This window comes from Erpetoichthys calabaricus, chromosome 7, assembly GCF_900747795.2.
Source record: "Erpetoichthys calabaricus chromosome 7, fErpCal1.3, whole genome shotgun sequence".
NCBI lineage: Eukaryota > Metazoa > Chordata > Cladistia > Polypteriformes > Polypteridae > Erpetoichthys > Erpetoichthys calabaricus.
Window position 1 is genome coordinate 622,499 of NC_041400.2, and position 130,002 is coordinate 752,500.

Consider the following 130,002-nt stretch of genomic DNA (forward strand, 5'->3'; position numbering starts at 1 on the left):
ACAGCGGGGGGAGAATTCTGTTGAATCCCACCGATGGAACTCGCTGCCTTGAAGCAAAACGGTGCCCTTTGGTTACTGGGTTCAAAACCAAGGAGCTGGTGGTGGATTTTAGGAGGACCAGACCCCTCATAGACCCCGTGATCATCAGAGGTGACTGTGTGCAGATGGTCCAGACCTATAAATACCTGGGAGTGCAGCTGGATGATAAACTGGACTGGACTGCCAATACTGATGCTCTGTGTAAGAGAGGACAGAGCCGACTATACTTCATTAGAAGACTGGCATCCTTCAACATCTGCAATAAGATGCTGCAGATGTTCTATCAGATGGTTGTGGAGAGCGCCCTCTTCTACAAAGTGGTGTGCTGGGGAGGGAGCATAAAGAAGAAAGACGCCTCACGCCTGGACAAACTGGTGAGGAAGGCAGGCTCTATTGTAGGCACGGAGCTGGACAGTTTGACATCTGTGGCAGAGCGACGGGCGCTGAGCAGACTCCTGTCAATCATGGAGAATCCACTGCATCCACTGAACAGGATCATCTCCAGACAGAGGAGCAGCTTCAGCGACAGACTGACTGGGATTAATAAAGTATCTTATCTGTCTATAAAGTGACGCCTGCTGAGTCCTGGCCTCTACCACACACACCCTACACGGGTCCAACTGGTGTGACCTGGCCTAAACTGGAGAAGTCCCAGCTCCTGACAGACAGATGACAGTCTGGGAATTGGACACCAGTGGGCCGTGGCAGCCAGCAGCATTTCAGTGGCGCAAGTCGTCGTCACTCGTAGAGTTACGGTGTCCCGAATCGATGTCACCTGTCACTTTTGTCACTAAGTGTTACAGAGTCCCGAGTCGATGTCTTTGCACCTTCTCTGGGAGGAGCGTAGCTTTAGTTGCTTCAGCATCTTAAACTGACCCTGTGACGATAACATTGGGGGCCGCCACCCTGCGCCTGATGTGACCAGAGAGACCCCGAGTGACACTGACAAGTCCAACAATGGAGTGCATGTAGAGCTGCAGCCGTGTGGTCGCCCGTCGTGTCTGGGGTCCTCTCTGAAAGCTGACTACTTCGGTGAGGGACCCCCTTTGTGTTTGTCAGCGACTCGCTCGGCTGTCTGGGTGTTCACCGGTGAGGTCTCCACTCTTACCAAGATGGTGAGCCTGATGGGCTGAGGAGGTCATTAGGCTCGTATTGTGATCTGGTGCTGAGGGTTAGGTGATGCATCCCGTGTGTGTTTGGCCTGCCCGAGACCACCAGGCTGAAGACGTGCCGATTGTCAGGTGGTCTCTTGGAAATGATGAGGGGGAGGGCGGACGGCGGTTTACCTGCTTCTAGAAGTTCAGTTAGAAAGACGAAGGCCGCACACGGTGAGGCGCCAGCTGTGACCTTGGGACGCACGTGCGGTGTGTCACAAGGGGACTGGCAGTGGCCTCGATCGTTCACTTGTCATTGTCCTTTGGACATACGTGATGACCTGGACTGTTGTTCACTTTTCTCTCCATTTTTGAAATGTCATTTGTTTCGTTTCCAGGTGGCCGGTGGGGCGCCAGTGGGGCGCCGGCAGGACAGGACTTGCAGTTAAGGTGCCATGTGATGTGTGCGTTTATGTCCCCGATCCTCCTTCATGGACTCCAGTCCTGTTGTCATCTAGAGTTTGATACGAGTGTCGTTATCCTGCACTAAATAATGGAGACCTCCTCCTCAGAGTGATGGCTTCTGGGATACTTCAGTTCCTTGGTGGGTTTTTGGGGGGGGGGGGGTTTGGGGGTCCAGGACAGTGGCAGACTGATGTCACACACAGAAAGACGCCATTGCAGCCCATGTAGCGGTCCGATATGTAGAGGGCTCTATAGAGTTTACAGCCCACCGAGATGAGACCGTGTCCTGTGTGTCTGACCGGCGGGCAGCACTTTGTCACAATGCCACTCAAGTGGGCCTGGGTCTTCTGGAAGATCCCAGCGAGAGTCGGACATTTCAATACGAGGCACAGGGTACCAGCGTGCTTTGTGGTTCATTTTGAGGACAGCGGGTGGTGAAGAACCAAAGAGCTGGCGCCAAACGAAGCTCCGTGCCCACCACACGATTGTGCAGCACTCTTTCATTTGACGAGGGTGTGGTGCCAGACGTATGCCCTGCAGTCACTCATGGCCTGCACATGTCGTTCATCTCATTACTGGGCCAACTCACTCAGGCAGTGCCCGTCGTGCCCACTGCTCGGTCTCTGTTGTGCCCCACCGCACTAATATTCTGGTCTTTGGGTACCTGAATTCTTGGCCTTCCTCAGTTTCTTGCCATGAATGCCATCCTCTGTTTGTTCCACTTTCTAATTATGTGCTGCGTTTGCGTTAAGAAGCAAATCAAAAGGTTATATATATATATATAGGGGGCAAATTTAGACCCTCAATTAATAAAATGCCAGCGGCACCTCAGTCACTGGATGGGCGGAGACGCAGCTGCCACTGGTTGGTGTGCCTAGAAAGCCCCTTACAGTGCCACCTGCAGGTGCTGTGCCAGGAGCCTTGGTGCCCCCATGTGTGGTGAAGGTGCCAACACTCTTTTTCAGCCATACAATCTACAAGAAGGCTTGGCAGCTGTGTGGCATTACTTTGATGATCTCAGTTGGCATCTCACTCTATGCAGCGGGCTGCCCACCCCATCGCGCTTTCCCCTTTTTGGTTTCTTTCGAATTTGTTTGCTGCTTCTCCTTAAGCAGCTGCCCACCAAAACGTGAATGTGGCCGAGAATCGAGTGGTGCCAAGTGTTCTTGAAGGAGTCGTCCACCCCAAGACGCATGAGAGAGGAGCGGGGAGCGCGGTAGGCAGTCTGCAGGGTTAAGGTGTATGGGGGCCTCGGGCAGCGTGGAATAGGAATGGAGAAATGCCATGTGGGCAGCATGTGGGCGAGACGAAGCACAAGAGAAATTATACAAGAGATTGAAGTCCTCCATCTTGAATGTTCTTCACTTGGTGGCCATCATCAGTTCTTCTCTCCTCACTTGAATTTCAGGTGTGCTCTTGTGTACCCCAATGGGAAGCCCACACCTGAGGTGGCCAAAGGCCTCGTGATGGCGGCCGCTGTGCCCGAGTACTTTGGGGGCTCGCTTCTAATCGGCGGGCACCTGGAGTTCCTCGGCTGGCCAGTGTGGCACATTCACGTCAGCCCCAGCTTGCTTGTGGTGGGCCGCCGTTGGCATGTTGATGCTGACGAGATTCGACTTTCATGCTCGTTTGACCCACAACACCTCCAGGAGTTCTCGGAGTGACGTTAATGAAAGGCGAGCAGAGACCTTTCTACATACACGGAGGTTTTAATGATGGCCCCGTTAAATCCACACACCTCCCCCTTTAAACTCTGACCCTCGGTGGTCCTCCACTTGAGAGCAGCGGCGTTGAGGGCTCACGAGAGACATCAGTGCCAGTGTCGCTGTGCTCACGTCTTCATTATTTCTGTGTTTAAACGAGATGTCACTGCCACCACATGAGTGGTCTCGTGTCACGCGGCGGTGACTCCATTTTACGTTTTAGTAGACGGCTCTGCCCGCGCCGACACCACACTCAACTTCTGATTTTTCCTGACATTATGCATGCAGGCGTCTAACCGGGAGCTCGGGCGTCTCATGGCCAGCGCACCCGATGAGGGGGCCGTCGTGACTCGTCATTTTATGGATTATTTGTCGAAATGTGAGACGTGACTCGAGTGTGTAAAATCACAAAGAGAAATCGTCCAGAGGACTGAGACGGTGACTTTAAAGTGACTTTGTCCAAACACGGGGACACCGCTGGCAACTTGAAATGAGGGAGAGGACCACAGGAAGAAGAGGCCAAGTGGTGTGGTGGGCCACAGGACTCTACGTGTTCACAAGTCACCGGTGTGGCACATTAAGAAGGGTGGGCTCAGGAATGTAACGCCATCTGGACGGGCGAATGAAGACTCGACATCGTGTAGGAAGCTCTCCGCATCACAGACTTTCAGGGGGCTCCTCCACATTTACGCCAACGCCGCATCACCTCTCGTCATTTTCTTTGTAGTGCCTGTGGGGGCCGCGGCAGCTCTTTTGTTAAATTTCCCCCAAGTTCTGCTGATCAGCTGAGCCCCTCGGCCAATCGGACAAACCAGCGGGACGGCCTGAGTGGCCTCCTCGGGGCGGTCAGACTTCTTGTGTTCTCTGCAATGGACCACCCAACCGACTCGGCCACGGCTTCACGTGCTGACCTGTGCGTCTGGACCGTTGAGGACCCTCGGTTTCAGCAGCCCACCATCAACGCTCTCTTCTTTGGGAGTTGGGCGGCCTCATGAAACATCTGGCCGGTGGGGTTCTTGTTCTTCACGACTGGCACAACACATGAGAGTGACGTGAGCTCAAAGGCCGCCATTCATTGGTCGATAAGCCGCGGTGCCCGCGATTTGGCCGCCTGTGTGCTGCACACATGCGTCACGCCCTCGAGGTTTCGCTCGCCTTCCTGTAACGTTTAACTATTCACACGGCTGACATGTGGCACTGGGTAGCCAACGGCAGGCGGGACTCCTGCCCAACTGGATTATCAGGTACGAGTCGTCACCGCTTCTTATGGCCATTTTGATGTCGTGTGCCGTTGACCCACAGGGGTCCTCATTCCAGCCCACTGGCTCAGCGGTTTTCTGATCTCCCTTTGCCACCAAAGCCCGACATTTAACGGTTTGTGGTTTCCTCGACTCAGTAGCGGGTGCCCAGGGTTAGTAACTGCATTCGGTGAACAGAAATCAAAGACCACTCGGAGGGTCCGACACCAACCCCACACTTCAGACCCCAAGTGCTGCTCTCCGTCCCTGGCCTGTGCCCCCAGAGTGCTACTGGTTTGACCCCCGTCTGCCGGTGGTTTTTGCGAAGCTGTGAGAACAGAGAGTGGCCAGGGTGGGCCCGGCGGTCACAAGCAGACCCTTCAAATGAAAACAGTTTAATTGTGTCCACAACTTTCCGCCATACATATTTTGCTATTTCACCAATAAAACACACCACTGATGGATTTACTTTGCTGTTTGTGGGCCCTCAGGACGTGACGTTACACTGCGGGTCACGGACCCCCCGGTGGGGCACAACTACATTTACTCTTCCTCTCCTCCTCCTCCTCATCTCCTACACCACAACACTCTGAACAGGAACCTGAAATACCTGAGAATGTCAAGCGGCCCTCTTCCCTGCTGTAACACTGAACTCCAATCCAACTGTGTGGCCAAATCGGTGACCATTTTCAACACAACCCCCCAAAACAAAAAAAGAAGCCCCCTGGCGTTTTAGTCAGCAGTTTAAGCAAACAGTTCAAGTCTGAAAGCGGAAGCACGGCGGGCCTACATCTGCGACATGTAGTGGGGCCTGCCGTTGTCTTCCAGGCGTCGGGTGAGGATTTCGCAGCCCCCCTCGGTCACCAGCAGCGTGTGTTCAAACTGGGCAGAGCGCTTCCCATCTCGGGTCACCGCAGTCCAGCCGTCGGGCCACGTCTCGTCCTGCCAGCCACCTGCGGGCACACAACACAAAGCCGAGTGACTGCCGAGCTCCTCCGATTGGCTGGGGAGGGGCAGCTTTGGGGGTGTGAGGGTCTTACCTTCACATATCATTGGCTCAATAGTGAACACGTGGCCTGGCTTCATCACGCCAACAGCCTTGTTTTCTGAAATTCAAGTCAAAGACACGGAATTAATACAAATAAGGAAACACAATCACAGAGCCCACAGGACACACGTGACCCCAAACCGACGAGCTTCAGGGCTGTTAAAGTCTCAGGCACCTGGATGTATAAATTTGGACAAATCTAAAATACACCAGCGGAGGTCAGCTAGCAGCGCACTACCTAATGGGACACCCATTCCCATCATTCAAAGGAACTGGTACAACGCTGGAGTGAATCGGCCCGCTGCACGATAGGTAACGAGTGACACGTCTGTAGGCTCTCGTCTTTGGATTATTAAACTTCTCCTTGCAGGAACCGCAGAGCCTTCAGGACGGTGTGGCCTGCTGTTTGTCAGGGTGTTCGTAAGGGTCGGTTGGCGGATGGTCTTTCCTGGAGTCAGACGAGGGCACCACCAGGCCAAACGTTACACGAGTAAGAGAACAGTGAGAGGAAAGCCATGCATTCGTCCTGCTGAAGACAGGAGCCGACTGGTCCCAGACCTCCAGCAGGCGTAAATTGTATGCTAAACGAAAGGCCACTGTGTGAGAAACATCAGAGAAGGCAACCAGAAGGTGCGACTAAAACGACGAAGTCAAGCTCTGAAGATGTGTCTGTGTGTGCAGGAGAAAGACAACCCAGAAGAGCTGAAGCAAAGCAGGCGTCAACAGGAACCAAGGCCTAGGAACACCACCTGGGACTCTGAGAACCACAACTCGGTCGTTAGGACAAAGCCAGCGCGGGTATCCCGGTCGAGGGCATCACTGTACCTGAAATGGTGTGACAGAATCAGCTAAAAGCTCCTCCATGTTGACATCTTCTTAAATTCCGAGCGCCATGTCAATCACACACACAGAGGAGCAGTAGACCAGTGCAGACCAGCTGTGAGCACATCGGTGTCACCTTCACAGGCCTGAAGAACGTTTCCGTCTTCACCACGCGACTCGACAGATCAGAACTCCTAAGTTATGTGCCTTCTACAAAATGAAAACTAAATTCCAGTAGAGGAGCACAAAGTTCTGCTATGTGTCGTCTGTCTGTGTCCTTCACGTCCAGATGTGCGTCCATCGCCATCTACAAGAGACGCACACCTGCCCGCGTGTATTCATCAGCCACCCTCATCTTTGGTGTTTGGGTTATCTGTTGAAAAATCAGACTTGGACCGCAAACGGGGAACGTGAAAGTTCCCTCACATAGACGTTCACCGGGTTACGAAGTTTGTTCACAGGCTGCACAGGTAGCTCTGGTGTCCTGGCTGACCCCTCACACGTCCTACGAGACCTAAATGGCTGCGGCTGTGGACAGCGCGCCCCTCTAGCTGGTATGCGCCGTTTCTGTCCCACATGAAGACCTTTCTGAGGGGTGAAGATGTCCGCAGTCCCCAGTAACCTTCTCACCACTGTGTCTGGAGTTGCAGCAGACGTTCATCTGCAAGAATTCTAATGCTGCCTCCAAAACTCGATGGGGGGGCAATGCTTGATATCACTGAAAACGAGAAAAACCAAAACGTCAGAGCGAGTCAGCTGGGCTCCTGCCCTAACATCTCGCTTTATGCCGCTGGCCGGGTGATCATCGGCCCCTCTGCCTTTTTAACGGCATTACGATTATCCCGACCTCACCTTCGTGTGACTCACTGGCTTCACTGTACTTTTATTAATATCTTGTGTGTTTGACGGCTGAATTGTAAATCTTATTGTAATGCGTATGTTTGTGAGCGGCGTGTGCACAGCCTGCCTCGTCACGTCTAGGCTGCTAAGACGACGACCAATGTACCAACTCCGCAGGTCACGACATGCCGGCCAGATGAGCACTACGACCCTCCTCTTCCATGTGTGGTTTGTGGTCCTGCTGTGATGCCAGCTAAGCGGTGCCCTCTGCAGGCCTGGCAGTGCGCCTTCACTTCTGTTCACACTCCAAATCACATTCATTCTGAAACGCACTTACTGGCATAATGGGGCACGTTAGGAGCCGTGTGAAACAGCTTGTGGATGCCATGTCCGCAGTAGCTCCTCACCACAGAGAACCCATTGGCTTGTGCGTGCTTTTGGATTATGTTGCCCAGCTCTCGGTAACGAACACCCGGCTTTACTAGAAAGGAGGAAACAAAAAATAAAATAAAACGAGAGCCGCCAGAACCAAAATGGCTCCGCACACGCGTCACGTCAACATCCAGCTGGCAAATGACAGAGTGACACACAGCAGAGACACACACGTGTGCTTTAAACAGCCAGCCACGTCGGTTACATTAGTTACACGAATGAGTGGCTTTGTGAAATCATACACTGAGCCCTGGTGACAGCAAAATGACAATCACAGGACAGGGCCGAGCCAAGTGGCATCTCCTGCAGCAGCAGCATCACTGCGCCACAGTCACGTCTTACCAGAATCGATGGCCTGCATCAGGCATTCATAGGTCGTCTGCACGAGCCGCTTGGCCCCCTCGTCGACTTCTCCAACAAAGAACGTCTCGTTGAGATCTCCGTGGTATCCGTTCCGATAGACGGTGATGTCCACTGCACAGAAAGAGACAAGGCTAGCAAATCAACGACTGGTGACCACACTTTCAGAGGTCCTGACGGTCACCTCTGCTTGGCTTCATTTACATTACGAGTTTAAGCCAAAGGGTCTCGTCGCGTTGCCTTCTCGCCCTTTAATTGACACACGAGGGCCGCGGTCACGTCACAGTCGCATCGCTTCACTGCCAGGCCGAGCAGACATTGGCTAAAACAAGCAAACCCCAAAACGAGAAGGGGATCCCCCCCCCAAAAAACCCTGCTCTTACCTACTGAATTTGATTCACCAACTTAACATTTCAAAAGTAACAAACGACCAAAGTCTAAAGTGAACGACGACGTCCACATACATATATACATATGGGCAGAGGAAAAAAGGCAACACGGAGAAACCAAAATACAAAAGAGTGAGAAAACATCAAATAAAGAAAATGAAAACGTGACTGAAGAAAAGAAAAGGCTGCCAGACGTCCAAATAAAAGAAAACACAATGACAGGGGCAACGACGGCTCAGGTGGCATCACACTTGAAATGTCACAACACAAAGGTCAGAGGAGCGACAGAAACATCTCAGCAAACACCAAAGAATTTTGGGAGAAGGGAAAACTACAAAAAAAAATCAAATCTTAGCCGAGCTGGCAGCATTTTGACCAAATTCCCTTTAAACTGCCAAGCTTACAGGGTCAACGGTGGCGTTGGCAGGGTGGAATCACACCGAGGCTGTGGACGGTGACACCACACATGGCACGTGACCCCGAGTCAGGCTACTTGTGGATGTCGTCATCGTCACCGCTGCTCATAAACAACACGTGACGGGCAGTGAATTAACTTGGATGAACCTAAACTGGTCAAACGACAGGCACGATGCCTTTTTTTTTTTGTTCTTTATTTCGCCTTTATACAATTTCTTATATTAGGAATTTGTTAGTTTTCACATACCCCTTGGCGTCAGAGCGCAGGGTCAGCCATTGTACAGGGTAAGGGTCTCGCTCAAGGGCCCAGCAGAGTAGGATCTCTTTTGGCAGCGATGGGGATTCAAACTGGCAACCTTCTGGATGCCAGCGCAGATCCTTAGCCTCAGAGCCACCACTCCGCCCGTGACTTCCAGGCAAACTCCTTCTAGCTGGCAGCCCACGTGTGCACAGGGGTACAAAATGCTCTTCAGTTTCTGAAGGCCACAAAGGCTCCAGCTGGGCGTCCTTACCGTTTAAGATGTCTCCTTCCTGCAGCGGTCGCCTGTCGGGGATTCCGTGGCAGATGACTTCATTGACTGATGTGCAGCTCGACTTGGGGAAGTTGTAGTAGTTTAACGGTGAAGGGTAGCAGTTTCTGGCTGTACAGGCCTGCGAAACACAACAGTCACAAAGGGTGGCAGGGAAACTGGCACAGAGCGACCCACACAAACTAAAAGTCAGCCCACCGAGAATCTGGAATGACACGGAGACCCCAATCACGGATAACACAAAGCTAGGACTTGACGTCTCATGCACTCTTTTAAAGTTGTGCAAAACAAAGAACTAAGAGGAGTGAAGACTGAAATGATTTGTACAAAATGGCGCACTGTGACAGCGGGAGACTCGCTTTGCAATTCACAATTCCTGCCGTCTCGTCTGCCAATCTTCATTCTGGGGTAAGGTATGGAAAGGGGGGCACCGCTAACGGTGAACAGAGCTGCCTTCATTATGTGTTAGTGTGCCACACCAAGAAAGTTAGACAGCAGGGATTACACCACCTGGTGGTGAAGGTCTGCCCGCTCTTTGTGATTGTGACACATTTGGCAGACGTCCTTATCCTAAACATCATACGAGGTCAGCACAGGTGGCAGCTGTCTTGACACAGTCGGGCGTAGGCAGGTTAGCCATGGCGAGGGTCAGAAGCGCCAGCACATTTCCAGCCACCACACCATGCCAGCTTCCTTGACCACTGGCCCTGATCTTCTGCTGTCTGCTAGATGGGACTGGGGGGGAGGAGTAAAGGGTGCGAGGGACATGCTAGAACACAAAGAGGACAATAACACTGCACTGTGGGCCCCCCTCCTCAGCTTGTCAGTCGCCCCTCGTTCTCCACAATTTACCAAATGCACAGCGTGGTCAATCTCCTCAGTGGTCACTCCTGGTTTCACCATCAAAGACGCTATATCCAGCACCTCCCTGGCAAGCTGCAACACAGTAAGTACACAGAAAGTCGCTGTCAGACCAACAAGAATAAAACGCGAGAAGCTCTGAATCCCCCCATTTTAGTTTACACTGATTCAGGTACAGGAGCGTCACCAGAGAAGTCACGACGGTTTTAGGAGCCTCCTTGTATTCCTGTGAGAAACACCACGACGTTTATTCGGACCTCCTGTAGAACTTCACAGTTTAATAAGTGACTCCTGGATCAGTAGACCCCTTTAATGAGATGTGCTGCTTTACCTACAAACCGACTCATTTCAGTTTTTCAAAACAAAAAAAGTTACGTTGACACGAAGACTAAAAATAAAAAAACCAAAGTGACATCCACTGTGAGGGACCTCAGCAGTTTAGAATACGCAGGCCTCAAAACTAGCGAGCCCACAGCACGAGAGCAGAAACTAAAAGGAACTGAAACTGACACGGCGGGCGTGAAATATAAGGGGTCAGTACAGCGCCAAAAAAGGGGAGTGGCTCCTGCAAAGTGGGCAGAGTCCACCGAATGTCTCCAGTCACTGAATCTGCCCGAGGCTTCAGACGGTCTCTCCTGCAGCTGGACTCTTAAACACTCAGTCACCTCAGTCACGGGATATCCAGCGGGTGGACACGGCTAGAAGCGCGTCTGTCTGTCTGTCTCTCTCCGCAGACACGTGAAGTAAATGAGCTCGGACTGTGGAGGACAGCTAGGGAGGCTGAGGTGGGTGTTGGCCTCTTCTCACCGCAGTGGTCCGTCTGTTCTGGTGATACGCGAGGAGACGTCAGCATTAACCGGTGACAAGTCCGGCGGTGACGGCCGATGCTGACGTAGCGTAATGCACTTCAGCTTTGAGGGTCTCGTCGGCTCCAGACTGCTCTTGGGTCAATGCAGAGCTTTTTCTGCCGTCTTTGTGAAACGTTTCAAAGTTTCTTACATGCTGGTGACCGCGTCTTACAGGTGGCTGTGCTCAACTGAATCAAACCCAAGCCACGGATCTTCTGTTCCTGTCAAAAGCGCACAAAGGGTGTGGCACAGATGCCATTTTAAATGGCGTTGATTAAATGGACTCCTACTGGGGTGCCATCGACGTGTTTTCATTTTTTTTCTCTGAACATAAAGCAGCTTATTTTTTTTTCCTTTACTAAACACAATTCCTGCAACTGTCAGCACGTTCTGTGAAACTCCGCACACCCGTACTCCAAACCATCTGCACTCTCACAGGTGGTGCAACCCACGCCAGCCCCACTCATTTTACCAAACTGCTTTAGCCTGAGCAGCTTAGTGGCAGGAATGGCCAACCCCAATGCACACTCGCTCACAGATGGCCAGCGGACCACGGCCCACAAACCTGAGTAATCCACCTCTGGATACTGGGGGGGTCTCTGTGCTGCTGTGAGATGACCCACTTAAAGACGGGGGAACTCAAACTCCACAGAGCCATCCGTCACCTTAGCCTGCCACGTGCAGCTGGAGCAGGACCCTACCGTGACAGTGGCCATCAGGAGTTCCCCAACGCTAAGCCCAGTGACGCAGTAGCAGCTTCTCAAGTTGGGGGGGCACAGAGGCTCCCACCGCCATTTCTAGACCGGACCTTTCTTTGGTTTTTCTGACGCCCAGTGACTTGTGTGGGGACTGAGCGCGTATTTTATGTTACACGTCTTCATTCACGTTGTATGACTACCTGAACTGACGTTCTTGTTTTGTGGTTGCTACTTTCTAAAGGATCTCCTGGAAAGGGTGGGAAGACGCGAAGACAAAGGGCAATGGGGGTCTTGGCCTTCTTCAGTCCCTCTGCCCCAACCTTGACTGGTGGAGAAGTGTCACAGGTCACCCTTCGCAGGTGGCACATAACGTACAGGTAATGAAGAACATCTACATGTTAAGTAAATCGCTCCGTCATTTGCATCAGCAGTCATCAACTAACAACACAGCAGTGAGATTTAGAGATCTGCTCTGATTTGATACAATAGGAGCATTTCAGTAAAGAAATCGGCTTAACGTCAAGTCGCCATCTGCTGTTGGCCGAGTACCTTAGAGACAGTTTTCATTCCTTCGATATCCTCTGGAGAAAGGATCTTGATCTGAGAGGTGCCTTTCAACGCCTGCTCCGACTCCGACATTCCTAAGTGGACAAATTATAAGGAAATCGACATCGTTATTATTAACAGTAAAAGATGCCAAGAAAAGCCCCTCCATTCACATCTCCAACATCCCCCAATATGTTGAGGCCTCAAATAACAGACAGGGCGCATCTCACTGAGCTCCACCACCGAGCTCACTTCCCGAAAGCTCAAACTAATTTACTGGACCAGAGCCGCCGTCTTACTGTTCAGAACATGCCTGCTGTGCCACGTGTCACCTCCACCGTAGGCATGGCAGGCACTAGCGTGAGTGCCCTCTTTGAGTCCTGTCTGCCCAGCCGGGTGTGAGGCCCAAATCAGCTCAAAATGGCAGGCTGTGACACAAGTGGACGAAGGACAAAGCAAATATCTGCCTGGCCTTTTCCAGAGCGAGTAGGGTCCCCACTTGACAGCAGAGATGCGAGGGGCAATGGGAGCTCAGCTAACCGCGGTGCCCGCTGAGGTCAGATCCTGGTTCTGTCTGCATGTGTAAATGAATATGCGTTATGTTTTTAATGTGCGCTTTCAAAGTCTACAGAGAAGTCCCGCGCCGTTAGTCAAACACTCGCGCTCACTCACACCTGTGACGCGCTCACTTAATGGCTTCGGTCTCGCCACTTTCACTCCAAGGCGCATGTCGCATGTACTGATAAAATGCATTGTGTTTCATTCCTACAGATGGCGCGTGCAACCAACACTACAATCTATTAAAGGACATTTTAAATAGAAGAATAAGGGGAAATAAAGTAAAGTCGAATAGAGGAAGTAGTAATCAGTCCATTGTGACCCATGATGGTCATGCTGATGCTCTGTCTGCTGGGGTCTCAAACTCTGGTCCTGGGAGGCCAACAGGTGGCACACCATAAATATTAATGCTAAATAAATCCAACAGAGTAGAACTGCTGGACACCCTGAAATCCAAGTTATCGAAGTTATGCAGACTCGGCAGTTTTCCTTAAGTGTACCAATTTATGTCAATTACCGTTTACTCCTAAATCACCGAGTGTTGACCGTAGCTGTCAGACATAACAAAGCAAAAGCAGGCTTGTCATCTACTGATTAGAAGCTGAGAGTGAATGCCAGGCTACGTGCCATCATGGCGCTACGCGTCTACATGGCTTTCTATCAGGCACTAGGACTAGGAAGGCCGTCTCGGACTCAACCTTTCTGCTAGATGTGCCGTCTTCAGAGCCCATCAGGACAGTCCTGCAACATTTAAGACACATTTCACTTTAATTTATACAAAAGATGCTAATAGACTTTAAACTCTTGTTGTTAACTTCCAGTACTCCCAGTTAGTATGGGCGACTGAGGGCCTGCACACAAACCAGCGGTGTGTTTACGGCACTGCAGTCCTCGGTAGCTCTGTTTGCTCTCAATGTCGTATGTCTCGTGTGTAGGGATGTTAAGAAAAACATTCAAAATTTACCTAATGGATGGTCGGCGTAATCTGGCCGCTGTATATAACTTGGCACTGGTCTCATGGGAGTCTAAAATGAGATGAAAAGGAAGAAGAGCAGAACGTCACAGGCAGGAACAAATACATAAGAAAATGTCACAGGCCGCACTCTCACACACGAGCGAGCAGAATGCCTTCAGACCGGGGGGGCACACATGAACACGAGGGGAACAAGTGAAGACCCCAAAATGTGAATCTGCCAAGTACGTGGCCATGGAGTCATTGTAGGAAATGCTCCGGTAGGCCAGTCAAGGGTGAGCTCTGCTGTCACTGTGAGCAGAAAGAGACAGACATTAAAACCAGAAAAGTGTCTACACAAATGAAAATGAAGCAGCAGCCCAGAACATGGCCACCCACCCACCACATCCCAATGCACTGCAGGGTGACGCTCCCCGGAGGAAGTCAATCAGTGTGACCAAGTGCAGCAGGCAAGTCCATCAAAAAGCGTGAGAGAGCCACGGAGGGAGGCAGGGAAGACATTGTACGCCACCCTAAGTCAGCCTGCTCGTTTGCCTTTTCTGTTTGAATTGCCAAACGACTTCACTGTGAGAGGGAAGTGAAGTGACCTGGGAAGGAAAAGGTCTACCAAAAAAGGGGTCCACCTCGTTGGATTTGAATCATTTTGGTTTTGCTCGATTCAACACCCGACAAAGGAGGGCAGACCTGTGCTGTGCTGCGCCAGCCGCTCCATGTCTAGAGAAGTAATAAAAAGGGTCACCCTGTTCCACTTCTCACTGCATCCATCAGGGGCTAACGGGGCACATCTGTGTCCTGCTACTGAAACTCGACAGAAGACGTCAGTAGCAATGGAGTCGTGTCTGAGTAATATAAGCCGAGATGGCTCAGAGCAGCTGTTAATGCCCCCAGGAAATGGACAAAGACAAAGGCATACGTACCAGAGGATAGTGTGGTCTTAATTTGCCCGAGTATCGATAACCAGGCCATGGATCTGTGTTGGCTTCACTGCTGTTTACGCTCCTCCAGGGATCTTGCTTTGTCTTTTCTTCTTCTGCATTACAAGGAGACCAAACAGAACATGTTGATGAGGACCTTGACACACACGGTGACTCAATACGCTTAACGGTATCGGGACACCCAACCACGCTAGTCACATCAGGTCCCACACGCAGTTCTTTAAGACCAACCGTGGACGGCACTTAGTCATCAGTCACAGTGCTTAGAAACACAAACAAATCAAAAGTAACGTCTCTCCATTAGAACAGACGACTTCAGTGACGGATTCAAACGTGTCTTCAGAGGGACCCTCGCTCATTTAACAGCCACTCGTGATGGCAAAATGGATCCCCAATACCGGACAGGCCTTCACACACAAGCTGCTCACTTCTCCTGACGCTTGACATCGGTTAACCAAAAAAAAAAAAAAGTCATTTATTTCTAAATAAATAGGAGTTCCGTAAGTGTGGCTGTTTAGGCGACCTCCATATCGATGTTACACTGACAGCAGCCCCGTGGCCGCACTACCTGCACATTCAGCAAAGCGCCGCGGCCCGGGCGTCGACTCTCCATCCATCTGGTGCGGTTCAACAAGTCGGAGCTGCTCTTCGTCACCGGCCCCCCATAACCAACAACAGCTAACAGCGGCCCATCAGTCCAGGTCACTTTCATGTCACCTGTCTGGGAAAGCTGCTGGGCTCCATTTTGAAGGGCACGTCATTGTTAAATCTTCTGCTAACACGTGTAATTACGTATATTCTTCTGCCACTGCCATCTTTAGATAAGAAGGGAAGCCCCTAAACACACCTCACGGTCTTCTAACTTGCTTTGTTGTAACTGTGACTGAAGTGAATATGGGAGTACGCAGTTGGTAAATGAAGAGAAGCCCACCAGGCCCCCATAAGCACAGCAAAAGGAAAAGGAATGGAGTCTCGTCACATGGCTCGACCAGAAATAAAAAAGACAAAAAGGTAAGCAGAGTCCGACGTCTGAAACATCCCACCAGAACGTTAGCCTTGTGCTCTGAAACTGTAAACTCCGAAGGGCCACCGACCTGCGCCGAAAATAAAGCAATGAAGACCTCGAGTTTGGGCGGCAGAAGTGGACGACTGGAGACCATCAGGATGACGGTTCTGACCTCATGACAAATGGCAACAATGAGCCAGCATTTGATGGCCGTCATGTGAAAACTCGCAGGCCAGAACTCCACAGGGGGAGGAAAGGCCAGTGGGCACCAAAGTGCAAACACAAGGATGATGATGATGATGATGATTCTGCACAGCGTCCTTGACCTGCAACAACACACCCAAACTCTGCAATACAAAGTAGCAAAGCTTCAAACGTGTCTGCTGCTGCATTTTTGCTTCAAAAAGCCGCACAAAGCCCTCAACGGACTGCCTGCAAGTGTGAATGGCGCTCCTAAGTGGCATTTTCCACAAATCGGAGCCTTCGTCACTTACATATGACAAGAGCATCACCAGGTCACAAACTGGCACCATAAAGCGCAGGAGTGAACAGGAGCCTCAGAGGGCACAGCTTTCCTGCTGAAGTGCCTGTTGTTAGGCCAGCCGTGAGGATCCAAGGGGACTCAGTTGGACCACCAGCCGGCTGGCAATGCAGACTGTGATCGATCAAGAGGGCGCGTTAAAACAGGCTGGGAGATGAGCAAGCCTTTCAAAAACCGGAGGGCTAAACGGTAAGCAAAGTCGAACCAAGAAATGGCCGGAGAAAGGAGAAGCGGAGCCAGGATGATAAAGTGCTGTGAATCGTTTGACTAGGCTTTCAATGTGTACAAAGAGCCCGAGTGCCACTCTGGGCGTTTATAGCATGGCACACAGTGCAGGGGCAGCCCGTAGCAACAGCGCGGCACGTGCTAGTAACATACTGACAAAACGCCTAAAACGGTGGTGTGACGCGCTTGAAATTAGACAGTAAAACGTTCACGTTGTTCTCCAGCTCGATTGCGTCACCACGTATGACCACATTTCTTAGAACTTAAATGTTCAAAACATCCATAACTGGGGAACGGAAAGTTCTTATAAACCGCACTGAAATGGTCAGCTTTGCTGATGCCCGTCCGATGGAGGGTCAGCGAGTGGAGTAAGTCTTGGTGGGCTCTTTAACAGGATGTCAGTAATATTTTGCTGAGGTGGTCTCCTAAGATTTCTACCACAGGCTGCTGTTCAGCGTCACACGCAGCGTTTTGTGTCACAGATGACACGACCAGCAGAATCTCCCAAGTGTCTGCCAAAACCGTTTGGGTGGGCCTCAGTGTTAGTGATAAAAGCAGAGGCTGCCCTTATCGCGACTGGCAGGCCACGTATGCTCCCTACATACCATTTGCTGCCAGGTTGCGCTTCAGTGTCCCCACACAGCATCATGAAGAACATCACTTTGACAAAACAACACTTTAAGACGCCCACTTTGACTCACTTGCTTTTTTGTGCAGTAGCTTGTGAGTGGCCCAGCTTCCCTTGAAACATTCCTGCAAAAAGAAGAAAAAGGCACTTTAATGGGTACAGCTCACCACCTGACAGTCGGACCCTGGCAGACCTGTAGCCGTCACTGTCTGTCACTTTCGGTAATGTCACACTCTCTTTGTTTCCATGTATTTCACATTGGAGTTTTTGTTCTGCTGTTGCCCCGCTGGTACGAGGATGGCGCTCAGACAGGTCTGCTGCTTTTCATTGAAATCACGTCAGTATAACGGCAAGAGACAAAACATTCAGGATCCTTTACTTGTTCATTTACTCAACAGAAATACGCCACGTACCTGACCCACTGCCACCAAACAACTCGCCCAGCCACGGTGACAGCATGTGCCAGCACAGGATCAGGTTCACGGCTGTGCCAGGTCTCTTTGGTTTAAACCTCACACGCCGTACGTGTTGAACTTCCAGGTGAGCACTCACGCACTGTCAGCTCTCAGACACACAGGAGAGGACTTGAGATGAAATCGAACGAGTCACAGAGTGGGGATGTGGCAGTCACACAGGTTATAGAAATGGCGCAGTGACAGTGACGACCCACCAGACTGACGGCAGACGCGGCTCATTGGGTGATACTGCAAACACAGACATCTTACCAATGTCCCGGGGATTAAATGCCACTGCTACCCAAAGCTCGTTTCTACGGCCACAGCCTTCACGTCCTCTGCCAGACCTCCTGTACGAAGGCCAAGTCTCAAACGACAGCGATGTGGCCAGTCGAGGCTTCTCACTGAGGGACAGAAGTGTCAGCAAAACAAGGACGATAACTAACAAATGGGACATAAAATTAGTAATGAATTAGACTGGGAGAAGGGCAGACATAGAAATCAAATGCATGTCAAAGTACAAGATGAGGATCACATCAACAATCCTGGGTTTGGTCAGGACCAGGCAGAAGAAAAAAAATCACTGGTCAGAAACTCAAACCAAAAACTCGCATGCAACGCATCCATAAATCCGGACAAAGGAATACGTGCGACGCCAGGTTTGAATACCTTGACATACACGGAGGGCGCCACTTTCTAGGGACATGGCCTGGTAACCTGACGTCACCTCTTAGCTCAAAACTGAGAGTGCCAGTAAATGAAATGGCATTGTGACACAATAATCAACTGGAGGAGGAAAATAACAGAGCAAATATAAGAAAACAAGCTGAGCGTAAATGGAGAAAAACGAAACGGAGTATCCACTACGAGATACTGAAGGTAAAATAACCGAACAGAATACGACAGCAGAGGCCGTGCTGCTCCTCTAGAATTATAAATATCAATGCTGGTAATCCCAGAGTCGTATTCTCCACAACTGATCGTCTGCTAAACCCACGTCACTCGATGGAATGCCTCCAAAAAACGTCCAGTGAAACCTGTGAGGCTCTTGCTGTATTTTTTAATCACAAAATGAATGATATTAGAAATAATAAAGTACTTAAACCCCGATAGTCCATTTTAAACAACTTCTTTCACCAGGATAGATTTACCTGATTTATATAAAATAATTTCTCAGCTCAGACCCTCCACCTGCGTCCTTGACCCAATACCAACAAGCTTTTGCTAACTGATAGTATTCTTGACATAGTCATTAGATTTGGGGGTCCTCCCAGACTGTCTTAAGACTGCTGCAGTTAAACCCCTGTGTTCTCAAGAGAAATAATCTCGACTCGTCTTCTTTTGACAATTTTAGCCCCATTTCTAACCTGCCTTTCTTAAGTAAAACCCTAGAGAAGGCCGTCATTATGCAGCTAAATGACCACCGCAACAAGCCTGCTATTCTTGAGAAGTTTCAGAACAAATCCCAGAGCAGAACCTGCACTCGTTAAAGTAGTCAATGCAGACCGAGGCCGTCTATCTGTTCTCATCCTCTTAGATCGCATTCGATACCATTGATCACAATACTCTTAGAAATCGCCTTAGTCAGTGGGTGGGCCTCTCTGGCAGGGTCTTAAATTGGTTTGAATCCTACCTTTGTTAGTTGTGGTAATTCTACTTCAAAGACCCCTGATATTCTATATGGTGGTCCACAAGAGTCTCTCCTGGCCCGCTGCTCTTTTTGATCTCCGTTAGGTCAGATTATCTTGGGGTGTAATGTAACTACGACAGCACTGCTGATGACACACAACTGTACTTATCAATAGCGCCTGATGACCCTGACTCTCTTGGTTCACTGACCCCCAGTGTCTTACTTGTCATTTTCTCAAACTAAATAAAGAGAAAACAGAATTTTTAGTGATTGGCAAAATGGATATAATGAGGGTATTAGAAATAAACTTGATGCATTAGGATTAAAAGTCAAGAAGGAGGTAAAGAAGTTAGGGGTAACTATTGACTCACACCTGAATTTTAAATCACATATTAATCAGATTACTTGGACAGCATTTTTTTAACTTAAGAAACATAACAAAAGTTAGACCTCTTATAACATTGCAAGATGCTGAGAAGTGAGTTGACGCTTTTGTTTTTAGTCAGCTAGATTAGTGTAACGCACTCCACTCAGGACCACCCAAAAAAGACATCAATCGATTACGACGAGTGCAGAATGGAGCTGCTAGAATCTTAACTAGGAAAACAAAATCTGAGCACATCACGCCAGTCCTAGCATCACTGCACTGGTTACCTGTGTCATTTAGAGCTGACTTTAAAATCCTGCTGATGGTTTACAAAGCCTTCAATCATCTGCTCCATCTTATATTTCGGAACGTCTGTCACCTTACACTCCAAATCGTAACCTCAGTCTGCTTAGAATTCCAAGAGCTAAACTGAAAAGAAGTGGTGAGGCGGTGGCCTTCTGCTGTTATGCACCTCAAATCTGGAATAGAAATTCGCCCGGCTAATACGGTGGAGCACTTTAACAAACTGATAACAAACTCATTATTTATTGTAACATGGCGTCCTCATCGCTTCATTTTAGCTGAACCCTGCTACTCTGTATGTGCACTGAATTATCATTACCATTCATGGTGGCTCCACAATCCTACTCGCCCCTACTTTCTCTGCTGTGCTCTGACTGATTGAGGTCATTGATGTCAGGTAGAATGCCTACAGGGGCTCGGTGGTCTTGTGGCCTCAGACCCCCTGCAGATTTTGTTTTTTCTCCAGCCGTCTGGAGTTTTTTTCTGTCCTCCCTGGCCATCAGATCTTACTTTTCTTGTATGTTAATTTTATTTTTTATATTTTGTCTTTTTTCTTTTTCTTCATCCTGTAAAGCACTTTGAGTTCTATCATTTATATGAAAATGTGCTCTAGAAATAAATATTATTGTTGTTGTTGTGGTGGTGGTTCAAAGGAAACAGCAACTGACTCCTCGATGTTCCAAATGCATTTTAAAAGGTGGAAAAAATTAAATAAGAAGCTCACTAAAAGAATATAACAATACAAAAAGAAACGCCGAGCAACATTAAACAGAAATGACTTCCCAAAAATGAACCAAATGAATGAGCAGAGAGCGACAGACAGGCTGGCGAGGAGAGGCAGTGCGGAATGTGCCGCGTGGCCAGTTGGGCACGTGAAGCAAGCGCACAGCGAATCTGAGCAGGCGCCCGACAGGTGCAGCTTCTCACCACGAAAATCGATCTCACCGTCCAGATGGCCAGAAGCCGTCACTGTGTGACTCCCCTGGCAATCTCAGGACTTCTCCTTCAATGAGCCTTCATCTGTGAGGAGCAAATCCTGGTGGGTATCAAACAGAGCGCCCGCTGCCCCTGCCTCAAAGTGTTGCAGCTCAGCCGCTATTCTTATTGAAATGTCTTCGTTTTAAATAAGTCAAGGAAAACTCCTGCAATTTGCTGCTCAGTGCGGAGGCTGTGACTGCCCTGACCTCGCCAGCTGTAAATCACTGAGACCTGAATCAGCGCTAACTGGGCAAGGAGCTGCCAGTCAGCAAGGAAAGGGAAGCCGGACTTCGCGACACACCCTAGAGAGATGCAGCGCAGCTCAGGCCCTCAGTCTGCCCCATGCCAAGGAGAAGGAAGTCAAAGGAAGGCGCTGGGCAATGAGCACATACTTCAGTGGACGTCACAGGGGTCTCCCAGACATGGCCAGGTGCTTTTTTGTGGACCTGAAGAAGTCACTTGCTGGTGTCTTGAAGGAGTAAATTGAAGAGATGCACACAGGACTTGCTGTTTCATGGAAAGAGATGGCTAATAAATCAGGCTGTGCCTTCTCCTCTAGTGCTCGGCTACTACGCCAAACTCTCATTTAATTATGAAAAAGTGAAGGCAGATGGCATCAAATCTTTAAATGTCAAAGAACGTGCAGCACGTCAGTTTAGGTCAATAATCAGGTGAAAGACCTCAAACACCCCCTCTAACGGGCAGACAAATGGGCACAGCATGCGTTTAGAGGAGTCTGTGTTGACGCCATGTGTGCAAAACGACACACTTAATGAACTCGAGCCAAACGCACCGTCAACAGCAAATGATTGAAACTTACAAGTGAGCCCTGCGCTTCTTCTTTACCCCATAAATAAATTCAATGGCTCCAAATTTGGTCACCTTTTCTGCTGTTTACATTTAGAAACGTAGGAAGTAGCAAACAATTCATTTATGATAGCCAAAGCAGGCGTTGAGACAAAATGGCAGAAGACTTTCACTCCCATTTTGGAAATGCCACATTCAAGGCATTCATAATAGGATGGCAAATTAAACCAATTTTGAAATTAATTTAATACCATGCACTTTCTGTGAGAAAAAAAAATAAATTGAAGCTGCAATTACCATATTAAAAACAGTTCACGCTACCCACACAACGTGGCAAAGCGCAGCAGTAGGCTGGCACTGCCAACTCACAGACTTCTGGGTTCAAATTCCTGCCAGCTATGAATCTTCTTACTTGAGCACTAGTGGGCGCTTTGTGGCTCTTCATTTTGATTTGGTTTACTGTGAGCGTTACAACGCCACTTGACGAGGGATTTCAAATGGTCCCAAATACAAACGCAGCTACCAGACAGACATTACGGCACTGCGTGATCCGTCACACAAAAACAAAAAAATAAACCCCACAGTCCAAGTGTCTTCATTTCGAAGGATTTTAGTCAAATTCAGAGCAAACAGTTCACACAAAAAAACAGATAAAAAAGTTAAGTTGATAGTACATGCAAAAAATAAAAGGAAAAAAGAGGAACGTATGACATTCTGCTGAAATACCCAGGGTGCATTTCTTCAGGGTTCTGTGCATTGCTCTATGCTGCAGACGATGTGTCACAAGACTATCTGTCTGACCGTTCATGTGTCCTCCTGCACTTCATTTATGGACTTGTTTGCTTTGATTTCTTTGTATGTGTGGATTACTTGGGTTGTCACCGACATCTGCTGAAAGTTTCACGTCAACAGCCCCTTTTGAAATATACTTACTGAGAACAACGTTGACACCTGTCTAACTTCAACCTCAGGGCTGTTCTACTGTCACACCGAGTTACAATCGGGGACATCCCATCTACATATTTATAAAAGTCAATGTGTGTGTGTGTGTGTGTGTGTGTGTGTGTGTGTGTGTTCCAGCATCACTTACAAACGGCTGGAGCGATTTTCAAACTTGGTATAAATGTTTCTCATTGGTCGACTAAAAATATCACAGGGTGAAATCAACTCTAACCCCACCCCCTTCTGGGTACGGTGGGGGGTGAGCTTGCACTCTTGTATGCCTCTCATCATCCAGTTGACTCTCAGAACGACCACCAGAGGGCAAACTGGAGGTGAGTGCCAGCACCACACCCATCTGTTGCTTTTCAAATTATATAAGAGTTGGCCAGGTTGGCATCCCACCTATTTTTGAGACTCATTCAGGATTAGTGACTCAAACAGTCATATATATACAGTATATATATATACAGTATATATATATATATATATATATATATATATATATATATATATATATATATACACTGTATACACAGTTGTGCTTGAAACTTTGTGAACCCTTTAGAATTTTCCGTATTTCTGCATAAATATGACCTAAAACATCATCAGATTTTCACTCAAGTCCTAAAAGTAGATAAAGAGAAACCAGTTAAACAAACGAGACAAAAATATTATACTTGGTCATTTATTTATTAAGGAAAATGATTGAATATTCCATATTTGTGAGTGGCAAAAGTATTTGAACCTCTAGAATTAGCAGTTAGTTTGAAGGTGAAATTCGAGTCCAGTGTTTACAATCAATGGGATGACAATCAGGTGTGAGTGGGCACCCTGAGTTTTGATCTATCAAAGTCTGCTCTTCACAACACACGTTTGTGGAAGTGTATCATGGCACGAACAAAGGAGATTTCTGAGGACCTCAGATAAAGAGTTGTTGATGCTCATCAGGCTGGAAAAGGTTACAAAACCATCTCTAAAGAGTTTGGACTCCACCAATCCACAGTCAGACAGATTCGCTCTTGTATGTCTGTTATCATCCACTTGACGCTCTGAACGTTTGGACAATCACTGAAAACTGCTGGAGTCAATCTGGCCACGTGTCTCCCCGTGTCTCTTTATGTGGCGTGTTCACGGGTGGAGGACCTAAGGACCTTTATATGTTCTTGGCTAAAGATTGAAAAACTCCAAACACTGTGTACAAGGCACTTCACAAAACAATACCAGCACATTGTCAAGTGAGTCTTCATTGTTTGCTAATTTATTTTTAAAGTTGTGGGGTTTTTTTATTATATTTTTCTCAGACAATTACAAAAAAAACACTTTATTTTCCTCCAGAGCAATGGCGGGTATTTCGGCGAGTTTTCTATAACTTTACATTACATTCAAGTACAAGCTAAGCAGACTACAGAAATGTAGCATTAACTTAAAGGATTGGCTCCTGCACTGACATTTTGGACGTCTGTTTTGCTGTAACCACATCACATGGTGACTATTTAAGATGGCGGCGTGACAGTCGGTGTATCCTGGCTTCTGCATATTTTCTAAAAGAAACTCTACATGTGTTTGTGTCTATTTCAGGTCGGTGCTCCCGGACTGCCCTGTTCCAGGACTGTACACTCGTTTCATCCCTGGGTTTTATTCGCTAGACCTTTTGTTCTTTTGGTGCCGAATCTCGGCCCGTTTTCCTTACTACGAGTTTGCCTTCTCTTGTGAAAGACTCTCCTCTGGTTTCTCTGATCTAAACCTCCTCAAGATGATCATAAGCAGGCTGCTTGTCAGGCTCTTCATAAGAACTCCTGGTTTCACTCTAGGAAACTCTATTTATAACTTAAAAGACGTGTGCGGAGTGCTAACGGGTGACATTGAACTGAGTCCTGTCAGGGGGTCCTGCGATGGACTGTCGTCTGCTCCAGGACTGCAGACTGTACTGCCAGTTTTCTTTATTTTTAACTAAAGGAGTACATTCAGAAAAATGAATTTGCAGTAGGAGAGGCCTGAGTAAATCCAGGGGTGCGGAAATCCAACGCCCAACTCGGGTAAATTGACCATCGGACAAGCGTGTTTTTCTGGTTTCAGTTGACCGCGGACAAGTGCAATTTTCTGGAGAAAAAAATATTATATGTGCTGTGCAGGGCACATTTTACCACTACTTTCACATTATAAACATTTGGGTACGTACTTTGTGCGGAAACAGTCTACTTAGGCGTGTTCTTCATGTCTCAAATTGGTCTTCAATATTGTTTACAAAATGACGGCTGATTTTTCAAAGGAGTAGCACTCTGACGGTCTTACATAAGTATTTTACCCTAATATTTACACACTTGGAGATGCGGTCATTTTTTTCATGCCGATATTACGATGTAATCTGATGATTTTTCATTATAAATCGATAACTTTTATATATTACCAGTAACGGCGTACTGCACGATAACATGCAGTGAATACACTTGACTTGAGCATTCCTAGTTTTCCTCCTCTTTCTCTGTACGTTTAGCATTCGTTTGCTCAGAGGTTGATGTGCTTGTTGCTTCTTGAGCAGATCTTCTTTTCTCCACCCTAGCGGTCCGCTGCTTCTCTTCTTTCGTGGGCATCTTTTCGTGTTAAAACTGATTTAGTTTTTGTGTTGCAATTACTTAGTACGTTTTCTTTCATTTTTCACTTAAGCTGGCACTTAAGTCTTCAATCTGCCTCAAGAATGATTAGTGAAGGTGGTGGGGAATGAGAACGGCTCCCATACGCATGTGCCGCCCTGCTGCGCAGTGCCGAGAGTTGATTCAACAATAAAATAAAAATAAAGAGTAATACAAATCATCACCCCAAAAGCGGATAGTAGACGCCATGTAGTATACTGTATGTGTACCAAATTTCAAGTCAAAAGGTGAAATGGTTTGCGAGCTACAGGTGATTTAAAATCCTGGACAGACAAACAAACAGCCACGGTAGCGTATTATAGAAGAAGATTGATAAAATTCACTGTTTCTACATAAAAATGCAGTCATTTTACTTACAATACAATTGTTTTCACCACATAACAAAGCTTGTTAGGCAGTTAATCTTTCCTGAAATTTGCGATTTCGTGTAGGTTGTGATATATTGAAGAGTTAAGAATTTTATTGCGTGACAACATCAATTTTGATGAGCTGTCAATAGATCGTTTTTGATTAGCGAAAATTTCATATAAAACAAGTTGGTTTTGCGCTGTCAGTTTATTAAAAATAAAGAAGAAAACATTCTAACGGTTTCCAAAGGTTATGAAATATCTATAAAAATCTTCACTGTAACTGTAGTATGTGAAACAGAACTAGTGTAGCTGTAATGAAGGCATTGTTTATTAGTGAGTTAAAATGATAAGGGAATCTTTTATAAAATGTTCTAGAGCAAGGTGGCAAAATCCTACTCCCTCAAAGAACTTTTTTCAGTTTTAAAATGGAAGGCAGTTTTGGTATCAATAAAAGAGATCAGAAAAAACAAACTATTTTTCACTTTTGTTATTTGTTTATGGGCAAGTGAATTTAACTGGCAGACAAGTGGATTTTCTAAGTTTACTTATCTGTGGACAAGTAGAAAAAAATGTGATTTCCACTCCCCTGAAATCCCTCAAAACCAGCAGAATAAGCCCAAAGGAGAACAACCCCATGAAGAGACGTCTCGTTTACTTGGACGCTTTTGCTTCAGACACTACAACAGGAAGCCAGGAAACACTTTTTAGGCTACGAGTCTAAAAACAAACTACCAAGCCACACAAGCAAGAATGTCATTGTTCTGTACACACGAGAATAAATTTAAACCTGAACCACATTAACTGAAATGGAGGCTGTCATCTGTACTGCGACAATGACCTGGCACGTGTACGAGAAGGGCATCTTATTCATATTTACTTGACAAAGACCACACGAATGCTGAAAAGTTCCTTCACGGTGATTTTCTTTTAAAGTTGACACATGAGAATTTTTCAATTTCCCCATGGGGTGTAGTGACAAGTCAAGCAAAATGACTCCTTTTATTGGCAAACTAAACAGATTACAATATACAAGCTTTCAAGGAAAGTCAGGCCCCTTCTTCAGGCAAGATGGGGTGTGCAAAATTTATCTAAGCTAATCCAAGAACTCATCGTACTGAACAGGCACCTGCAGGGTGGTGACACCCACAGCCCAGAACAGGACACCATCCTCTGTCCATCATCACCTTCCTTCTCTCGTTCCTGACAGAAAACAAGAGATTCCAATGTCTTACCCACCACCACCTACTACACCGGGTAGGTAAGCTAAAACAAATACGATTTTGTGTGGAGCAGTCCTTTAAGAAGAGCAAACCGCAGCTGGTCACGGACCCTCCACCAGTAACACACATCAGTCGATGCCCTTTTGACAACCCCTGAACCGTTAACCTGCTGGCATGAAAGCTCCTGAGCCACCCCAGGCCTGTGTCTACATGACATTGTTACAAGTGTGGCTTTAATGGAGACCACCAAACCACACACCACGTGGGATCTGCATTCTGTTGTCGCCATTATTTAATTTATTCAACTGTAACAAAAAATACTCAAGAAATAAAAATGTGGTAACTAAATCATGGAAGGAGGACGTGACTTTGCGTGGAATGCACCCAAACGGTACGCCACGCATGTGCTTTCTAACTTGTTGCTTATCTGATTGCCCTTAAAGATTATTTCAGTATTAAAAAGGTTAAGAGAAAGAACCTGACGAACGGACCACACGGCTTTAATTTGGGGGTCTCATTTAATTTCCATACAGCCCAGGGGATGCCACGTGGAGGAAAAGGACAAATTAGGGGCAAGAAATGCGAGAAGCACTGAGGTGCCCCCTGGTGTCACCAAGCACTGTGGTGGGTTTTTAGGGGCTTTCAGATCTCTTGTCGAGATGATTCTGGAGAATCGAGGCCGGGAGCTCAGGGCCTACACAACCCGGCGTTTTCTGGCGAGTCTACGCCCACCTGTGCACACCACCTCGGGGGCACCGGGCTGCTTGCTTTACCTCCAGCCTCACTGCTCTGGGCTGCCAGCTCCGTGGCGCCACAAAGACCCCACTAACTGTTGCAATGCGACTCGAGGCCTCACTGCAGGTTACTTAACGTGTACACAAACAGAGGCGGACATCCCCATTTGGGGATTACGACCCGCTCCGCGTTAAAAACGCCAAGCCCACGCTTAGCGGGCACAATGTCACTTCCCACCCAAGTTTGCCGTCTGCCTCCATCCCTAAGCGCCGCTCAACGGGCACCGGCAGCCAACTTTGTGACTGAGGCCGGGCTGACGTCACCCCGAAACCACACCCCTTCCCCAGACGGCGAGAACACCACGCCCACGGGCCAGGAACCAATGACAAGTTGCACCACAGACGCGCGCTGCCGCCGAGCCGAGCAGCTTTAAAGGATTCGTTCAAAAATAAAGCGCCGGGTTAGCCTCGCAAGCCTCCCCCGCGACGAGCGACTACCAAGCCGCCGGCCTCAGTGCGCAGTGCTCACCGGCCTGTCACCGAGCACGCCGGCCCCCCCCCTACCTGCGGAAGCAGCAGGTCTCTGGCTGCCGCGCACGCGTACTTTCGGCTTTTCGCCCCTGTGCGGGGCGGAGGAGCCCGTGTGGCGTGCCCGAGTCTCCGTCGCCCGCTCGCTTGCCTTTCTCGGTACGCGTCGGGCGGCCCGGGCTTACCTGTGAGCAGAAGTACGAGCCCTGGATCTCGAGCTTGATGCAAGTGGGGCACTGCAGCTTGGCCTCGCGCTTGCAGCCTTCCGTTTCGCATTCTCGGGGCTCAGTGGCCGCCATGCTGACAGTCAGGCGAAGGGAGGGGAGGAGAGTGGGGGGAGGGCGCGAGCAGAGGAGGAGCCCCCGGACGGCACCTGACTCCCCATTCCGCCCTGAGCTGTCAATCATCTACGGGCGGGCCGGGGGCGTGGTCTCCTCCCTGGCCTCGGATGCATACTGCGCAGAATCGGCTGGCAGTGCGCAGGTTCGAAAGCCGAGTTCCTGCCTGCCTGCCTGCCTTCATTCATTCATTTCCCGCGTATGCGCACTGGTGCACAATAACATTTTTATTCGCATATCTAACAAAATATCTGACATGAGGAGGAGAGTAAATTAATAGAAAACTGGGAAGTTAAAAATAAAAAAGAACCGAAACACACGGAGCTCGAGCCGAACGCTCCTAGCGCAGACCCACCGACGTCGAAAATCAGAGCACCTAGAGAGTAGACTGGCATTCTGTCATTTTATACTACGGTATCGGGGCGTCCCACCATTAAGAACTGTTAAGAGTTATTCTTGTTGCTGAATAAGGACCCTTTCTATTTGATGATGACACCTCAAAGTGTAGTTTAATGATCATCAGGTTGCATCAATTGCACGCATAGCAGTGGTGTTGCACATGTGCAGAACTTGGGTGCAGGCTGCTGGGTGGGTGAGATGTTTGAACGCCCCATCTGGATTTCTTCACCTCTCCTTATTTTCATGTTTTTTCCGTGTATTTACGGTCCAGTGTGTGATGGACATCATCGATGGATTGACGTCCCGACTGGGGTGGACGGGGAGCTCCTTTACCCCAACCGGGAGGCTCTTATAACAGCATGGGTGGATGTTCACCCTTGCCAAGATGGCGCCCATCCCCTTTCCCAGTGGGAAGTTGACATAATGGATGGACTCTGTCCACTGGTGTTCTGTTTCAGCCTGGGTGGGGTTTGAATGCCATTTTAATGTCCGTTCAGTTCCTTGTTTATGTTGACATTGTTGTTTATTGTGTTTGCTTGTGTTTTGTGTGTGGTCCCCCAAGAGGCAGGGCCACCTGCCTGTCACTGTAAGGTGCTGCCTTCGGCCCTGTAAACGCAGGGACAGCCCACAGGCCATTGGCACGTGCTTGGCAGTTGGTGAGAGTTACTTTGTGTGTTTTGCTACACTTTTGTGACCTCTTGGATTTCTGACCTTTTTGATGTGTTCTTGACCGCTCTTTGAGTTTCGTATTGGGACTTTGTTCACCTTGAATTGGCTTCATTGGCACCTCCTGCACAGAGCTTGCTTTTTGTTCAGAACATTCTTGTGAAAAATCTTTTTACTTCCAAGATCCTTTTGTTTGCGCTGGACTTTGACAGTAATATCCCCCTCTAGTGGGCATTTTTGGAAACTTTGGGACATACAAGTATGTGCCTTGGAACTCTTGAGTTTCATGACAACAGGCTGGCACAGCTCCTACCTGGACAGCCGCAGGGCCACATGGGAGCTGTCATTGTGTCAGATGGGGACCCTCAGGGGGTGCTTTTGGAAGGAGACTCCTATGTCGCTGACCCAGCACCTCCACCTCAGCCAGGTGGGTCAGAGTCAGGAGTGGAAATGGAAGAAGCCGAGGAGGAGGAGGAGAAGAAGAACCCAGGAGTGGGCCTTTGAGGTTGTTTTAGGGTTTGGGGCTTTAAGATGCCCCTACAGGTCCCACTAGTTACTGGAATTTTGTCCTTGGTCTGCCAATAGATGGAATTGTATTTGTTCCCAAGTAAAGTTTTTGGCTTTTCACAGAAGCTCAATAAATAAATCTAAACACACACACACACGCACACACCAGAATGACTGAAAGGGAAGGAAATTAAAAAGAGAGAAGAACCTCTGACTCTGCGGTCCCAGTCCACATGAGGCGATCTACAGGCATCTTGCTGTTGGTATGAATGACCCCCCCCACGGTATTTCTTGACACACCTCTGCTGAAGAACTGTGTTATGACACCACGGACCACCAGACTCAGAGGCTCTTTGGTGCGTGAAAGTCAATGAGCAGCTCCTTGGTTTTGCTGGTGCTGAGTTGCAGACAATTCTCAAAGTTCTCCCCCTGACTCCTCTCCTTTGTCTCATCCCACCCCATAAGTGCAGAGTCATCTGAGAATGTCTGACCTGGTGCTCTGTTTCTAGTCCAAGGTGTGCAGAGTGACGAGAAGAGCAGACAGGCCCATTCCTTGTGCTGCTCCAGCATTTCTCACGCAGTCCTTGAGTCTCTCAAACTGATAGTCAGTCCATCATCAGGGTACCACCCCTGCATATCCCCGAGGTGAGCCCTCAACAGGGATGGCACTGGAGAAATCGAAACACATCATCTTCACAGTGCGATCAGCTCTGTCCAGTCTTGAGGAGCAGACAGATGAGCGCGTCCTCCACTCCGGTTTTTGTCCAACAGGCAGACTGCAGTGGGTGCAGGTGGTCTACCACAAGAGGACTCCTATAGTCCAGGACCAGCCTCTCAAGGGTCTCCATGATGTGAGATGTAAGTGCCACTGGTCAGCAGTCATTAGGAGAAGAGGTCCACCTTACAACGCAGTTTCTTTTCTTCAGCAGTGACACTTTCTGGAGCCATAGGGACAGACTGAACAGGTGACAGAGGACATAACACAGTTGGTCAGCACAGGTCTTAAGACCCCGAGCGCTGACTTCATCTTGTCCTGCAGCCTTTCCTGTCTGTGCCTTCCTTGGTTGTCACTTTACTGAGGATCTTATCTGTGTTGACATCCACGTCATGCTTGATGAAACACTTTAGTGCTGCTGCCTCACGACAAGGGGGCCGGCGTTCAGGTGGTCCCTGTGAGAGGTTTCCATCTTCTTCCTGTGTCTCACTGGGGTTCCTCCCACAGTCCAAAGACTGGCCCCCTTAAGTGTGTGTGTTCACTCTGTAATGGAGTGGCATCCAGGGGTTGGTCCTGCCTTGTGCCCAATGCTTGCTGAGATTGGCTTCAGCTTCCCCGTCACCCTCATCTTCATAAGCAGGCTTCGAAACTGGATGAATGGATTTGTCCACTTTTGGGTGACAGAAAGGAGTCGCCTGTCCCATCAGGCTTGGGGATAATGCAGGACCCCAGCCTGTCCAGGCACCCACAAGGACAGCCTGAGCAGAGTGTCTTACACCCGCTGCAAATGCCACACACATAATGATGACCTGACCTGGTGCTGTGAGGCAGCAAAGTCAAGTCAAGTTGGGGAGCATGCACTGGTACCCACTACACGACCAAACAACTCGGGGTCCCAGTTGGCAACCCCCAGGCAGACACGCGGTCCAGTGCCATCCTCCGGAAATGACCCTCTATCTGCCACAGCCAGGTGTTACGTGGGCAACCCCTTGGCCTGGTCCACCCACTCGGGTCTTGTGAGCAGGATCACCCTCAGGGAATGGCGCCACATGGCCGTAGTGCCGTAACTGACGCTCCCTCACAATGCAGGTCATGTGCCTCATTCGGGACTCCATGAGCCACACAAAGTCAAATCAGCGGGACCCAAGGATTTTCCAGAAAGACACAGAAGTCCAGTCTTCGTCTCGGGTCACTGGATAGCGTCCATGTCTCGCAACCATACAGCAAGACAGGAAGCACCAGGACTCTAACAGACGTGGACCTTCGTCCTTTTACAGATATCGGGAGCGCCACACACCCCTCTACAGTGACCTACTCATGACCCCCCCATGCTCTCCCAATCCGTCTACTGACTTCAGCGGAAGAGTCACCAGAGTCACATGAAAGTCACCATGGAGGTCAGTAAACCTCTCGATGATGAGGTCTCCGCAGACACACACACTGCTGATGGCCGTGCCCAGGAGGTCATTAAAGGCCTGGCTGTTGGTTTTTATCCCGTGTGTCTCCTCTAAAATGAAATTCTTCAACGTTCAAAAAAAACTGTAAATGTAGATTTGACACATAAGGCGGACAAACGGAATAAGTGACCAGTGGTGTGGTGGACGTCGGGGAGCCTGGTGAATGTCCACACCGTTCTAACGAGATCCACTGAAAATGTTCAAAGAGCCGCAGTCGAGGGCCTGGGAGACCAGCGTCCATCCCAGCTTCAGCATTTTCATTGACTCGTTTTGTTGTTTTACGTCCAATCTGTTTGTTATGCCTGAGAGGGCGGGACCACCCATAGAGGGAGGGGCCTGGCAGAGTGCTGAGCCGTTCGCTTTCTCTGTTGCTGTCGTTTGGCTCACCTCTGGATTGTCTTTTATACCTGAGTGCTCCCTTTGATCTTCTCATTTATTTATTTCTTTCTTAATTCTCCTTTGTCTTCCGGTTATTAACTCTTGGATTACAGACGGAGTTTTGCTGACAGTTTGAGTTGCCTCTTGTTGCCAAACTTCTTTGACTGCTTTGGTTTGGATTCTTTTTTGAAAATAAACCCTAAATATTATTAACCCTTAAACCACCGCAACCGGCTATAGTCGCTTCCCAGTGCAATTTGCCAGCAGGTCAGAGCTGATCAGTCCGTGCCGTACATTCATTGAGTAGCCCCTCATGACCACTGGCGCCCCCTGCAGCCTCACTGTCCCGCTGCACTAGACTGGCCTGCAGGACTCAGCGTTGGCCTCTGCGTGTAGACAGTTGAGGCGCAGGTGGCACAGTCGCTGATTTACTGAATCTCATCAATGGCGTCACTTGTCCCTTGTACGTATCACAATAGATTGTCCCAGTAGTTTTTTTTTCCTTTTTACAGCTCATTGGCAGGGTGTAAAGTGATCGTTTGTTGCAATAATTGTGATGCTCTCTGCATGGAAAAAAAATACACGTGTGCCATTAAAATTTCACTTTTTCTTGGTGAATTGTGATGTTTCCTTAAAAAGTGCAGCAAAAAATATCTGGCATCCAGAGGTGCATTAACCCCCCAAGTAGGTGGCAGTTTAAGGGTTAAGAAGCTTTGGTTTTGTTATTTGTGCCAGGGGTTTTGTGGTTTCCCTCTCCCCCTGTGAGATTTCTCAGCTTGGCTTCCATTTTTGCTGCTTCTCAAGTTTTTGGGGGCCAGGCTGACCCACCATTGTTGAGGCCCACCTTGAGTCTATCATGTCTGTGCCCTGAACAGGCCTGACCGCTGAACTAGGCCCAGCTCCGGAGGTGAAGCCTCTCTTGAGTGTTGGCAGTCACAGTAACAGCAAGCTCTGCCAAGACAGACACGTAACGGGCCACAAAGGCCAAGTAAGATGGGTCAGAAGAAGAAACTTGGTGAGAAATACACCAGAAAATCAAAACCAGAATGTCTAGCAAAGATGAAGTCAGATAAACAAACCCTAAGTCGTTGGCCACAAGCTCAGATCCTAAACACACCAAGCACTTTTGGAAAATCCACAAACTTGGACAACCGCCGATCTGTGAAGATGCCTTCCCCCCCCATCACTTCCATGAATTGTTGCCTAGCAACCAGTGAAGGACCCCCTCACCGTGGGTACCCAAAATGGTGGCCTCTGTAACCAAAGCAAAGGAGCACTGAGGTAGTCTCAAAACAAATGGTCCTTAACTTGTTTAACAACCTAACAATAATTCATAGTATAATTCGTGAATTTCCCCTTGGGATTAATAAAGTATCTATCTATCTATCTATCTATCTATCTATCTATCTATCTATCTATCTATCTATCTATCATATAGTGCCTTTCATATCTATCTATCTATCTATCTATCTATCTATCTATCTATCTATCTATCTATCTATCATATAGTGCCTTTCTATCTATCTATCTATCTATCTATCTATCTATCTATCTATCTATTATATAGTGCCTTTCACTCTATCTATCTATCTATCTATCTATTTATCTATCTATCTATCTATCTATTATATAGTGCCTTTCACTCTATCTATCTATCTATCTATCTATCTATCTATCTATCTATCTATCTATCTATCTATCTAGTAAAGATAATAAGCAAGTATTTAGAATCAGAAATATGGAAAACACGAAAAGAAAATGACACCAAATGCAATCACATCGACAACGTGATCATTTAACGATGAAATTCTTTTAATACACGTCTCAGTACATTCATGACAGGAGCCACGTGTTTGTCTGTCTTTATGAAGTGTGAGCAACATCTCACTCTGACTGCATGGTGGCACAGCTGCCACAGAGCGCTGGAACCCACCTGGCATGTCCTCACCTCTCATTTATTGGGTTTCATCCCACAGTCTGAAGGTAAAACTGATGAGCGGCCATTTTGAAAAGCACACGCGTAGTTAAGTGTGCACTTTAATGGAGTGGCGCCACCTTCAGGTCAGTCTCAGGCAATCGTGTAAAATGTCTGGCATCACAGGACGAAGTCAGGGTGAACGGTGTGCTGGTCCTCATCAGTGCCTTCAGTTTTCTGCAGCAGCCCTCATTCTGTTCCTCTGGAGAAACCGCGAGAGCTTTCTGAAAATGAACAGGAAGAAAATTTAGAAACGAAAGCCAAAAAGAGTTGAAAACCCGGAGGTCAGGGGCAACGTTACCAACTGACGAGACAAAAACAAAGTTAGAAATGCTAGTGCCAGCCGAGTCCAGAGAAGACGTTCAGGAAAAGCGTTTGGTTTGAGCAGAAGAGCCATTAAGAAAAAAAGGTTTTGGAATCTGCTGTAAGGAAATGAGCCACTCAGTGACCTCATAAACAAAGGTTACGACCTCCAAGGACACACCCCCAACAACGTGGGAAGAGTCCTAACGATGGACGCCAATGTGGTGATCATAAAACAACAAAAATGGCAGCAAAAACAAAGCCAAGCTGCTAATCCCCAAACTAACTAACTAACTAACGGTAAAGCCAGATTCACGGGCATATAAAAAAACAAAAGAGTCCAAAAACCAAAAAAAGGGTAAGAACGTCACTCTAGAAACATGTCGATGATAAGCGGGGCAATCGATAGCCAGTCGGGGCATTCAAGTAAAGAAGAAAACTCAGGGAAGAGCAGGCCATCCGTCTCCTTAGCGGGCACACGTCTGGGGCAGAAGGCAGGCAAACAGCAGCAGGCATCGCAGAAATTCGTGCCCGCTATTAACAATAGCAGAAGACGGGCAAGCTCAGAAAGAGGGACAGGAGCCGCCCAGTTAGGGACGCGAGTTAGGAAGAGGGGGCAGCCTGCCATTTACTGACTCACAGCATAGAATCTAAATGGTGATGACCCGCAGACCAGGAACGTGCCAAGGTCAAAGGTCAAGCCAATCTGTTGTCACAATTCAAGTCACAAATCTGAACTTTTAGGACCCACAACTAGAACTAAAATCTAAAGCGGGAAGACAAAGTTCAAACACTTTGTGTTTTTTATTTATTTCTTGTTTGTTTGGTGGTCTTGAGTTCTTAGAACGGTGCCTCCTATAAATAAAATGTATCATCCATCCATCCATTACCCAACCTGCTGTATCCTAACTATAGGGTCACGGGGGTCCGCCGGAGCCAATCCCAGCCAACACATGGCGCAAGGCAGGAAACAAACCCCGGGCAGGACGCCAACCCACCGCAGGGCACACACACACACACACACGCACACAAGGGACAATTTAGGATCGCCAATGCATCTAACCTGCGTGTCTTTGGACTGTGGGAGGAAACCCACGCAGACACGGGGAGAACATGCAAACTCCACTCAGGGAGGACCTGTCAAGTGAACCCAGCTCGGTCTCCTAACTGCGAGGCAGCAGCACTACCCACTGCGCCACCGTGCCGCCCAAATGTATTACTATTATTATTTGTTTGCAGGCTAACACAGAGATGTTTCCTCATTCCTGGATGCTCTGGAGTTGCACATGCTGACCTTTGCGCAGTTGTGTCGGGACATTTGAGGAAATCCTGAGTAGTGCTGCAATGGAAACTCCCAACACGTTTGCTCTGAAATGGCAGCACACATGACAAAACACTAAAAATGTTCAAAGTGACTTCCTGTTATAACAACATGTGTTGGTGTTGTTCTTGATTTCTAGCTTGTGCTTGGAGGTTTCCAACCATTTCAAAATATCTAAATACTTTTTTTGATTTCCTCCTGGCATTTGTTTCTGAGATGCAGTTGGTGTGCCAGCTGAGCGCAGTTGTTGAGTTGTGGCATCACCTGACTGTGGCCACATTTCCAGTGGAGATTATCTTTCGGGTGGATAAAACCCCACTCTAGTCCAAGTAGGCCGAGTGCCAGGCTCGTTTCGCTGTTGTTGGGTCACCGTAGGCCCCTCGGCTCGGCTGGCCTTATTTTTCCCTTTCAGACTCTTTGTTACGTACAGCAGACCTGAACAGGAAGCCCTAAATCTCATTTCTAGCCCTCGTACATTTGCTCTTACCAGCCTGCTCATTGCCAGGGTCGACTTCTACTGCCGTTCAGGACGTCCACCTTTCTTTATGACCCCAGACATCATAATAAAATACCAGAGCAGGCAGGAGAGAAAGTCAGGCCTTTCATTTATAGATCAGCTGAAGGTTTCCAGGTGTCCATGCAGAGTAAGACCAGACCATAGCAATCGAACCTGGACAATAAGCAGTTTATCTGACATCGACTTACTTGGCTGACACCTTTCTGTAAGGCAGCCTGTAACATTTCAGATCAAATTGCTTTCATTTCTTTTGGTTTTCCAAACAGGCAGGTGAAGTGACCTGCTCAGGGTCACACAGTGGTCTCAGTAGCAGGACTTGAACCCACAACCTCAGGGTCTGAAGTCCAAAGCCTTAACCACCACACCACAGTGCCTGCGTGCTTCCACTACCAGGTTACTCTCCATCTCAGTCTGACGCTTGGTCTCTGATCTGGTATGGCCTGGCATGGAGGGGCAGAGACACATCTTGGCCTTCTGAGTGTACAGAGCAGCAGAGTCACTGCATGTGTCTGCAGGCCTCAATGTGTCCAGCCCTTATGGTCCGTGGCTCACCTCTTGGATCAGTGGGGTGTAACGCATCTCCCAGTGACTCACTTCAGGCAGATGCAGCCCCCTTGCTGCCCAAGTCCAGCTGCCAGCCACCACAAACCTGTTTGTGTTTTTTCATCTCAGCCACCAGCCTCCATTCATTCCCTGGCCTCTCATTTTGGACACCCGTCTTTCTCCAGGTTGTCCTACTAGAAGGGGAGGAGGTACCCTGCTTCTGTAGCTTGTCCTTCTTCCACAGGCTCATAAATTCTACCTGTACAACTAAAGCCATACTTCTAATGTCACAGATGGAGTATGAAGACCACAGTCAGAATGTGACAAGTCCAACACGTGGACCAGGGCTTGTGCTGCACACTCCATCAGATAGAGTCTGATCTCCCAGATGTTGCACAGAATGAATCTGCAGGACCAAGAGACTGTAGCAACATGGACCTTGAAGAACAGTGTGTCATTGATCACCAACTCAAGGTGACATGCAGACATGGCGGATATTAGTAAAATTGAGCCAAACTGACCAGCTGGCATAACAGGAAGGTCCATCTTTTCCATGTGAATTTGTATATGGTGGTCAAACATGCAGGTCTGCAATATCAGGGAGACTTCCAGAAATTGTAGTTGATACTGTGTGGTGGTCATCTGGAGGGAACAACTGCATATCATCTGTGTAGCACTGATATGAGAGGGCCTAGTGAGGAGGAGTAGGAGGAGGAGGAGGAGTACAGAGAGAAGAGCAGAGGCCCAGCACCAGTCCTTGGGGGCACCCCAGTGCTTGCCTGCCCTTGACATCTCTCCTCGCCAGGACACACGGTCAGATCTGCCCAAGAGGACGGCCTCAAACCACCTGAGGGCAGTGTCAGTGATGCCAAGGCTAGAGAGGATGGCAAGGAGCATCTGAAGGGGTTGACTGTGTGAAAGGCGAAGGAGTGATCTACTGGGCCTCTGCTCTTCTCTCTGGACTCCTCCTCCTCCTCACTAGGCCCTCTCATCCTGCCCCAGGCTCCCTCATATCAGTGCTACACAGATGACATGCTAGTGGCTCTAGTCAGCCATGTTGTATGGCCAACAGGGAGCAGTCGTCTCAGTGGAATGGCCCCCGTTATTGGGATCAAGAACTCCGTTTTGTAGTAGGAAGAGTCCTGGTTAAAGATGGCACTGCCAAGGGTTTTGGATAGAAAGGAGAGGAGAGGAGAGGGGCTGGTGTGTGACTACCTACTTGAGGGGGGTCGAGGGCGGGCTTCTTGAGAAGAGGATTTACGAGGACCAATTAGAACACAGCAGGGAAGGCACCCATGCCAAATGAGGTGTTGACGATGTGTGTAACTGCAGACATGGTGTGAGGGGACATGAGGGGGTTGAGTGGACAGGTAGTGAAGTCTTGAGAGAGTTTTCTGGAAGTATCTTTGGTTTAGACCACTTAGGACTGGAGAGGACACCAGAGGATGAAAAACTGTGACTTTAAAAATATCAAATGCAACCATCGAGGAAACATCCAGACTGAAACTGATAGCCATGGGGTTTGCATTAAGAAGCAAATTTCAGTGAAATTAAAAACTGAAAACCGGGCAGATGAGTGCCCTGACAGCACAAAATCTCTTGAAAAAGATGCCCGATAAACAGCCACCTCAGTTCCACCCGCTCGGTTTCTGGACTGGCCTTGGTCCCAGTCTGTCTGCCAGTCTGTCTAACGCAGAGCACATTCACACAATGTCGCACGTCAAGGCCACACGCACACAAGCAGATCATGCAAATTCCACATGGAAGGCACCCAAACTGGGAATTCAATGCAAAGCACAAAGCCTGGGATATGGCCGTGTGGTCCGTTGTTCCACTGTGACACGTTCCATTTCCTGACCCCTTTTTTCCCAGTTGAGGGTTGTGGGAAGGCCAAGCCAACACCACTAGTAGCAGGGACAACACCAGAAATGACCCGAGCAGTGACACCGGTCCACCATGGATCACATTCTCTTGTACCGGGCCAATGTGGCCAGATCTTTGTACTGTGGAGTAAAACTGAATAAATGAAGGTGAATGAGTGGAGAGCACCAGAAAGGATTAAACTGGCAGACAAGTGCAGCCACGACATGAAAATAAAACTAACATCACTAACTGCATAAGAACACAACTAAAAGTCGATAATTATTATTTCACGTATAAAATTAGAGACCGCAATCAACAGGTTTCTTTCCGTGAACTTCTCTGTGGAAAAAACTACTTTTCCCAGAAGGACATTCGCGGCCGAGCATGCGCACAGCCTGTGGCGTCATTCGGGACTGTTTAAGCCAATGAGCAGCGATGTTCCCTGCGGGAATGCGTGTGTGTAAATCAGATTGATATAAGATGGCGACCGCTGAACCGGTGAGTGTTTGCATTTGCTCTCTTACATCAGAAAGCACGAGTGGATTCCCCTGCCGTCTCACAGAGCTACCGGCGAGCCTGGCGAATTGTGCGCGGCGCAGGGTGGCGGTGGTTGGATGGGAGGAGACGGGCGGCCGCCGCGTGAGGAGCCGTTCGCGCGTGTGCGTTTGTGTGGAGAACGTGGCTGAAGTGCGCGCGCGCGCGCGTTCGCGCGTGTGTGTGTGTGTGTGTGTGTGTGTGTGTGTGTGAGTGAGAGAGAAGACGCGTCACTGCGGTCGCTGTCGCTCGGGAACGCGTGGCCGAGTCCACCAGCCGATGGGCCTCCGCCGCCCCCCTCCCGGTCTTGTCGCTTTAGGGCTTTGACAACTCGCGGCGGTGTGATCAGCCCGGCGGGCGGGAGTTTATTAGCAGGGTGGCAGAGGTGAAAGGGCAACCGTCTGCTGAAATTGCAGCGTCAGACGAGCTCTGAAGTGAAACCCGAGCGATGGAACAGGAGGAGGAGGCGGTGCCCGGTCGATTGGCCGGCGCTGTGTGTGTCCGCGGATGGCATTCTCATTATTCCCTGTTGTGGGCCGAAGAACAGCCCAGTCGGGGACTGTCCCCGAGCCGGTCACGTTTACTCGGCGCTGGCCTCGGCTCAGGAGTGAAGTGTCTGGAAGGGTCGCGTAGTGGGCGGGGCGCGGGCTGCGTGGCCTGCGAGTTGGTGGCGTCGAGATGGGCAGGGGCGGCTGTGGTGACGGATGATGGGTGCGGCTTTGTGTCAAGGTGACAGCGGCGTGCGCGAGTGACAGGTGTTTCAGTTACTACGGCAAAGTGCACCTGAAGTGTGGCTCAGCCTTTGGGTTGGATTGGCACGGCCTTGGCAGGATTTTATTCGGTTCGGCACGTTTCCAGATATTGAAATGAGTTCAACAAGACTTCATTCACGTACACGAATACACACGAATAGAAGATGATTTTAGTTTGAATAACATAGCTACAGGTGGGGAGTATCCCCAATTAGAAATTCCAAAACTGAAACTGCTGTTGAAAGGCTGACATATTGGCAGCTATGTTTGTGAACACATGAATTGTGAAATATTAATGTGAAGTATACAGTGAGTCACTCTCTCTCAGAAGGAGTTGATGTTGAAGAGTCACAGGAGGTGCAGATTTCTGTGCCTAACGACACCATGGACAAGCCTGCACAGCACCCATCGTCTGACAGATAATTGAAGTGAGTGAACTCCACGGTGTGTTTGGAAATGCAAACATGCCAAGCCGGAGCACGGCCACAGCATTTGAGCACACGGTGTATGCATAGACCACAATGCTGTCTGAGCTCTGTTTGCTGTTGTTATGCCATATAGTGATGCAATTGGCAAGATGACACAAATCTATCATAGCAGACAGAAGCACTTCTCAAAGGTGGGGGGCCAAGTAGTGCCATTGGTCTATGTGGGAGTCTGCTGCTCATTACAATGTACCAATTAATCATTAAGCTTCAGTTACCGTGTGCTGCTGAGATCTCAAATGGGTATTAGCTGTTTCAGAGTTTTGTTTTCTTACAGTTTTAAGTCTTTTGCTGGGTTTATTTTGCTGTCTTCCAGAAACCCCAGCAGTTTAAAGTGCACGGACTGGAGGAAATGAGGGTGGCTGTTTCAGAAACATGACAATATTCCAGAATCCAAAAATTTCCAAAGTACTTCTGGACACGGGCATTTCAGATTTGAGTTGCCCAACCTGTGTAACTAACATTAAGGAGCTACATTAATTTTTAAGATCTGACCAGTTAAACAAGGAGGAGAGGAAAACCTGTGTTCTATCCTGTTCAGGTCCAGTCTGCCCTCTTCTCTGAAGACAGTAAATCTTTAGGTACTTAGCAGTCTTTTGCATGGAGTAACGTTCGTTTCACAAATCAACAACAGACGGACATGTTTCTTGAAAAAAAGTTTCATTTTGGCCATTTTTGAACCCAGAGTTGAGCTTTAGGAATGTCAGCATATTATACGCCAAGGATAAATGGTTGACTTGCCTTATTGTTGAGAATAAGAGAATTCAGCTGTGCTAACACAATTAAAAAGTTTAGCTTTTAGACCTGATCAGTTATGTCCATGTCACATTACATGGCTTCTAGTGGTAGAGGATGACAGACTTACTTAATGCGGTAGGTGATCTCGTCACTCGACATGTCTGTTTATACAACGCTGGCCATTTCAGAATTCGTAACTGCATGCTGATTATTCCTGCGTCGCGCTGTGCACCACTTTTGTGACAGCCGATAATGTGTTGCTTGACAAACTGTTGCTGTTAGAAGGGTTAATGGGGCCAGCAAGTTCAGCTGCAAACCCCCCACCCACCCATTTGGCCTTGGGACATAAAAAAGGAGACATCAGGCAGACGAGCTTCTCTTTTGTTGTGAGGTCCAGAACCTTCTGCATTGTACTTCAAGATGAGAAGTCAAATCTGAAAATGTATTTTATTATTATTATTATTATTTAAGCATATTTGGGTTAAGATCTGAATTTTTTTTTTTTTTCTTCTCTTTTCTTCCATGTGATGTCCTGACAGCGGACACGTTACTGTGTTATGAACTGTTTCAGTCAATAAAGATCTGCTGATAAAGTTAAGACTTGTGTGCTGCCAGCACAGTCGGTGAGCCTTGCATGAGATTTGTTGGGTCAGGGTCTAAAGAGCTGGCAATAGGTTTATTTTAGAAATTGGTTAGGATTTCCTGTTCGTGTCTTTAAAACATTTTATTAAAAGCAAGTAACAATCCACACAAGCAAGTCAAACTTGACAAAACTAAGTTCAAATCAACCTGGATGTCCTGTTCTGTTACCAAGTTAAAAGTGCAAAGGTGATCAAGTTTGGCACCTCAACACTAAGTTTGAACGTTCTCCCCATGTCTGCATGGGTGACCTCCCACAGTCCGACGACATGCATGTTAGGTTAGTTAGCGATACTATACTGGCCCTAGTCTGTGGTGTGTGTGTGTGTGTGTGTGTGTGTGTGTGTGTGTGTGTGTGTGTGTGTGTGTGTGTGTGTGTTCACCCTGTGATGGACTGGTGCCGTGTCCAGGGGATTGTTCCTGCCTTGTGCCCTATCCTTGCTGAGGTAGGCTCCAGCTCCCCCTGTGACTCTGTTCAGGATTAAATGGTTCAAAATGACTGACTGACCACAACACTAGGTTTGTACAGTAATTGTGAAATGAGGGCTTTTGTATTATCAGTTCTGTTATTAAATATAATTCTTAATATGGGTGCTGCTTAATGTTTGCAGAGATTTTGCATGGCAGTATAGATTTTCCATTTGTCAAATCAGCAGATGTTCTAAGCAGTATATGTGGGTTATTGTAGTCTAGAAGGGTTTCCTCAGCGGGTCAAAAGAGGAGTTTTTTTTATTTTTTATTTTATCCCTAATCACGCTGGCTATTCATGAACTTCAAAAGCCTCCTAATTTTGTTGCTGCACATCATCTCTATTGTTTTCTGTATTGCACATTAAGACCATGAAGTGCTATTATTAAACCTGGATGAGTTCCTTTAAAATGTGGTCACTTTTGTCCAGAGACCCTTTGTAATCCTATTTCAAATGATTAATGCTGTTCTGAATGATTACATTTGAGTTCTTTGCAATATTCCCAATGTAGAATTGTAGTCTAGAGATTCTATTTTAAGTTGTGATTGTATCTGTGAGGACAGGAACAAGTCAAATGAAATGAAATAATGATCAGAGATGATCTTATTTTGAATCTCAGCACTGTAAGATCTAATGGGTTCCAGTGCAAGATTGTGATAATGATCTGGATCTTTACGAATTTGCCAGACCCTACTGAGTTGAGCAGGTGATTAAAATATTTGATAAAGTTGTCTTTTTGCACATCTTTGTAAATATTAAAATTGCCAATCAGCACTACATGAACTTGCTTTATAGCGAGGTCAGATATAAAGTATGAATACAGCGTCGATGGCCTATAAATTAGTACTATAATTGTGGTAGATGATGTCTTAAAGTCTAGTATGAGCACCTCAGATTCACCTTCATTTTTAGAAGTGACGTGTACTTTGACTGATATTTCTGGATTTACGAAGAAGCATGAAACTATTTGGTGTAGCATCCATTAACGGAGTTATCTCTGGTTTACTAATGAAGATGAAGAACTGAAGAGGCAGATTTCAGATTGTGTACTTTGTAATATGTCATAACCAGAATGGCTTTATTTCCCAGTGACTGAATATTTGGCACTGTAAATTTCAAAAATATTTTTGGAGTAGTTGTATGTTTTTAGCACTATATGAATCAGTTTACTAATACAGTTGTTTGAGTGGAAGATCTCATTTGAATTTGATGTTTATTTATGTTGTCTATGTTTTTGGACTCTGTTGGTTTACATTTTGCATCGTGTGCCAGTTTCTGAAGTGTCCCAGTACTGATATTTTAAATAGCAGCCACTGAAGAAAACTGTTGGGCAAGAAAATAGTCTGATGTGATTTAAGAGTGTAAGGCTGCTGATTGGATGGCACTCTTAAGTCAGCCAAGCAATTTTCCAGCCCTGTTTTGTAATACAATAGAAGATCCCCCCTAGTTAGGATGAACACAGGCTCTGCCTAACTCTCCCCCTGCCTGTCCAGGCCCTTCCCAAATTTCCATCCCAGTTATTTACAAAGACTCTGCTTTTGCTTGCACATCAGAAGCCTCATGCATAAGCAGTGCGTATACACAGAAATGTTTCAGCTTTAGCGTTGTTACTCTCACTGCACCACTCGAGTATTTATCCCACTGTACCTGAGTGTGGAATCACAGCTGTACAGCAGCTGATTGGATTATCAGGACACAGCATCAAAGCACACATTTCCTCAGCCATGTGCACAGTCTATTTGAACACTTCTCAAACGACAAACGCTTCAGAGCCTTTCCTGTAGGGACCTCGCAGTTCAGAAACAGTTTCATCCCAAGTGCTCTAAATGCACTCAATCAGTCCAAGTGCTCCTGGTAGAACCGTTTGTACTTATTAGTACAATCACCTCACTGTAAACTTGCGATACAATTATAATATTGCACAACCTGAGTCACTTTATAAAGAGCGTATTTACATGTGATGACGATTGGCTTCTAAGTCGATTTAGATTTCCAAGCGCTATCTTCTTGGAGCTCTTGGTATAATTTTTAAGATGAAATGCAGCAAAGTATGTTTATTATATTATACAGATAAAATTTTTGCATAATTTTAAATAATCTATATTGTAAATAATTAAACATGTGAGAACACGTACTATACTATGTACTATAAAGATATTTCAATGTTCAGTAAAAGTTTTGAAGAATTGGTGTTCTCTGCTTACAGATGGTTTAACATTTAATAAGAGCGGATTGTGTGGCGATTGGTTACTTGGAGAAAGAAAAGGAAGGACAGGAATTGGAGGTTAGTACGTTTGAAAGAGACAGTTCTGCTGCAATAAATTATTTCATCGAAGGTCGCGGATGGTGCAGCAAGCTTCTTGTGGAAGGCAGGAACAATCTGTGGACGAGGCGCCAGCTCATCACTATCACTGCCCAACCGTGTTCCCATGTTTAATAACATGCTTTAACTCCTATCATCATGAAAATGATATCAAGTATACATCTCAGTATTTTAATTATTCAGAGAGCTGTAATATCGTGAATGTAATGGAGTGTGTGTTCTGTCGGAGGAAGAGAAAGCCCATTTTCAGAAGCACGTTGTGATTCACACACACAGAGTACATAGAAGATCAAATAGAAAACAATCCATTTAACATGCTACTTTAGTTACAATGGGATTTGAGAAACTGGTAAATTAAATGATTTTAAGATTAAGTTTATGACGTTCTACTTTAATGACAAAATAAGCTACATGATTAAAGTGGAAATTTCGAGATTAAAGTTGACATTTCAAGCTTTTTTTTACCTACTGTGTCCCTATTTTTTTTTTCTTTTCTCTGTACCCTAATATGCTTCCATATGATACTCAGATGGTGGGCTACAACTCGCCTTTTCATGGCGACTTTGATATCTGACAACTTTTTTTATTTCATACATTGTGAAACTTTGTGAACTTGAACTTTTGAGTTTCTCCACCACTGTCACTCGATCAACTTCCTTTTGTTGATTATATCACGTGTTTAAACCAACAAATAGTACATTTTTCTTTGCCTCCACTTGGTATTCGCTGAAATTCTTCTGTTTCTTCCTGTGCTTTTGCCATTGTCTTTTCCTAGAACGCTGAACTTAAGGGCTATTTATATTGATTTGGATATTCAAAGAGGCATAATTCTGGAGGAGACTGGGTGGGACGACAGGCACGAGTGTAACATTTCATGTTGACCGGGATTTATGTAGTGGAAGAGTGTGGAAGTTGGTGTTCGCACAGATTTATGCATCTGGATTTTTTTTGTGCATGCACACATTTCCGAATTTGTCCGTACACCATGTTTTAGTGTGAATTCTATGCACGGAGTTATGCATGAGGCCCCAGGTCTCTAACTGACAGTGAAGGGAATGCAGTCTGTTACACACTACTTTCCCAATATAATTGTGCTAAAGGTCCAAAGGCTATTAAGGTTTCTTTTAGTTTTGGTGCACATAAGTATGAAGTTCCTCTTGAACACCTCAAATTACTGTAAATAGATATTGTTAGCTCTGACATGCAGTAAACCTTGAAATACTTCATCATTTGCCAGGAAGGCTAGTTTAGCCTCAGTGATGGAAATCTTGACACCTGGTAGGCATTTTACTTTGCTTGCTTGATGTATGAGTTTGGAGTTCTAACATTTTGTATATTTGCAATTATGAGCATTTCCATGTTGTCATCCTCAGCAGATGTGTTGTCGAGTACCACTTCTGGGTCTGAATTGCTGCCCATAGTTCTGAGGGACTAAACTGAGTTTTTAGACCCCTGGCTCACTGGCTGTTACTCTTTTCATCATGTGGTTGATTCGGGGCTGCTGCTATTGGCTGTGCGTGGACTATGGTGGAAACTGAAGAGCGGTTGAACCCAAATGGGAATATTCTAAATTATCTGAGAAAACCCGAGTCTATCCAATTTTCACTCTGCCAAATGGACATCATGTTCCTAATGTGGTCTTCTAGGGCACATATCATTCTTTCCTACATTATTATTGATGCGTTTTTGACAAGTAAAGCTGACTTGCACTTGAAGTGTGCAGGAAAAGCTGTACGTACTGCAGGATGCATGACAGATAAACCTTCACTCTGTCAGCAAAGAGCAAATGGAATCCTACTGTGTGTTCAGCTTGAAGTGCGTCTCCAGCTGGTTCATCGTCCTCAGTTGGCTTGTTCTGCTGTCAGTTAAGCACAAAGATGCTCTTGAGGCACAGGGGGTGGCACACAGGCAGAGAGCCCAAAAAGTGTTCTTACTTGACATTTGGTAACTCCATAACACCTTTAGTGATCAACACCTTCCTTTATCCCTGTTCAGAGAACCAAACGTAAATAATAATTAATCACAACAAATAAAACAAAAGGTACTTCAGAATGTAGACAAAGATGTGCAGACCTGCGATCTGATAAGTCCTCCAGTTTAGTGCCCTAGTTGGAATTGAGTAATTGGCCGTCTCTTAAGTGTAGATTGGCCTTTAATACTTGCATTGCTTCTTTGCAAAGGAGATCTCTGCCTTCATGGATCGAAGAGGAGCTCACTTGCTTTATAGGCCTTAACACTCCACGTATTAGACGAGCAAACTAATCCAGTGGTTTATTTCTAAAGACCAAATTTCTGGTAACTCTGCGTGTGTTTGATGCTCTTAATAAAGAAGACTTGGTCTTTCTTATGTCTAATATCTGGAGGAGGGAGGGATGTGTGTTTGCTTTTTTACAAAATTAAATCAAATAGTGACTCTGGCTAACCTCACAGCACTCCGCATTCACCGTGCCCACCTCACACCCCACTGCTTCCCATGCAGCAGGGCCTAACATGACCCACAGCAAGCCATGCCAAAAGTGGAGCAAAGTTCATCCATTTTTTGCCAGCATTGTGATGCCAAGGCCAGAGAGACGTGGAGCTGACAGTTGGCACTCAAATAAAATAAAAAAAATAATTAATGGTGTGCGGCTTTAGCCCAGCTTTAAAACTCCCAAGTTGTTTTTTTAAAATGGGACAGAACTGTAAGAAAGTAATAGAAAATCACAGAGTCGCTAATGGAGAGGTGTGAGATAGGATTGGACAGGATCAGCATGGCTTTTTACCTTTTTTTTTTTTTGGATGCACAATGTCAATTGGTTTCTTCTTGATCCGGGAAAATTACAGCCCCAAATTTCAAAATGGTACGATAGCAGCATTTGGGGATTTTCGGTACCGGAAGTAAATGGCAGCTTTCCTCTCAATGAACTACCTCCCTGACCCTTGTTATTGCAGTGGTAGAAATATGTTCTTGTCTTTGAGTTCAAGAAACAAAACTGGATGCTTTGACGTGATCAAAAGTTCACAGATACTGTTGAAAACTCTCCTTCATTTCTTTGACTTGATGGGGACTTGACGGATATCAAGAAGGAAGCGACGAACAGTGCAGCATGATGGCGTGGTGCACCAGGGCAACTGGAGTAAGATGAGGGGATTTAGAGTTATTTATTATTTGCTTCTGAGGCATTCTGGTACCAGTACTAAGGTTAGAAAACTAGGAGTCAAGGTATTCGTACCGATCCAAAACTATTGGTCCAAGTGAATTGTTTAGTGGGAGGGGCCACAGGATCGTGTAACATGTGAGAAAATTGAAAATCCTAGTTTACGCCTGCCCTGAGACAGTTATGAACTGGACTGAATGAAGGTCACCCAGTGTTGGGTGATTGTGCTGCCCCCATGTGTTTGTGGGTGCTGTGAAACCTTGGAGTGCTAAAACGTGGTCTGCCATGACAGTCCAGTAGAACAGTAGTTTGGTCACATAGGTACAAAAAGCCTGTCATCGGTGTGCTGTGTAATAAAGGTGGAGTTGTCCATTAAGAATGGATTGGCTAAGCCCGTTTGTCTTAATGTATAGCAATGGAGAGCATTCAGAGTGCATTGAATGGAAGTTCCTTGTCTGAACAATGACATTTATTTCTCTTCCCATTTCACATTTGATTTCAGGATTGTTCTGGTTATTTTTGAGCTTCTGTTTATAGAAGTGGAATCCAGTGAATGTTTACAGCAATTATCTTGTAAAAAATATTTTTTGCTGTCTCCGTAGGAAACTTCTTCGAATCCACCAAGTTCTGAGGAGGACAAGATTGAAACTGCTGGCCAGGAAGTTGTCAGCCCAGAACTGTATGTTAAACATCCACTGCAAAACAGGTAAAGTCGCATTCGTCTGATCTGCTAAGACTCTGCTGTTCTGGCACGGTTACTGATCAGGACATCCTCTCTTCATTAATGGAAACCCCCCAAAAAATCCCATCGTCAAGTTGCCAGCACATTTCCTGCTTAAGTTTGGCTTTTGTCAAGTTTTTGTTTGTAAATGGTTACCATCTGTCAAGATTTTCATTACAACATGAGATAAAATGAAACAAGAACTGGCCCTTCAGCCTGACAAAGCTCGCCAGTCCTGTTCACCTCATTTCTCCAAAGTAACATCAGGTCGAGGTTTGAAGGTCTCTGATGGCCTCCTGTCTACCACACTACTTGGTCGTTTATCCCAAGTGTCTGTGGTTCTCAGTGTGAAGAAAAGCTTCCTAATGTTTGTGTGAAATTTCCCCTTCACAAGTTTCCAGCGTTGTCCCCGTGTTCTTGTTGAACTCATGTTAAAGTCACCGTCTCAATCCACTGCACTAATTCCCCTCATAATTTCAAACACTTCAATTTTTCCTCATAATGCACACCTGAAGTCCTGAAAGCCACCCAAAGTGTATTTTCTAAATAGGATACTTGTGTTCGTTTTTCTCATAAGTAAATGAGCAGATCTGCAGAAATACCGGATATTCAGGTGGATTGATCAATTTTGGAACTAATAAAAATGTGCTGATAACTGTTCTGTTCGGATGTCTGTTTTATGATTTTTTGTTTGTGTAGACTAGCAGTATTTAAAAAAATTACCATATAGTAACACCGTGGTTAATGAGTCCTCTGAGAATGAAACTCCTCTAGACTGAAGTCGGTATGTTGTGTGCCACGGCTGCTGTGCCAGTTGTTTACTTGCGCAAAATCCTCATCACCTGTTGATACGGTGTGTACTGTAGAAGGCCAAGTTATCATGTGCACATGCTCAGTTACTTCACGCATGCTGTAGTGATGCTGATATTTTTTATGAAGTAGTATAATTTGCCAGTATGTCATGAAAATGTAAAGTAATATATTTATACAATAGTTTATTTTTGTGTAGCCTTTTGACAGTCCCCCCAGCCTTGACTCTCTAAGAAGACGAGGAAAAACTCCCCCCCCCAAAAAAGGGGGGAAAACACTGAAGAATCCTTGGGAAAGGCTTGGTGTGCAGTGGGTGTCAAAAAAAAAAAGGGGTCAATACGATACACAGAACAGAACACGTAATCGTCAATACAATATAATAGTGCAATAGAAATATTGCAAGTATAGAGCAGAATTCAACAGTAGATGATATCCCATGATATGATTTGGATTTGTTTAGAGTCCTGGAGACCTCGGCCATCAAGCTACCTCCCCCTATTGGCCATTCCACAGCTGAGAAAGCCCTGGGCCAGCCAATCCGATGAAAGGACCCCTCTACCTGACGATTCCTGCGATCCTCCATTAGTGATGACTTTACCTTAGTTAGGCAAAGCAACTTGGCAGGTGGGCACTGGCACTAAGTGCCACATTTGAGTACAAAGAAGAGAAACAGAATAGGTGAGGGTTAGTAACAAATTAGAACTGTCATATTACTTATGCTTTAGTGCTGATGACTGACAACAAAGATGGAGTCTGTACAGTTAATCAGCAGCTCTAGTCAGGATATGCTATGTCATGATAAGTTCAGATAAGTAAGCCGGACCTCCGCCATTTAAGGCTTTATATGTTAAATGGAGGATTCTAAATTCAGCTCTAAACTTAACTGGGAGCCAGTGTAAGGATTTAAGAACTGGAGTTCTGTGTTTGTGTTTTCTTGTTCTTGTTAATAATTCCTACAACAGCATTTTGGAATAACTGGAGGCTATATAAAGAGCAGTTTGAACATCCATTGAACACCGCATTGCAGTAGTCAGTCCTACTAGAAATAAGTGCATGAATTAATTTCTCGGAATCCTGTTTATTTAGAAAACGCCTTAATTTCCCAACATTTTTAAGATGGAAGAAACCTGATTTGGACAACTTTGTAATGTGCGCTTTAAATGCTAGAGTCAAAGATAACGCTGAGATTGCGGGCTGATTCAGTAAAATTAATGCTGAGTTAAATGATGACAAAATATTGTCGCGATCAGCATCATCTCCTCCAGTAATTATCATCTTTGTTTTATCGGTGTTTAAAGATAGGTAGTGCTCATCCATCCACTCCTTTAATTCAATAACACAACTAATTAAAGAGAACATTAGGAAAACTTCATTTGGTCTAAAAGAAAAGTATAACTGGGTGTCATCTGCGTACGAGTGGAAATGAACATGATGTGTCCTGATGAGAGATCCCAGTGGAAGCCTGTAAAGTGAACACAGTAAAGGTCGGGACACCATATTGAACTTCTGTGTATAATGATGGAGTCCTGTCAGCACATTTCTTTACATGCTGGAATCGATTTAATAAATAAGAACTAAATCAGGCAAGGTCAGTGCCTGTGAGCCCAACGTCATTTTCTAGCCTGTGCAGTAAAATAGAATGGTCAGTGGTGCCAAAACGCTATGCTGAAGTCTAACAACATCATTACAGTGGAGTTTCCTTCATCAGAGGATCTCAGAATGTTGTTTACAACACGAGTTGGTACCATTTCTGTACTATGACCAGTGCGGAAATATCTTTAGAAAATAAAGAGCAGATTATGAAGAGGGTAAAAGGCAGAGAAGAATCCCCACCTAGTGGAGTCATTGAGATCACGGACGAGGAGGTGGAGACCTACACGCGCTTCAGTTCTGCTTGTCTGCTGCTGAAGTCCATTTGTCTGAGTGTGGGGTCACTGGTGGGTCTTCCTAAGGATGCTTGCAAGGGTTGTCACATAGAGTTGGGGAAAGTCACAAGGTGATTCTGTTGAACCCGAGAGAGATGTAAGGTGAGGCCAGCAGCCTGAATTTCTTGGCAATGAATGAGATGTATTAGCGTGTGGAGCTCCATGGAAAGAGCCGTGCAAAACGGGAACATCGGCAGTGACTTACAGTGTGGTCCAGGAAGGAGCTGGCAACACTCGCCCAAAACACTGGTGTACCTTCCTAGGTCTTTATGATGCAAGCCCATATTTCTCCTCTGATAGTGATGTTTATTGTAACAACTGAAATCCTGGAACATCTGCCGCTTTGCTCACCTCCACCTCTACAGGTAATGTGTTTTTATTTGTTTTCCATATTCACCATTGCTGCCCTTTGTGTGTAAACATAAGCTGCAAATAAATGCGTAGCGTGCAGGACACTTCTTCCTGTTCCCACTGGGGTGTGCATACCCAGAGTAGGCCAGCGGTGATATCCTGTGCGTTTCTGCTTGTTTTAGTGTCCGCAGAGGTACTTCCATAAATGGTGTGTCTGGATGGAGATCACTTTCTTCTAGAGACGCTGTTTTTAAATGAAAACCTAGTAGTGTGGATGCAGTTTCCACTCCGTACAACACTGTCTTCTGTCTTGCAGAAGAAAGTCATGTGACTTTGTACTTCTGAGCCACATCGCTTTGAACAGCACTGTTCTCCCACACACGCGTGTTTATGTGTGGCTGCCAATTCAACTCCTTGTACCGAAGTAAAAGCTCTTGTTTGAGATGTCATTGTTTGGGATATTTTTGTTACTCTTTAAATGTAAATTTTTGAGCAGAGAACTTTGTTTTCGGGGCAGACCCCCCACGCACCACAGTCCAATATTGTGTTTCAGATTAAAAACACGGATGGCAGCAGAGCAGCGTGTCGAGGGTAAGGCAGGCTAAGCTAAAATGGGGCCAAGTTGGGCTGAAAATGGACAACTATGCCTCTTTCTTTAAATGATCCTGGCAACCTTTAGTCGTCTTTTGGGGAGTCGGTTGTTAGGGGTCTTGACAGATTGATTAAAATGTGACGTGTCTCCTATCGGAAAGAATGAAGCAAAACAAGGGAGGCACTGACTCCGTGTGGATGGACGTGTTATCTCTTTTAACATTTGCAGCAGTGAGTTGAATTATTTTGGGTTGGAGTTTTTATGTTGACTGTCCAGTACGTCCGCTGTTTCCATTGCTGTACAAGTCCTTATCGTCACATCCTCTACTTTGCCAGGAAGTGGCGGGTTGGGCCCGCTGCTTGCTCCGTGGCCTTTTCAGGGTCTTCAAATTGTAAGTCTGTCAGATGTGTGGTGCTAAAGTTGAGGCCTGCTTTTGGCATCATCATTAGAGGGTGTGAGGAATTCAGAAGTAGACATTTTGACTAAAAACGTTGCCCTTGAGGCGTAGCTCTAATGAAAGACGTTCAAGGCCCATCACTGTGAGCAGAAAGTCGAAGATGCTCCTCATGTGTAAGACGAGCTTATCTGCACTTTCTGTTGAGTTTGTGTCACTGGGCACTGTAGTAGTTGCACTGAGGGGTCACTGTACTCTCTAAGCAGCGCTTGTTCACATCCCCCCACGTGTGGAGTCCTTTTGTTTTAAATGAAAGCATGTGTGCGGTCAGAGGATTATACCGATGCCACTGTGTGCCCCTTTAGAAAGAAAGCAGATTTGCCCGTCTGTGCGTCTTTTGTGAGCTCTTCAAGGTGACTTCTTTTGTTCTACGTAAGTGATGACTGCATAACTGAATTTCATTTTGCAAAATTGACCCTAAAATTCTTTTAACATGCAAGTTCACAATTTAAAAAGCAAACCTCACTGAGAAAGTGGCTAACAGCAACACATGTCGTGGGGAGTGCTGATGGCATGGGGGCAAGCTTGAGGTGCCCCAATGTCCACACAAAAATACATGGGCCACAACTGAGCTTTGCTAATGCGGTTGTCCATTGTCACAAGAACGACAAAGAGTCATTGGAAAGGTTTGGGGACGCCACCCATATAATGTTTCTTGCCTGCAAAATTGATTAATCAGAACAGACATGTTCACACAACTGCGTCCAAAACAGAACTGAGTTGCTGCCTTACAATGGTGGCCTTTAAATTCAAGGATAGGAAGTGATGTCATCACGGCCAGAACCGGAAGTGATGTCATTGGGATTTTACAAGAATGTCCTGTAAGAAATTGAGAGAGAGAGAATTATAGCACCCTGCCACCCCCTGGTCTGGCAACGAATTTCCATTACTCAGGCTCATTAGCTGTGTCCTAATTAATATTAATAATAATAATTCTTTGCTTTTGTGTAGCGCTTTTCTCACTACTCAAAGCGCTCAGCAATTGCAGGTTATGTTCCTTGCTCAAGGGCCCAACAGAGCAGAGTCCCTATTGGCATTTACGGGATTCAAACCGGCAACCTTCCGATTGCCAGTGCAGATCTCTAGCCTCAGAGACATAGTGACACCATCTATCAGGAAGCTTTTACAGATGGAGAAAAACGTGCGGACAAGGTGCAAGTATTGGAGGGGGGGGGGTCTTTATATATAAACCTGAATGCTTTTCTTACTGTGTCAGTGGCGTCACTTGTCCTGGTTGTGAAACTTCATCATAATGTCACAGGCTATACTGTGCCATGAAATTCTTTGTTTTTCGCTCCAAATTAATTTTTGTGCAAATCACTAGCTCGTCACTACTCTCTGCACTTCTTTAATTCCTGCATGTCAACATCGTGAAGGTGGTGTCTCGGTGGTCCCTCCTGCTTTCATTTGAATTGCAGCCTTTGTTAGTCACCAAGCTCCATCTTGTCTCTTTGGTCTTTTACACCCGTGTGTTCCTGCACGTCCACTCCAGCACCCTAAGCAGTCGGGGTCTTCTTACCATTCATAAGACTGGAAAGGGGGCTCTGGGTGACTGAGCCTTTAGTGTCTCGGCCCCAGCCTTGTGGGGTGTCTTTCCTCAGACCCTTCGAGAAGTCGTGTTGCGTCAGTTTTTAAAAATAAACATCATTTTGCAGAATGCTCTGTAGGACGCACTTTGTTTTCTTTTACTGCTGACTTTAATAAACTGAGGATAATTTTGTCTTTGTTAGTTGCAGTTTTACCCCATCAAGGCACGAATTTAGAAATAAAATAGTTTGAATTTGTGTAAGTCCCCCTAATGCGGGGTGTTCATAAAAATGTCAAGATTTACTTCTTGGAGTAGAAGTACAAAATAAACAAGAATAGTCGTGTCAGATATCTGAAATATTAAAACGTGTGCTTCAGTTTAAATGTTTAAAGAAGAAATATTCTGAATACAAAGTTGTCACCCTCGAATGGGGGTCCAGAGGGGGCTAGATCCCTAGTGAAGGATCAAAAATGAAAAACAACATCATCTTTGTAATCCCTGACCTTGAAAATGTCTAAAATGACACCCGACATGCTTAGGTTAGAAATGTGTAACTTTCTGAGAGTGGTGTTTAGGGGGTTGGAATACCTTAAAATAGCATAAAACAACACTCCACACCCCCCGACTACCTTGTATCCCAATTTGGGGGATGGGGGGACCCCAGGGGTCGGCTGATGTGGCATTCCTGCACAAAATATAGTCCAGAAATGGCCTAACAATGACGGGTTTATAGGTCTAGGTGGCCACAAATATGGGGGACCCCCCCAAAATAACTGGACATCAAGTCAAGTCTGATAGTACATCACATGTGGTGGTTTCCTTGTTCCAGTGAATCAGGAGGCGTCGGACAAAAAACTCTTGACGTGATATCCAAGCTTTGGGAAGGATCCTTGTGACCTCGACAGGTCATTCTGTTCCGCTCTGACTGGTTGATAATTCGGCCCTTCAGTTGCGAGTTTTTATATTTGAAAACCAAATCCTCGATAAAGGAATGGTGTCTGATGAGTTTGATGGGTGTGATTGTCTGCTCATCCTTCTGTTTTTTAACCAGTTAAACCAGTTCAGGTTTATGGGGAGCACTGGTCTATGACAGCAGCACTAGGTGCCATGCAGTAGTCAACATTAGAAGGGGCACCACGCCCAATTATTGCAGATACGGATGGCAATTGAGGTAACTGGCTGTGTTGACTGCAGCAGAACCAAATTGCAAACGCCTGGCTAACTGGACTGAGACGTTTGTGACTACAGTGGAGTGGTGCGTCATGGGCTTGCCCTCATTGTACTCCTACTTCTCGATCTCCCTACCCACCCATACGCAGTAAACACAGAGTTGGGTGGAAGGGTAAAAAAAAAAAAAAAAGATGAGGGTGCCATTTGCTCGCATTTGCCACTTTCAAATAAACTTCAAGTAGAACAGCAGGCCGTGTTCAGGTGGCATGGCAGCCCACTTAGTCTGGCTACCTCATGGATCAAGTGCCCTGGGTCCAAACCCTGGTGCTGGTCACGGCCTGTTCTCCCTGCGTCTGCTGGGGTTTTGCTGCCACATGGCCAGGTTTTGCCAAGTGTAGCCTTGGCGTCTCTTGTTCAGAAAGTGGACGCCATTTGGTTGTTTCACAATAATTAAGATTACGTAGATAAGTAGGTTTCACATTTCAGTTATCATGGTAGCCCTAAAATAGTGACCTAACATCAGGGTCCTATTTTATTGACTTTAAAGTTAGTGTTTGGCCAAGGGGAAGGCTGTCTCAAGTGGCATCCGCTTTCTGAACAAGACCCTGTGTGTGTGTGTGTGTGTGCCCCGTGGTGACTCGTTTTGTGAGTCTTTAGTTAGCGTATGAATGTCTGTCTAAAACAAGTGAGTTGAACACAACAAAAGGAGATGGCATGGAAACTTCACCGACCGCGGCTGGTTTTAAATGTGCAGATTCTGAATTGGACTTTGTATAGTTTAGCTGCTAACCATGCACTAAAATCCTGCTGTTTTAATTCCAGGTGGACCCTCTGGTTTTTCAAGAACGACAAAAGCAAAACATGGCAAGCAAACCAACGTCTCATTTCCAAGTTTGACACCGTTGAAGATTTTTGGGCGTAAGTTATGGATTGTCAAGGCTTTTAATGCATAACATCAGTGCTTTAAGTGTTTTCATTGCCATTTTGATAGCTTGAATTGAATGACTGGTTCAGCATGTAGCCCTCATGGTCTTCAGATGAGCAGATGCCAGTCTGCATTCAGGGTGCCATCAGATGTGCACCTCCAAAGAGCAAAAAGGTGAAGTTGAATTCCATTGTGAAATTCATCATCATCATCACCAAGAAAATGAAAAAGCTGAGCGTGTCTGCCGCTGAACCCTAGCAGGCGTTTCCTGGCCTTTCACTCTTGGACCCTCTGTGTTAGCATTTGCAGCAGATCAGCTGGCACTGCAGCATTTTTATTAATTACAACTACTGCAAGATCATAACAGGCCCATGAAAACACCATCACTGCCTTGGGTTTATTCTGCAGTCCGTTCAGTTCCGCTCCTCCCTGTGACTGCTTTACCAGTCCCTACTTGCATGATGACCCTGCCACTGTGACACTGGCATCTTCATTTGAATCATAAAAGTCAAAGTCATTTCCTCTTCTTCTAGCATCTTCATTGCCTTGCAGGGTGACCCCTAGTGCCTGGTGGTATCCTCTAGCGGTGTGCCTTACAGTCCAGTGTTGGCTCCTGCCTTCTTTATGATGGTTGGCCCTGGCAGCTCAGCCTGCTTTGGTTTCTGTCTTTTCTCTCTCATTTTCAGTGACGTTGCTTGTCCACTCACTGCCTGCTTGTTGTCTTGCCAACTCATTTCTTTTGCTTCATTGTGTGGTGACCAGTGGACGTAGCTCAGTAGTCATTGATTTACTTCACAAACAAGTTTTTAATTTAAGCACATTGTGTACTCAGATCATGTCTCTTTTATCAAACTGTTGAACCAAGTGGTCTTTGATGGCTTCACATCTTGAATGATCTCAGCTTTCCTTTTTTTTCCTGATACTGGTTTGCTGTTTGAAAAGCTAAACGCATTTCATTAAACTGAAATATACAGTAGATGGCATGAGTGCCATGCTGGATGGTCTGGCATCTCAGCTGGGATGGGTGCTGGTTCCTTGCTAGAATGGGAGACCTTTGGGGTCAGGTTGAAGCCCTTCAAAGAAGGTGTAATGTTCCCCTGCAGCTCCTCCTAGTGGCACCAAAGAACCCTAACAGAGCTGTCCAACGGGACTGCAATTCCCAGCCTGCCTTGTGGGCATTCATATGGGGGTTCCACCAGTTGGAAGCTTCCATTGTGTGCATTGTTGGGGGTATTGGGGGGGTTTGGGGAAGCAGCCAGCCATCATCCTTCTGTGCAGGCCTCCCATCCTGGTCGGGATGTTCCCCTCAAATTGATTGTCATGACATGGGCGTCAAGTCTCTTCAGTGTAATTCAGGTGGATGTTCAACAGAAATGACTTAAAACAGCGACCTCTGCCTGTAGTCTTGCTCTTTATTTGGTTTTGCACTCAGATATTGTTATAAACTAACACCAGCAAAGAATTATTTCAGTGTTTGAATTGTTATGTTTTGTTTTTCCCCCCCAAGTTTAAACTGCTGTTTCTTTTCCTCTTTTGTTGACAGTCTTTACAATCACATTCAGCTGTCGAGCAATTTAATGTCGGGATGCGACTACTCGCTGTTTAAGGTAGGCACTCGTCCGTCCTCTTTCAGAGCTGAAATGTCTCCTCCTTAATCTCCGGCTATTGTTTTTGGGCATTTCAATGTTGTGTTATTTACATTTTATTCTGTACTAGCTGTCCCCACGGCTCTACCTGCGTAGGAGTGACACGGGACAAACTTTAAAAATCAAAAAAACAAAAAAAATAGTAATTAGTATTGAGAAGAAGTTATATTGATAGCTTTCATATCCGAGGCCCTCTTGATATATAATATTTTTGGTTTTGCTATCAGGGGTGAGAATGTAGCTGTGATCTCTTTGCCAAAAATGTAAAAAAGTTGGCAAGGTATCTCTGGCTAAGCGGATGGCGGGTACATTCTGACATCAAAAGTTGGCACTGTATGTGACAGGAGAGCGTTGGCCGTGTGGGGAGAAGAACCCGTGGTCGTGATATCTCTGCCAGTCAGCAGATACTCTAAAAGACATGGAGCTCTGATCTGTCAAAAACGTCAAACGTTACTCCTTAACAATCTCTGGATGATAATGTCTCCTGAACAAACGGCGATCGCTAGCTACATGGAGGTAAGGTGCGCTCCAACACGTGGCGACAGGTACAGTGACTCAAACAGGGGCTGGCGCGTGAGTGAGGATGGCCCCGCCCTACTCCTGAGGTCCCGCCTCTGCCCGTCTGTGCAGATTGTACTGTGCATGCTGACGCGATCTCGCCTCGTGCCAAGGGTTGTAAGCCAAAGACGCGTAGCACTGCTTTGGCCTTTTCTTTATCCTTAAACTTTCAAATGTTTTTCTAAAAACACATTTGTTTGTGAAGATGACTTGAAGGTCTTTGTACTTTGAATGTTGAAAATGAATCTCACCTGTCTTAGGAGAAGCAGACGTTTGTGAAGGAAGACAAGTGGAGCTCCTTTATACCAACAGCAATAGGCCTGTATGGCACCACACTGGGACTGGGACTGCCAAGTCAGAAGTTTCTGAATGTCTTCTTTCAGTCATTCTGGTGTGTGCGTGTGTGTCTGTGGAAGTCCATCACTCCTCTAACTGGAGCTCAATCTAAAGGTCTTCCTGTCCGCGTTCTTCTCTTGATGTAGCTGGAATCAAATGGTGCTTCGTATAATTGGACTCTTCCTTTGTTCCAGAGCAGCAATTCTTTTTAGCTTCCTCTTTGAATGTTCTTGTGTTCTTCCTTTTCTTCTTGAAAAATAACTTGAACATAAAACTCACCCTGCAAGGACTCAACTGCTACGCCCCCAAGGAATTGATCAAACACAGGACCTGGCAGCCACATGTCCTCTTTTCATGGAATGTTCCCAAGTTGTGGCCACCAGCTGAAGTTCTGAATAGCTCTGGTGAGGACCGATGCAACATGTTGAGATTAACCAACAGATGAGCAGGAAGCCATTAATATTCTCACTTTGGTCCTTTCTGTAAGAGAAGCTGCAGGCAGTCAGAGTCGAAGGTCAAGGTTCCTCTTCTGGGTCATTTGTTTTGGTTGTAAGAGGAGTTGATACACAGGTCACTTCAAGTGTGGATGGCATCTGCTCCGGTAGATGGCAGGGTGCACTGGAAGACACGGCAGGTAACCCTTAGTGTTGTTAAGTGCCTTATGGGTCGTTTTTGACCCTGTTCTGACTCCCCATTTTAGGTTTATATTCTGTGACTGGCCTGTGCTGTGGAAATCGATGATGTTTAGGAGGTTTTTATGGGTTGTGAACATGTGTGGTGCAAATGAAGTGGAAAATCCATTAAGATCAATGGTAGGTCTGATAGACATGGCAAGAGGAATCAAGAAGCTGTACAAGTTATGGGATATTTATTTTTTTACTGTTTATTAGAATAGAATGCCTTTTATTGTCACTGCACAGAGGTACAACAGAATTTCAATATGTACAATATAATAAAATAGAAGCTTCAACGTATTCGACATGTGCCCTGCACAGTAAACTACACACATGCATTAATGTAAAACAATAAAAAGGTGGAAAATATAAATAGTAAATAGTGGAGTAGTTCCACTTTACAGTAATTGCAATGAGTCTTTTGTGCCATTGATGCCATGGGTGGCAGTGGCAGATGCAGTAAACAGTAATTAGTTCCCTGAGGCGTGCGGGTTGAAACTTTTCAGTAGTCTGGATGTCTGCATTTTAACAGAAATGTAACAGTGTGGAGGCCTGGGTGAGATGGGTCCCTAATGATCTATTCTCTACCTTTGTAAACCACAAATTCCGTTCATGTCCTCTAGCGAGGGAAACTGGGCGGTGGTCATTTCTGTGCTGGTTTGGTGACTCTCTGGAGCAGCCAGCATGGCTTACCAGGATGGGATAGAAGGATACCGACATCTGCTTGGACAGGCTAGCCTTTCTCACCATCCTTGAGTGGTAGAGCTGCTTCTGAGCCTTCTTCACCAGAAAGGTTGTGTTAACAGACCATGAGAGATCCTGGGAGATGTGTGTGCTGAGGTATTTAATGCTTGAGTACTTGAGGTACTTGAGCAGGTTCCTTGAAAAAGTCAAAAGTTTCATCCCAAATGGGTAAAATTCAGAGTGCCTTTACAGGTTTCACACACACAAGAAACAAAAACGGGGCAAAGATGTTCTAAACATTTCTTAACAAAGTGACGAGACGTCAGCTGACTCATTTTAGAAATATTCCTAATGTATTAACCATTTTGGGAGGTTGTGTTAAGGTGTGGGTAAGTGAAACAGAACCAGTTCTACAAGATGCGTGAAACCATTGGCTCTTGAAGACGTCTGTACTGTGGACGAGTTACCAGCTTTTCCTGCAGAAGCCAGGTTGGTTGTTTATGCTGGGATGTTGGCCAACTTGTGGCCCTTAGTAAAAACTTGAAGACACGGTTGGCAGTGACACCTTTGAAGCCTCTCACTGTTTGGGCTCCATTCAGGCATTTCTAACCTCTGGTGCTGACAGTAGTGTCGTTTTTGAAAACACAAATTTCGTGTCAGTGCTTCTCACTCAATGCTGTGGACCTTCATCCTCCTCCCCATCGTTTACCACATCAGCAAGTACTGCAGCAGCGATTGAAATCCCATTTAGAGAGGTGACACGACGTGGGATGACACATTAGAGAGTAACCAATTATAAATGCAGCTGTTTTAGATTTTGGGGCATTTTGACCCACAACACATGACTACCAGCAAATCTGCAAATAGGGGAGCCGGAGCTCGTAGGGTGCTGGGTAAGGACGCAATGGAATTCCACAAGTGGAAGAATTGGAGGTTTTTCCATCAAGTAAAAGAATTTGTCTTTTTTGATTCAAATATGGATTGTTGATGAATTAGGTTCAATACATACAATACACTTTATTTTTGTATAGCCCAAAATCACACAGGAAGTGCCGCAATGGGCTTTAACAGGCCCTGCGTCTTGACAGCCCCCCAGCCTCGACTCTCTAAGAAGACAAGGAAAACTCCCAAAAAAACCTTGTAGGAAAAAATGGAAGAAACCTGGGAAAGGCCGTTCAAAGAGAGACCCCTTTCCAGGTAGGTTGGGTGTACAGTGGGTGTCAAAAAAAGGGGGACAATACAATACACAGAACAGAACAAATCCTCAATACAGTATAAAATAAAAAGTTATTTTAGAAGTAAAATAATTAAATAAAATAAATAAAAATTTTAGAAGTACGGAGTAGATTTTAACAGTAAATGATATCATATAATAAGATTTGGATATTTTTAGACTCCTGGAGACCTCATCCATCAAGCTGCCTCCCCCATTTGGCCATTCCACGGCTGAAACAGCGCTGGGCCAGCCAATCCGATGAAAGGACCCCTCTTTCTCACGATTCCTGCAATCTTCCATCAGGGATGACTTTACCTTAGGCAGGCAAAACGACTTGGCAGGTGGGCCGTGGCACCAAGTGCCACATTTGAGTACCGAGAAGACAAACAGAAGACATGAGGGTTAGTAACAAATTCTAACTATCATGTTACTTATGTTTTAGTGCTAATGACTAACAACAGAGATGCAGTCTGCACAGTTAATCAGCAGCTCTAGTCAGGATATGCTAAACTGAAGTAATGAGTCTTCAGCCGGGATTTAAATTTGAGACTGAAGGGGCATCTCTTATAGTAGCAGGCAGACCATTCCACAGTTTAGGGGCCCTGTAACTAAAAGCTTGACCTCCCATTGTTATTTTATTAATCCTTGGAACCATAAGCAGACCGGCATCTTGAGATCTTAATGTGCGCTCTAGTTTGTAAGTCATGATAAGTTCAGACCAGTAAGCTGGACCTCAGCCATTTAATGCTTTATATGTTAAAAGGAGAATTTTGAAAAATGCCCTAAACTTAACCGCGAGCCAGTGTAAGGATTTAAGAGCTGGAGTTATGTGTTCGTATTTTGTTGTTCTTGTAATAATTCTTGCAGCCGCATTTTTGATTAATTGGAGGCTGTATAAAGAACAGTTTGGACATCCAGTGAACACTGCATTACAGTAGTCAATCCTACTAGAGATAAATGCATGAATTAATTTCTCAGAATCCTGTTTATTTAGCAGGCGCCTTCATTTCCTAACATTTTTAAGATGGAAGAAACATGTTTTGGACAACTTTGCAATATGCGCTTTAAATGACATGCTAGAGTCAAAGATAACTGCTAGATTGTGGGCTGATTAAGTAAAATTAATTGGGATTCCAACTGAGTTAAATGATGACAAAATATTGTTATGATCAGCGTCATTCCCTCCAACAATTAACGTCTCTGTTTTATCTGTATTTAAAGACAAGTAGTTCTCATTCATCCACTCCTTTAATTCACTAACACAACTAATTAAAGACAACATCGGAGAAACTTCATTTGATTTAAATGAAAGATTTAACTGGGTGTCATCTGCATACAAGTGAAACTTAACATTATGTTTCCTAATGAGAGATCCCAGTGGAAGCATGTTAAGTGAAAACAGTAAAGATCCCAGTACTGAGCCCTGCGGGACACCATATTGAACTTCTGTGTATAATGATGGAGTCCTGTCAGCACATTTCTGTACATATTGGAATCGATTTGATAAATAAGAACTAAACCAAGCGAGCACAGTCGCTGCCTGTAAGCCCAACATCATTTTCTAGCCTGTGTAGTAAAACAGAATGGTCGATGGTGTCAAATGCTGCACTTAAGTCCAACAACATAATTACAGTGGAGTTTCCTTCATCGGAGGATATCAGAATGTCATTTACAACCCGCGTTAGTGCTGTTTCTGTACTATGACCAGAGCGAAAACCAGACTGGAACTTCTCAAATAAATTGTAAGGCGTAAGGTGTGTCTGAAGCTGACTGGCGACTACTTTTTCTAGTATTTTAGAGAGAAACGGTAGATTTGAAATAGGCCTATAATTATTTAGTATGTGTGGGTCTAGGTCTGACTTTTTAAGTAATGGTTTAATGACTGTATCAGGTACTGTGCCATGCAATAATGAACTATTGATAATGTTTAGAATAGGTGCTGCAAGAACATCCATTGCACTTTTTACTAGTTTTGTTGGCACTGGATCAGGGAACAAGTAGTGGGCTTCATTTTAGAAATTAAAGTTAAGACTTCCTGCTCAGTTACAGGATTAAAATTACCAAAGTGCTGAATGCAATGTGAGATGGGGTCTGCTAAGCTAGTATGCGGTTTGTACTGTGGTGCTGAGATCTAGGATCTTATATTTTGAATTTTCTCATTGAAGAAGTTCATAAAGTCTGTACTGCTAATATCTGTTGGTATTTGCACTGTTGATCTGAATTTCCATTTGTTAATTTAGCCACTGTTCTAAACAGTACCTGAGGATTTTTATTATTGCTATCTATTATCTCTATCTATCTATCTATTAATGTAGAATAATATTCTGAGCGAGCTTTAAAGAGGGCTTTTTTTATATTTATTAACACTCTGTCCATGCAATTTGAAAGACACGTAGCTTTGTTGTTCTCCATCTGCGCTCCAGTTTTCGACACTCTAATTTAAGAGTTCAGATGTCCTTAGTGCTGTCTGTCATGGATGCCTCTTCAGTGAATACTGTGAAGTGTCTCTGCAAAGGGCACACTATACACTGAATTATTTATTCATTCAATAGATCTGTAGGCGAGCGCCAAGTGAACTGTCAGTTCTGCTTTTGCCACTCCAACTAGACAAAGACATTCGTAAGCTGATATGGACAATGACAAGAAACGACCGCTAAAAGTAGTAAACCATCCTATAGACTGTGGAAAGAACACAAGTTGTCATGTGACCCCAGCTTCACCATCTTTGAGGTCAGGCTAAAGAAAATCCATCTGTTGTATAATAGCAATGTGTACAGGAGTATCCGTATGTATACCACCCTACCTGCTAAGGGGTCTCTCCTTGAATTGCCTTTCCTGAGGTTTCTTCCATTTTTTTTCCCTACTAGGGTTTATTTTTTTTTATTTTTTTTTTGGGAGTTTGAGTCAAGGCTGGGGGGCTGTCAAGAGGCAGGACCTGTTAAAGCCCACTGTGGCACTTCTTGTGTGATTTTGGGCTATACACAAATACATTGTATTGTATAAAGTTGGGCTTATGAATATTATATAGTGTCGTGGAGCTCCGTGCCCGTCGGATACGATTCACCACTGAACGTTAGCTTTCGGTTTCATTCTTTAAATAGCCTGTGGGCGAAAACCGGAAAGGATATCACAGTTTGTCTTGAGATTTGTCCTCCAGTCTGTGGATAAAGAAGGAGCAAGCGCTGGTGACCAAGGACCTGTAGTTGCTCTCCATAAGCAGGCCAGGAACAATCTATACCTAAAAGATTAAGAAGAATAGTACTGGGTTAAAAAAAACACAACCGGATCAAAGCAGACCACTGACTTCACGTGGATTTGTGTGCATAAAGAGCCTGATAACAGGCAGTGCATCTGTTTCAGAGATGTTTTAAATATTTGAATGTGGTACAAAATGACTTAAGTTTTTTTTTGTTTTGTTTTAATATCTTGTGTTTGCATTAGGATGGAATTGAGCCAATGTGGGAGGATGAAAGAAACAAAAAAGGTGGAAGATGGCTCATTACTCTCTCCAAACAACAAAGAAGATCAGACTTGGATCGATTTTGGCTAGAAACGGTTAGTTTCCACACAGAGACTTTCAGAGAGCATTGCATTTATGTGGATGTGTCGGAATCAGACGTCGTCTTTGACATGAATGGGGCTCAGTGCTTAGAAGACTGAAGAGGTTGGAGAAAAGGTCACCAGAGTATTGCAGAGTTCTATTACGGCAAAGCTGGTGAAGCGTAGATATTTGACCTCTTCTTGCCACAAATGCAATCTGTATAATTAATATTGGCCTTCAGCATTGATACAGGGGTGTGGAATGCAAGATATGACTCAATACAAATTCTTAATCCATCAGTTCACATATAATGTTGGAAATAGAATTAACACAGGCCACAGTTTGGTCGACATAATCAGCAACTACCACGGGAAGTCCAGGTCGGCTTTAGACTCGATGTAAACTCCACTTATATCACGTCTGTGTATCCAGCTCACAGTTTTATCCAAAGACAGTTCTTCAGGGTTCTGTGTCCAGCTACAACTTCCATATGTAAACACTTTCTTCCATCACTTACTGATCTTGGTTTGGTTAAGACTTTCATCCTTTCTTCATAGCTGTTCTCCTGCAGTAGGTCATCTCTGAGACCTCATGTTTTATCCCCACTTCTTGCCCCGTGCTGTTTAAACTGACGTCCTATTGGGTTTTTCATTTGCTTCAGTGCACGGCCTAGTGGAGGTACATGTGATCCTGAGCTGAGATGGTGCAGTACCGGGTGTAATGTGGCCACTGAGTCAGGACACTGCTGTGCCCCAGCAGATGTCGATGAGTAAAGAGGCTAAGGAAGTCAAGGGTGTTGGTGAGCCCTCTTGACAAAAGCAGCCTCCGAGGTATTTCAACTCCATAGCATCCCCTCTGAAATAGATGGTGTGCAGTTCAGGTAAGTACTTCTTAAACAGGCTTAGATGAAGCTTCCAGCAGCAGTAAATAATCCCTCAGGACATAAACTTTAGTACTCTGTAATGATGTGAAGGCTTCTCGGTGTAATGCTGGCGTTGGCTTGTGAGCAATCAGGAAAACAATTTAAAATAGACGGCACTTGATCATTTAATGCTCCAGATCAGGCGCACAATTTCTTAGATGGCTATAACATTCTTGTATTGTGTGTTCTTCACTATAAAATGCATGACACCTTCTCTGCCTTCACCTGACCGATTTGTAAGGTAGAAGATAAAGGATCTTGTTGCATTTTTGAAGAAGCTGAAGACACAGCGGTTTCTGAGATGCGTTTTTAAAAACAATCCTACCCCAATGTCTAATTTGTTATCCAGCAACTGCATGCTGGGTAGAGGATATGGGTTGACTCGGTATTTTGCCTTCACCTGGAGGCCTCCTCCTTGTCCTCATTTCCTTGCTCACTTTATCCAGTTGAGTCCTGCTGGTGGTGCTGGCTGTGGATAACTGACGACAGTGATAAAGGCCTGGTCCAGAACACCTGATTGGGTTTGGCGGCTGTGTGTGAATAAAAAAAAATACAACAAAAAACAGCAAAATGATCAACAAAAAACTCACAGTCTCTACGGGACCAACATTTTATTATTATTATTATTAATAGAATTTATGTTAATGTTCATTTGGTCAGGCTTTAATGTTGTCACCAAATGTTTTGAGGTTCCTATGTGTCATGGAACTACCTGGTTATTGAGAAACAATGTCAAATATCCTCTAAATTATGAAACATAAAAATAAAGCGGGCATTTCTCTAAGTGGCTGACATCTGTTAAGTGCATTTATGAGGTGCAGGTGTGTCCGCAGGCAGCCATGGCCTGGGAGTGCTGTGCTGCACTTTTGGGTCGCAGGCCGTTGTTGGCTGTCCCCGTGTCTTGAAGCTCCTTTCAAAGTGCATCTTTAGTTCCTTTGGACATTTTCTTGTTCCATATTCTGTTTGCAGATCAGTGTTTTAGTAGATGGTGTCATGTGCTTTATTTAGCCAATTCTTCTCTTCACAGCTTCTTTGTCTTATTGGAGAAGCTTTTGATGACTACAGCGATGACGTGTGTGGAGCAGTCGTAAATATAAGAACCAAAGGAGACAAAATAGCAATATGGACAACAGACTATGAGAACAAGGATGCTGTTACACACATAGGGTGAGTGAGTGTGTGAGAGAGGCCTTGGGAGCTCACGGGTTAGGCACAAGTGGCATGACGTGCCTTTGATGGCCCTTTAGCACACTGCCAGTTGCCTGTATTTTTCATTGCCACTTTGCCACTGACCAACTGCTTTGGTACTCTGGAAAAAGATTCAAGAGCAGCTGGCCGACCCTGGTAAACCTGGAAGATGGCCACTAAAGCGATGATGGTAATGATTAACTTTTCTTTTTCTTTGTACAGGAGAGTATACAAGGAACGGTTAGGACTGCCAGCGAAGGCAATTATTGGGTACCAGTCTCACGCAGATACCGCAACGAAAAGTGGCTCCACCACAAAAAACAAGTTTGTTGTTTGAAAGAAAAGAACAAAAGGATAACTGCCTGGGCTTTTCTCATTTCTCGTTTCGCCTTTTCTGATGTGACTGCGTCAAGCAATCAACCTGGAAGTGAAAACCAAAGCTTCTCCTTGGCAGAGTGGACCGCACGCCTGCCATTTCACATCCTTCCGTTCTCGTTCACCGACTCTTCACCACGCGCTACTCTCTCGCTCTCTTCTTCTTCTTTTTGTTTTTTTTTTTCTCAGACTGTTTAAGCAAAGCGAAAAATTCCCAAAATTTCACTTTTACAACTGGAGAGACTTCTTAAGCGACATGTTACATCACTGATAAATGGGCTTGATTTTTTTTGTTATTAAAGGGAAAGGGGGAAAAATTCCAGTCTAAATCACAGAATGCTGATTGTTTAGATAATGTTTCTTCAAGATTTGAGTGTGAATTGAATTTACTTTAAACAAACACGTTGTGTTGAAATCTGAGTTTGGCCGACTGTTGTGGGGTCCGCGTTGAAATCTTCATACTTGTCCTTAGTTTGTTTACAGCAGATTGCTGTCATCTATGAAGATGCTGCCATTTACATTTAATTTATTTTTCTTTTGAGAAAAGTTTGTTTTTTCATATTCATTTTATAATTCGCAGAAAGTTGTAGTTTAAATATGGTGGAATCTGAAAAGTTTGATGCATTTATAGTATATAGCGATTTGTGGATTTTTTTTTTTTTTTTTTTTAACTTTAGTTACATTATTTTGTTAATTGACATTTTTTTTTTAATATCCTGCAGTTTTACATTCCTCGCTTCAAACAGAGAGAAGTATTATAAATATTTTATGTCACAGTGTATTTTAATACATCTACTTATTTCTTAGGACATTATTTGTGTTGGTAAAATGATGCCTCTAAAAGAAAGCAGTCCATTTCATATAAAGATAATGTAAAAAAGAAAATGCTACTGTAAATAAAATGTGTACAGTGATTTGTCTAACCGAGGGCACAGCTCTTCTTTATTGCCACCTGCAGCTTCTGATTTTTAAATGGGTACAAATAAACAGCTTGGTTATCACAGTGCTGGCAAGTACAACTGTGTGAGCCAAAGGGGGCAGCTGGCGTGGTGTGTCAGCAATGGCCGTCACGGTCACAGTCCACACTACATTAGTAGTCATCACGTCACCACACTCAAGTGCTTACTGTTGTGGCTGACCAGTATGTGGCACACTGGCATGACACTCTCTGGCACCATGAGAAACAACCGTGGACTACATGTTGTGTGTTAAATGTTGGGTACATGGAGGTAAGAACGTCCGTGTAGATGAGACAATTCTTAACGTCTCTCTCTAGTTGAATAGGACAGATGGATTAATCCATCTAACTGATCTTGTGCCCTTTATGTCTTACATTCTTTTCTCATGTTGCTGAACAGTGCTAATGTGTTGCACGTGTGAATTTCAAAATGACAGCTACTCCTATCTATTATATAGTGCCTTCTCTGTCTATTTACATGCTGTGTGTACACGTTTGTGTGTGTGTGTATATAATATATATAATTATAGTAAGTGCTATTTTGATCAATTCTATGAGCAATCAACTCTTATTTTTTGTTAAACTTTGACAGCACTTATGCAGATTTGTTTGTTTTGTATTGAAAGTCGAAATGTTAATACAAATTTGAGCACGACCATCATGACATCTTGTCCCCTAAGCCAGGCTGGATGGTGTCACCTGACAATGTGCAACTCCCTCTTTAGACAGGTCGGGGGGGAGGGGGGGGGGGGGGGGGGGGGGGGGATTCAAGCGGTGACCACCACTGTACGAAAAGAAGGAAAAGGTGGAAGCCAAATTAAAACTGGCGACCTCAGACAAACCGTAAGACCAAAAGATGGGAAGTTTGGAAATAAAACAATGAACGAACACACAGACGAGCCAAGTGGCGTGTAACAAAGCGTTTCTCAAATCAGCTTAACCCAATACTTGGTCTGGCCGTACCAATGGGCACATCGCCACTCGACCCCAGCAGGTCCACTCAAGCAGGCGCTCAGCTCCGTTTGGCACCGTCAATGAACTCATCCTGTCCCGCTGTTGGGATGAGGCTGGAAAAAGCAACGCAGAAGAGAACCGAAACAATGGCGTGTCACCTGCCTTGTCATTCGTTTCTCCTAACTGCCCCCACCCTGCCACCTTCCTCTTTAAAAAGTCTTTTAGGACAGGTGCCATCCCAGGCTGGGAATGGAAAGCTTACAATCACACTGGCATCCACTTCTGAGCCACCGCTTCCACATCATCCATCCATACTGCCACTGGTTTATCCAAAGGGATTAGGACTCGCGTCTTTCGAGCTCTCGTCGGTATGATACTTCAAGCTCACTAAATGTTCACAGATCGGTGTGTTTCACCAAAAGCCCACCTTGCTGCTGGCTTCTCTTTTATTTGTCGGGACGCGCACAAAGTCCCTCGCCGCTCCGTTAAACCGCACAAGGGAAACGCGACGCGCCCCTCGCCCGCCAAGCGTCCATGGCACAGGAAGTCCCGCCCCCTCCACGGCACCCTTCTCTGATTGGGTGCCACGCGCGCCAGTTTGACGGCCGCTGCAAGTGCGCGCTGTGGGTGACAGACGCTGAGGACTTGAGATCCGTTAGCTCAGTTCGTCGCGTCCTCGGAAAGTAGACGGTTCGGACGTGCTGGAGCAGGGCGACTGTGCGGTGCCGCCGAGCTGACTTCTGTTCGTCGCTGGCCCCCTCACGCCAAGTGTCGGTCAGATGACACATGACGTCTTTTTTTGTCTGAACACGGGAGCCGAGGGAGTGTTTGGCGTCGCTTTCACACCGCGCTGGAGGACAAGCAACCTGCTAGTGGCGGTGCTCGGCTCTGGGCTTCGCTTTCTTTGTCGCTTCTTCAGAGACAGCGGTAAAATAAAATTCAAGGCGAAGAAATAACGTATGTGCGTCAAAGGAGCATGTCAGGGAAACACTACAAGGGGCCTGAAGTCAGTTGCTGCATCAAATACTTTATATTTGGATTCAACATCATTTTCTGGGTGAGTAGACGTTAAGTATTTCACGGCAGACACCGATGCTAAGGAGCAGGCCCATCCGTGCGATGGTATGGTGACTGTCACAAGTGCGGTTGTTTTGTTGTCATCGTGGATTATTATTTTCGGGTTTTCTTGTAATCCGCGCCAGTAGGAAGAGAGCGGGCCTGGATAAGAGTCCCATGTTGGTGACTTTTTTAATAGGATTGAGTGAGATTTGCATGAGCCGGACAAGTTTGAGGTATTCAGGGCAGACTCGGAACGTGAAATGAGCTGCTACTCAGGTGGCAGCACCTTAAAGCTTCTGTCGGACAAGGCAGTGTCCTGCATCCGCTGAAATCGGGGGAAGCCAAACTAGGAGGCTGTGTGAACGGACGAGACGCGCGAGCGGAGTCGAAGGAAAACGAAGTGAACTTTGGGATTGTTGAGGACAGTCGGCTCGGAGGATGCGCAGCTCATCACAGCCCCCGGGGGCTCTCAGCGTTCATTCTGCTGCTAAGGTGAGCCCCCCACCCGGGCCACGAGAGTCCCCTCGAGCACTTGTGCTCTTTGACTGCGAACTTAGGTTTAGTAACAGCAGCAGCTCTTCGGAGGTTTCTGTTGCTCTGCCTGTGTTTTATGAATGAAGAGGCCATTTCAAAGACTGCCTGTATGCTTTTATTAAACGGACGAAGCCGCTTTACTAGGCGCTGGCTACCTGGATTTCCTAATCCTAATATCATCAAGCATTTTGCTGGGATTGTTAGGCACAGTTTATTATTACCAAAGTACCGAATTTTCTACTATAAATATTTTTGATAACAATAAAAGCTGCTCACTCAGTTTAAAGAAAATGCAATTTCTTTACATCATGTTCCTTACGCCCTGTAGTTTCTAGTGTTGGTAGAGAAAAAAAGTATTGTTTCCTGTTTTATTTTAGGCAAGAGAGAAAAAAGTTTATGGTACAATACAGGCCAATGGTGACCAATACTGTACCACAGCAAATGAGGTCTGGGGGGGGGAAAGTCGCGTCACTCGTGTTACCCACCTGCCAGTTGTTTGCTCAAAATGTGCAAAACACACTCTTTTTTTGCTAAAATATTATTAAATAGGCAGCTTTGTAAGAATTCAGCGCAAATCACGTGGCATTGAGTTTTTGAATTGAAGATGCGTCTCTGGCCCAGAGAATGAGGGACAGAAGCAGATCTTCAGTTCAGAAGAGCAATCCCATGGGCGTCCCGTGTTCCAGGAGGATTTGTTTCACAATATTTTGGACAAAAAGCAGGTGTTTTAAGCGTACGACTGGATAACAGCCATGTGGAGTGCGTGACGCGACTGACGTGTACGTTTTTCTGTTTTTCACTTTGTTTTTTATTGCACAGCATTGGTCACTGAGCGCTTTGAGTAGTGAGAAAAGCGCTATATAAATGCAAAGAATTATTATTACTGTTTCCTTCTGCGTCTCATACATTTGTTTTTCTGTCTGTATGTAAGTATGAGATGAACATTTTTTTCTTAGCCGTCAGTACAAACTACTGTACATCGAGCAAGTAACATACAGACAAAACTCTTGATGGTAACTTTTCCTTAAGTATTACTTTTTAAATTCAGCATCAAAATGATTCTATGTTTCTGAAGATGAATAACAAAAGTAACTTTGGAAATGCAGAATTAGTTGCAGCAGTCAGTTTTTCTTGACTTACTGTAATTGCAGAAGCTGCTTTGTTGTCCTCGGGGTTCAGCACAGGAGCAATTCTGTTAGCAACAGTCACATGTAACACGAGTGCAAATCAAATCAAATTAGCAGAAAAGACCAAAAGTTTGTGTCGGGTGGTGGCAGCGGTCAGGTAACCTGCAGAAGGGTGGCCATCCTCACACAAAGAACTGCAGCTCCAAGTACTGTCTCCGTCACGAGACTGTCGCGGTGTTGGCATCCTGTTGAAACACTCGGGTTTTCTCTGACAGTGTCAATGTCACCTTCTTTCCTTGTTGGATCTTCATGAGCAGCCTGATCATTCCAGCTATAGGTTAGCCGTGTGCTGTGCAATGTCCACTAAGCCCCAGACCAATGTGCGTATGTCTCTGGGCAGATGTCAAGAGGGCACACACGATGCATTTTAATATCAGGTGTAAGTGTAGGCCAGCTAAACTATTGAAATGTCGTGGTGCTCACTGGCGCCGAGTGCCAAGGGATCCTTTCTTAGAAGGATGGTCCATCATTTTCACACTAGCTTTCAGGGTGTCTGTTTTTGTAGGCTCCTCTGCAGCTGGCTCTGAAACAGTGCTTAATGAATGCCATCTGGTACTGTTGGTGACTCCTCCTCAGGCTGATGAAACTGGTCAGTTGTGTTACACTGTACTTTATATGGATACAACCAATTTATAAAACACACTTTAAAAGGGGTTTAGGAAAACGGAGCCGTTCTGTGCTGTATGGAGCGCATTATGAACAGTGGTGAAGCGATTCGCTTTAAAGGGATGAACAATCCAGACAACCAAGGCACCCCAGTCCTGTCCACTCAGTTCTTCTAAGATGATGTCCCGCTGAGGTCCCTAAAGTCCTCCCGTCTCCCACGCTACTCGGTCACCTATTCCAAGTTTCCAGCAGTGTCCCCGTGTCCTTGATGAACTCATTTTAAAGTCACTGTCACGATCCACCAGACTTGTTCCCTTCAGTCAGGTCACCTTTTGCTTAAACTGAAGAGGCTCAGCTCTTTCTCCATACTTGACGCCATGAGTTTGATCCTGCTGCTGTAACTTGAGCCTTACAGAAATACGTCTGATCCATCCATCCATTATCCAACCCGCTGAATCCGAACACAGGCTCACGGGGGTCTGCTGGAGCCAACACAGGGCACAAGGCAGGAACCAATCCCGGGCAGGGTGCCAACCCACCGCAGGACACACACAAACACACCCACACACCAAGCACACACTAGGGCCAATTTAGAATCGCCAGTCCACCTAACCAGCATGTCTTTGGACTGTGGGAGGAAACCCACGCAGACACAGGGAGAACATGCAGACTCCACACAGGGAGGACCCGGGAAGCGAACCCAGACGGGTCTCCTTACTGCGAGGCAGCAGCACTACCCACTGCACCACCGTGCCAGCCAATACGTCTGATGTCTCTATTAATTGCAGTATTTTAGTCGTTTTTATTCTAGTTACTTATTGTGTGGATCAGGCCTACCTCCAAGTCCAACTTGTGTATTGGTCAGTGAAACATTTGTTGTTGGTGATTTGTCAGAAACTTGTGAAAATATAAACCAATGTACAGTAGCAACAGAACTGAACAAACTGTACCATAAAAAGCAAACCTTCAGTGGCCTTGGAGGGCAAAGGGAATCGACGAGTTTATCAGGAGAGTTCCAGACAAGTGTGTCGCACTTTAAATGGAGGAAGTGCCTGCCTGAAACGGGTAAACCAGACGCCCGGGCAGGCTCACCGGCACATCCCGATTTATTAACGTGGGTAATAAGCACGTGTTAGCGAGAGGCTGCATCACCTGATCTGTCGACCCCCTAAGAGCTGCCATCGCACAGTTCTGGCCTGAGGATCCTGCTGGAGTCACTGGGAGTAGTTTGGTTTTTGCCAAGTTAAGTGCTACGACTGCAGCTCTTTTTAAATGAACTAAATGCTTTGGCCCTGAGGTTCTCCACTTTTTCCCTGGTGTGCCATCTCCAGGAATTGAACTCTTTTGAAGTAGTGAAGGACCAGAATGAAAACTCGGGGCCAAATACTGAGAGGTGGTACTGCTCAGGGCCCATTGTGCCATTGCATGTGGCTGGCCTGATTGAAATGAGTTTCAGTTTTGTTTTATGCGTTTCTGTGAAAGCGAGTTACGTTAATGAAAACTCCAATTACTGAAGTCCGCCTTTTAAGGAGGGTGTACAGAAAGTGACTTGAAAAGAAATAAAGCAAGAAGAACACAGAAGCCGAGTTTCTGTCGCCAGACATTGTGATGAGTCTTGCTGCCCCAGGATGCTCCTTCCCTTTTCTCCCTTCATTTATTTTTTTGCTTTTGTGTTCCTTTGTCACAGTTCCTCAGACCACGGCTCAGTTTGTCACAGCTGTGACGATGGTGTCACCCATAAACCAGCACAGCACTCATTCAACCAGACGAGGCATTTTTGACTCCTTTGGCTGAATAGCAGATGTGCCATTTTTTACTGTTTATGGCCAGATGTCAACGGTGGACAAAGATTGCGTGTTTGTGTATTTCAGAGAACCGTAACGTTTGTAGTCCTCGTTTATCATTAGACAAAACCCAAAGTGCTGTTCCTTTAACGCCCCTCAGGGACTTGAGCAGGGCATTGCACATCGCCATCTTTTCACTCGTCTTATGTGTGCCCAAATCGTTTTCTGAATGAATTTTTTATGTAGGAACTTTAGTGTGATTTGATGTGAAAGTCTGAAATTTTTGTATTTTTAGTTTCACACTGTATATGAATTTAGATCAAAAACCAAAGAAAGATCACTCAAGTTATGAATGACTGAAGGGAAGAAAAATAACTCGGGGTTTACAGGTCAGTGCCAAGGCTGAGGGTCTTTATTTTGGGGTTCCATTGTTGAGAACATGAAACAACACGTCTGGTGTTTTTGAAGTCAAAGGTTTTCACCTGCCACGGGACACTGGCTTCTGGAGTGACACGTATTTAAAAAGGGGGCTTTGGTGTCAGAAGACGCCTTGGTGTTCAAACCAAGAGTGCTGGGTATTGATGTGCACACGTCCCGCTCGATCGCTTTAGTTGTGTCTCGTGTACGTGTGTCGCACTCGCATGTCACACCGGCCACCTCTTTCTTAGAAGCTTGCTGACCCGCCACATGGTAAGACCTTCCTTGTCCATAAACCCCTAAATAGGAGCCACCAAGTCAGGAGACTTGCATGTGTTTGGTGGTGTGGAGTAATAAAAAGTGCAAACTGGAGACGAGCAGCAAGTGGGCCTGAGACTCGTCACATAGCCGCTCCTCTCCGCAGCAACCCCTCTCCATGTTCAACTGCTTCATTCATCTCTGGGATTTCTTGCTCAGACCTTTTGCTATTGCATTCCAGGTGGGGCTCAGGTGCCTCCTTAATTCTCCTCGAGACGTGTCAAGAACTTGGTGGGAGCCCACCTGTGTGTGGCAAACTGAACTGATTGGACATCACAGAGAAAGGCACACATAGACCTGTCTGGGTACTGAAGGTGCCAAGGCCAAAAACTGAGCCATGGAGTCCAAGGAGCTGAGTAGGCCTCTGTGATGACAGATCAGGACCAGGGCTTCAAACCAGTTGTAAGGCTTTGTGAAGGAGTTAATGTGTAGAACCATCAGGGTGATGCACAAGCCAAGTGTCAAAGGGGTGACCAAGACCCTACAGTCGCTCCAAGAGAGCTTTACAAGAGTGAAAAAGCCGCTGCCTCATCCAGTGCTGAGTCCTGTGCACGTCTCAGCAAATGGCAGGATGGGTGGAAAGCGATGGCGACAGGGGTGAGACTGGGAGGCACAGATTGAGATGTGACGCAGAAGAAGGAGCCAGCTGATTCAGAACAGGTGGAGGGGGGCGAGCAGAACGGCCGACAAGTGGCAAACGTCAAGGGCGAACCCCCCCCCCCCCTTTTAACGTTCTTCTATTTAAATAATACAATAAAGTATCACTTGTGATGTCGGTGATGCATTTTGGGATCATAATAACATGAATTGATTGTAGTAATAAATCATTGTGTTCGTTTGTGTTTGCTCCTCTTCCAACCCTTTTATTGTCATCTGGATGGTCATGTGGTGTGCAGACAGTGACAGTAAATAGAGCCGCATCATAATTAACAGAGAGATCACAAAGAGTGTGCTGACCCATGAAGAAGGTCTGCAGTGACCATCCTCGGCTGTCTAGTATTGATCAGGCTTAATGACATTTATGACATTTGTGTGTACCTTCCAGAAATCGAATTATGGGATTACTTATCTGGCCAATGCTTTATTAAATTCTGATGCCATCAAGGGGTTTGCTGTTGTCACCTCTGCCTGGATGTCACTGTCCCCGTGGATGATCCTGTGTGATGGGGGGTCCCGTATGACTCCCTTGATCCTGCCTTATATTCTCATTTTGTGCTGTGATTGGTGTTTGTCTGCTGGACAATGTAGTGATGAGCCAGGAGTTAACAGCAGACTGAATATTCTAGTTTATTATATTTAGAGGAGCGGCTCGTGCAATTATGGGTATAAGCAGTGCTGCTGTTCATAGAGCGCCATCTGTGCCAATGGAGGAGCAATGCCTGCTATTGGTATTTCCAGAATGAAACGCGTTCTATGGCCGTGGCCTCAGTCAGGCTGAGCGATTGGAGTGATCTGCTAACATGAAACACGCAACATTCAAGCAGATCTGTGGCTCTTGATCAGCTAGTGCTGTCTGAGAGGAATGAAAGTGGAATTCAGAAACAGACGTAATCCGAGAGATGGAGCTTGTCACTTCTGGGCTTCATTCCTGGGGCCACTGTCACCTCTCTCAGCGAACTACAGAAAGAAGTCAAGTGAATGTCTTCAAAATAAAAGTCGAGTGCGGTGCAAAGGGCTCTGTGGCCAAGCAAAGTGGAAATGCCATCCGTGTTTGTGTTCAGCGTGTTTCCTTAACTGTGGACGTTTAGTCATTTATTGTGGTGTAGTTATGCTAATGGACTGTATGTGCCTCATGGCAGTATGTTTTTTGGAGCCCAAATATTCATCATCATCATCACATTTTGAAGTGTTATTTTGAATACAGAGTGCTGCGGTGACATCTTAAACATTCTTGTCTCTCCTGGCACCGAGCTGCTGATTTGTGCGTCCTGGGCGCTCTCACGGTCCGAGTCTTGCCCAGATTTTCAGAATTAAAGGAGCCTTCAGTTGTGATGAAGTAAGCCCAGGCTACACCTGCAATGCCAGTACCTTCAACCTTAACTTTAGTCAGACACGATCTGAATCTCAATACTTTACAACATCCAAACAAAGCGCCATGTTATTGTATTATGACGCAGATATCAGGATGTTATGGGGTCCCTGGTGGTCCCCGCCCTTAATACTAAGATGATCTTCTTCTTCTTATGAGTATTGTGGTTGTCATTATCTTATACTCATAAATCATTTCTAGAGATGCATCACTTTGTATTTAAATACGCCAGCTGGCACCAGCACTGCTGTGCCCTCCGTAACTGCTGGCGTCTCATGGGTGCTGATTCTGGCCATGGATTGCGTCAGCTCTTGTTTGTGTGTCTCTGAGCAGAGAGTGCCAGTGTGTGTGCCAGGCATCGCTGCACATGCACAAGTTGAATGATTTATCATTGTCTGGGATTGCCAGCTCATTTTCTGTTGATGATGAGCTGTGGTCTGACATTTTGATGAAGTGCATTTCTGTGAGCAGGCACTTTGAATGGCTTACGTCTTTCTTTTCACAATATTCACTCATTATTTGATTTTTCTTGTAGTTACTTGGAATTGCCTTTCTGGGGATTGGACTCTGGGCATGGAATGAGAAGGTAAGAAATGAACTGAAAGCTTTTTTTTTTGTTTGGTCCATTTGTTTGTTTCACCACTGACAGGAACCAAACCAGGATGGAACAACATCAGTCAGAAGAAACGCCTTGAAGGTGGCGAGCTTCGAAATCCTGCAAATATGCGGCTGATTCTGACTTCAGGCTTACATTGCCAGTCTATAACTGCCATGAGGGCGACTCAAACCAGGAGGGTACAAGTCAGTTTTGAGCAGTGCCCAGAACACGTTTAGAGTCCTTTTTATCATTTAGCAATTAATGGTTAAGTTGTGACAGGCAAGTTGTATTCTTTCCAAAGCATAGATTGTGTCGTACGTAGTAACCATTAATGAAGTGAACTGGGACTCCATGCATTCCTGTTTCTCGGTCCAGTTTTGCCCTGTTTGCACTTTTCATTTTGGCCATTTCTCTTGATATGTCCACCTCTTAAGGTCTACTCGGCTCTCTCGGTTTGTTCGATTTACAGAAGATGGCCGAAGGTATGTGGACAGCCTTTTTAATCAGTGGGCTCAGCTGGTTCGGCCACAGCCATGGCTAACAGGTGTCGAATATCAAGCATACATCCCAGCGGTCTCAATAGACAGGCACTGGGGGCTGAAACACAGGGTGCCATCTTTCTATTGAGTCATTTTGCTGTCTGAATTTCTGCCTTGCATGAGCTGCCCCAGTCACCTGTAAGTCGTGGTGTTGAAAAGCGGAGCAACAACCGCTTAGCCACCAAGGGGATGAGCACACAGGTTCACAGGATGGGGTCGAGGAGGGCCAGTCATTATCTGCATCTCGCAGCAACAGGAGCACAGGAGCTGTGCACACACAAGCCTAAGATCGCCATGCCTGATGCCAGTAAAGCACCTCACCACTCGAGTCTGGAGCAGTGGATCTCATGGGCTAATCTGGTTTGGCAGATGCCAGGTGAGTGCAGTGCGCTCTGCAGAGTTTGGTGTAAGGAAGAACACTGCGTTCTTGTGGCAGAATGTATTGTAACTAAACACCTGGGGTCTTCTGCACTAATCCCCCTCTTAATTTTAAACACTCCAGTCATGTCCCCTCTTAATCCCCTTCAAGTCCTTCAATCTCTCCTCATAGCTCAGACCCCTTAGCCCCAGCCGCTCTTCTCAGGACTTTGTCTTTTTAGTCAAATGGAGACCAAATCTGAACACTTTAGTACCGGTGAGGCCTCACTAGTGTGTTGGTATAACTTAAGCGTAACCCCCTTGACTAGCCCACCTCACCTCAAGATATAAAACCTGACTTCTGCCCAGTGTGACTCCCAGGCCCCTCTCATTACAGGTAAGGAACCTCCTCACATTCTTATTTCCCACATGTAATTCTGTACAATTCCTGCCGTTAAACTTCATCTGCCCAGTCCCCCTGTACCGATATGTGCCCTTCCACCTAACTTGACATCATCTGCACTGCTATTCATCTTTTTTTATTATACCCTTGCCAGATCGTGTGTGTGTGTTCTAAACAGAGTAACAACCACACACAGTTTTTAACGCCCCCCTCGCCATAACTCTGTGCTTCCTGTATTTGAGCCAATGTTGGCACCCACCTGCAGACGGCACCCTGCGTTCTTCTTTTGGTTTGACCAATGACATTTCATGTGGTACCTTATCGAAAGCCTTCAAATATCAAGACAGATAACGGCGTAGGCGCCTCTCTGCTTGTGTTCTCTAGAATTCCAGTGAATTAGCAACACGTGACGTTTCTCGTCTTAAGCCGTGTCGAGTGTTTGCTACATGTTATGTCCTGTTGTAGACATACTCTACTGTGTGCTGCTTAATAATCCCTTTGACTTATTGAACGGTGATGGACGTTCAGAGTTGATGGGTGCTGTGTGAGACGGGCTAGCGGTCCTCTGAGAGTCACTGACACTTAGGTAGCAGTAAGTTCATTGCTGGAGTTGAGACTTCGCCATTATGGAGTCCTTGCAGAACAAACAGCTGGACGGTGTGCTTATTGTTTCGTATTTCAGTTGAACGAGCCTGTGTTGTGTCTTGTGTTTCCCTCTACAGGGGGTGCTCTCCAATATCTCCTCAATAACAGACCTGGGGGGCTTTGACCCAGTGTGGCTCTTCCTGGTGGTTGGAGGAGTGATGTTCATCTTGGGCTTTGCTGGTTGCATTGGGGCACTCAGGGAGAACACTTTCCTACTGAAATTTGTAAGTATAAATCTCAGAGTTGTCATTTACTTTTTGAAATCACGGGCTGTTGCGTATTTGGCATATTTCACACAATAGCACATGAGGTATTTGATTAGCCAAAGATGGCTGGAAATGAAAACTTCACTTGTGTACCGTAAGTCAGCTTGGAAACAGACAAACGGAGTGCTGTGTGGGATTCATTTGAAGTGTAATCCTGTCACTGTACCGTTATTGAGTTGTGAGAAAAATGAACGCCCCTAAACACGTTTGTATCTGGAAAAACGTTTAGGACAATACATCAATAAAACGCAGTACTGTGAAAAAGTGTTTGCTCCCTTCCAGATGCCTGCTATTTTTGTATATTTAACACCGTAATCTCCTTGTGTGCCCTTCCATTGATTATCTTTTTTGTTAAATACACGTCCATAAGATCCTGCATTTGGTCTCCTGTTTTCACTGTCCTTGTCCTTGGCTTAGTCTGCCTAATCAGGGCCGTGTTACACGATCACATCCTCTTTAATAAAACCCCTGTGTGCGTCCAGTGTCCGTGTGTGTCTTCTGGTGAAGTGCGCATGTGCGGGGCACGGTGCGGTGCTTTGAGCAGACATAGAGGGCGGGACCTATAAAATATTGCGCGGCCGATCCAATCGGATTTCAGTAAATGAGGTAACACCTAAAACATAAGGCATGAAAAATCCAATCGGGTACTGAGACGCGGAGAGCAGCTTCCCCAAAGAGGTGGGATTAGTGTTTGTGGTTGTGCAAGTGTTCACTCTGAAGATGTCAGATTTGCGATTAAGAAGCCTGGCCCGGTAAAGTGTCAGTCATTGGAGGGGTTTTCCTAAATATGCGAATTTTCATGATATTACAATAGGATGACTTTTAAAAGTAGATTTATTTTTGCACACATAAAATCCGTTGCTGGGGAGACGCCACACATACAATAATCAGCTGCAAGCCAGCATGGATTAAAATACTTGGCTGGGAAACTGCACAGTACTTGCTGGAGAGACGCCACAAGCACGATTATCAGCTGCACGCCACACATTACATCAGTTGCTGGGGAGACTCTGCTGATTGCCCGCTGTTGTGACAGAAAATTAAACGCACATTACGATATCAAAGCCAGTATTACTGTCAGAGAAAATTACACGCATTTTACGGAAATACAAACCAGTATTACTGTGAGAGAAAATGAAAGGCACACAATACAGTGACGCATATTACAGCCACATACAAGCCAGTATTACTGTAATAGAAAATATTACAGACGTACAAGCCTATATTACTGTGACTATCTACTAACAACATGCCACCCAAAAAAGAAGAAAAAGAAAATGAGCGTCAGAAAAACGCTAAAAGAGAAAGACTGCAAAGAGCAAATAGATCTATAGAGGAACAGGAAAATGAGTGTAAAAAAATTATCAAAGAGAAAGCAACTACTGTTCTAGCGCCCGTTATTGTAACGAGCTTAATGTCTAGTATTTGTATAAATACCACAAGGAGCAAATTCTGATAGTAAAAGTTTCACACGTGGCACTGCTACAACTATATCAAAAAATCAGGCCACTTCTGCACAATAGTCATGTGATGTTAATAATCAAGTTATTTCTCGGTATTAACAACTGTTTGTGAGCTGTTGCCAGTTCTCAAGTTATTGCTGAGACACCTTGATGAAAACGAAATGATTTGGTCATTAGCTACATTAGTAACGTGCTGTGGTCACACTTTAAAAAGGCAGCAGTGCATGGTGGTGACAGTCAGAGCCACTGATTGTCCTCTAAACGTTGGTACTCTTCACATTCTGCTGCACTTGACTTACATGTTATTTGATAAACTGGCATTTCCTTTGCCACACCGCAGTGCATTTACAGGACAGGAGGTGCAACACGCTAACAGCCTCTCTCTGCTTGGTGAAGCCAATAGGTATAAATATCTGACAGAGCTCTTTCTAAAAGACACAGTATCAGTCGAATAAGTGCAAATCGAAGTTCCAGTGCTCTCAGTATTATGGTGACTCACAGAATGTACAACAACAACAACATTTATTTCTATCGCACATTTTCATAAACGTGATGGAGCTCAAAGAAAGAGACAAAATATAAAAATAAAATCAGGCAATACTAATTAACATAGAATTAAAGTAAAGGTCCCATGGGCAGGGAGGATATTTATAACAAAACAAAAAACTCAATCTGCAGGGGGTCCGAGGCCATGAGACCACCCGCCCAGCCCCCTCTTGGCATTCTGCCGAACACAGAAGATCTCAATCAGTCCTCGTGTACATTTAGGAAGGTTTTCATTTTGAATATTCATTTAATCCAAAGAGTCCCCTGACATTTGTCCCTTGGCCGTTCCTTTCACTTTATCATCTTTGCAACAAGGCTGTGCTATGAACCCCACCTGAGCTGCAGTCCGATGGCCAGGCGTGGTGAGACTCTGATGGTCACTTCCTTCCAGGCTTTACACTGTAAGACATTTTGTTTTGTATTCGAGTCCACTAAAGAGCTGTGACAAACGTATTTGACTGTGCAATGAGGCAATCAGGGAAGCTTTCACAATGGATTGTGGGTACAGTAGCACCTACCATTAAACCTAGTCAGGCTTCCTGTCTGCTGTCACCTGTGTGCGGGCCAGGGAGTGCTGAGGTTCATGGGGACAAGCCCACCTCTCTCTCTATAAGCCCCTTAATGTGGCAGGAGTTAAGGGAGATAAGAAATAAAGACGAGGAAGTGCTTCAGTTTGTCAATTCTAAAGACGTCATGGAGTGCCACGGTGCACACAGGAGCAGTTTTCTGGCTAAGGGCCTTACTGAAGGCCCAGTGGAGTCCGAGATTTGAACCGGCGACTTTCCAGATACCAGTGCAGACCACTTTGGTGATTATTTCTGCAGTCTGTATACTAGAGAGATACTTTATTAATCCCAAGGGGAAATTCACAATACTGGATGCATAACTTGTATGATATATGAGCCTTTCATCAATTGTGATTTTACCAATGAAGAAATGTTATTGAATGGAAATGAACAAAAATACTGTACATGAAATAAAGACAATGTTTAAAACAAAACCAGCAAAAGAAAAACATGTTATGCATATTTTGTTTCTGCTCACAAGTAGAGAGAAAACACAAAAACGTGCCTAAAAGGTTATGGTGCCCTCTCAAAATGTCTAAAGGCGGCACACGTCAGCATTGGCTGCTGCAGGGGCTGATGAACCTGGAAATGTCTTCAGCTGTGCAGAGGAAGTGGTGGGCACATCGTCACATGGCACAAACCTTCGAGCTAAACGTAATTTCATGTGAAAGTCATTTTCTGCAAGTGTCCACTAAATTAAACCAACTGCTCTTTTCTCCACAGCGACAGTCTGAGATGGCCCCCTTGCTCCAGTATTAACTTTTGTCACCATGTGCTTTTATTTCTGCACATTGGTCAGTGCACTTTTGTCCTGCCTGCATTTGGTGGCACTCCAGCAGTGACATTAACAGCAGAAACAAAGCTCCATGTCACATTGGCATCTGTAACTAATGGCACCTGCACACTTGGTCATCCTGTCATTCATACCTGATGTATTTAGTTCTGTGTTTACTAATGTGACAGAATTGAATAAAGATTTGAAATGGAAGAAGAAGGAAGCCACTAAATTCATTAAGTTGCCGACCACAAATGCAGCTGAGCTCCCAGTTTTTTAGCAGAGACGACGGCAGATCTGAACACCGCTGTTCACAGCATCTTAGCCTGATGTTATAGACATTTTGGAATCCATTCTTTGAATTGATGTCACTGTATGGTACAGCACATTCAGTGCAGCTCCAGCCTGTTCACGGCCATGTTGTGCCATCCCTGTTCCCAGAATGACTGAAGCTCAGCTGGTAAAGTGTTCTCCAGGTGAAGGCGGCAGGTTGGGACAGGGCAGGCACTGTGGCGGTGGGTATGTTTACAGGACAAGAACGGTCATGTAGTGTACAGGAGGCTTTTGTTTCTCCTCTCAAAGCAGTATGGGAGTCGGTGTTATTATTTCCCAACCACACCTTCTTCTTCTAATGCAGTACCAGAAATTCAATATATTATTACGTTAGCAATTTGTTTTCACAACCTCCTGACGAGCACTTCGGTATTCTCAACCTTAAAATCGACTTAACCTTGTAGTGAGGAGCACAAGTCTGCTGTGTGTGTGTGTCGCAGGTATTTGGGGTTCTGTTGGAATCGTCTGAAATGTTTCACAGACTCACTTGAAAAGTGCCACCTCCGATAAAGGCCAGTAGGTTCTTGCAGGTACTTTCTGTAATGTTGTTGGTTTTGTTTTTCAGTTCTCTGTTTTCTTGGGCATCATATTTTTCCTGGAGTTGACAGCAGGGGTCCTGGCCTTTGTGTTCAAAGACTGGATTAAAGATCAGCTAAACTTCTTCATTAATAACAACATCCGAGCGTATCGTGATGACATTGACCTCCAAAACCTCATTGACTTCACCCAGGAATATGTAAGAGCAAATTACCCTTTGTGTTGTTTAAAGTGGCAGAAATGTCTTGAAGTGCATTTGTGGAATTCATGAACCATAAGAAGGTTAATTTTTTTTTCCTGTTTCTACAATCTGCACGTAATTAAAGTACATGTGAGCAAAAGAAGGCAGCACAACACCTCCATTGTGTGAACAAGTTTACGTCAATCCGTTTTAGGCAGGCTGCCTGGAGAAGTGGGGAAAGCAGTTGGCAGCTCTGGCCGCCATCTCCTGTGTGATGGGCTGAATGACTGAAGTGTTCACCTGAGGAATCGAGCGTCAGGCTGCTTTACACGTTCAGCACAGGGCACTGTCATTCAAGGATAGACTGGCCTGCTGTGTCTTGGTGTATGAAAGTGAGAATTACACCAGTACCAACTGTTATGGGTAATGAGGATGGGCACATCTTGTGCAGCTGCTTTAATGATCAGAGATAAACTGCCATTACAAATAGCACAATGTCAAGGTTGTTGTTTTTATTGTTTGTTTTCAACCCTTGCTGCAGGCTTCAGGTCCACCTTAGTAAGGCCTGCTGTGTGAAGGCAGTTTGTAGGACTGTGCTGATACCGAGAACTTCACGAACACTAAAGACTGACAGTGGCCACAGATCTAAACACTTTGATTAGTAGTTATTAGTTATTATGTTTTTCCAGCATAACAATATGAGAACAATCCCATTTTTTAAAAGCCATAGTGAATAAAACTTGTGGATCTTGTTAAAGAAAGATTTTTTTTAAGAAAAGAAAGTGGCCACAAGTTCACCCTCTGAGGTGAAGAGGGACAGTCAGAGTCTGTAGACGTCTCTAATGCTGAGCAATTGACACGTTGAGGGGCTGTCTTGGCAGCACAGATGGCAGTTTAAAGATGGCACAAACACAGTTACTTTATTTTCATGATAAAATCCCAGATTTGCAAACTGTTGTCCAGGAGACAAAAAATGTGGGAAAGAGAAAAAGGAGAAGATGAGGAAGCAACTATGAATTCCAACTTGCAGTAAAGCGGGCCAACGCTTACCGTATGAATAACTTAGTGATTAAATAAGCGTCAGTAACCATCGAGGTCTTTACAAGGCCGTTACTTAATCACATACTGTACATACAGGGCTCACTAATGACTAATATATTTTATCATAAGTTAGAACGGCAAGCTGCAACACCGATAACTAGAGGGGCTTCACTGTTAAAGGAATGTGACTCATCGTGGTGCATACAGAAGAGCAGGACACCATCTGGGCAGGACTTTGTTTCAGCAGTAAGTCTGAAGTCCTCTGCCCACCAGCTTGCTCCTGTTTTTCCAGATGTCTTAAATCATAAGCATGTTCCGAAAGCTTAGCCATCATGATAATGCTTGTTCCAAAGACATCGCCTCACTTCTACTCTTCTCCATCACACATCCTCCATGTTATAACTGACGTGTGATAAACTGCCACCATTTTCTTACACTCAATGCGTTTTGCCAAGTTGTTTTTTTTTTTTGGAGCAATTTTTAGTTTTGGGCGTTTTACTTCTTTGAGATTCACCAAGTCAAATTAACAACAGTGACATACAGAGTTCAGTGTAATTTAGGCCAGTATCTAGAGAAGGAAAAATTCAGGTGTGAGGGTCAGTAGGCTTTGCTCCCTAGGAACTAAGTTACCTGAACTATTCTCTGACATTTCAGTAATTACTCAACACTCTGATGCTGGTCTTTCTCATCATAAAGTGGGTCATTATGATAGCAATTGATGAGAAGAATTGAGAATGAACTGCAGAATTGGGCTAAATGAGGGTTCCTCTAGAGCAGGGGTGGGCACTGCGGCCCTCCAGGACTGAATCTGCCCACCCCTGCTGTAGAGTGCCAGTCAGCCCATCGTCATCTCATAACAGCTTTTGAGTTTGGTATTTTTCCGTCCGGCTGTTTTAGCTCAAGCCTGTCCTGAATAGACTGTGACAGACCGACAGACAGACAGACAGAGACCTCTCCCATAGACGACAGGTTGGGGTGGGGGAGAGCAGCAAGGCCAAAATGAGTATTATGGGGTTAGGACTGTAGTAAATTCATTACAGTTTTAATTTTTAATTTAAATTGATTTCTGTTATTCTTAACTTTTATCTGTGCTGGATGAACATTGCAGGTTATCCTGTCTTTTAAATCTTTAAGACTCCGATAGCTGTGGAAAGTGTTATATGGTATAAAGTATAAATGTGTGTGTTCTGTTTTGTAGTGGCAGTGCTGTGGAGCGTTTGGTGCTGATGACTGGAACCTGAACATTTATTTTAACTGCACTGATGCCAACCCCAGTCGAGAACGCTGCGGGGTACCCTTTTCCTGCTGTACCAAAGACCCTGCTGTAAGTATTCATTTACTCTCTTTGCACAGTTAGTCACATTTGATTTCTTCCAGTGTGTGTTCATAATCTGACTCACGTCAAAGAAAAGCAAAAGTCGTCTTAGCCAAAGAGTCAGCCCCATGTTACCCGGGCTGCTGATTTCTTTCTAAATTCAAAAAGCCCAAATGCATTAAAGCACATTCTGACTTCGGCTCATTTTCTGTGATCGTCTGCGTTAATGTTCAGTATTTGTTTTAACCATCCTAAACCCAATTTTGGGTGGTCTTTTGTATGTTGTCTTATTTTCTGATTTCCTCTTGAGACCCACTTCAAAAGAAAGGCTGGGACAATTGTGCACTGATCTTTATGAGCTAGCTGGCTCTGGTGCTGTTGTGCTCAGGCATGACACAGTCACGTTCAGAAGTGGGGGGTCATCTCTGAGTGTGTTGCCATTTTGCTGTTGAATTTTAAATTTGTGTTTTCTTTCTTTTTTTTTTAATCAGGAAGACGTCATAAACACCCAATGCGGCTATGATGTGAGGGCAAAGACCGTAAGTAACCAGTTGTAACAAATGGACTCCTATGCGTCAATTGCAGTTCCCTTGATTTCTTCTGAATAGAACCATTGTTTAACAGTCCATATTTAATGGAAAGTAGAGTTTGAGTGCAGAGCTTTTTTAATGTCAGCTACTTCATCATATTCAGCAGGGACCAGTCATTTGAATAAATTGGTAATACACTGGTTCTTATGCATAAAATAAAATCTGGACTTCAAACAAACTACACATTATTAAGGAATGGCTCTTTGTTACATGTCAAATAACAATTTGGAAAAAGAATGAGGTTAAGCAAATGAAGAAGTGTGTAAGTCACTTTGGACAAACGCATCTACTAAGTGAGTGAATGTAAATGAATGAAGCTGATTATTTTTTCAGTTTATTTTTCTTTTCTGGAGGAGAGGACTGGTGTCATTTCTTCAATGTGGAGCCACGGTGACGTATTGTGTTTTTCGGTTTGCAGCACATTTTGGATGAGTTGCTCAGATTTGGACTGCTTTTAATTTGCATCTTGAACCCTGATGCGCACGATGGGATGAGTGACTGAGGGATTTGTTTGGATTGCCTCGGCCTTCATTACACACAACAAAAAAGACAAAAAGCCAGCATAGACGTGACCCACCCAGTACACTTCCTAAGGGGGCTGCGTTCTTCTACCCCCACTGTCTTTTTTTTTTTTTTTTTTGTATTTTCGTACCCATCTAAATTTTGCCAGTCCACTGCATTGCATACTCACACTAAAGGAGTACAAAACACAGAAGTGCCACAGTAACTTTGAATGATTTGTTGTTGTAATGGAGAATATCAGTTGTTCTATTTACAGCAGTGAAGTAATTCACACTTTGGATAAACTCATCAAGTTTACATGGGTCACCTCCAGAAGTGCTCATCCGTCCTCTACCTGAGATACACACATGACTAGATAAAGAAGGGCTATGGCTGTCACTTGTTAGAACTGAAAAAGAATGGAGCCATACAGCCAAAGTGGACATCTGCTTTTGCTTAAAAATCATTTATTTGCCTAATAATCAATAGCTGCAAATACAAGTAACACAAAAAAATCTGGGTGGGTTCACGCACTCTTCATTCAGTCTCAGATGACAGTCCCCAGATGGTCCAGTCCCTTCGTTACAGATTATATATCCATAATATTAAAAAATGAAAAAGTCTTCTTGCCAGAGACAGAACTCCTGTTCCAAGATGGCAAACTCCCCTTAAGTGTCCATATTCAGCTCAGAGGCTCCTTGTAAATGTATCAGTTTTACAGCTGAGCTGAGCTTTTAACAAACGTGTCTGGAAAGCCACTGAACTTCACACTCACGTTTTTGCAACAAAGCACCAAGCAAACAAAACTGAGCTGCAAACTCTTCTTGAAAACATTCTAATAACAGGCAGCCGCTCTCCTCCGTTCTCCTTCCACTAGCAGAGCAGACAGTTTTATCACACAAGCTCCAGGTCAGTTTTCATGAGAATCAAAAGCTGCCCTTTCTAACTACGCAGACAACTCTGAGTCCTGCTTTATCTTTCAAGTTTCACAGAATACACTTCACTTATGTTCAGCCTGACACCTGACCTCTGTCAGTCGTAAAGTTTAAAGCATCTCATGTACAATATGAATACATAAAAATGTGGGAAACCAAATACTGAGGGAGCAACAAGACCTGGACCATCTTCAAAACTGGGCAAACATTTGGAAAATGGAGTTCAGTGTAGACAAGTGCAAGTGCAAAATGTTAGAGGCTGGCGAAAGGAACAGTAATGTTTAGTACAAGGTGGGTGACATTGACCTCTAAAATGATTTAGGTGTTTACATTGTTATTGTCTAGTCAGTGTGCCAAATAAAATATAAAGTTAGATTGAATTGTAAAAACTGCTGATTTAAAATCAAGGTACGTATTCTTAGGTTCTGTAATACGGGAGTGAGATAAAATCAAGGGTAGAGTTTAAAGGTCAGGGGCCTCATGTATAAATGGATTGTATGCACAAAAATGTTGCATACGCCCGTTTCCACGCTCACATTGTGATGTGTAAAAACTAAACTTGGTGTAAAGCCACGCACATTCTCACACCAGGTCAATCCCTGGCATACGCAAGTTCTCCACTCAGTTTTGTAAACTGGCAACACCCAACGTCAAAGCAGTGCTACTGTTCCTGTGTGGTTTCCCTTTGTTATTTAGATCCACATCCCTGACGCGGCTTTATCAAATACACTGAAATTAACCGCATATTGTTTATTAGTTTAAGGCATCTGATTGTAGCCAACCCGTAACTATATAATGGTGCACGGAATGGCCAAACTATTCCAAAGTACGATAGCTGCTTTAGTGTTGTTACTTTCAGTGCACCACTCAGAGTATTTATATCACTGTATCTGAGTGTGGAATCACAGCTGTATAGCAGCTGATCGGATTATTGGGATACAGCATCGAGCACATGCTGCCTCAGCCATACATACAGTCTGTTTGAACTTCTCACATACAGTCTGTTTGAACTTCTCCCATACAGCAAACATTTCAGAGCCTTTCCGGTAGGGACCTCACGGTTCACAAACAGTTTCATCTCAAGAGCTCTAAACGCACTCAATCAGTCCATCAGGTGCTCCTGGTAGAACTGTCTGTACCTGTAAGTACAATCACCATACTGTAAACTTGCGATACAATTATAATATTGCACAACCTGAGCCACTTTATAAAGAGCGTATTTACAGATGATGACGACTGGCTTCTAAGTCAATTTAGATTTTTAAGCGCTATCTTCTTGGAGCTCTTGATATCATTTTTAAGATGAAATGCAGTAAAATATGTTTATTACATTATACAAATACATTTTTAACTTCATTTAAATAATCTATATTGTTAATAATTAAACATGTGAGAACACGGTGGACAGCGGTAGCGATGAGCTGGTACCCCGTTCAGGGATTGTTCCTGCCTCGCGCTGTATGCTTGCTGGGATTGGTGTGCCATGATAGATGGATAGAATAATTAAACATGCACTACAAAGATATTTCAATGTTCCATAAAAGTTTTTAAAAATTAGCATTCTAAGCTTACAGATGGCTTAACGTCTATTACGGAGCTGATTGTGTGGCGATTGGGTATTTGGAGAAAGAAAAGTAATGACAGGAATTGGATGTTAGTACGTTTGAGAGAGACAGTACTGCTGTAATAAAGCATTTCATTGAAGGTTGCGCATGGCGCAACAAACATCATGGCAAGGCTGGAACAATCTCAGGACGGGGCGCCTGCTCGTGACTATCACTGCGCCACCGTGTTCCCATGTTTAATAACATGCTTTAATTCCTATCATTATGAAAATGATATCAAGTATACATCTCAGTATTTTAATTATTCAGAGAGCTGTACTATCACGAATGTAATGGATTCTGTGTCCTGTTGGCGGAAGAGAAAGCCAGTTTAAGAAGCACATAGTGATTCACACACGTACAGTAAAGCACATAGAAGTACACATAGGATATGAAGCATTTAATGTCCTACTTTAGTTACAGTGGGATTTGAGAAACTAGTAAATTAAATGATTTTAAGATGAAGTTTATGATGTTCTAATTTAATGACAAAATAAACTACGTGATTAAAGTGGAAATTTCGAGGTTAATGTTGACATTTTGACATTTTTTTATCCACTGTGGCCCTATTTTTGTTTTTTTCTCTGTACCCTAATAAGCGTTCATATGACACTCAGACAGTGGGCTACAACTTGCCTTTTCATGGCGACTTTGATATCTGACAACTTCTTTTTTGTTTCGGGCACTGTGCGACTTTGTGAACTTGAACTTTTGAGTTTCTCTGCCACTTTGTCAATCGATCAATTTCCTTTTGTTGTTTATATCGCTGCTTAAACCAACAAGTAGTACGTTTTTGTTTGTCTCTACTTGGTATTTGCTGAAATTCTTTTTTTTCTCCTGTGTTTTTGCCATTGTCTTTTCACAGAACGCAAAACGTAAGGCGCTATTTATATTGATTTTCCTATTAAAAATTGATTTGCCTCCTCGTAACGCTGGGAGGAGCGGCAGGTGCATGCACGAGCGTTACTTTTCATGCAGACCGGGATTTTCTGTATGTAGCAGAACAACGTGGAAGTCGGCGTACACACAGATTTATGTATCTGGATTTTTTTGTGCATATGCACATTTCCGCTTTTGCCCGTACGCCATGTTTTAGTGTGAATTCTACGCACGGCGTTATGCATGAGGCCACTGGTCAATACGTCACCTTAACTTTAGGACTGTGCAGAAATCCTTGGGCTGAAGGGTCAGGCTAAGAGAATTAAAACTCAGTAGTTCTGAGCAATGAAGGGTGCATTTGGTCCCATTCCCATCCTTCAAAATTTCTTAAAAATCATCAGTAAAGCTGATCCAGGATAACTTTTCCATTTAAATGACAGAATAAACTACGAGATTAAAGTGGAAATTTCGAGATTAATGTTGACATTTTGACATTTTTTTTCCACTGTGGCCCTATTTTAACATTAAGAAGTTAAGAAGTGAATTATGAGATGACACCAGTTGAGATTAAAGAGTAGAGCATTTAAGAAGGATATTATGGATTTGAAATGAAAACCTTGGATAAGGTGCTGAGAAAACGTAGCCAGTCCATGTGCAGCTCGTGTGGTTAGCTATTGAATAGTCAGACTTCCAGAGGTATTATGATATTTCCATCCTCCACTGCTATCTCCAGATGCAAATTTTTTTCTTTTTATTTTTGTACACATTATTATTGAATACTGTTTGACTGACTTCAGATTTATAAAGCAATAAATATTAGATTTCCTCATTTTATATCACAACTACTAATGTCCTTGATAACAAAAATTAAGAAAAAAGTCGTAGTGGCACTGATGCAGGAAATGCCATGAAGAGCAGATCTAATTGACATGGCGAACCATATTAAAGATTAGGACTTCAGGTAGGTTTGTTTCATGACCGTCACTAACACTTTGCATGTCAGGCTTTAATTAGAAGGAAATAACTAGTCAAGAGTTGGATGATTGTATGGTTGGCACTGATGTGCTGTGGCTGGGAGGGCACACTGAGCAGTCTGGGCATGTCATGGGTTGGCATTCAGATGTCTTCAGTGCTTTTTCTTCTTTCATTCTAATAAATGCTGAATTCTAACTTGGAGGCAGCACAGTTTAGTCTGAACATCATCTCAAATGGCACACTGGCAGAAGAACAAAAAAGCCTCTGCTGGAGGCAGTGGATCTTTTATTGGGCGCATGTCACCCATAAGGTAACTGCTGCCTAATTTCGTTGTGCAGACTTGTTTTTCAGAACTCCACAAACTTGTAGCGTAATGAATCTGTGTTCTGTTTACTCCATGCTACCCGCTTAATAAGGGGCTGTGTGGCGGCACTCCTTCCATTCAAGGGCTTTTTCCTGGACAGCAGATTTGAAAGACTGGCATGGCAACACTGTGAAGTTGATGTTCTCCCAACTCTCATCTTCCATAGTCTCTAAACTGCTCTCTAACGAGAGTCCGGCCTCACTGTTCTTTAATAGGACACTGGCCTGACAGCGTGTGTTGTCTATCACTCCTGGAGCATGGCTCTTGATTGTTATTAGGGTCTAACTGGGCACTGTCCTACTAATTGTGGTTTAAAAAAATAAGCCAAAATATTGTGTTACAGAACATCTTGGTTATATAGCTGGTTAAGTGCATTTGTGCTGCTTTTGGCTGTTGTGAGTGGGATTCAAGAACCTGGTGAAAATGGGTGTAAGGCCTCCAAAACGCCGTACTCGGTGCAGGCCTGGACCTTCATCAGCCTGCTCAGCAGATGCACATCCTAATCCAGCTTACTCCCAACTTTTAGCTGCTGGCTTCTGGCCAAGCAGGCAATAAAAATATGGGAAGCTGACTTAAAAGCTCGAAATGTAAATAAATATTTCAAACATATATTACCAACCCACAAGAAGTAGGATGGCTGTCAACCACCAGCTTGTGCACAAAAGAGAATCTTTATAAATGGAAGATTTAATTATCAGAATAGAAAAATATCACAAGAATGCTCAAATGAGCAAAACAAAAAGAACTGGCTAGCAGGTAGTCCCAAGCCAACAATTCCAAAAACACAATCTAGGAACAGAATCCAAAGAAGAGAACAAGAATATAAATCAAAAATGAAATAAATCCAAAAGATAACAATACTTACAAACAACTCCAACACTCGACTGCTGGGTCTCACTTCTGACTGGAAATGCATAATCAGAAGGAGGAGCCAGCAGTTAGGATATCTCCGCCTCCTTTGGCCCCGCCCACACAACCCAGGAAATGGAGGCACATGAAAAGTAAAACAAATAGAAATAACAACAATGACAATAAAACATGAACTCCACAAACATTCAAAGTGACTAAGCATTTCATTACATCTTGTATGTGTCAAATAAAAGTTGATCGAAGTCTTGATCTGATACCTAACTAACACTGGCCATTTTCTAAGTCGTTTTATGTCTGTGAAGATTCTCAGTCATCCAGGTGAAATTATCTGGCAAATGTAGATACGCTTCACTGCTCATTCGTCTCAGACTGACGAAGCTGCTTGGATGAGCAGTAAAGCGTATCTACAGTTGCCATGACTCAAGCACCAGATAAGTCATTTTATGTTTTTCTTTTTTGTTGAGTTGTGTTAGACTAGACATTCGTAGATTGCTTCGGAGATCCAGGATGGGCCTGATCATGCAGTGTGCTAAGTGCGGACATTCCCAGAGGAGACCCCAAGCCACTGCTGTTGGCCTGCCATCATTAAGGATATCTTGGTCCTTTGGGTTTGTGTGATGTGATGGTGCCTGGTCACATAACCAGTGCAGTGTAGTCAGGTGGTCTTAGTGGAAGTTTTTCTCCCAAGCAGGTCTTTCAATGGTAAAATTATCTTGTCTTTTGATTTCCTAAATTTTCCCTACTTTTTCATTTTGTACTTGGCTTACTTCAGATTTGAAGTGCTTTTTCCTTTAGTATTTTTGTCACCCCCGTTTATGTGCTTGTGTAAGACCATTAATAGCACTGTGGTGCTTATTTTGGATTGCTCTCCAGGAGCTGATTTACCTTTAGGCAGGCACTTATCCTTTCGTGTAGGAAATCCATGTGGACCAGAACATCAGGGGCCTCATGTATAAACGGTGCGTACGCACAGAAATGTTGCGTACGAACCTTTCCACGCTCAAATCGCGATGTATAAAACCTAAACTTGGCGTAAAGCCACGCACATTTCCACGGTAACTCATACCTTGGCGTACGCAATTTATCCGCCTGGTTTTGCAGACTGGCGGCACCCAGTGTCAAAGCAGTGCTACTGTTCCTGTGTGGTCACCCTTTCTTAGATCCACATCCACGGTGGCGGCTTTATCAAATACACTGAAATTAACCGCATATTGTTCATAAATTTAATGCATCTGATTGTAATTAACCTGTAACAATATAATGGTCCACAGAATGGTCAAACTACTGTTCCTGTGTGCTCATCCTTTCTTTCTTAGCTCCACATTCCTGACGCGGCTTTATAAATACACTGAAATTAACTGCATATTGTTTATTAGTGTAATGCATCTGATTGTAATTAACCTGTTGCAATATAATGGGCCAGGGAATAGCCATAGTATTCCAAATACCATAACTGCTTTAGCGTTGTTACGCTTACTGCATCTTGTTCTTCTTTTTGCTGTTCCCGTTAAGGGTTGCCACTGCGGATCATCTTTTTCCATATTACTCTCACTGCACCACTCGGAGTATTTATATCACTGTATCTGAGTGTGAATCACAGCAGCAGATGATCGGAAAGAGAATTATCGGTATACAGTTTCAAGTACACACTACCTCAACCACGTCAAAAAGCGTCAAACCCTTTCCTGTACGGACCTCGCGTTTCAGAAACAGTTTCATCCCAAGAACTATAAACGTACTCAATCACCTCACTGTAAGCTTGCACTACAGTTATAATATTGCACAACCTGCGCTACTTTATAAAGTGCGTATGATGGCAATATCATTTTTAAGATGAAATGCAGCAAAATATGTTGTTTATAGTATACAGATAAAACTTTAACTTCATTTAAATAATCTGTATTGTTAATAATTAAACATGTGAGGACACGGTGCCGCAGCGCTAGCTAGTTCAAGGATAGCTCCTGCCTTGCGCTGTATTCTTGCTGGTGCTGACGCGACACTGGAAGGATAGACGAATAGAATAATTAAACATGTACTATGAAGATATTTCAATGTTCCTTAAAAGTTTTGAAGAATCGGCGTTCTAAGCTTACAAATGGCTTAACGTCTATTACAGAGCTGATTGTGTGGCGATTGGAGAAAGAAAAGTATGGACAGGAATTGGAGGTTAGTACGTTTGAAAGAGACAGTACTTCTGTAATAAATCATTTCATCGAAGATCACACATGGTGCAGCAAGCCTCTTGCGTGAGATATGAACAATCACTGCGCCACCGTGTTCCCATGTTTAATAACATGCTTTCATTCCGATCATCATGAAAATGATATCACGTATACATCTCAGTATTTTAATTATTCAGAGAGCTGTAATATCTCGAATGGAATGCATTCTGTGTCCTGTCGGAGAAAGAGAAAGAATGGAAGCACGTAGTGATTCACACACATAGAGCACATAGAAGATCAAACACAGAAAAAAGCATTTAACATGCTACTTGAGAAACTAGTAAAATAAACGATTTTAAGATGAAGTTTATAATGTTCTACTTTAATGGCAAAATAAACTACATGATTAAAGTGGAAATTTCGAGATTAAAGTTGACATTTCGTGCTTTTTTCCCACTGTGTGCCTATGTTTTTTGTTTGTACCCTAATACGCTTTCATATGACACTCAGACGTAGGGCTACGACTCGCCTTTTCACAGCGACTTTGATATGTGATTTCTTTTTTATTTCGGGCACTGTGCAACTTTGTGAATTTGATCTTTCGAGTTTTTCCGACACTCTGTCACTCGATCAACTTTCTTTTGTTGATTATACCACTGTTTAAACCAACAAATAGTACGTTTTTCCTTTGCCTCCACTTGGTATTCGCTGAAATTCTTATATTTTCCCCTGTGCTTTTCACATTGTCTTTTCACAGAAGGCTATTTATATTGATTTGCATATTCAAAGAGGCGTAATTCTGGGAGGAGTTGGGGCGGGACAGAAGGCGCGTGCACGTGCGTTACTTTTCACGCAAATCGGGATTTATGTAGTAGAAGAACGTGAAAGTATGCGTGCGCACAGATTCCTGCATCTGGATTTTTCTGTGCGTACGCACAATCCCGCTTTTGTGCTTACGCCATGTTATAGTGTGAGTTCTACGCACGGCGTTATACATGAGGCCCCAGGTCTTTATAATTGGCTCCATTTTTCAGGCTAATGTTAGGACGTGTCAAGGTGTCGCGTGTTGTTTTCTGTGTTTTGTTAAAGTCCTGCTGACTCGGAATGCAATGGGCATCTTTTATTTATTTCTTTATTGTTTACCGTGTGCCTACTCAGCATGTTATCAATGACTGTGCAGCGGTGGACAGCTTCTCACTTTGAAAATGCACTCCTTTGCATATTTAGGTATGCTGAAGATTTCAAATGCACACAGTTGGCCTTTGTAGCTACAATTTAGGGAACAGGTAGAGTGTGTGTGTCCGACAGAGATTAGGTCTCTCCCGTGTCTCTGACTAGAGTGCCCATTTTTTCACATTTCTCCTCTGTCCCTGTAGTTGAATTTTCAGGTTTCCTCTGGCATGAGTGCGTTTATTTAGTAAGGTGGATTAAGATGGTCAGAGAAAAACTGTAATTGACTAACGTCATTCATGAATATGAGAGGTCCACAGTGCGAACATTGTAATTGTCCTCCCAACAAATCCCTGCCTGCTAGAAATTGTGCCACACAAAGACTTTTCCTCGCTCCGTTTCATTTTAACTTCTCTTCTTGCCCTTTGGGTGTGTAGCTGGGCTGCTTGTTTCCTGCTCTCTTACTCTTTGTCTGCACTTTTGCGCCTGCTCGGCTTCTGCTTCTTCTATGTGTTTTCTTGCACTTTGTTGTGTTGTATGTGCTGTGCATTGTGATATCCCAGCTCTTGTTGTGTTCGCTCTGAAGCCCACTGCTCACAATTCAATACCCGCTGATTGGTGTAAGCACAGTAAATGTGACGGTCCCATTAAACGTTGTGTTTATTGAAGTAGTGCAGTGATTTCCTAATAGACTTATTACTGGGTGCAGCTAATCACATTTTTAATCTTGTGCCCTATAGATGTAAAATATAATAAATCAGTTGATGTTGTACAAAGCGTGTGCAGCTTTGTGTGGTCGCATTTTCACAGCCCAGGCGAGGTGTCAACTGCAGCAGTTTGGCTCATGACGCGTATTTGGGGACAGACTGATCAACTCATTCCATTCATTTACAAGTCGGTTTAACATTAAAATGTGAAAGGCCTGTCTGCTGCTCTCCAGCAGGTCATATCATTTGATTGATTGATTGTCTTAATTATTCTTCACTAAAATATTCATGCTCCGAATGATCAAATCATGGTGGGGAGAGCTGCTACCCAAGAGCCCAGTTGCTGTGCAGTTTGCAGTTTCCCAAAGTACTGTTAGGTTTTCTCAGGTTTCTGCCCACATTCCAGACATGGGCACGTCTAAACTGGCAGGTTGGGTGAGGTCAGGACTGTGCTGTGCAGAGGGATATAGTGTCACCCTAATTACACTGTCAGGACAGGCGTACAGGTTAATAGTCCAACAACGTCTTCGTTTGAGCCACTGCATTTCTACAGGGGGAGCAGGGAGCCCACCATTCTGCTGCCGTAGCGCTAAGCTCGTCAGAAAATTGATGCCAGGAGATTATTGATTCTGAGAAGAAGGCTTTACACACACAGTTTACCGCCGATATGTGGCCTATGGGTGCTTTTTAAATGCAAAACCAATAAAGTCCTGTTAAGTGATACTGTTGGCAGAATATTTTAGATTACTGAGCGCAATACCAACAACAGGACGTGACCTTAATTCTCGTGGCTTCTCTCTCATTTTCCATGTCTTCGGTGGTGATTAGTACGTTTGTCTTTTGCAGGCTGAGGGCTGCATTCGTGCACTGGTGCCTTTTACTGGGCCCAACTAGAAATTAGAAATGGATCAAGTGTGTCCGATTATTTGTACCGTTTAGTTAACCCCTGAACCCTCTTTTATTCCTTCACTGGGGTGGGTACAAGCCGCAGTGCGCAGTGCGTTGGTTGTGGTGCCGACTTGTAACTCTTGGCTTCATGCCTGCCTGGAGTGCGGATTTTGTACTTTGCTCACTCACTCCAAAGACACGCTTACTCTGCATAGTCCCAGTGTGTCCCAGTGTGTCCCAGTGCCCAGTTTGTTACATTCTTCCTTTTCCCAAACTTCCCATCTATTTGAGTGTTCATGAGAGTGGAGTCTGTTTTGACAGGGCTTGGGTGCAAAACAGGAACCAACCTGGAGCCACACCAGCCCACCACTGCTTTATTACAATATAAATACATAATAAATACATCTCCAGACCACCGGGACTGCAGTGCGGTGTTTCAGCTTCGATATGTGGCTTCTCCCAGCTAGGAGATGAATGCTGTCCTGAAGGCCAAGTTACAGGAAGTTAAATATGCATAGCGTGTCAGCTGACAGGAAGTCATTTACATACAAAGTACAAGGAGAGCACTGATTGGTTAAAGGACTTGCTGGTCATGGCAGGATGTCTGCGTTTTGTTGGACAGAACAAACTGACATGCTGGCCTGGAGGAAGAGTAGCCGGGGCACCCGCTGTGGAAAACGACTGGTGTCCTTCCACTGGGGCTGTCCCTGGCCGGCCTGAATGGTAGAACGACGTAGTTCAATGTTTAAAGAGCCTGAACTGTCTGTCAAAGTGAAGTGAAAGATGCAAATCTCGCCACTCAGTTTCCTGTTATTTCAGGTGCCACAATGGACCTGGGCTTGAGGGAACTGAATGTGTTCCTCTTCCTTAGAGTGCTGCGGCCGTACCTCATGTGGAGATGCTGGAGTTTACGTGTGACTCCTGATGAAGCACCACATACTGTATATTGGTGGTCCTTTATGAGACCCCCTCATAACTACAGTGTGAGTGTCTCCTGATACGAGGTTCCCAGTCGACACAGAAGAGGGTGGCCTGATTTTAGGGACGTGCCGCTGTAGACGTCAAGTAGATTAAAGGCAACACTGTTGGCTAATCACAAGCAAAGTCTTTGGTGTCCACTCTGTCACTAATTCTGTGGCAAATCACAAGTGACATTGTAGAAGCGGCCCAAGTGACAACAGTGCAGTTTTGTTTTCATGTCTTCTTTTTCAGTTACTTGAAACGCACTTTACAAAGGAAATGTAATGAGAAGCCAACAAAATAAAAATGAACAGGGCGCCATTTCTTGAGTTTGGAGCAGCCAAAGTTATTCTGTGTATGAAATGGGAATCCTCAATTATGAGCCTCCGCAAAGCTCCGATACACCTAACAACCAAGAATAATACTTCAGAAAGTACAGTTCATGAACCGATAAGGACACCAGCGCCCTTCCTAATGTTGAGGCGTACGTTTGGTGCTTTTCAAGCTGAACTTATTTCTTCCCAATCCCGAGATGTACTGTACAGCACTCAGTCATGACAGCCCACGTGAGCAGACAAGTGAACAGGACATGTATTCTTCTATCAAGACGAACAGAAGCGAGACTCGAACACAACGTCACTTTCCTTAAAGTTGTCACAAAGCGTCAAAAGCTTGCCAGGCACATTTTCATACATCAAAGTCTTTGACGCTTTAAAGTGGATTTGTCTGATAAGGATTAAGACTTTTGTCTTCATGTTTGGACTGGTGCACCATGAACTTTATTTGAAAGCACAAGGATTGGCATGATATTTGTAATGCCACACTTTCAAACGCACACAACTACAGACCACATGACTGAAGGGATATTGAAGTTGAAATTGCAGTGTAATGTCTGCAAAATTAGGAAACCTCCGTATCAGAGTGATTTTCTATAAAAGCTATGCAATACATTTCAAATTGTAGCTCTGAACATCCTATTTAAATATCATAAAGTGTCCTGATCAGTGGCTTGAATCCTAACTGTCACATTTTTACTGTCATTTTTATTTAAGTCTCTTTGCAGAAAATGTTGCTTGCTTGTTTAGTATGTCTGTGGTGTCACCTGATGCCATTTCGAATGACCCTTTCATGCCAGGTTGCCACCATTTTGTGGATCGTGGTGCCTGAATTCATCAATCGGTGACTATAAAAGATGGCGACTCACTGCACGTGACCTCCTAACTTTTAGATACTTACAGTGAAACTCTCACAGTTCTTTTGACGAGTAAATCTTCTAGTTGGTTAGGGCCTGGTGATTTGTTAGTTTAAGACCCTGCTTAGTTTGTTTTCACCTCAATTTTTGCCAGTCCTTGTCAGTTTTTCGCCAGTGTTGTCGTCTTCCTGTGTGCCAGCCCTTGCCTTCAGCCGTGCGTTTGCCTGCTCCTTTTGATCTTTCCTGATTGCTTCTTAATAAATCAAAGTGTGTCACACACCAAGTGGCATGCAGCTGATAGACTGCTACGAACAGACTACTTGAATCTGCAGGACTCATTTCAACTTTGGAGACCGTGATGAAGGTGGGCTCACACATACCTTATACCATGGCACTGAATACGATGGGAGCGGCTGAGATGAAGGCTGTAATTGCCAGTGAACTAATGAATGTGAAAGTGAAAGCAGACAACCCAGACATCAGCCGCTGCAAACGTGCATCGAGAACAAAGCCAAGACAGAATGTAACAGGAATTGTAAAGTAATGGACAGAGAGGGGAGAGGCCATTTTTGTCAAATGTTGTAATCTGACACTTCTTTGAAGTGCCGCTGTAAAGAGTCGTGGGAAGTAAGATGTTGTAGATGAGGACATCCTGAGTAATCCCAGCGTTTACTGGCTCGTATGGCCTTGACGTCCCGTTTGGATTCGGATGTGCATTGCGTCGATTGCTGGTGGATACATTCAGATAGCGTGGATGAAGTCGTCTTTGATGATCAATGTTTATGAATTTAAATCCATCTGATAGTTTAATCAAATTGCTGCTTTTTTAGTTCTTTACTTCACCTTTGTACCCCGTGTCTTCCTGGGTATTTACTGTCACCTTTTTACATTAACATTGTTGCCAATCTTGAATCTTTTCTTTTTAACAGAAGTATTTGTATGGTAGTGGTCCGGGTATATCCTTTGTCGTAATATTTTGATTTTTAGTTTCCTGTGCTCAATTGAGTATAAACCTTTCCTTAATTTTGGGTACAAATGTCACCGTGTTTTAACACATTTCAATGACACCCAAAGAAATGATAATGAAACAGAACGATTTTGCTGCTTTTTGGATTTGCAGCCTTGTCCTCTTTCTTGCCTGTGCAGTCTTATCTTTGACCTTTTTACTAAATGAGTAATGAATGCCATTCATTGTGCCTGCTTCGAGCCTGGTAGGTGTGATGAATCCTGACTGCTGCCCTGGTGCTCACTTTGTTGTCTTGTGTTTCGTGCAGGACAGCGAGCAGCACAACTACATCCACACCAAAGGATGTGTGCCGCAGTTTGAGAAGTGGCTGCAGGACAATCTGACTGTGGTGGCTGGCATCTTCATTGGAATTGCATTGTTACAGGTATGTTCCAAAGTCAGTCACAGTGGCACCGCCATGTAACCTTTGTTTGGGTTGGCGTGATTGAAAAATAAGCAAAATGTCACAGCTCAGTTATTCATTTACAGTATTTATCCAAAGCAACTCACAACACTGCAGATCCAGTTGGTTACATTTTTGTTTGTTTGTTTTTCCAGTTGGAGCCACCGGCAGGTGAGGTGACCTACTCAGGGTCACACAGTGTCAGAGGTGGGATTTGATCCCACTGCGCCACACAAGTGACATTTGTTTCACATTGTCAAGTTAGGATTATTATTAGGGTTATTCCTTCATTCATGATCAGGTTTCAGTCCCCCTACACCCCCCGTTACTTTTAATTTCTTATTTGACCCAAAGTTTTATTAATCACATACTGTATTTAATGGGTGTCTTTGGAGACCAACGTCCATGAAAAAAATCCTGCGTTACTCCTGCCACGTAATCCACACATCGACCATCTGCTTAGAAAAACACGTTTTCTGTGCTACACTGGCATTCACAGGGCAAGGGACGTGCACAGAGCCTGAATACCTCATGCCAGCAGTAATAGGCACAAGGCGTTGAGTTTTTCAGGAAGGCAGCCCTTCAACAGTGCAGTGTATTCATGTGGCAAAGGTCTGTCTGAGAGGTCTGGGCACTTCAGCTCTGCCCAGGTGACTTGTTTAGTTGAAAAGACACACAAAGCCTGGACAGTCTGATGACTTCCATGAAGATGGTACGTAATTATTATTGAGTACAGTTTATAAAAATCAGGCCAATAAACTCTGCAGTTGTTCTAAACGCTGCTTCTCTCTGTGATCGGAACATTCCAGAAAATTCTTGGTTAGAAAATGATGGTGTTAGACCTGGAGGCTTATCTGATTTTGTGGTTTGTCTTCACTTAAGATGAACAGTTTCTTACAGCTAAAGCTCATTCTCAGTAATGATTAAATATTATTCACTTTACAAGATCATGCCGTATCTGAGAACTGAAAAAACGGAGCTAATCGCTGCACTTCTGTGTGTCCTTATTTTTTAAAATTAAAAAGTGAATTTCTTACTGTACCTTTTACTTACAGTAAGTGAGGTGGTATAAGCAGAGGCTGGGACTTTGTCACCACGTTCTTCTATTGTTCTTTGAGATGGAATCATCTACACCCCCCAATGTTTTTTCTTGTGCAGGTTTGTAGTTTTTGTATAAAATCAGGTCGATTCATTTCTAATGTATATTTTTGGTTATTTATTTTAGATCTTTGGGATTTGCTTGGCGCAAAATCTTGTGAGTGACATTGAGGCTGTAAGGGCAAGCTGGTAAGATATTTATTGTAATTATGAATGTAATGTGACATTAGCAAAGCATAGTGTACTAGGAAATGAGCCCATGAAATCTGCATCTTCTATGATGAGTTATCTTTAATACACAAAACTAGCAGCACAACCCACCAGAGACAACTGATGAAGAGAAACAGGAGTGAAGTGGAAGGCACCAGGCGAGGAGGACAAGTCACTGCAGCAACTGACCTCCCCGCCCAGCACTTGTCAGTCACTGAATAATCGTATGGCAGATGACGTTCAAACTAGGAAGTGGTGGCATTTATTTTATGGTGAACATTGGAGCACATACTGTAGATGTTACTACGATCATCTCAAAATAGCTCCTCACCAAATCTGAAGAATTTCATGATCCAGGAGAGTTGGCTACATCTTTGAATCAGCCAGTATAGCAGTCTATACAACGTCATTATAGAATGCAAATGGCTACATGCTTGTGGATTATCGATTGTTGCTGGGGACCTTAACAAAGCACATGTAAGCAATGCGTACCCTAAATATCATCACCAACCTGTGATCCAGCTTACCGCCTGGCATCCTAACTCTTACCTCAGGCCACCTCTCAGCCACTTGCAACAGTGGGACTGTAAGAAAGGTGTCGTGGTGCAGGATTGCTTCGACCCTGTACATTGGCACATTTTAGGTATTTCTCATTAGCGTTGGCTGACTACGTAGATTTCATGAAAAACGTGTGGGTCACGGTATGCATTTCCATGTAGGAAGTCACAGATCATCAGTGACATCTGAAATTTACTGAAGGCGCACAACAATGCATTTCAGCTCGATAATGTAAGACATACAATAGAAAGAAAGGCTGGCGCAAGGTCAGCAAAGCACTTTAAGGATAAAGTGGACGTGAGTAGCAGAACTGGGGATGTGTGGAAACTTTGGCAGGGTTTACAGATGGATATGGGTTAGAACGTAAAGCCTGATAGGCCTGCATCAACTTGTTCCCTACTGGAAGACCCATCTTGCTACTTGTGTATTGATTGCACTCAAATTTCATCTTCCACCCCATCGCCCAGATCACCACATGATTCCTTCTTTCTGTGCCTACAGAAGAGCCGCCGTAAAAAGGGTTTTTAAGGGAATTGGTGTCCATGAACCCCACAGAAGCCAATAAGCTGTTGTTTTCAATGAAATGTTGGATATGTCACTGGGAGTGTGTGGACCCCCTGCTGCTTCACAGCAGTTGTCTTCTGCTGTTCCAATCAGTGCTGCCCTTTATTGGGGCAAGTGTGCCAATGCAATAACTTAAAAAGACTCCAATATGAATGAATTCAAGAATCCTTTAATGATTTTAATGCACATTCATATGTTTTTACCTGCCTTCTCAGTCACAGATAGCAGCACAGATGTGCATGTGGTCTCAACGGGGCATTGAACCTAAACGCTATGTGATAAAACTGGCTCACGTGGTCCAACAAAAGATGTCTTCCTGGTGGTTTATTTGGCCTTTGTAGCGCCTCCCTATGGCCATCCACAAATGCTTTGCTATGTGGCATTTAGTGCCATAACAGAAACCAAAGAGGAACTTGTAGTGAGTTCCTCTGAAAGTAGTATGAGGAGCTCAGCACACATGAAAATCTCCTACTCTTAGGAAAAATAATTCTGTTAGGGCCGGAAGCAGACAGAATCTGAGCCCCAATTTGATCCCCTCAGCTGGAGATGTCCTTTATGAATTTATAAAGGGAAATAACCACCCCAACAATTATTTAAACAAACAAAAAAAAATATATATATATTATAAATCAATGAAACAAAACAATAAACACCCTGTAACCAATCCTTATCAAACCTGTAACAACTAGACAAACACTAATTGACATGCCCACCCGCTTAAACCCTTCTAGAATATACTCCTCAGAAAACGGCGAAACAAAAAAGAAAGAAAGGAAAAGAAACGGAAATATCCGCAATATACAGACAGTACATACATATATATACAAATATAAATTAAACACACACACGTGTTCCCCAGTCCCTTTTATATTAACTTTGTTTTAAATTTATAGCCAACCGGCCTAAGAATTCTGTGATAAATCCAGCGTTCAGGCCTCGTTATAAATCTACAGGTGCTGGTCATAAAATTAGAATATCATGACAAAGTTGATTTATTTCAGTAATTCCATTCAAAAAGTGAAACTTGTATATTAGATTCATTCATTACACACAGACTGATGGATTTCAAATGTTTATTTCTTTTAATGTTGATGATTATAACTGACAACTAATGAAAGTCCCAAATTCAGTATCTCGGAAAATTAGAATATTGTGAAAAGGTTCAATATTGAAGACACCTGGTGCCACACTCTAATCAGCTAATGAACTCAAAAGCCTTTAAATGGTCTCTCAGTCGAGTTCTGTAGGCTACACAATCATGGGGAAGACTGCTGACTTGACAGTTGTCCAAAAGACGACCATTGACACCTCGCACAAGGAGGGCAAGACACAAAAGGTCATTGCTAAAGAGGCTGGCTGTTCACAGAGCTCTGTGTCCAAGCACATTAATAGAGAGGCGAAGGGAAGGACAAGATGTGGTAGAAAAAAGTGGACAAGCAATAGGGATAACCGCACCCTGGAGAGGATTGGGAAACAAAAATGTGGGGGAGATTCCCAAAGAGTGGACTGCAGCTGGAGTCAGTGCTTCAAGAACCACCACACACAGACGTATGCAAGACATGGGTTTCAGCTGTCGCATTCCTTGTGTCAAGCCACTCTTGAACAAGAGACAGCGTCAGAAGCGTCTCGCCTTTGGACTGATGCTGAGTGGTCCAAAGTTATGTTCTCTGATGAAAGTAAATTTTGCATTTCCTTTGGAAACCAAGGTCCCAGAGTCTGGAGGAAGAGAGGAGAGGCACAGAATCCACATTGCGTGAGGTCCAGTGTAAAGTTTCCACAGTCAGTGATGGTTTGGGGTGCCATGTCATCTGCTGGTGTTGGTCCGTTGTGTTTTCTGAGGTCCAAGGTCAACGCAGCCGTCTACCAGGAGGTTTTAGAGCACTTCATACTTCCTGCTGCTGACAAACTTTATGGAGATGCAGATTTCATTTTCCAACAGGACCTGGCACCTGCACACAGTGCCAAAGCGACCAGTACCTGGTTTAAGAACCGTGGTATCCCTGTTCTTGATTGGCCAGCAAACTCACCTGACCTTAACCCCATAGAAAATCTGAGGTATTGTGAAGAGGAAGATGCAATACGCCAGAGCCAACAATTCAGAAGAGCTGAAGGCCACTATCAGAGCAACATGGGCTCTCATAACACCTGAGCAGTGCCACAGACTGATCGACTCCATGCCACGCCGCATTGCTGCAGTAATCCAGGCCAAAGGAGCCCCAACTAAATATTGAGTGCTGTACATGCTCATACTGTTCATGTTCATACCTTTCAGTTGGCCAACATTTCTAAAAATCCTTTTTTTGCTTTGGTCTTAATTGATATTCTGATTTTCCGAGATACTGACTTTGGGACTTTCATTAGTTGTCAGTTATAATCATCAAAATTAAAAGAAATAAACATTTAAAATACGTCAGTCTGTGTGTAATGAATGAGTCTAATATACAAGTTTCACTTTTTGAATGGAACTACTGAAATAAATCAACTTGGTCATGATATTCTAATTTTATGACCAGCACCTGTATACAAAAGAAGCGATCTCACCGGCCTGGTGACGACTCTTCTGTAGAAGGCTGAAGTCCGTCTCACCCGGGTCTTGGCGTTAACGTCCGTCCATGGCAGACACCCGCATCAAAAATGCAAAGTAAAGCCGTGCTCTCCGAAGACCCTCTCTGATTAGCCAGCGCTCCTTTTCGGTGCGCCCAGCCGTTATTGATACGGAGCCTTATGTGTTTTACCGGTTGCTTCTTTTCTATTCACCTTCCCAGCTCCTTCTTTAAAAAATCTTTCTTCTTCCTTTTAAAATTCGCGCCTCCTTGCTTTTTAAAGTCGGTTCTCCTTACGTCACAGCAGGGACCCACAGGCGCGGTTTGGCCCCCAGATGTCACTTAAGACAATATTCCCTCAGACAAACTCTAAAGGGAGCAAGCGGCAGAAACGGTGAAAAGCACACAAAATATGTGACGACCGTTACAAATGCCAGCTGCCATGTCTGATTCAGTCTCTAAGGTGACATTTCCCAGAAAACCTTGCATTTTGGTGTCTTACATTCTTGCCTTTTTTTAGACTTTTCTGAAGTGGTAGAGACGTTGCAGTGTTGCAAACTGTGGGGCTTGAAGACAGGGGCCACCAAAGCTCATGAGCCGCTTCTCCAAGGGCATTCAGCACACAACTTGTGCACTTGATTGGCTGGCACATATGTAGTAGTACGTCACCTGTACAGAGTATTGTGAAATTCTTAATGTATAAAATGAAATCTGAGGTTTAGAAATCATAATATCTTGAGGAAATAGTTGACTGTGTGCAGTATAAAGTGAACCGTTTCTTAAAAACGTAAGTGATGGCATTTCAAATGAAAATGACACTTCACCCAAACCCATCTAGGAAATTAAATCTTTAATAAGTAAAGAGAACTGCACAAGCACAAACTGGCACCGTGAAGAGGTTCATACGAATTGGCAGCACTGCGCAGCAGGGGTGAACAATGGAGATCATTCCAGAGGCTTTGTTGGAACAGCCATCCAGTGTGTGTTAAGGGGAGCGGGAGCTGAGGAAGACACTGAAGGTGAAGGAGCTGGCTGAGGAGGAAGAAAAGGCAAAGGTCTGGCTGTGGCAAAGCAGGCGAGATACGAGCTTCTGAGAACAACAGTAAGATTTTATAAGCAGAACTACAGAGCCTGTTGGGATGGTCGCTGGGCCAGAAGACCGTTTTGACGGAATGGATGCCAGTGCCAGTGAAAGGGGGTTGCAGGGAGCCACAATGCCAGGAGATGCTCTTGGATTAAAGGGGTGAAACATCAGAGAGGGGGAATCCTGGTCAGCAAGCCTGCAACTAGTCAGAAGGCAATGGTGGAGGTGTGACGAGTGACAGAGCCCAGCGGGCAGCATTTCTACCCGTAGTTTGGCCTCGCTGTGTTCTCCTAAGTGTGTGGCTAACGTTTTCGGAGTCGCTGTTTGTTACCCAGAATTATGTGGTCACACTTTGCCAAACGCTGCCCTTTGTGGCCCTCTAACTCTGCTTTGTTTTGCAGCCTGCATACCTGACTCTGACAGACCCCCTGGCCCTTGACGTCGCAGGTAAGAGTGACGTTTTTGCTTTTTCTCTCCCAAGTCCTGACGTAGTTAAGCGTTCTTGTTTTAAGCTTCATGTCTCCAAGCACTACATTGCACTTTCTTTCTGTTTCAGATCCCTTCAGATGTGAAGAGGGTTTTCCAAGATACAGCAGTATCCGAAGCCCCCCATTTTCACACGATGAAGTATCTGTATTTATGTTTTATTCTTTGTCTGTATGCATATATTTATATAGATGTATGGATATAAATGTATGTTATATCTGTATCTCTATATATACTATTGTAGCAGCTACATGATACAGATATTTTGAAGAAATTAAGATATTGTGACATTCTATTTGTTCTGTGACAAGTGACAACAAGGAAGTCTCCATGCACTGCATGCCTACCGTCTGGCATTTGTGTCCCATGTGTGTCAAACACGGCAGTCAGGGCAGGCAGACAGGCAGGCACCGTTTGACATGACCCACCGTGGAGTGGTGCCCGGCTGTCGTGCCACACTGTACAGTAGTCTGAAGCACTGACCCAACACTCGTGTCTCTCGATTTAGTTTGCGTTTACACTGAGGGTCCAGTGAGTCCACAAGCGTCTTCCTTTTAGCTCAGATGTGTGTAAATTAAAACGGCCCTTTCCTCGACGGCGACAGGCATGTTCGTTTTTCTGAGTGACGCAGATTTCAGGTTGTCGGTCAGGCTGTGTGTAATTTGGAGTTCTAATCTGGTGCTCCAGTATCTGAATATCATGTCAAGCAGAATACGCAAAAACGGTCAGGAAAGACACAAAAAAGAACAGCAGGAACTAAATAGTGTCAAAGTAAAAGATCGAAGACTCCAGTATGTATATAAGGAAGGAAAACTGCCAAATTTCCCAAACTACGAGAAGCACCGACGTCAATGTGGCTTCTTCTACCCTAAAACGAGATGTGAAAATGTGTATAAAATTAACGTCAGGCCATCGAGACGTTCTCAACAGACGCACATCTTTATGTACAGTATCTATATCTCTATATCTATACAGGTGGCACTGAGCTGACATTTGTACATCTCTGAGACGTCTTTAGTCACGATTGTCACGTCTGTCCCGCCGTCGTTTCAGCTGTAAACTGCGTCATGAAGAGATGGCTTAGCGTGGATTCTGGAATTTCGTTTAACTACAATATTATTAAATATATTTTTCAAATACACACGTCGTGGGACTTCACTGGTTCATTAGGCGTAAGGAATAGCGAAGAGTCTGCCGTTCCCTCCTGTCAGGGGGTCTTAATGTATTGAGGATTTATTTACAAATTTAACTCCGTTTACGTTTGCTTAGTTTCTACATTTTTTTTTTCTAAAATAGTTAACAAAGCGTATCCCAACTCAACTTAGCACATTGACGTCTGTCCACAGTTGACAATTCAACATGCCAGTTAGTGAGTGGAGCACAAAATATGAGCAACAGAGCCGGAGTCCGCAGACGCACCGTCACCAACCGCGTCGTTCTGAATTTGCTCTGCAGCTCTCTGTCCAGGGTGGTTCATTTACTCCTTCTGCTCACTCGGCCTCTTATGAAGGCACGTCTCTTATTCTTACCCGTTAATGACGTCTGTCAGAAACAACGCGCCACCTCCATCAGTCATCCCCAGCAGGATGATTCTAGCCGATTGTCTTACTGCACGAGTCACGCTCTTCAGATGCCGTCAGTGTCTGTAAATGAGAAGAGAAGGTCTGCTCGGCAGAGTCCGGGCGTAACGTCAAGTTAGACATCCTGAGCCCAGATGATGCCCTCTTTGGCCTTTTGTGTGTTTTCTGTAGCAACATTTGATTGGTGTGATGCCACTCAGTACTCTTGTGTGCCATTTGTGACGGGGCTGGCAAAGTGGCAGACGATGGACATGGAGGCCGCGTTGTCACAAATATTTGTAAAAAGTTTGTCTCCTTACTTTCATAACAGACCTCCTAACTGTGCCAGTTCAGCAGTTGTCATGTAAATGAAAAGAAGCTGGTAATGAAAACTGAGCAGCCGTGCAAGTCCGGGGGCAAATGTCTGCGTCTGTTCACGTTTACACGTCCACAGCCCAGTTCAGACGGAGCCGTCCGTCCAATACAGACACCGGGGAGCATGTGATGGAGGCTCGTCTGCCAGCTTGAGGAGAATGTTCAAGAACGCAGGGCTGAGACCATCCTGCACCTTAGGAACGCTAAAGTCAGCTTGGCCAATGAAATGAAGTCCCGAGTGCCTCTAGGAGGCTGTGGGCGCACTGCATACCACCTAATGCCATGCATGCCTACAGTGTCACATCTCATTTGGACGTGGGCAATAGATACTGCAGCTGTCCAAGTGGACGTTAGTTAAGGTCCTCGTGCCAGTTTGTGTCATCGTGTTCTGCACCAGCAGACAGCACATGGCTACCACATGGAGACTTTATGATCATATAAAGAAGGACCCGATGACGATGGGGTGCAGTTTGCTGACCTCGTTTAGTTTTCATAGTCAGGTGGGCCTTTGAGCTGCTGGCCTTCTACTGAAAATTGTTGTGATGTTTTGATGGAGTAGAAGAGCAGGACAGCGGAGGAGGCTTACTGTCCCATTGTCGATTATTTCTCGTAGTCCTCGTCCACAGCGGCTGTCGTGACCCCAGCCTGCTCGCCCCTCATTACCTGAACCCGCTCTGTGGATGCTTTCATGTTAAGTGGGCGCTCGCTGCTTCAGCCCTTTAGGATTTTATCTAATTTAAAGTGCCGCACCAGACTAACGCCGTTTCACACTTCACGCCATTTTAACTTTAAATGTGAGGTCCTGATGACGTTTAGACAACTGAAAGCCTGACTTCAGCTTGTCGGCCCATGGAGTTATGACCCGAGTTTAAGTAGTCGAGATGAACAGGACAGAGATCTCAAAATGAAAGGCTCTCAGTTGGTAAAAATAGTCACCTTGTGACTGGTCAGAGTGGAGCTAGGATTACTTTTAGCTTTCTGCAATTCACCAGTGACAGGTCAGAATGGAAATTTCTGGAACGTATTGGCCGACGTTTGCAAACGAGGGGCTTTGCCCGTTGCCCTGTTGAAGAGATCTGTAATTCTGTCTTGTTAAAATGCCCCCGTTGGTCTCTCGCGCTCATATCCACTTATGATATTTGTAGTGTGGTGAGTTCCACTTAGTCTAAATGTCACCGCTAGGGACAAATGTGCCATTTTACAGAAGTACAAGTGGAGTTTGAGACTCCCGGCAGATTTGTGAACTGGCCCCTTAGGCGTGAGGGTGGCCACCCACCAATGGCCTGGCACCCTGTCCACCCGTCGTTTCTGCCCTGGACAAGCAGGTTGGGAAAATGGATGGATGGACATGGAAGCAGGCCTGGCTGTGCAGCTTCAGTTCTGAACGTGTTGGCCTCACTCGGGCTACGTTTGTAGAATTCTCAATTCTGTGCCACTAACTAAGATGGACACCCAGTTCTCTCTCTCATCTGTATGACCCCTGCAATGGACTGAGGTCCCTTAACCCATATGCCTATTAGTGCCAGGATGGGCTCCGGCCCTCCATTACCCAATTCAAGTCTACTTCACAGACCTTTAGCAAACATAAGAAGGCAAGCTGGCATCCGTGCCTCCTCCACTCTCCTGGTGTGCCACGTCGTGTGCTCATTTTTATTCCAGCAGTTGCACAGTCGCTTTAAATTCCGTGTTCGGTTGGACTGCCCAAGGACACACCTGTGACTTACTGTAACACTAGGAGAGCAGCACAGACACTTACACATGGCACATGCCTGGCACCACCATGGCTGCATCACCACACAGTCCCCTGCACCGATGTCTCGGCATTCTATTCACTAATTAGTCTCCTCTGCTTGGCATTGCTGCCTCATGCCTGGACTGACTCCAGCTGCCTTGTGAGCCCGACTGGCATGGCACACGGGTGACAGGTAGAGGGTTCTTTGTGGTCAGGGTGACGGCAGTCCCAGGTGTATCTCGTCGATTGTCATGTCACGTCTTTTGGTGCTTTTACTTGAAGCCACTTGGGAAATCAAACAGAAGAAGCTGGCACTGTGAGTTTCCAGGGTGGAGGCAGTCATTGGCCTGCTGCGCCAACTGGAAAAGGAACTTGTGCCCATTAGTAAGGTCCCCCTCCAGCCAGGTCTGGTGCTCAGGCGTAGCTGGGGGCACACAGGCGGGCAGTAGCAGCAGGGAGACGCTTTCACAAAACGCTGCATTTGAGTCCAAAGAGCTCACTCAGGACTGTGACCGTGCGGCGCCAGGACCCGTAAAGACACGACTTTCTTGTGCAAGAGGTGCCAACAGCGTAAACTGCAGAATGAAACGAGTCGTCGCTCAGATGTGACGGTTTTGCCAAAATTGTATCCGAGAGGTTGGCAGGCGGCTGTGTCCGAGTGCGATGTCACGTTGGCAGGCGTGTCCCAAGTCCTCTAGTGGCGTAGTCGACGCGCTCCACTGCTGCTGCACCGACTCCTTTTTTATACGCAGGTTTTGATGGCTAATCCACAATTTTATATCGGATGTGCTTTGTTTCACTTTTCTATTGTGCTGTAAAAATGTATTTTGAATTGTTCAGGGAGGAAGTTTAACTTTGAATAAAGCAACTGAGAAATAAATCGAGAAACTGGTAACATGCGACCGACTCTGCGTGTTTGTGGGAGACCTTCTACCGCCGTCGTTTGGCCCGCTGTGCGGTGGCGCCGTCTGCTCGTCTTGTGCCCGTGTGTGTGAACCCCTGGCTTTACAATGGAGGTGAAGGCGCGTGTCCTGTGACGGCTACTGGAACAAAGGCCAGCGGCTGAGGGCATCCATTTGACCAAAGTGATATCCGCAAATCAGAAACATCAAGTCCTGTCAATGTGAGCCAAGGCAGAAGTGACGCCGCTGCCACCGCCGAGAGACCCGAACCCTGGGGCTTCATTTGGTTCTGTTGAGTGCGTTTGTACCCTCAGCAGGGCAAACACCAGAAGTCACCCAAGGGGTCATAGAGGGACACGCCGATGGTGGCTGCGGTAAACCTTCTGGTGGTCACCTCCTCAAGTGGTCCAGTCTGCCACACGAGGACAGACGGGCACCACAAACGTCGTGTTCTGTAATGTGTTAAGATGGTTCTAATTTCAGATGTTGTACGCTCATAAAAACTGAATGAATGTCATTAACGAGTGTCACACAGTGCGAGGCTTCCTTACTTCTTCACCAGTCATTCACGCTGACTTAGTCTTTTACAGGACGTTCATCCATCGTGACGTGAAGTGCGACCAGGAGAGCTGTAACAAGACCTTCAGTGAAATGAAAGTTTGAGCAGAAATGGAGATTGTTACCTGTGGGAACTCCAGACGACTTTAATGTGCCAATTAAGGGACACAAGCAGGACTTGGCCTCCCGTCTGGAATGTGACACTGCGAGTCCCCAATGGAGAGAGCACTTGCAGCACTAGTGACGACCGGGCCACTTCAGGCCACTGCTGCTTCATCGCTGCACAGACTGAGCTCGGCCTGGAGGTGCCAGTCGTTCCTGCTGCTTCCATCTCAATGGTCAGCGCTCTTCTACAGGTTTGGAGCAGACGACCAAGTCAGCGAGTTGAAGCAGAAGCTGTGACAAGGCTGGGGACAGCCTTGCTATATCCACTCCTGCCTTAATGACACGATTTATAGAGCCATTACGGTCACATGTACAGAGTCCAGTGACCTTCTTACTTTCACCTGCCATGAGGCGTCTCGTCTCCAGTGCCACCAATAGTGAGTCCAACTACCTGCCCTTGAAAGTTCTCTCTGGTCAGAAGAGCCTACAAGGCTGCGTATCGATAGTTAGGAGATTTCACGGCTCATCAGCCCACCTTACCAACTGGCACCGGGCACCGTAATTCTAGAACGGAGAACGTCTGACTGTGGTGGCTCTCAATAATCCAACGCGCTCTGTAGTTTTGGAGGAGTCCATTGTATCCTGCTGGAGGTGCTTCAGGAGTTTGGAGGTCCGAGTTCGCTGCTGCGTGGCATTTGGTTCCTCTGATGGCTGGCATGTCTGTTCATTGGTTATAGTGGATTAGGGTGAAGCTTCTTCCATCTCCCATTTTCATAAAGCGGTTGGCTTGGAGAGCGTCTAGATTGGGCGGCGATGTCCTCTTTACCAGGAATGCAGGACAAGAACTGGCACCCCCAGCAAAAGTACTTAGGGGGGAGATGGAGGTGACCACGCAGTACAGCAGGTGTCGTACCAGACGGTGATGGCCAAGAGGAGGACACAGTGGGCAGGTCACTGGGCCGAGCGAGTCCACGTGTGGTTGAGTACGCGGCGGCCCCTCAGCAGGGGCTCATCGTTACCGAAACAAAACGGAACGTGCGACTGGGGGGTCAGGCTGCACCGACCCGAGTTCCAATGCCGGTGGAAGTTTCAACGGACTACAACCAAGCAGCAGAGCGGGCAGACGTCACTGTGTCCTGAAGTGGGGCGGACGCCGAGCAGATCGCCGTTCAGGGAGTCCAGTCGAGGACGTTAACGCGGCTCCATCACGTAAGGTGGGAGGGGTTTGATGATGGCGGCGAATACGAAATGCCAATTCCACAGTCGAAAGGACAAGCAAATCAGTTGCAGTAGGAAACACGCAAATCAGCGCCACTCCGGTGAAGACCAAGAGGGTTCATTCATCGATGGGCACCGTGTGCTGCTGTCCACACCAATCTTTGAGTAGCTCGGGTCCATCTGTGTTGTTCCACACACTCTTGGCTTATGAAGAGGTTACAAGTGAGGTGCCCCTTAAAGCCCACCCAGGTACGCAAGTCCAGGCCCAGATGATCCTAAACGTTCACCCCGAGTGGAGAGTTCATCAAACAAAGAGACACACAGAGGCACAGGAAGGCTGAGCGAGCGCAGGACTCTGCTGGACCACTCGGTCTTTATTAATAGGCGCCAACATAAGCAAGACCAGCGTGTGAATGGAGGAGACGCAACACATCCTGTCCTGAAGGAGGGACACAAGTGGCAGAGTCCGGACTTGGCGGTCACCCTTGTGGCAGATTGTTGTCTCGGCTAAAAGTGCTAGATGCCTACGAGTGTTGGAGACAGGGCCAGTGGCACGTTAGGACGTCACATGACTACATCATCATCATCATCAACTGGACTATGACATGCACAGCTCACTACGTGAAATTCAAGCAACAAGGGACAACGGAGACATCAGATGAGGAGAGGAGGGCCTGGTGGACGGCGATCACAGCTACGGTCTTAGAAAAGTGTGTCTGGTGAGCTCTACGGTACTCGAGGTTCTTCTCACTGTCTGCTGGAGGAGTTGCAAATGCATGCACACGTAGTAGGAAGGGAGACGGAAGGAAGCAGGAATGGCGGACGAGAACGGGAGACCCAGTGACTGGACATTTAACAGAGACGTGGAGACGGAGAAGGTAAGAGTCCTTTAGCTCTGCACTGTTAACCTTTGCTCTGTTAAGGACGCCTGGTGGGCCACAGTTTTGTTTTCATGGCTTCGCAGTTTGGAAATCACATCCAGGAAAGTCAATCCTTGGACCTCTTTGTGCAAAGGTTCTGTTGGAAAAGAAAGAAGAAGAAGAAGAAGACAGTCGTCAGTGGAGGTGAACTTGGAGGGGGCAGTGCCACCAGTCTCAAAGCTGCCTAATGGGGTCTCCTCCGGGGCATCGATTAAAGGAGACGACCCAGAGGCAGGATTTGATAGAGCGGCGGACTGAAATGAAGGAGAAGAACTTCTAGGACTGATGCCACCAATCACAAAGACATATGGGAACCTGCAACAAACTCCTGAGCAGAGACCTCGAGAAGCTTTGAGTAGAATCACTGGTGGGCCGAGTGGTCAAAAATCACAAGAAGGCCCCTCTCTCCTGGTCCGGGCCCGCGGTCCTTAAGCTACGTAAAGCGCTGTGCTTCCTGCCGACGCGTCTTCTAAGTGGCCACCGATGTCAACACCAAGCACTCTGAGGTCAGGCAGCAGGTGGCGCTCCTCTCTACACACTGCAGGCCGCTCAGACACATGCTGACCTAAGAGGACAAACCCTGGGTCAGCAGAGTCTGCTAGGCCTTCTGGGAAGTTGGCGGAGATCTAAACGGCTTTACGTTTTTTTATTACTATTTGTTCAGATCTGCAGCAGTCGCTCATCCTGCCTGTGGACCACTCGGGTTACTTCAGTGCCCACTGGGCTGTGCGCCAGGTCTGCGGCTCACTTGTTTTTAGCTATTTCTGAGTGCAACTTCAACAAGACGGACCACCGTGGACATTCAAGTTGACTCTTTTTTGGGGGGGTCACTTTCAATCTTCTACCTGCAACTGGGTACCTGAACTTTGTTTGTGAATGTCTAACAGTCTGGGGCGTTTTATTGGGTGGCACTGGCTTGAACTTTTGGGCCGGATGGGATCCTGGCACCATCGGTCCAGTGTGACTTTTGGTGCCCCACCAGACACCGTGATAAAGGAATCTCGGAGGCTCTCACCTGAACCCATGACGGCGCAGATGAGAATCATGGAGTTGTATTTGATCTCCGGGGCACTCAGGTCATCTGACAGCAGTCGGTGTAGTATTGGGACGAGACTGGCGCCCTCCAGCTCCTTCTCCGCCGATCCTGTCAGACACACGGAGGACAACAACAACGTTAGAGGAGATGACGAGTTTTTGGATGGAGCTTGTTGTGTAAAGACCCCCCTAAGCGGCTGTTGTCATTTCTGGCTTCATCAGTTCATTTGTTCTCAGTGTTTGGGAGGGCAGGGCTGTGACAAGTGTGGCTTCAGGTGTCACTTTATGTGACTCGACTTGTCGACAGCACTTCCTGACCTCGTCACCTGTGTCTGTCAAGCTACATGACGGACAATCGGTGGGCACATCAATGGACACGAGTGGGTGGCGACCTCCCCGCCCAGAGCTGTATGGAGGGTTAACGGGCACACTGACTTCAGCCGCCGTCTCGTCCCCCGTTTTCTGTACCTTCTGTTTGCGAGGGTCCACCTCGCTGGACATTCACTTGTGGTCTCCTCTCACGCACACACGGAGAGGGCCGCGCCTACACCTGAAGGCAAACTCCAAGCTGACAGCGGGCGAGTGATGCCACAGGAGTGCCCGTTACACAAGTGAAGGCTGGCGTTGCAGAAAACTCGTCTAATTTAGTGAGGAACACAAGTACCCGCCGTGGACAAACGTCACTGGCATAGGGCGTAACCCTAACGGGGCGACTCTCCATTTACCGAGATCCAACGCGGCGATCAACCCCAGCGCCACCAGGGCCTCGTTCTGCATGATCACGTGCTCGCTCGTCGCCATGGTCACCAAGTGCTTGACGCCGCCCGCGTGGATAATCGTCCTGATGACATCCTAAAAAACAGAAGATGTGAATCGACGCGCCCGACACACTTGGGGTCTTCAGGGACTCGGCGAGGACCGAGGCTCACCTTGGACTTGCTGTGTCTGATGAGGGCCGACAGCAGCCTGTTGGACTCCCCCATCACCCCGGCGTGGTCCTTGGCCTCGCACCACTCCACCAGGCGCCCCACCAGCTTGGCGTTCTTCCCCAGCTGGTCAGCAGCATCAGCTGAAATGAAAAAGACGAGAGATAAGAGCGGGCCGAGCCGAAGGCGACCCTAAGGGGGCTTCACATCTTGAGCTCACTGCTGGTCTCACCACCACAGCTGCTGTCGAGCTGCCCATGGAATTGTGGGATAGCGAATAGTCCAGCAGCGTCACAAACGGTGGCATCGACAGCTGATGAACACGAGAAGAGAGCAGGCAGGTGGATGTGTGAGTGCCATGGAGTGACAAGAAGAGGGGCTGAAAGGTGGGGTGGAAGGCCTGTGGTTCAAAGTGGCCATTTAATTAGTGATGATGATGAGGAGGAGGAGTTAAAGTGCACCCAAAATGTCCTCACCTTGTGTGTCAATTAACATTCTCAACGTCCCCAGCAGCTTGAACTGTACGGGTGGCATTTCCGACTTCAAGAACTTGAGTACTTCATCCGACACTCCGGCGGACAGCATCTTCGATTTATTCACCACTGGACAGAAAGGAAGAGATGACAAAGGGGACATTAAGAGACTGTGACAAAGTGACAACTTCAAATGGGACAATGACCGGTGCAAATGGCGCCCTTCAAACCCAAAGATATGAGAAACACTAAAATGTGTGACGTCAGCTGGCTTAGAAGTAGACAGACATGGAGAGCTGACCTTGAAATAAACGCACTGGGGACCGAAACTCCAGAGAAAATGGCAGAAGGTGACACCAAAGACGAGACGTGGCATTCTGGGTACTCTGCACATTAAAGACACGCAACGCCCAAGACGCCCGAGAAGCGAATGCAGGGGCAGACACAACACACGGAGAGGAAGCCCCGTAGTCGAAGTTCTCTTCTTCTCTTGATTCTAAAAAACATCTCAAGAAGAGACGACGAGACGCGACCTTCACGCCCCGCGAGATGAGACTTTGTGCCAAGGGGACGGAAATAAAAGACAAAGTAGAACGTCGTAAAGAACTCAAACACGTTGGCGCGACACACGAGAGAGCAGCTCAGAGAAGATGAAGGTGCAAAAATTCAAAAGTCTCAAAAAAAAAAAGGAGAGTAAAGATCACATGGGCGCCAAGAAATACGACGGAAGGGCGAAGAGAGACGGGCGGTAAGGACATCGGTGATGGGCACGAGTGTGGAGATGTGGATCATCTACTTGGTGTCGCCACCAGGGAGGAATTCAAGGAGTTGCTGTTGGCAAGTGGCAGAGATGTGAAGTGGAGCGCGGGCAGGGGGGTTGGCAAGCGAAGTGAGCAGGGGGGCTAAGCCCTCTAGTCAGCTAAAAGAAAGTGACGGTGGCTTCTGATTTAAGTGAACTTTCTATTTAGTTTATTAAGTGAGAGGAAAAAACACAAAAGACGCCCAACGTCTCGAGACCCTCCATGGGAAGTTCGAGAGCGAGGGGCTCAAGTCCTCGGCGTTACGCCCGTCCCGTCTTGTGTGCCCACGTATTAGCAGGGCACTAAGGGGTCTCACCTGCAGTACCGTGTGTGCAGTCGAGTCTCCAAAGACAGAAGTCAGAGAGACACAAACCGGGCCGCATCAGGACCACCAGCCAGAAATGAAGAGGGGACGTGACTGGAGTGTTCAAAATGACGATGGCTGGTCCCAGGGACACTTGTTAAGGGCCAACTTCACAAATGTCACCAAGTTGTGCTTCTCTGCAGAACTGCAGTCCCACTTCGATGTCACTTTGGGGTCACTCGGGCGAGCTGCGGGTGCCAACTTGTTGGGCTCAATAACGATGACACTGGCCAACAAGCATGTTGTCACTGGGACTCTTCCTGCTGAAGACCGTTGTGGTCCAGCAGCACGTCCCATTTTTAGTTGTGATGTTCAGGTCCTGGACGGTGAAGGGGGCCAGTGAAGTCAAAATGAAGGGAGGTGTTTGTGTTGGCCCTGAAGCTTGACGAGGAGGTCAGAAGGAAACTGAAGCCCCCTGAGTCAGCGGCCTCATTCGTGGGGGTGTCCAGAATTTTACTGAATTACGCGGAGCTTGTGGAGAACCTGCTGACAGCACATCGGCTTACAGGACCCCCCCCAGTGTCACTGAAGATGTCATTTCTGATGTTCTCATCTCAACTTTTTTCCAGCAAATCTAAACGATGTCAGAGATGTCATCAAGATAGAAAGGTGATGGAAAACCGAAATCGGGGAAAATCCCTCCGAGCCTGATGGGTGACCACTGCTGGTTCTTACAAAGAGAGACGAGCACAGAAGTCGAGGGTCTCAGGCATTTTCGGGCAGGCGGACCTCACTTTCGTATCGAGGTAAATCGACTTGAACGTGTCTTCAGGTTTGGGTTCAGAATAAACACATCAGACTCCAGATATCGTGTTGAGATGTTGACATTCAAAAGTGTCACAACGTCAATGATGTGCAGCTCAGAAACCTGACGTGTGGCTTCACTCTGATGTCATAGATGAGGTGAGTGGGAAAAAGAAAAGCAGCCACTGCCACCCCAGGACCCCACCGAGGCCACCGCTCCATGGCTGGAGTGTCGAGATGTGGTCCCCTCGTCCCCCTACCCCCCCCACACTGCATCCCAAGTGACAAGCGAGGGGCCCACCTGGAATGGCGAGGTTCCGCAGGGCGCTGAGGGCAGCGTGTTGAACGGTGACATTGCCGTCCTCCACGTGTCTGTCCAGCAGGTCAAGCAGCAGCTGAACAATCCCAGCGTCCACCATGTGAATGCAGTTACCATCTGAGCAAAAACAGAAGAGTCGGTCAAACGTGCCAAAAGGGACCAACACGTGACAGCAGAGAGGACACAAACACACCCACCCGGCCCTGTCACACTGCCACCCTCTCAACCACACCTATCGTCACCCACAGTACTGAATCGAGGGTGATGGGGGTTCAGGGGCATCACAACATGGCCCACCCAGACCTGAAACAACTGGCCAGTGGGGGACATTCGGTTAGCCAGTGTCATGCGAAGCGTCGGCTCCTCTGGGACCCCCAGTTAATCCTCTGGCCTGTCACATGATGCGCAAAAATGACGTCGACAAGCCACATCCTTGAGCAAAAGTGTGACCTGAAACGGTTAGAACGTCACCGTGTCTGCTGAAGAAGGTGGCCAAAGCACAGCTGGGGGTCCTGGCACAATGGGGACGGACCACCTTCAAAAAAAAATAATAAAGTAGGTGCTCGTGAAAAAGGGAGGAGGAGGAAGAGGAGGATCACAGGGAGCGAAACACGAAAAACACCAAAACTCCAGACTGGCTGACCAGTGGAGGACGTCGCTGTGTCCGGCCCTGTGTCCTCCATTAGGGTGACGTCTACATGGACACACACACACACACACTGGTGTGACCACCTTTACTTCACGCGTGATGTTCTAGAGGGGTCCGCAGACAGAGTTACACTTTGGGGTCACCTAGTCCTGTGGTTTACAAAGGGGGTCTCTCCATTCCTGAACCAACCAGGTCAGGAGGTCCTGCTGTGTGTCGGGGTCAGATCACAACTGAAATGGAACGGGCAGTGGCGTGGCGTGGCGCGGTGGGCCGCCTTACGGGTCATTGACTTCCCTTCCTTTTTTTTTGTTGGTGTTTTTCTCGACTTAAACCAACGCCGAAGCCCCTCTTAACACGCAGACTCCTGGTGACGGCCGTCTGCTTCTGCTCTACTCGAGGGTCCTGTGTGCGGTCACTCGTGTTTGCTTGTGACGTGCCTGTCCTAGCACCCGCTGCTCATTCGGAGGTTTCAGGACCCGGACCCCCGAGTGCACACACACACTCAATCAGCCAAACGAATGGCACAGAGATGTCCTTCTTGTTAAACCTCAGCGGACTTGACATCTTCGAGCAGTGAGGGGACAGTCACCTCGTCACCTACTGAGCCAATCCGCCGAGGGCTCGTCACTTCAGCAAAGCCACAGTTGGACTCCTTTCCCCTCACACGAGGCTCGGGGTCCGACTCGGAGGGTCACTCAGGTGAAGGCGTCACCTGCACCGCCGGGTGAACAAACGTGCAGGCAGAACCAACAGCACCCGAGTGTCACACGTCACCACGCACCATCCGACAGCTTCACGCTGCGTTACAGCACAGGAGCCACAAGATGGCGTCACAGCCAAACAAAGCGTTGAAGATGGCGGCCCCTAAACGGACCCCACGCCTCACGGCCTCCAAACACCTCGTCAGTGGGCTTTGTGTCGCAGCCTTACCGTTCCTGGCAAAGTTGGCGATGGCCAAGGCGCCCGCAAGCTGCAGCTGGTGGTTGTGCGACGGCACCCAAGACAACACTTGCTGGAAGACGCTGCCCTTTCCTCCATCAAAGAGCTTCTGCATGGACTCATCTGAAACACAAAAGAGTTGGCGCAGTCACTGCCACGCTTGACTTGGTGAGGATGCCAGCCAGCACTGCAGGGCACCTTCTGAAGCCCCGTGTGTTACAATCAGCCGCTAAAGCTGTCAGGATCCCAGCGGCCAATGGCGAGCTGTCGTTAGCCAACACCCCCCATAGGCCCCCTCTGAACCAGAGCAACGTAAACTGACCGAGGTGCCCCCTCACTTCTGCCCACCAGCTGTACCTCGATGCCCCCGTCTGGACAGTAAGCTGGGCCACCTCTGAGGGGACGCGCCTCCCACCCTCAAGCGAGACCGAGGTCACCATGTGGCCATCGTTATGTTCAGTCATGCTGGGTGGCAGCGGGTGTCCGGTCTGTGTCTTCTAAAAGCATTCCCCCGGGCATGTGCCCACTGCTGGACATTCAGCCCCGAGGACACTCACAGTTAGGGTTGGTGGGCCCTCAATGTCTGGTGTGCCAATAAACATGCAACACATTGCCACTCTGGGGCACCGTGACTGGCGAGTAGAAGTAGCTGACCATCCCTGAGAAATCTCAGAACGCAGCCCACAACACCCTCACCGTGCCAAGAGGCGCACCGCCCAGCTGTGCCATCAACAAGAGGCTGGCGGACAACAACCAAATCCCCAGACCGTGACTCCATGCTGAACAGTGGAGGGGCAGGCCGACCCAACAAAGTGCCAAGGAACAACGATGCCACCGTGTTGCACCTGCAAAGCATCCTGGGAGACAGCCTGCTGCCCAGGTGACACAGAAGATAAGGGTCAGCTGTCACCTCCTGGGGGAAAGGAGACAGAAAGAGGGGAGGACATTGAAAGTCGCGCCACACCATCGTCCACATGATGACACCATGACCAGTCAACCCGTGTCACCAAAACTCGGACACTGGGTGACAAGATGACGAAGGCTCAGCAGTGCAAATATGGAGGCGGATTCAGCACACCGGGACCACCCTGCGGCTCCCGTCTGCTGGCCTGAGGTGGACCTCGAGTCAGGATGAGCCCCCCTGCCCATTAAAGCGTACCTCCCAATAGCAGCAGAACCATGAGGTCCGAGGCGGTTTTCAGCTCGGCGATGTCCTCGTCCTTGTTGCTGTCCACCGTCTGTCGGACAACATCTAGAAGGCACTCCACCAGGCCGGCGTCCACCAGCTGTAGCTTGATCGTATCTGAAAGGGACACAAAATGGCCGTTAGACGAGCCAAGGACCTCCAGGGGGCGACGTCACACAGGAGTCTCACTGCAGGCCAAGCGGCCGCTCACTTGGGGTTCGTCTCACCGCCACGCCAACGCGAAGGCCTCCGCTCTGGGGGTCTCGTGCCACGGCCCATGCCAACTCTGCTCTGCACAAACGCAAGACGTCAACTTAAATAATCAAAGCCTCATTCGTGTCCCGTTTTCTTGAATCCCACCATGAAGACCACCTTGGTGGCTCGTGGTGATGTTCAGTGACGTAACAGAAACCCGGAGATGGAGGAAGCCGAGCGAAGCCAACGTCTCGACACAACAGCAGAAGTGGAGGTCCTCAAACTCGCAGGCTGGGCCCGGGGGGCTTCAGTTCAAGTTGACCTTTCTGTCGTTTCGCTTCGCCCGCTAGTGACTTCCAGTTTGGCTTCTTTCTTGAAGAACGTCGTCTGCTCGCTCATTTCTGATTATTAACTCGTTTGTTAAGCTGAACCAAAGGGGCCGGGACCCCCAAACACAAAGGCCAAGGGCGTGACAAGTGGCAGTGCCAGCATTGGGGGGGGGCACATTTCAGGCTGTGGCTCAAGTTCTTGGTTCATGTCTGCTCATGATGTCTTTGTGATGTTCTGCGGGTGGCTTCACCATCAGGGACCACCTCAGTCCTACAAGGACCTCAGTTACCCAGAGTTCCTGAGTTTGCCATTCTGAGGTGCTTTGTGCTCATTTCTGACCAGGTGGCTCCTTCAGACGGTGGTCCTCAGTCGCTCTCCGGGGTCCTGAACTGTAACATGGAGACCCAGAGGAGGCGTCACCAGTGTCTCTGAGTCACCTGACCTCTTCCTGGCCTGCCTGCTCGTTTCTGGACGTCGTCACCTCTTCACCTCCATTTGCTGGCCTTCAGTCGCTCTCCGTGGTGGTCTCCTGTGGAGCACACTCTAAAGCTGAACCCTGACCTCTGCTGACGGTCGTCCACCGTGCCCCCCAGGTCCCTCTCACCAGGGGCACTTTCAAGTTTCCAAACTGCCACGGTGTGTTGTGTTCCCATCTCCTTACGTTTCACTTCATTGCCCGCCCGCCCACCTGGCCCCCCTGCAGCGTCTCAGCTGTTTTCACATCGTGTGCTTTGGGGTCCTCTCTGCTCTTCTTCAGATCACTTCAAGTGGTCCTCAGTGCTGACCCCTGCTGGTCGCCGCCTCTAATCACCATCAGCTAACTCTGATCAAGCCCCCCACCCTCATCACGTCCGTTCACTTTTGCTCTTTAAGCCTATTTTGCCCCCCGTGCCCACACTGTGCCCACACTGTGCCTTGAGGCCCTGCTCTCTAAACTGTAAAATGGCAGCAGACTGAGTGAACCAAAGCAGAGCGAGCAGATGTGGTACAACGGGGGTCCGGCCACTCGGGGGGGGCCTCTTAACTGCTCAAGATAAAGCCGAGCCAAGGGGGCCGCCAACAAGAAGATGACGATGACGAAGAGCACGAGTGCAGGGCTTGACCCTCACCGTTCTCTGCCAGAGGAGCCAAGACCTCGAAGATCATCTCCTTCTTCTCGTGCTCCGCCTGCTTCCTGAAGAGACTCGCCAGCTCCTCGGCGATGTTCGTCGATGCAAACTGCTCTTTGCTCGATTCTGAAAGACAAGCGAAAATTCACAGCCATGACAACTGAAAGCAACGTGGCCTTGACTGCCACCTGCCGTCACCGAGAGGGGTCACGGCAGACATGCCAACCAGCCCTGCGTTATCAGAACGACACGTGCCAGGCAGTCGGGCGGCGAGGGGTCACCCGCCTTATGGTGCCTTTCACGTGCACAGGGCTCCTCTCGCCCACTCATCTAGCATATAGCGCCTTTCACGCCTGCCTGTCCGTCGGTCCCCCCACCCCTCAGCTGGACCCAAACGGCCGGTGCCCACTCACCAAGTTCGGCCAGGTTTCCAAAGGCAACGAGACACATCTCGGTGAGCGCGGCATTCTGGGAGTGGATGCCCAGGAGCTTCACCAATGTCGGGATGACGCCCATGCCAATCAGCTGTGCTTGTAAAATATCTGAAACAGACAAGAAGAGGTCACCGCCGAGCCCGGGTTCAAAACGCACACACAGACACACCGCCGAGCCTCTCCTCTAGACTGCTGGGTCAGCTGCCAGTGGGCCCTGAAAGGTAAAGAAGAAGAGTAAAGGGAGAGGAAGAGGAGGAGGAACGCGAGGGACTCGGTGAGGGTCTTGTGGCGTCTCACGGACCTCACCTGGTGGTCTGCTTCAGCTCTAGCTCTTATATAGTGTCTTTCATGTCCCCCTGGTTTGTTGTGGTGACCTGATGCATGGGAGTCAGACGTACAAAGGAGGACCTCTCTGTGACTTCGTGTGACCTCTCTGTGACTCCGACTACTCCAGACACATCGCTGGCCACACGTGAAGCCAACCAAAGACGTCCCGTCAACGACGATAAAATGGCAGAAAAATAAAATAAAAAAACGACCTGGGGACGGAGAGACGGAGAAACTCCAAAGTCCCAGGGGGACACCGGAGCCTCGGACCCTCACCCCGCCCTGCTGGCCCCGAGATGGAGCTGCAGGTGACGGGGCGCGTCTCCAACTTTGATCCTCTTCTCCTTTTCTATTTGTTGGTGATCCGTGCGGCCAAACGGGGCGCCTTATGCCCAGGGTGTCCCGATTTTGACGCGGGACGTTTTTCTAGCTGACCATCTGGACTGCTCCTGGGTAGGAGTGTCCCCCGTTGCCTAGGCAACTCTCCCAGAGTTCCATGGGAGTGCGTGACGTCATCGGCGGGTCAGATACGGTCTCGTGTGTGTAACGCGCGACTCTCTCTCTGCCTTTCGGATTTCTTTTCATTCATCGTTTTCGGATTCTCGTGCCACGTCTGCCTTGGTGAAGTTCGCTCTGCCCGTCTGGCATGGACCCCCTCCTCGTATTTCTCTTTCAGCCCCGTGTCACCTCCTGATGCTTTAGTTCAAATGCTTTTCGTTCTTTAATTGGTGACACAGAACAGTGGCACAGAAAACAAAGGCACACACGTAACCTCCTGTCTAGGACTGCCATCTGGCGGGGTCACCTACTGTGTGTCACTCTCGACACGCGGGTCTCACGCAGGACCTCATGGCGGTCAGTTTATCGAGTAAAGCAGAAGGTCAAACACAACGGTGTGGGTGAGGAAGACAACGGGGACCGAGTGGGCTCAGCAGTAACGCCGGTCATGCGCCATCTGTTGGAGTGTATTCTGTAATGCAGGTCTGAACAAAATGAACTGCACTTTTCATTCCAACATGCGGCACATCTAAAATCTTCACTCTAAAGAATGATTGAGGGAATCCATTAAAAACTCTGGTGATCAGCTCTCTCTCTCAATAGTGTATCAAAATGAAATTCTATTAACGCCTATAAGGAGTTTGAGACCCTCATGGTCGGACCACCCAGTGGGACACTCAGTGGACTCCAATGGCACTTCGTCCTTTTTATTTCCTATCATGTTTGGTTACATGGTGGTGCTGGTTGAGTGCACCAACTGTTGGAATGCAAACAGCAGTGCATTTTATCAAGTCGCACAACAAGCTTTATGATCGGGCGCGTGGAGAACGGCAGTCGATTCAATTTGATGAGACTGCATTTCAACGACTCTTCTGCACCAATAAGCCACGGCTGGCCCAACGGGGTTAACGTATTCGACATTCTCAAAATCAATCAATCCAGAATCCTGATTTACAGGCACAAAGCGAGGAAGGCCTGGACCTCCTCGGGGGCACCTTGTGAGATTCGCAGACGTCAAAGCCCACCCAGTGGACTGCCTCTCGCTGCGCTGCCATTAACACGACGTCTGGGAGTCGAGCCAGCCCACCCGTAGCCCTGTTGGGACCCTAAGCAGCGACGCACACTCTGCGGCCTTCACACTCCCCTCCATGTCGGTTTGGGGGTCCCAGCAGTCACCTGACTGGCAGCGTGACGGGTAGGAGGATGCGAAATTCAACGACAGCAATGCAGAAACTCAGGAGGGGCTTCTCGAGGACCCCGTTCTTCAAAACGCTAACATCGGTTTACGGTCCAAACCCACGATGTGCTCGATTCACGGCTCTGCCACATTCACAGCTTTCTTTATTTTTCCCCCCTAAATTATTAAATTTGGTTCATCTAATCAGGAGCCCAAAAATCACATTGACAAACGACGTCACCCAGAACTGCCTGCTGCCACCCTAAACGGGCATCGGCCCGGGATGTGACAGGCGACAACTTCCTGTCATGTGACGGGACAAAAAGCCTTGGTAAGCAAAATGGTGCCAGAGTGACATCATCAAACATTCTTGGCACACAAGTGTAACGTAAAGCAAAGGTGCCAACTCCTGGTAACTGCGGCTCATCCCCACTTGTCCTTTCACAGGCCTGAGGTGGCACCCCTGACGGGTCTTCTCCAGTAGCCCCCCTGAATCTCACGGCTCTCATCAAACCTTCACTCTTGTCTTGTGTTGCCCACCCAGCGGGCAGATCTCGATTTTCCTTACCCATCTTCAGTCAGGCCTATGCCATCGGATTGGCCAACTGCGCCAGAGAGATGACATCACAGCCTGCACGTCCGCGTTTCTCATGCATTGTGACATCGGGAGTTCACAGTTGACCACTCACTTGTGCCGCCTGCGCCAACGTCCTTCACAAAAGAAAAGGTGAAGCCTTTCTGAAAAAAAAATTCAGACTACAGAAAGCAATCGGGGGGTCTGAAGAGAGCTGAGGGTGCAGGACACAGGAGGACACTGCGGTGGGCCCAGTGTGGCAGACACTTTCTCACCTTCGCCTGCCACGGTGCCCGAGGGCACTTTGGGTGACATCTGACCCACCTGCTCGTGTCCTGCGGTGGCACTTGCCAGTTCCACTCCCTGCACACACCTTTGTGTTCTCGGTCACCGGTCATTTATTTTCACGACAGACCAGCATGTCCTCCAGGACACGTGGAAGCGTGCGGGCAGATCAGTGAAGCCTCACCCGCCGCAGCCTCAGGTACCCAACGTAAAGACACATATGGGGGTCACGTGAACTGATAAGTCACTCATGACAAAAGCGCCAACGTCAGACGACCTCGTGGAGGAAACAAGAGAAGAGGAGGACAGAAGAGAGAGTTAGGCAGCTCGGGACCCCCGGGGGGCCGGCAGTCACGTCGTCCACACAGGGGACTGCAAAGCTGGCCCTCCTGTAGTGGGCTCGGCACGGCCCCGCCCGCGGTGCCAACGCAGCAAGCACAGAAAGGTCGACTGGACTTTGCGGTGAGTGGCTCGGAGTGTTAATTACCATCGTCATGGCTATAGTTCATCAGCATGCCACAAAAGACCGTCAGGAGCCTCTGATTGGCCGGCTCAGTGTTTTGGCATAGCGAGCGTATGAGGTCAGCTACTATCTGCGCACCGCCCGCCTGGTCAACCGCACTCCTGCCCTCATCTGCAAGAAACAGAAAGTCAAAGTAAAATAAAACACAAAACTCAAAATGAAATAAAGAAATGACCTGCAATGAGAACGAGAACGATGCCCAGAGTGTGCCACCCCCTCTGCCACCCACACACCCTGGCCTGTCACACGTTGGGACGACCCTGAGCAGTCCACCATAGGGCAGGAGAACAGACAGACAGACAGACGTGGACTCGATGCCTGCCACATGCCACCAATGCACCTTCTGCTCCTGTTCTGGGTGCCAGCCCAAGATTGGGCACACTCACTCACACATACTCATCCACACAGAGACATGGAGACTCACAAAGGACGTGCAGAGGGTCAGTCCAGACGTGGGCGGCTCTACCATCGGGGGGCCTTCGTCACAGTGGTACCTCACATAAATATGTGACTGCTGCCAACAGCGTAATGGGCAGGCGACCATGCGCTCAGATCTCCGAGGGGGACACAGACGACTGGCCGCGTAACCGAGAGGGGTCTGGCTCGTCTTTTTGTGTGTGACACCCTGGGGCATTTGGGGTCTTAATCTGGAGTCACGCAGGAAATCCAAATGTGGACACCGACATAAAGTGTCACCGCTGCTACGGGTCACTCGGCGGACTCTCACTACCGGCCTCTTCCCATGGT

The 130,002-nt window shown here is 46.2% G+C and overlaps 4 protein-coding genes across 7 annotated transcripts in view; 2 read left to right on the plus strand and 2 right to left on the minus strand.

The window, feature by feature from the left end:
* Positions 1-4,918: 4,918 nt before the first annotated feature.
* On the minus strand, positions 4,919-28,514 carry metap1 (methionyl aminopeptidase 1). The gene is made up of 11 exons (XM_028805122.2): positions 28,347-28,514; positions 17,270-17,321; positions 14,779-14,891; positions 13,853-13,913; positions 12,334-12,425; positions 10,230-10,313; positions 9,360-9,498; positions 8,024-8,155; positions 7,587-7,730; positions 5,580-5,645; positions 4,919-5,492 (listed from the first exon to the last, which is right to left on the minus strand). Exons 1-11 carry the CDS (start codon positions 28,458-28,460, stop codon positions 5,326-5,328), a joined length of 1,164 nt encoding a protein of 387 aa, XP_028660955.1. The 5' UTR covers positions 28,461-28,514; the 3' UTR covers positions 4,919-5,325.
* Positions 28,515-39,549: 11,035 nt separating this feature from the next.
* On the plus strand, positions 39,550-68,759 carry LOC114654522 (eukaryotic translation initiation factor 4E-1A). Its single transcript, XM_028805121.2, has 7 exons — positions 39,550-39,641; positions 48,823-48,926; positions 56,594-56,689; positions 58,240-58,303; positions 65,252-65,365; positions 67,301-67,440; positions 67,684-68,759. The coding sequence occupies exons 1-7, from the start codon at positions 39,624-39,626 to the stop codon at positions 67,796-67,798; spliced, it is 651 nt and encodes a 216-aa protein (XP_028660954.1). The 5' UTR covers positions 39,550-39,623; the 3' UTR covers positions 67,799-68,759.
* A 1,591-nt stretch (positions 68,760-70,350) lies between these two features.
* tspan5a (tetraspanin 5a) lies at positions 70,351-113,551 on the plus strand. Its single transcript, XM_028805120.2, has 10 exons — positions 70,351-70,805; positions 78,218-78,268; positions 80,302-80,448; positions 84,739-84,909; positions 87,131-87,256; positions 87,739-87,786; positions 102,322-102,438; positions 103,682-103,743; positions 108,915-108,960; positions 109,070-113,551. The coding sequence occupies exons 1-9, from the start codon at positions 70,725-70,727 to the stop codon at positions 108,925-108,927; spliced, it is 816 nt and encodes a 271-aa protein (XP_028660953.1). The 5' UTR covers positions 70,351-70,724; the 3' UTR covers positions 108,928-108,960; positions 109,070-113,551.
* A 2,253-nt stretch (positions 113,552-115,804) lies between these two features.
* Positions 115,805-130,002, minus strand: part of rap1gds1 (RAP1, GTP-GDP dissociation stimulator 1) — an 84,386-nt gene continuing 70,188 nt past the window's right edge. For 2 of the 4 annotated variants that reach the window (XM_051929790.1, XM_028805119.2), the window contains exons 5-15: positions 129,220-129,366; positions 125,851-125,979; positions 125,438-125,563; positions 123,777-123,920; positions 122,609-122,740; positions 121,012-121,146; positions 118,806-118,931; positions 118,333-118,472; positions 118,129-118,255; positions 117,384-117,512; positions 115,805-116,465 (exon numbers count right to left, since the gene is read on the minus strand). In XM_051929790.1, coding sequence (XP_051785750.1) covers positions 116,338-116,465; positions 117,384-117,512; positions 118,129-118,255; positions 118,333-118,472; positions 118,806-118,931; positions 121,012-121,146; positions 122,609-122,740; positions 123,777-123,920; positions 125,438-125,563; positions 125,851-125,979; positions 129,220-129,366 — 1,463 coding nt within the window. In that variant the 3' untranslated portion in view covers positions 115,805-116,337. The remainder of the gene's footprint in view (positions 116,466-117,383; positions 117,513-118,128; positions 118,256-118,332; positions 118,473-118,805; positions 118,932-121,011; positions 121,147-122,608; positions 122,741-123,776; positions 123,921-125,437; positions 125,564-125,850; positions 125,980-129,219; positions 129,367-130,002) is intronic. The other 2 variants (XM_051929792.1, XM_051929791.1) reach the window with 1 other exon arrangement.

Bases quoted from the DNA above. Each gene is read 5' to 3' on its own strand.
- LOC114654522 (XM_028805121.2), top strand. The intron at 48,927-56,593 runs GTAAAGTCGCAT...TTTTAATTCCAG, and splicing joins AAACATCCACTGCAAAACAG to GTGGACCCTCTGGTTTTTCA. The intron at 67,441-67,683 runs GTGAGTGAGTGT...TTCTTTGTACAG, and splicing joins GATGCTGTTACACACATAGG to GAGAGTATACAAGGAACGGT.
- tspan5a (XM_028805120.2), top strand. From the start codon at position 70,725: ATGTCAGGGAAACACTACAAGGGGCCTGAAGTCAGTTGCTGCATCAAA. The intron at 78,269-80,301 runs GTAAGAAATGAA...TTCCCTCTACAG, and splicing joins TCTGGGCATGGAATGAGAAG to GGGGTGCTCTCCAATATCTC. The intron at 87,787-102,321 runs GTAAGTAACCAG...TGTTTCGTGCAG, and splicing joins ATGATGTGAGGGCAAAGACC to GACAGCGAGCAGCACAACTA.
- metap1 (XM_028805122.2), bottom strand. From the start codon at position 28,460: ATGGCGGCCACTGAGCCCCGAGAATGCGAAACGGAAGGCTGCAAGCGC. The intron at 13,914-14,778 runs GTACGTATGCCT...ATCTCATTTTAG, and splicing joins TAAGACCACACTATCCTCTG to ACTCCCATGAGACCAGTGCC. The intron at 8,156-9,359 runs GTAAGGACGCCC...CTTTCTGTGCAG, and splicing joins GGAAGGAGACATCTTAAACG to TGGACATCACCGTCTATCGG.